At 39.4% G+C, this 142,463-nt stretch overlaps 13 protein-coding genes across 20 annotated transcripts; 8 read left to right on the forward strand and 5 right to left on the reverse strand.

Moving 5' to 3' along the window:
* Positions 1-6,655: 6,655 nt before the first annotated feature.
* Positions 6,656-8,826, reverse strand: LOC111599100 (60 kDa heat shock protein homolog 1, mitochondrial). The gene has a single exon (XM_023314642.2). It carries the CDS (start codon positions 8,696-8,698, stop codon positions 6,788-6,790), a length of 1,911 nt encoding a protein of 636 aa, XP_023170410.1. The 5' UTR covers positions 8,699-8,826; the 3' UTR covers positions 6,656-6,787.
* A 12,320-nt stretch (positions 8,827-21,146) lies between these two features.
* Positions 21,147-23,120, forward strand: LOC111594238. The gene is made up of 4 exons (XM_023307446.2): positions 21,147-21,908; positions 22,025-22,179; positions 22,246-22,655; positions 22,725-23,120. Exons 1-4 carry the CDS (start codon positions 21,241-21,243, stop codon positions 22,782-22,784), a joined length of 1,293 nt encoding a protein of 430 aa, XP_023163214.2. The 5' UTR covers positions 21,147-21,240; the 3' UTR covers positions 22,785-23,120.
* Positions 23,121-23,678: 558 nt separating this feature from the next.
* LOC111594242 (coiled-coil domain-containing protein 170) lies at positions 23,679-28,290 on the forward strand. The gene is made up of 7 exons (XM_023307453.2): positions 23,679-23,828; positions 25,234-25,311; positions 25,739-25,864; positions 25,925-26,734; positions 26,796-27,116; positions 27,159-27,680; positions 27,745-28,290. The coding sequence occupies exons 1-7, from the start codon at positions 23,679-23,681 to the stop codon at positions 28,288-28,290; spliced, it is 2,553 nt and encodes an 850-aa protein (XP_023163221.2).
* Positions 28,291-34,434: 6,144 nt separating this feature from the next.
* LOC111594233 lies at positions 34,435-88,190 on the reverse strand. The gene is made up of 4 exons (XM_030224415.1): positions 87,890-88,190; positions 70,221-70,272; positions 48,499-48,539; positions 34,435-35,368 (listed from the first exon to the last, which is right to left on the reverse strand). The coding sequence occupies exons 3-4, from the start codon at positions 48,499-48,501 to the stop codon at positions 34,520-34,522; spliced, it is 852 nt and encodes a 283-aa protein (XP_030080275.1). The 5' UTR covers positions 48,502-48,539; positions 70,221-70,272; positions 87,890-88,190; the 3' UTR covers positions 34,435-34,519.
* LOC111594232 (probable cytochrome P450 310a1) lies at positions 43,430-46,828 on the forward strand. Its single transcript, XM_023307438.2, has 7 exons — positions 43,430-43,449; positions 44,560-45,204; positions 45,265-45,387; positions 45,446-45,627; positions 45,693-45,923; positions 46,203-46,460; positions 46,529-46,828. Exons 2-7 carry the CDS (start codon positions 44,720-44,722, stop codon positions 46,726-46,728), a joined length of 1,479 nt encoding a protein of 492 aa, XP_023163206.2. The 5' UTR covers positions 43,430-43,449; positions 44,560-44,719; the 3' UTR covers positions 46,729-46,828.
* Positions 88,191-88,864: 674 nt separating the features above from the next.
* LOC111594240 (intraflagellar transport protein 46 homolog) lies at positions 88,865-90,782 on the forward strand. Its single transcript, XM_023307450.2, has 3 exons — positions 88,865-89,231; positions 89,325-89,622; positions 89,690-90,782. Exons 2-3 carry the CDS (start codon positions 89,488-89,490, stop codon positions 90,746-90,748), a joined length of 1,194 nt encoding a protein of 397 aa, XP_023163218.2. The 5' UTR covers positions 88,865-89,231; positions 89,325-89,487; the 3' UTR covers positions 90,749-90,782.
* A 1,611-nt stretch (positions 90,783-92,393) lies between these two features.
* LOC111594235 (endonuclease G, mitochondrial) lies at positions 92,394-93,591 on the forward strand. 2 transcript variants are annotated; one of them, XM_030224441.1, is made up of 3 exons: positions 92,394-92,500; positions 92,567-92,746; positions 92,806-93,591. In XM_030224441.1, the coding sequence occupies exons 2-3, from the start codon at positions 92,576-92,578 to the stop codon at positions 93,589-93,591; spliced, it is 957 nt and encodes a 318-aa protein (XP_030080301.1). In that variant the 5' UTR covers positions 92,394-92,500; positions 92,567-92,575. The 2 variants fall into 2 exon arrangements, with proteins under 2 accessions (XP_030080301.1, XP_023163212.2); XM_023307444.2 differs by having other exon boundaries at positions 92,493-92,508.
* A 257-nt stretch (positions 93,592-93,848) lies between these two features.
* On the forward strand, positions 93,849-95,110 carry LOC111594234 (endonuclease G, mitochondrial). 2 transcript variants are annotated; one of them, XM_023307440.2, is made up of 2 exons: positions 93,849-94,164; positions 94,243-95,110. In XM_023307440.2, the coding sequence occupies exons 1-2, from the start codon at positions 93,991-93,993 to the stop codon at positions 95,086-95,088; spliced, it is 1,020 nt and encodes a 339-aa protein (XP_023163208.2). In that variant the 5' UTR covers positions 93,849-93,990; the 3' UTR covers positions 95,089-95,110. The 2 variants fall into 2 exon arrangements, with proteins under 2 accessions (XP_023163208.2, XP_023163209.2); XM_023307441.2 differs by having other exon boundaries at positions 94,087-94,168.
* A 337-nt stretch (positions 95,111-95,447) lies between these two features.
* LOC111594239 (protein transport protein Sec24C) lies at positions 95,448-100,862 on the forward strand. Of its 2 annotated transcripts, none has more exons than XM_023307449.2 (7): positions 95,448-96,036; positions 96,326-97,354; positions 97,440-97,893; positions 97,954-98,069; positions 98,131-98,998; positions 99,066-99,856; positions 99,923-100,862. In XM_023307449.2, exons 1-7 carry the CDS (start codon positions 95,785-95,787, stop codon positions 100,061-100,063), a joined length of 3,651 nt encoding a protein of 1,216 aa, XP_023163217.2. In that variant the 5' UTR covers positions 95,448-95,784; the 3' UTR covers positions 100,064-100,862. The 2 variants fall into 2 exon arrangements, with proteins under 2 accessions (XP_023163217.2, XP_023163215.2); XM_023307447.2 differs by having other exon boundaries at positions 95,449-96,036; positions 97,437-97,893.
* Positions 100,863-101,910: 1,048 nt separating this feature from the next.
* LOC111594229 (Golgi phosphoprotein 3 homolog sauron) lies at positions 101,911-105,941 on the reverse strand. Of its 2 annotated transcripts, none has more exons than XM_023307433.2 (5): positions 103,489-103,508; positions 102,982-103,109; positions 102,793-102,911; positions 102,551-102,726; positions 101,911-102,489 (listed from the first exon to the last, which is right to left on the reverse strand). In XM_023307433.2, exons 2-5 carry the CDS (start codon positions 103,023-103,025, stop codon positions 102,241-102,243), a joined length of 588 nt encoding a protein of 195 aa, XP_023163201.1. In that variant the 5' UTR covers positions 103,026-103,109; positions 103,489-103,508; the 3' UTR covers positions 101,911-102,240. The 2 variants fall into 2 exon arrangements, with proteins under 2 accessions (XP_023163201.1, XP_023163200.1); XM_023307432.2 differs by lacking the exon at positions 103,489-103,508 and adding an exon at positions 105,077-105,941 and having other exon boundaries at positions 101,912-102,489.
* Positions 105,942-106,001: 60 nt separating this feature from the next.
* On the forward strand, positions 106,002-106,806 carry LOC111594230 (protein C10). The gene has a single exon (XM_023307434.2). It carries the CDS (start codon positions 106,147-106,149, stop codon positions 106,495-106,497), a length of 351 nt encoding a protein of 116 aa, XP_023163202.1. The 5' UTR covers positions 106,002-106,146; the 3' UTR covers positions 106,498-106,806.
* A 111-nt stretch (positions 106,807-106,917) lies between these two features.
* LOC111594228 (tudor and KH domain-containing protein homolog) lies at positions 106,918-111,455 on the reverse strand. 4 transcript variants are annotated; one of them, XM_023307428.2, is made up of 5 exons: positions 111,080-111,455; positions 108,771-109,196; positions 107,768-108,586; positions 107,595-107,701; positions 106,918-107,527 (listed from the first exon to the last, which is right to left on the reverse strand). In XM_023307428.2, the coding sequence occupies exons 2-5, from the start codon at positions 109,067-109,069 to the stop codon at positions 107,031-107,033; spliced, it is 1,722 nt and encodes a 573-aa protein (XP_023163196.2). In that variant the 5' UTR covers positions 109,070-109,196; positions 111,080-111,455; the 3' UTR covers positions 106,918-107,030. The 4 variants fall into 4 exon arrangements, with proteins under 4 accessions (XP_023163196.2, XP_023163198.2, XP_023163197.2 ...); XM_023307430.2 differs by lacking the exon at positions 111,080-111,455 and adding an exon at positions 109,985-110,145; XM_023307429.2 differs by lacking the exon at positions 111,080-111,455 and adding an exon at positions 109,590-109,674.
* A 299-nt stretch (positions 111,456-111,754) lies between these two features.
* Positions 111,755-114,968, reverse strand: LOC111594231 (GATOR complex protein MIOS). The gene is made up of 5 exons (XM_023307437.2): positions 114,587-114,968; positions 114,271-114,522; positions 113,280-114,204; positions 112,194-113,228; positions 111,755-112,122 (listed from the first exon to the last, which is right to left on the reverse strand). Exons 1-5 carry the CDS (start codon positions 114,876-114,878, stop codon positions 112,032-112,034), a joined length of 2,595 nt encoding a protein of 864 aa, XP_023163205.1. The 5' UTR covers positions 114,879-114,968; the 3' UTR covers positions 111,755-112,031.
* Between the last annotated feature and the right edge of the window lie 27,495 nt (positions 114,969-142,463).

The following is a 142,463-nucleotide window of genomic DNA, read 5'->3' on the forward strand; positions in this document are numbered from 1 at the left end:
CTTTCCTGTATGAGCTTGATTCAGAGGTAACAGAAATAAATTATTAAGCGAACGTCTGCTTAATACTCGACCCTAAAGAAATCCCTATTCATCTAAGAGTATTAAAGTAAAACACATTTCATTAACAATTCGGCTGCATTTTTCTTATAACATAGTTCATAGTTCTTCATCTTTTCCCTTATGAAATAGAGTCAAGTGAGCAATTCAAATGCTGATAAAATTGTTTGTTCTACTTGTACTTCAACTACTTAAGTTATCTTAACTTAGGTATGCCTTATCTCTATTGAGTATTAAAAACTTTCTCGCTGGAAATTTCTGCTTTCTTAGGCCCTTTGATTGCCTGAGGGTGGGTTAATTATGCGAGCGAACGAGGCGTTTGGCATAATCTCAGTCTAACCTACATAGGTAACCACCCACTATCGCCCTCGCCTGCCACTCCTGACATCCCTGCTCCAGCTACCGGCTATCATTGCGTTGAGGTTCACAGAGGTAAAAACATGAAACGAAAAGCAACTGTAAACGATACCAAATTATATTTAATTACGTGCGATTAGTTAGGGTTACTGGAGTCGCGCGATCAAATGCCAGCGATAAGGCGACATCGCCTGTCATTTGGACCATAAATAGACTCGGCCAAATACAGCCGAATACCAAAAAGCCAAACCCGCAACCCGAGAAACGCAACGGCTAACATTAATTCAATTACAAATGGCTGCGTTTGCGACAAAATGGGGCAGGCGTGTGACATAATCACCCCGAAAGCTAATGATGACAAGGAGAGGGTAAGCAGTAACTAGTACTCAGTAATTCCGACTAGAGTTGTGCCAGGCCGAGCTCTGCACACTCCCCTGAGTTGCGCGAGTTGTATACGCCCACAATGTTTGGTAATTTGATACGACGATTTGTCTTGCTTTCATTACGACATTCCTTTTTTTTTAGTTTTTCCAAGCGACAACTGCATTTTCACTCAATTTTCGTGGCCACCAAATTTGACTTAAGCGGAAGCGCGTTATTAACTGGTTTATGCAAGCCATAATCGCCCGATTCCCAGCTAACGATAAGCAGCTGAAAAGAGGGTGCGGGTGCGGGTCGATTACCCAAACAATTCCAAATATTCCGACTACCCAGGCTACCCAATAAGCAGCCAACAATTAAAACGAAAGCGCGGTAATTTTATTTGTTCGTAAATCTAATTGTGGAAAACATGGAAACAAACAGCAACAGCAACAGCAACAACTACAACTGCAACTCATAGCTATTCGTAATCGTAATGTAAAAATGAAAAATACTTTTGGTAATTAGTGCGTGTACCGGCTGAAAAAGCCTGGGCTAGCCGTGTAGCCGGGTAGCGGGCCACAGTTTTACTTAATTGCCTCGCCACAGTTTTCGTTTTTGTTTTCCAGTTTTAATTTTTCAGTTTTCAGTTTTAAGTATTCGTTGTTGGCTTTCATTTTTCGCCTTTTTGTTTTTGCAAATTAATGTTTTTTTAGTCAATTTCAGCTTAATGTGCGTCAATTAAAATTATTAAAGTTTATCTTTCTCATATTTTAAAGCGTTTAGTAAATTAAATATAATTTATCCACTGGCCAGTTCAAAACGAATATGATTGGAACATTAGCCCAGCAGCTGGCCTTCAAATTGTAATTGGCATTACCTATAAAACTTTTTCTAAATATTGTTGTTTAAGCTAGATTAGAGTTTCTTTAGTATGACAACTTTGGAATATATTTATTTTGCTTTTAAGGTATTTGAACTGATTTTCTTAGGAGTAGTATAGTTAAGCTCACGAATAGAATCAAGTTCTCAAAAAAAATAATTAGAATAGGCTTACATGTTAGACGTTGTTAGACGTAGCTAATATCATTTTTACTGCATATATCCAAAACTGGTTTATCTGAATATAACTTGGTCATATTTATAATTTTATTGGAACTAGGTACACAAATTTAGCAGGCTTTAAGGCATAAGTCTAATGCTCGAATATCTTTCAGGTATTGTAATTGGTATACGCAGATGCACAGGTTCCACGGATGTGTGGCTGTCCGAAACTAAGCGGACCACTCACAAGCAGCTGTTCAGCTCAACTACCAGGTGTGTGTGTGTGTGTGTGTGTGTGCCATACAATCTTCAGTTATCCCTTTGGCGCATCGCGACCCTCGTTTCTCTCGTTTCTGCTGCTATCAGCGCATCGAATTCGTTTGTTTTATAATTGATTAATTAGAGGTCGGCCTGTACAGGCTCTAGCTGTGAGTGGATGTTAGGGACGCGGGCTATCGTTAGAATTATAATTGACTTGCGGCATGTGTTATCCTAAGTAATATACCAATTTGCTGTCTGTCTGTCGGCAATTTGTTTGTGCTTCAGCGCCCCCCAAATTGATTTTATTGACTTGTAAATGATGTTTGTTTAAGTGCTCCTCACTCGTTCCATCTTATACCCCTTGGTCAGTTGCCAAGTTGCTTCCGTTCATATTCATATCCCTATCGATGACTATGTCCGTGTCCATATCCCTGTTGGCGACTGATGTCACCGCTAGTTAAATTTATGACCGCATCAGCTGCCAATGACCCTTTGCCAGCCGGGCTTCTATGCTCTGATATATGACTTAGCATACCCTTTTGTTTAGGATATTATAATGTTCACATCTTAATGTGACACCGTCTTTACTTTGAGGAGATATGAGTCATCTGCAGTCGATGCCAAAAGTTATTTTGAATTTCAATGTTTTTTTCGTAAAAGCTGATGAAGAGAATTATTTATTCGATCTTAAGCTAGCTGCTCTTTCCAGTCGTATATTAATTTATTGATTTCACGCCGCCATTGCGAAACGCTTGCCAATATTTCGAATGGGCCGAAGACGGCCTCCGGCTTGGACGACCGTTCGACGCCGTGGCAGCATTAAGAGCTGAGCTCACTATTAATTACATTTTGTAATTAGTTGCAAATTTTTATTGCTGGCCGCATGTGGCAAGCCGTCCGAGCTACCACTTGAAAGTCATAAGTACCTAAAGATGACTGCGAACCGCATTAAGATTGATAACGAGCTAATGAATGTAAATTTTATACCCCAACCTGTCTGTCTCTCAGTCAGTCTGTCAGTTGTGCCGTCTCACGAGCCTGGGAGTCCATCATTATAAGTTTGAGTTGTTGCTGGAGTTTTCAAAAGGTTTCCCAGAAGCTCGCAAATTGAATTTCGCACTAAGCTCGGCTTCCGTTTACATTTGCCTGCAATTCGCGCGCGGTAGTCCACGACAACGAGTACAGTGAATATGCCATAAAAACGAACTGTGGCAGGGTGTAAAAAAGCGTGTAATGCAGATGTGAATGAATTAACGAATTGGTATTTTAATAAGTATGCAAACTAGGATAAACGAACGAGTGGCACATAAACAAGAGAGCAATCAAAGGGATGGGTGAATGATCGAAGAGGTCAACTAACGAGTGAATTAACTAACGAGTAAGCAAACGAACGAGCAGAAAAACAAGTAAGTTGAGGAGCGCTAGGAAACCTAGCGAGCAGTAAAGCATATTTCCGAAACAGTGAGATAAGCTATAATTGCTAAAAAAAATATTTTATAGCCTAGAGTATCAGCGAGAGAATAGCTTTATTAGTTGACAGAGTAAAGAGTTACTTGGCGAGTGAGTAAAATTACCAATTTAATATTAAGGAATACAACCAAAATGAAGTCTAATAATATAACTAGAGACAATAACTCAACGAAGCGGGCTTCAGCTCTATAAAGTGATGTCCACTGTGGCTGCAAAACAGAGGCTGCGAGAAGAGACCGAGCTTTGGGGAGGAGCAAGTGCAATGCAATTACGAGTATGTACAAGCTACTTGGTAATAACGTATTGATAATTAAAGAGATGGGTCGAGGGCTCATCAAAGCTCTTCCCGTTGGCGAGGCGACGTTGACAAATGAGTTCATCAGCAGCTCCTTTGGTCGAGCGGCAGCAGATGCTAATTCCGAAAGAAAGACAACGAGAGAGAGGTAGAGTAGGGCTGCATTAATTTTAAAGTGAAAAGCGATTTATTTTCGCCATTTGCGCCGTGTGGTCGTTTAATAAACAATTTAATAGCGCGCATAAATTTCAGACTTCATATAATAAACCCATTTGTCTTGGAAGGGGAAGCAACTCATAAGCCTAAAGACCTTATGCACATGCCAAGACAACGGCTCGAGGTTATTAAATTATGTGGCTCAAGCGTAAAAATAAACCGTAGCAAATTTAGGACGAGACACAGCTAGAGACAATGGAAGAGAGAAACAAAGAGAAAGAGGGAGAGAGAGAGAGTGAGGGCGATCTGCCTGTTTAACGAGCCCTAATGGATCCCCAAGAGCCCAATTCAGCCTCATAGCTAAGCCAACCGCCCCGACTCGCTCTCGTCACTGACTTTCTCCTAAAAAAAATTAGACGCGAGTCGGCTTCAATTAATCAGAGATATTCGAATAAATCAAGTGCCATAAAAGTGACACAGCGTGAGAGCTGGAGATGGCACCACAGCAGGCACTTGGCCAAGCACAAAAGATGAATATTTAATTAGGAACAAATTAAGAATGCAAATAATGTGGAACTACCGTGGAGAGGGCGTTGCTCGATTGAACTACGACTCGGCAACTGAGTCGATTATTAATCGATAGACCTTATAATTAGTGGGCATACAACAAAGCACAGTCCAATCATTTGCTGGCGGGACGTCCCGGCTAATTGAACGGGGGAATCCAAAAACTCTGAAACTCTGAAAATTGTAAGTCTGATCCGCTGAGCGCGTGCTGCCCCCAAAAGCAACTAGTTCCTTATCGGATTTGCCACAGCTACAGCTTGTTGTCTTCGATTCTTATCGGACAACACTTTGTTGACTGGGCATCGCCTTCAAACGTTGCCGCTTTGTTAACGAAATGGAAACACAGAAAATTGGACCCACCAATTGGTATCGATGTCATCGGAACTGATCGTTTATTTATTTAATTCTAGCGTAAAACAAGTAAGCTATAGAATTTAATTGTGCATAATTCATGTGTATTTAGCCAATGAGTTGAAAAGATTTTTCAATGATAAGCCAAACAAAATCCCTAGCTTAACCAGATTTTAGGTATGATTCACGAAGTTGACTTTTTATACACATGGATCTTGGTTTCAACCTTAAATGAATCCTCTTATAGATTGTAAGAACGTTGTTAATTATGATATAGATATATTTAGTTCAGAAATCAGTCTCCATATTTGTGCTTTTAATTGAAATTCACTTAGCCATAATTTCATTAGATCATTAGCTCCTACGACTCTGGCATTCTACAGTTGAGTTTATGGACTTGGCGTTTAGCGGGAACCGAACGCAGGCTATTGGACTTCCTGGGAAGCAAAGCTGAACAACTTAATTAAGGCAGGCCATAGAAAAAAAACCACGCTCAATCGCACACACAGAATCAAACGGTGAGGGGAGAAGACTTTGTGATTGGAATCGCAGGCATCAAGCAATTTGTATTCGGCCATCAGACAGCAACAAGTCATTTCACACTTTGATCACGCTGCACGCTGTACAACTTCAGCTGGAGTAGGCCGCAGGCAGCAGGACCTAAAGCCACATATCCATAAAAGGATGCCAGAAACAACAACTTTGGAATGTGCCTGCCCCATGCCCCATGCTCCATGCATATATTAAACAACCAGCCACATTCGAACGGTCGCCCGCGCAACGTTCGAGTGTGTCGTTCGAGAACTGTAGTCGAGAATCGGAGTCAGGAATTGGAGTCGAAGTAGGCACCTTCACAGTAATTAACTTGTTTCAATAATTACGCATGCGCATTTGCACATGTTCCAATGCCCAGTTCCATGGCCAGTTCCAATGCACCATTCGGTTGCCGGTTGCCTGTTGCCAAAGCTTAACAAGATTTTTGCATTGCGTGCGCATTCGAAAGGTGAACAACAGACTCCGTTTCTCCAAATTCCCTAACAATGGCTACCTTAGCTAACCACAGGCTTTTAACTAAGCAAATAAAAATCATCATAACGAATTTGTTTAGCTGTAAGTTCCGGAGCTAAAGCTTAGAGAGTTATGAGTTTCACAGAATTTTCAGACTCGATACTGACCAAAACCAGAAATTTCATTCATATAAGAATTTTGTCTTTTGACTAACTTACTGATGTCGAGGATCGGCCTAAGATACACTGTTAGATAAGAAATATAGTTGACATTTTTATTTGTCTTAGCTTAATTTATTCTATTCAATAATCTAAAATCGACTACTTCAAATATACGGCCTGTGGGTTAGATATAAAATTATCCGTGCTACATATTACGGTATAGCACCTTAGTCCTTGCTCAAACTATTCTGAGCTTGTTCAAATATTACGAAGAGACTTTCGACTTCGTTGCTATCAATTGTGGATGGATTTCTCTTGCTTTTCGTGGAAATTTATGCAGCAGCCGCCGCTTATTAAGCAGTCCATGTCTCGGCTTCATCAGCTGTCCACATGTCCAGCACAGCCCAGTACCGTCGCGTCCAGTTGGCCCGTTGTCTGTCGTGTCCGTTGAGGTGGCAGCAGCACTTAATTATTGATAGCATTACAAACGCAGGTTCAGCGGGTCACATCTTGTAGACGTCCGCAACTATAGCAATTCTCTTATTCTTATTGAGATCTTTATTTGGTGCACTGTTAACAATTTATCTTTTTATTCGGGCAGCAAGACAAGAATTTGGGGTACTCAACTACAACAATCAAGACACTAACACACAAAACAATATAGGACTAAACAAATATACAGATACAGAGAGATGAACATTTACAACTGAGTGCTATCAATATCATGTACTGTGACGTCTTCCATACCGGGTATACTCTGAACTGCCTCGTTCATCTCTGCGGCCTTACTCGCATTGTTCATTTCGCCCATTTCATCCATACCACCCATTCCACCCATTCCCCCCATTCCACCCATTCCTCCCATGCCGCCCAACGCGGATAGTGCATCCATACCACCCATGCCACCTAGATCTAAACCGCCGAGAGCATCCTCCAATCCACCACCACCACCAAGGGCAGCCAGAGGATCCTTATCGCGCACATCGGTGATGATGACCTCAGTGGTGCTCAGCAGCGATGCAACGCCAGCTGCATCCTGTATAGCAGTCCGCACCACCTTGGTGGGATCAATAATGCCCTTGTCGACGAGATTTCCGTACTCGTCCTTCATTGCATCGTAGCCAAAGTCATCCTCGCCGTTCATCACTTGGGCCACCACCATGGCCGCGTCGACTCCTGCATTTGCTGCAATGGTCAAGCAGGGTATACGCAGAGCATGCGTGACTATGGCAATGCCATGCTTCAAGTCCTCATTGGCCGGATCCAGTTCCAGCAAGCGAGGTATGCAACGCAGCAGGGCAGTGCCACCGCCGGGCACAATGCCCTCCTCGATGGCAGCTCGTGTTGCGTTGAGAGCATCGGTGACACGATCACGCTTCTCACCCACCTCCACCTCACTGGTGCCTCCAATGTGAATGACAGCGACACCATTGGTAAGCGTGGAAATGCGAGCACGTATACGCTGCTTCTGCTCGTCCTTAGTTGTGGGATCATTTAGCTCATCCTGCAGCTCCTGGATTCGTCTCTTTAGCAGCTCTGGCTTGCCCTGGCTCTGTAGTAGCATGGTCGTGTCCTTGGTAACAACAACCTCGCCCACCTGACCGAAGTCTTCAACTTTGGCCTCCTCAATTTTGGCATAGTTAATATCATCCCCAAACACCGTGGCACCCGTGGCGGCGGCAATGTCTCCAAGCAACTGCTTTCGGTACTCGCCATAGGCCGGCGCCTTGACGGCGCACACCTGAAGGCCCATCTTGAGCCGGTTGATCACCAGAGCGTTCAACGCCTCGCCAGAAATGTCATCCGCAATGATGAGCAGTGGACGACGCTGTCGCAGCGACTGCTCCAGCCCTCTCAGAATCTGTCTGAGCGACTTGATCTTCTTGAGGGTGATCAGCACATATGCATTGGTGTACTCCACCTTCGCGCCCTTGGCTGTGTTCACAAAAAAGGGTGAGATGTAGCCCTTGTCGAATTGTAAGCCCTGCAGCACCTCCAGCTCATCCTTGAGCCGCTTGCCCTCCTTGACAGTGATGGTGCCGTTGCGGCCCACGCGGTCCGTTGCATCGGCAATGAGTTTTCCAATCTGTTTATCGCCATTAGCCGAAATTGTGGCTACTTGTTCAATCTCCTCACGTGTCTCGACCGCCCGCGACATTAGCTTCAGTTCCTGTTTGACGTGGTCGACAGCCAGCATAACGCCGCGTCGAATCTCCACTGGATTGGCACCCTTTGTTATGTACTGAAAGCCTTCTTTGGCAATGCAGCGAGCCAGCACCGTTGCTGTCGTGGTGCCGTCGCCGGCCGCCTGATTCGTACTGTCCGCCACGTCCTGAACCAGACGAGCGCCCAGCTGCATATGCTGATCTTTGAGAGAAATTGCGCGTGCCACTGAGACACCATCTTTCGTTATCTTAGGCGATGTCCAGGGCCGCTCCAATATAACACTGCGTCCCTTTGGACCCAGAGTGACGGCCACAGCATCCGTGAGAACATCCACACCGCGCAGCATCCTTGCACGCGCCTCTGCACCAAATGCTACATCTTTAGAGTAAGCACGGACAAAGGCCCGGCTAGAACGAATTGCCTCTTGAACATATGAACGAAACATTTCGAAAGGGCTACGTTTTTTATGTGTTTCCCCTGATTTTGTGAAAATTCTAATAAATTGTACAAGAGCTTTTGTGTAAATATATTTCTCTACGTATGCTAGCACCGACTCTCTCCTTGAACACGATAAACTAGTATGATATTGTGCCTGTCCCGATGTGGAGCACGGGACGTTTGAGGCTTAGCCTGCTTGCAACACAGCTTTGAAAAACTTGTTGAAATACTTGGGAAATTCGTATGTACGCACTTTTCCAATTAATTTCATTTCCGTTTCGTAGCAGGGGCTGCAGAACACATGTTCCAATCTTCAAAAGGTAGCGAAAACATAGAATCAATAATTAAGAAATGTCAAACATAAAACGAGAGGCCCGCACCATACGATAAGAAGGAGTACTGTGGAGAGGCAGGCCCCAAGGTTGTGCGGGTGTTGTGTTCTTTCCTATCGCAAGCATTTTTTTTTTGGTTTTCTTTTTTGTTTTTTTGGAGCTCGCGTGACAAATCATAATTGATTGTTCGCTTAATTGAATTGGAGGCTGATAAGTGCAGCCCCAACTCGCAACCCCAACCCCACTGCGCAGAAAGAGAGAAGGAGAGCGCGACGCATGCTACCCATAGATGAAAATATGACTCACGTGATCGCATAGCTAACGACAAATGGCTGACACAACTTCGAACACGCTAATAAATTGTTAATGGTTTTATCACAGCTTTGCAGTTTACAATATCACCTAATACGTACAGTCAACAACACCAGCGACGATCGTCATAAATCGACTAGAGCCGAAAAGAATCAGAAAAAACCCAAATATACCGTATACCGAAACATATGCTATAGACCCATAGATAAGCGGCGTTTGCCCCCGGGAGTCGCTCGGCGCATTAGTCACACAACAAATGTTGAGCAGAGAATGGGTCAGGAACTGGACTAGTCACTGGATCACTTTGAACAACTGTAAGTGCAGATGAGATCGATTTCGTAATTTTATTTTAATATTCTGAATAATGAAAACTAAAATTATAATAATTTTCTTAACTAGAAAACATGGAGTGTATATAAAAGTCGACTTTTAATAGTAAAGAGAAAAATATGAATATAATATATTTAAATTCATTTATGCATATCTTCCGATTCGCATTCATACATTTGATGAAGATACAGTCAATCGAGTCTGCGTGCGTTTGAACACAGCTAGTGACTTGCTAAGAGGCTAAGTATTTTCGAGGAGTGGAGATATCAAATTAGTCTTTTTAATATCACGAAATATATCTGCCGTATATATAGCAGTTCAATTAATTCCAAAAACTAGAGCTAAGATTCCAGTGTGTTTCTAATTTGTGTGAAGAGCTAACCTTTTGCGAACGATCAGTGTAACAGTTTGGGCTCCTGCATAAGGATCGCCTGTCAGCGACAGAATCAACTCATCAACGTTGACAGCGGCCTTAATGGGGACTTGTGGCTGGCTACCTAAATAGCTGGCAATGGTCAGTGCAATTGACGCGTGATTGGCATGCAGGCCTGTCATCCATCCATCCATCCGTTTCCACATGCAGTAGTAGCAGCAACAGCAGCAACAGCAGTAACATACAGCCCAAAAATAGTCATTTTTGCAGCATGCCCCAACCAGTTGGCAACTGGCGATTCTGTCGAAGAAGAGTGTTCTTCGATTTTATTAAGGTGTCAGCTACTTGGTATGGATCGTATGGCATCGCATGCTACGCCACGCTATGGCATGGTATCATATGGTCTGCCATGCTACGACACTCATTTAGCAATGCATATTTTAAATTAATATTATTAAGAGTTTGACCAAAAGCGAACGTCAAGACTTGGTAAACTGTTATATCTAATTGGCTTCAAACTGTTTGCCCGTTTGCTTGATTGCCCGAGCCGTCGGCTTTGCGAAGTCGCTGTTCCTCATCCCTCTCTCTTCCACACCTTTTGGGAGCTCAGTCGAACATCATTTCAAATCTGCGGCAGTCGAATTTCGATTTTGGTTTGTTTGGCAACGCGTCGAGTTAAGTAGCAAATTGCTGTGGCGACACCTGCCGCGGTCACCTCTCCTCGCCTACCAGCTGACCGAGCAAGTGCACTTACTCGCTTTCTCTCGCTCTCTCGCTCTGAAGCGCCGCCTTTTTGCTCTGCGCTGTCAGCCAATCAGCGCGTCGCAAGCTCAGCGCACGCAAAGAGAGTCTCATGGAGTACGATATGTGTGTGTGTGTGAGTGTGCATGTGATATGGTGTTGGTGTTGCTGTTGGTGTTGTGTCGTCGACAGGCAATTTACATGAAATCAAAATGAAACGTAAGTTTAATAAAGGCAGAAGGCTTCGGGCATATGCGGCGTGCAAATGCGCTGCGCAAATATATTTAGAGAGATATACAGAGAGAAAGTAAAAAAAAGACATATAGATTATACGTATCGCTAATCAGACAGACTTTAATTGAAAGTATTATGTAAATATCAAAGAAATGTAAAAAAGCGAAGAACAATTTGTATTATTCGAATTCCAGTAGGTTAAAAATCTCTTTTATCTATCCGTATATTGGTATACTCTCAACATACACCACATTTTAATACCGATAGAAATTATATATGTCTTTTAACATTAGATTTGTATGACATTTATACATGCATATATTATATAGTTTTACATAAAAGAATATAACATAATTATGTAGACAAATTAAAGATGATTTATTGATGCACTCGATAGAATAATATAATTATATTAATTTTAATTAAAAAATACTATGATAGATACAAAGAGCTCATCATTTAATGAATTGATACATGAATAAATGAATAAATAGAGATATACATGTATATATATATCAAATTTATTATCAACTATCAAAGAAATTTCTTTTAATGATACCAAAGCTCTATACAATCTTGTTTATTTCATTTCCTGTTTATATCTATGCAAATTAGAAGAGCATTTCAATATGCTCATCTGGCGCAGACAGTGTAGGGTAGGAGAAGAGTTCGGCTAGACTATGGTCGGGTAGTGTAGGGCAGTGCTTGGCAGAGCTGGAGGGCTGGCATCGAGCGTTCCACTCAAGTTTTGTTTACTTAAACTTTTACCATTTGGGGCCAGTGTAAAGTGGCCAAATGTCTGTGTATGTATGTGTGTGTGTGGGTGTTGGCCAACCGAAACGTAACTGCAAATTCACAGAAGTGTGGAGCTGTCTCTTAGCTAGAGGTCTCGGTCTATGGTATTTTATGTTGCCATTGATGTTTTTTTCTTTTTGATTGTTTTTTAAATTGTTTTTGCACGCGATTCGTGTTTGGCGGCTTTATAGCTGTAATTGCCATTACCATTTGTTGTTGTTGTTGGAGTTGTTGCAGCTACATAATTTAATTTGAATGCATATGCTATCCAAAATGGGTAATTGAATAAGTTTCGTTTTTCTCCAGTTTGTTAGAGTTTTGTATAAATATCTATATATATATATATATTTATACATATTTATTTATTTTTAGTTTTATTCCTTTTATATTAGTTTTAATACAAATTTGATTAGTGAGCGCGCGAAATATTTTGCCGCGTTGCATGTAGTAGCGTGGGCGTTTAATGGGCGTGCACCAGGCCAACACCTACAACTGGAGTAGCCCACGTGTTAGTAATTTATTTGCCAGCAGCTACTGTTTTTTGTTGTTGGCTGTCTGTTTTTCAATTGATATGCCAATTTTTGTAACCATATTAATATTGGCCAGCTGGGAAAATGTGAGCTCAACTGTTAAGTCTTTTTGTTTAAATAAATACTTTATGACCTGGATTCATAAGCCAAACTGATATAAGAAAGAGGTAGGAAAAGGTGTTTTTATGATGTTTGGCTGATTCGGCTCAAGTCTCGGTACGAGTTTCAGCTCAATGGAAATGAATTCCACATCTTCAATTCCAATTCCAATTCTTCATGTTAAAAAATCTTTTAGCAAAATAAAACGAAACCAAAATCATTTGACATTAAATCAATTACCTCGCTTTTTATAATAGAAATATATGTAGATATCTTCAATCTATCTTCAAATCTTAAAATATTTAATATACATAAACTTACTAAATTTTTCTAACATATTTATTTGTATTTATATTTGATTTTGAAATATTTTTTGGAACGTCTTATAATTAATTTGTTAATATGTTATGTCAAACAAGTATTGAGAGCCTGGACTTAAGCTCTTCTTTCTCTTTCACATACTGTTTATCAAAACTCAGTCAATTTCTGAGTAAAAGAGTTTTACTCTAAACTAAATTATTTGTTGCAGAATTTTTAGATGAAAACTTTAACATAAATACCTATTTGAAGAACTGCGTTTATTTCCATGCGTAATTACTTATGAATTAAATATAGTTTTTATTATACTTTTTAGGCAGCTAATCAAGAGAGATTATAGTACAGTGATAATCCGCAGCTTCTTTTGCGCTTTGCTTCGATAAATTGCTTTGGAGTTTTGCAAATTGATGCTTTCAAACAGCACCAGCCACGCCTGGGACAGCTTCGGTTAAAGATATCTCCAAAATTCTTATTGCAATCGCTGCGCTTGTTGTCGTATCTCTTCCCAAAATAATCGAAAGCAATTTGGCCGGAAATCGGATGCGAACACGTATCCAGTCCAGAAAATTGCGCCTAATGTGATTAAAATCTTTCATTTTGCGCATTAATTCAAAAAGTGATTCGATTTCTGAGGGTCAGACATTTGATTAGAGTGTATTATAGTTGCGATGCTCTGTCATTGAACTTGACGCGGAACGGAAATCAAATTGAATTTGGGCACATACAAAAATAACTTTGTTGTTGCAGTTTTTGCAGACAGCTTCTCGGGGCGTAATTAATACATGGCCTGTCGATTCGTACCAGGTTGAACCTTCACTTGGAGTCTATTAATCATTTGAGATATGCGAGCAGCGACTACTAATTAATTAATTTGATAAGCATTCGTTTATAAGTCTTTGCGAATTATGAGTTAATTTATGGCCAGAAACAGATTTTTGCAAAACAAGTTCGTTGCCTAAGTCTTTCGATTTACTTTGGCTTCAGGCTTGTTCGTCATTATAATCATAAGCTATGCCCATTTTGATGTGTTGCTTTCAATCCATCCCACTCCCCCCTCATTTAGCTAATCAGCATAATTTAAATTCGCGCCACGCCCCTTGAAGCAACTGCCCCTGCTTAGCTCATTATGCTGGCTCGTTCTTTTGATTTCTTGATTCCTTTCGTTCCGCTTAACTTTCATCTGCGTGGGCTGTCAAGCAACAGCAGAAAGAGAAGCAAGAAAACATCATGAATATGCATTTTTGATATATATTAATTGGCTGTTCGGCAGATCGTTAGCTTCTTAAATATGGCATCACATGACGATCGAGATGCGCGTGTCTTCTCGTTGCCATAAAATTTCATTAACATTATAACACTGTGCAACACATTTCAATTACCATTCCGCTAGAGCTCTAAATGGTTGTTCATTAAGAATTTGTATAGCTATTCATTTATGTCAAATATAAAGCTGAGTGTGTGCGAAGAGAAGAAGAGGTCGAATAAAAAAATAGTTTCTTTTTAACAATACAGTTTCACGTAGACGTGTCTAAAATACTCTTAACTTATTGCTGAGTATAAAACTGAATTCTTAATAAATGGGAACTAAACTTTCATATCATATCAAGTTTTCTAACTCTAGATCATGGCTTCTTGTAAATCTCCGAGTCATAAGCTGGTTGATTAGTGTTTCTTTGGGAGGTCCATTGTGAGTGCTGTAAACTTTGTATTAATAACAATCTATGAACATGGAGCACACACGGCCACAATCAACAGCAGTTAACATGTTCAGAGTGCCTGATCAGGGGCTGATTCAGTGCGCCGTCATGCTTGCTCATTTATATGCATGTCCCGCCTCTCTATGCGCCGCTCACAAGCTCATTCGGTCGCGCGGTCGCTCGTTGTCGAGTCAAACAAATGTTTGCACAACACACAATAATGATGACAGCGCAAATTAGCTACTAATTTTCACATAAACTCTAACTCGATGTGGATGAGAATGAGGATGAGGATGAGGGTCAGCTGAGCGCCAGGACCTCACACAGCTGCCGTCGCGCCGGAAGTGATGTGCCACGTCGACTCTGAACTCGACTACAAATTGCCATAAATCAGCATTTGATTATCCTTTCTCTCTCTGTGTGTGTGTGTGTCTGTGTGTGTGGCTAATTTGGCTCTGGGCCAGCCTCGACTGTTGGCTCGTTTCTCTCATGTCATGTGCGTGTTACTTTGTTTTTTAATTTATTAATTATTAGGCGGTGTCCGTTGAGGCACGCCGCCTCGGCCCCGCAACGCTTCCGCTATTAGCAAAAACTGCGATCCATCCATCCATCCATCCAGCTCATCTCGACTTTTTGGTGACTGACTGGCAGTTGGCTACCTCGCAAATGTGCGGCTCCGACTGCTGCAGCATCCGAAGCATTCGGGTGGCCACCGAACGTCACTCAAATTGAAGTCTCGCAAATGAGAATTGCTGAGCAACTGGCCACGGTTCCAGCCACTGCCACTGCCCCTGACCCTACCGGAGCCTCTACCTCAGCATCGGCCTTAGGCGCGCAGTTGTTGGATTTTTAATTAAGCCTGGCCTGAAGTGGAGTTGGAGTTGAGTGGACTGCGAGTTGGTAACTGGTCTTGTTAGTAATTTTTAATTTGAGCTCTTCTGACAGCTTGCTGTCATATAAATTTAATTGAATTTACATTTTTATTAATTGCCAAGCCAAGATAGAGAGAGAGAGAAAGAGATATATTGTGGAGGGCAAGTGCTACCCGTTCGCACGGAGCATGAATGAAGCTGAAGCGAAACTCAAAATTTAAAACTCTAACTCAAGCTGGAGCTGTGAGCTCTTGAATGAATTTAATTTGAGATGATTTGTTGATGGTTTCGTTGCGCTGATTTCTTGCTGACTAATTTAATGTGATTTTTAAATTGCCACAGACGCTGTTTGTGTGGCCAACGGCACAAGTGAGAGAGACTGTAAGAGAGAGTGAGAGGGCGATATGAAACAGGCGCGCTGAGTGGAAGATGCTGGGATTCATCTGCAGATTGATTTGGGGCCGTTGTGCATTAGTCAAGACGAGCAACATGTATACAAGATTTATTCTTTATACCCTGTATGCATTTTAAATAATACTGGGGTATATTTAATTTATGTAATGGTCAGCAGAAGTCTGAACAATAGAAGTCAGTCATCAAGGGGATCAAATTGAAGAGGCATTAAATAGTTGCTAACTTTAATTTAATCTGCATTTTTTAAAAACTTTATTATGTTTTCAAATTTATTTGTTTAATTATATCGGTTATATATCTTTCAGAAATTTAAAGCTAAATTTAAAGCCTAAATATGACTTTTACAGGATATCATTTAGTTGAACACTTTATCATGTCATAGAATACTTAACGACTAAAAGCCCTTTTCAGACTTGTCTTCTCTGTATGTGTTGCCTTTCTAAGTTGTGATCCTTTACAAAATTCAGGTCCTCGTTTTCAACATTCTTATCGTTCATTTGAATTATAACTGTTTACAAACTCTTATTTTGCCATTTGGTTTGTCCTCTAACAATTGAGAACTGGCCAACGTGCCACACACTGCCCCTCCCTCTAACAGCCAGCGCCACTGACATGTTGCAACGGCGCTAACGAGCCGCTGCCTTAATTTTTGTTGTTGTTGTACCCTTTTTTTGTTGCACGCTGTTTAATTCGCAAATCAAACAACCGGAGGGCAGCCTACCAAAGTCGCGCATACATAAGTAAATTAAAAATAAATTTATGTTTCAGACCAGAGGCGTACGACGGCCATGCAGAAGGTCTCAAAGAGGGAGCACAAGAGGAAGCCAAGATGTGTGTGTGTGTGGAAACGGGTATCGAGCAGCGACTGTGAATGCAAATCCAATTAAAATTGCCTAACTCTGCACGGATGCGTTGAAAGAGAGACAGGGTGAGAGACAGAGAGAGAGAGCGAGACAGAAGGAATGCTGCGGATGCTGGCGCTAAGCCGTAAAGCGGCACTGTGCGCTGATTTAAAACACTGCGGGGCGTGCTTATTGATTAAATACAAATTGCATTCATTCATCATTGCGGTAAGATTGTGGCTGTTGTTGCTGTTGCTCTGGCAATTAAATTACACTTTGTTGTTGAGCCTTCGCTCACTTTGTTGTGCTATAAAATGCAATTAAGTGCACAAAGCAATCAGCCTTTATTATTCAAACTGCGCGCTAAACTGTACGCAGGTTGGCAGCCTCGTTCAGCTGCATAATTAATTTCCAACACTGTGGCATCTCTATATATTTTAAATGGGGGCAACGCTGCTGTTTACATTCACAGATCAAAGCGGCCCACGAAATTATTTAACTTAAGAACATTTTAAATTTCTAAATAATTCAACAAAAATATAATGTTTTTGTACTGTCAATAAAGTCAAAATATGTTAATAAATTATTCACGTGTATTTTTCTTGTAAAGGGATAGTATCAAAAATGCCTAAAAAATACCGAAAGCAAAAGAAAATACTGTTCCCAAAATAATATATAATGTAGCGAAAAAAGTAAGGAAAATTATGCCAACAAAGTATAATATTAAATTATAAATATAACTCATGTCGTTTTATTGTTATTTAACTATTTTTGTTTCTTTAATACACAATTTTAAATTACGCGCGCCAATCACCAGCGCAAAAAGCTCACAGCGCAAGTACAATGCGCGCGAATGCAACAACTAGTGTAACTAAGAGCGAGACGTACATATGCTGCACTTCCAACGGCAAAAAAAAATGTACCTACGGGCCACCTACCAAGCTGCGCTGCTCGCCTGTTACTATTCCGGTCTAAATCTAAATGATGCTGCTCATTGCTCTAGTTTATTTTTTTCTTTCTCATTTGGAAGCGCAAGCAAATTGCGCGCAAATTGAATTGACGGAACGTGGAGTCTCGGACGCCAGTCCCAGACCCAGCTCCAGCTCCAGTTCCAGCTGCCCAAGCCCAGGCAGGCATTGCTTCGCACTCAACTCTGAGTCGCTTATGGATTTCAAGCGCCATTAGCTTGCTGATACACACACACAGACGCACACTTGTTCACTCGTAATTGAACACTTGATCCGCCGCACCACACAACAACACACACGTAAAACGCCTCCTCCCATTCCCAAGCCGCTATTTTTTTCTCTTATTGTTTTTTTTTGGCCATGCGGTCGCCGTCATCGTTGCACACAATTTCAATTCATGGACTCTAATGAACAGGCGTTCAGCATTTCGAGCAGGCAGCTTTGAGAGATTTCTCGCCGTGACATTCACTCGACGGCCCATTCGCCGTTTCATTTCGTTGCGTTTAAATGAGTGTGAATTGGCCATGTGTGTGTGCGTGCTTTTGTGTTCGCTCGCGTGCTCATGTGTGTGCGTGTGTGAGAGTGTAGTGGTTCAGCAAAAAGTTTGCTTAGCAAAAGCTTTGTCGCTGGGGAAATGGCGTCAAATGGTGTAGAGTAGCAGACACACGTTTGCATGTCATTTGAGAGGCCGAAGCTACTTAGCTGCACAATGAGCTTTTCTCAATACCCTTGCGTAAGCGGTAGTCTTAATAGGTATACAAATGATAATAGAAATTAAATTTATTAAGATAATATAGCATATTAACATATCTAAATACCTAAAAAAAAATAAATATAAATATAATTAACCTATTAAAATTAAGACTTTTATTTCAAAGTATATCTGTGTTTTCAAGGGTATATGTACATCAAGATATCAAATTTGCATGACTATTCCCTCTTCTAATGCTCTGTTAAAAAAGTAATCAAGAGTATATTTGTTAAGCAGTTAGTAGTTACACAGATGTTGAAACAGCGTTAAAGTCCACCTTTAGGAATTTGACACGACAAAGAAATTATCAAGCAGAATAACATTAGCGAGTATTAAGTAGTCAGTTAGATCTAGGGCGCCTTCTGAGTTGTCTTTTTTATATGTATTTTATCGTGAGCGATATGAAATTTGAGCTTTAGTTTGAGCATGAGTTGACTTTTCAGACATTGAGCTTTGTTTTAGGTATGAGTGTGTGTGTGTATTTTTGAGTATATGTTTGTGAAAGTTGCTCGTTAAGCGCATTTTTTGTTACTCCTGTTGAGTTTGGGCCACAGGATAGCAGCAAATGTAGCGCACATGGCAAGAACTGCCAAAAAAAATGATATTAGCCCCCAATCTCTTTCTCTCTCTCTCTCTCGCTGTCTCTAACACTGCAACATTGGGAGGCACTCAATGGCGTACGCATGTGTTCCGCTCATGAGTTTTCAAGTTAAGCTGCCAAATTGAAGCCATCAACTTGCACACAGACTCGCACACGCTCACATATATGAAGAGTGAGTGGCATGCCTGGAAGCACGAAAAAATCCTTGAACATATTGATAAACCAGGAGTGCAGTAGCCGAAGCTGGCGTTGCAGTCGATGCCTTTAAAAATAACTGGAATGACAGCTATGCTACAAGCAGGGCGACACGAATCGGACTCCGACTCCGACTCAGGCTCTGTGCCCACTTTCCTTTCTATTGAGCTCTTTAGTTTATTTGTGCACTATTCAGCAGAGCACGGTGATGGACCAATAGAAGTGCATCTCAAGGTCAAGTGTTTCGCTTAATAATAATTTTAAAACAGAAGTACATTTTATGGTTAAGTCAACATAACCTTAAACCTTAGTGACATTTTGAAATGTAATAATGTAAACTGACTTTTATTATGATGAAGCTTTGCTAAATTATTTGGAGTATTAATTAAATTTAAATATTATATAAATATAAATTTTGCATTATATAAAGATGAAATGTAAAACATTGCATATCCTTTAATTCGTACTATAAGTATGGAAGCCATATGATATAGTAGCTGAATAGACCTCCACTAATCTAGGATATACATACACACATGCACATATAACTTACATAGTGCAGACTAGATGAAAATATTGTGAAAATGTAGGGAAAGAGTCTGAAAGAGTATTCGGAATAATTTACATAGCCTGTGCGCTTGCATCCCTGTCGAAACAAAAATGTGGCTCAAAGAAAAAATGTCAAAACGAAAAAAAAAAGAAAACGAAACAATATACGCGCGCATGTGTCAGTGTGTGTGTTCGCTTGTGTCTGCGTTTATGTGCTTGTGAAGAAGGAGACGAACCGATTAGCGAGCAGCGACCCTGGGACCACGTTGAATGCAATAAAAAAATGTGTTCTTTATGTGTGTGTGTGTGTGTCTGCCTGCCTGTGTGAGCTGGTGCTGTCGCTGCTGCTGCCGTTGCTGCTGCTGCTGCTCTTGTCTGTCCCAATCGCCCGTATGTCGCTCTGTTGTTGAATTTCGCTTCCTCTTCTTCGCTTTGTGTGGGAAAATTCAGGCCGTGGGAATTACATGTGAAATTTCGATGGTGCGCGCGAACAGGCGAACAGCAGCAGCAGTAGCGGCAGAAGTCGCAAACAGAACCAGCAACAGAAAAGAACAGAACAGCGCACGACATACGAACGTATGTATGTATGTTTGTATGTATGTGAGGGACGGCAGCATAGACGCAGCATATACATAAACATGTAGGTATGCAAGCATGCATACAACTGTGTGTGTGTGTAGTGTGTATCCCTCGCCCTAGCGACGGGCTGGCATCAGCTTGTTTAGCGAATGAGAGTAGTGGAGTGAGGGCCTTCAGCAGACAGACACGCTCTCCCAAAGGGCTACCGTGCGAGCGAGAAAGCTGTACACACACACATGCAGTCGCGCTTGCCCTTATGATGATGCTGCGCAACATTTTGCGGCATTGTCAACGCAGCGCACAGATTTTAACAGAACAATTTCGAACGGGCGAACAGCATTTAGAAGCCGCAACAGTACAACCATGTTGCACGCAGTGTGTTGCATGTGGCACACTCACACACATTGATAACAATTGCGAGCCCTGCTCGCACACAGGGCTCACGATATTTTTTAGCTAACAAAGTCGCCGAGACTAAGCGCCCGTAGGCAACATTTGGGTAAAAGGTTTCGATTCGATTAGAAACTGCAACAGGGGAGCAGCAAGATGCAGCAGGCAACATGTAGCACGCAGAAAGCAGCGGGCAAAAAAGGCAGCCAGGCAGTCAGTCGGTCAGGCTGGCATCCCATGCGAAAACCGGGTCGCCAAGCCCTTTGCTCTGCTGTGCTCTGTGCAGAATGAGCTACTTTTATTTATAGCCCTGCCACTGGCACTGGACCATTGTGCACGGCTGACCGGAAGCGAGCATCAAGTCTGTCTTGTTTGTCGTTGTGTCTGAATTCTGTTCCAGGCAGAAGCGAAACTTCTTTCTATAAATTATACAGAAATTGTGGAAATATTGAAATCTCTTTTGTTATTCGTTCCCTTCAGATTCTATAAAATCTAACATCAAATTCGATGTTATCAGCTCAGAAACTTGTTTTGTACACTTCAAATTAAATCTTTGCACAACACACACAAAGTTAAGGAGTTAAAAACAAATATTTACACAATTAGAAGGCAAAACCAATATACAAAATGTCACAAAATGTACAGTCCATCACTGAGGACGATGGCTTTTGGTCGTATGATTCCATTTTAGAATATGTTGATGCAAGGGTTATAACATTTCCATTGCCGGAGCAAACGGATCCCGCTCAATGTCGCGATGAGTTTCTTAAATCCATTTTTAAGCCAGAGGAGCGCATCATCCCATTAAGGCGTGAGATAAAAAGAAAATCATCGATGAATTTTATACCAACAACTGCTGAGGGTTTGGCGATATTAAATATGATGATAAAATCTGCGGCTTCGTCGAATTTGGGTTCTGTATCGCAATATCGGCCATCGCTAACGTCAGCTCAAATGGAGAAACTTTATACCATTTGCCTCTATCAGTTTCAGAAAGCAGCCATACAATTCCTTTCTGTTAGGCTAAAAAAGCAGCTCATTACGCAGTTACAGATTTTTCCAGATGAGACTGTTGAAACACCGCACAAACTCTTTCATTGGTCGTTGGAATTCTTTCTGCGTCGCCGAAAAGTCAATCAACTCTATTTGGATGTTCTGGTGATGGATAGGTCGAGATCGCAGTTAGATTGTGCTAAGTTTTGCACCGATATCAATGAAATCTTACGACTTCTCGACTTGATCAGTAAGGACTTTTGTCAGGGTCACGACTTATGCACTACTATATCAATAATAAAGTAAGTTTCAGGCTATATGACATCTATGATCCACATATTGGCTCGCTTCAGTTTTATATACGTAATATTTTTTAAATTAATTTTTAAATTAATTAGACATTTATTTTCTTCGGTAGCGATTCGAACTATGAGGTAAACTCAACGTGGGTAAAGGAATTGCATGATCTGCGCGATATTAACCAAGATCTCAATAATGTTATTAATGGGAGTGCATTTCGTATGGAATCAGATTACGAACCTGAATTTGCTGTCGAAAATGATAAATTAGATGGCAAGTTGTGAATTAGTCTAACCACTGTAATTGATAGTTAATGTGATGTCGACTTTTTTTTTGCAGCTTTGTCGCTCATAGAGATGCGTTATCGCAGCAATTGGTTGCGCAGCTGTGCTGATCAGACTCAGATGTGTTTGAACAAGAAGGAGAGTGTGTATGCCGATGAGATAAAGGAGCTGCAACATAAGATGGTACTAGATGTAGCCGCCTTTGGATTTGTTGACTTTGTCTATCAATATGAAATAGACACCTACAGGATGTTAATAGCCGAATGGCAGGATCGTCTCGATGTGGATTTGGAGGCAGCCGAACTGGAGTGTAATATAACTCGCAATCTTTGGGCTAAGACCAAAGAGGATCTCAAATTCCATAAGGAGCAAGTGGATATGTTTAAGCGTCGAGTGAGTGAGGTATTAGCACTTATTGAAGAGGAGGAACAGAAAAATGTACTTCGAATATCGAAAAGATTCTCCGTAAGTTTTTTTTTAACAATTATTAATTTTGTTAAAATTTAATTCGATTTCGAATACTCTTTTACTTAGTCGATGTCCAAAGTCAAACGAAATTCTAATAGCAAGAAGAAGAAGAAGAAGAAGAAGTAATATACATCCAAATTAGAAGTCGCCTAGCTGCGTTAGGGCTACGAATAATCAAACAACAAAGCTGCGTTGGAAACCTAAACAAAGCCATAACAGGCGTAAATTCATAAGCCTCGAAATGGAATAGAATCGAATTCATCACAAATTGCCAAAATTGGAGGGAGTTCTCGTTGACTCCCATATCAAAATCAAAGTCAAGCTAAACAAACTAAGCAACTTTTGCGCAAACATTTGCTGAGCTGCATTTGTGCAAACAGCGAAAATAATGTTCGCTCTTATACCCTGTAAACATAATAACACCTGTACATATTGTATAGATTATAAAATTATCTATGAATCGATAGATGAAGCGTACGTGGTGTATTTACTATTTATGTGACGGAGAAGGCGAACTTAGATTCTGTAAGGCTGTGGATCATCTTAATTGTAGTGAAATCAATAATTATCGAACTACAGTTGTTGAGTTTTCAAATCAGACTCAAATAAAATAGCGAATAGATCGTTATATTTATTTATATAAAATCGATAATTATCGAAATATCTTTTTTGTTTTTGGGCGTTTTATGCATTAAGCCATTTTCTATGCAAGCTCCTTTGCTTGCTATATAAATTCTAGAGTATATGCTAGTCGTATATTTTTTACATTAGTTTTATGCTATTAATTTCCTTAGTAACGCCCACGTTTCGATGCCCGCCCCCCACTCGAGGAGCGTTTTATGTATCGTTATTTATGCGCCTGGCAACTGGTAGTCGCTTAGCCTTTGCAACATGCGACTGTTGCCAGGTTGTTGTTCGTATATTTACAGTTAGAAAATAGATAGAATAGTATAATTTGTACACGGTCCAAACGCAGCTACAAAAAATCAGAGTTATTTATTGAATCATATTTTCGTGGATATGCCAGCGAATCTGCGGGCCGACACAAATGGCAACACGGCCGAGGATTGGCATGTCTTCGAGCTCTTATGCGGAAAGTTGTCGTACTCCTCGTCATTGCCAATGTCACCAGCAGCTCCAATGGCACACGCTGCACGCTCCTTGGAGGCGGTAAGTTCCGGTGATATCTTTGCCTGACTTCATTGGCCCGAAAATCATGTGACAAATTGCCATAATTCGGCAAATTTTATATCCCATAAGAATGTGTATTAAAACCATCTGATTGCTCCAATACATATACAAATATGCATACATATTCGTGTGTATATGCATATCCATATGTGTTTCATATGATTTCCTTTTGGCAAATTGAGCTTTCTATGCCCATAATCGCAGGGCTGCCTTATCAACGAGCAAAACTTTTCCTGTACCTATTTCTATGCTCTGCACACAACGGGAAAAAGGCATATTCGTTATGCTTGTTTGTCGGTTTATTGTTACTGCTAAACTACTGCCACTACAAATGCCTCTCTAGAGTAAGAAATCAAAAAATGGGCCCTTGAGTACAGGGTATTCTGCAGTCAGTTGCATCAATAATTTGGGTTCGTTGGTTTTCTGGTGTGAAATTTATGCGGTTGTTAGGGCTCCAAACTTTTGCCATTGTTGTTTTTTTGTAAGCGAGTAACTATCGATGGCTCAAAGCGATTTGCATTATATTTAACTGCACAGTGGTACAAAATCAACATAATTAAGAACTTATATTGGATTTTGAAGGCAGTCCGGGGCTAATCCTAGCTTAATTGCTAAACATTTTGAGATATTTATGTTGAAAGATAATATATATATATATAGAGTTGGAAGAGTAATAAGGTGGCAGAATCTAAAATAGCCTTTTAAAAGGATATCAAGCTCCTAAGCTTGATAGGATTGACGCTAAGTCTACATATATTTCACGTTTACATATATATTTAATCTCTACAATTATTTATATCCCAGAAAACTTTTACTGATCGCAAGTCGCTCTAAAACTTGCACACCTCAGTTTCCGTTTCCGGTTGGAAAATCAAAAAAAACGGAGCTGAAGCAGTTTAACACTGTGCTCGAGCCGGACTAGAGGACGCCTCTAGGCAATTGCTTTCCATATCTCGCCTTGCGTGCGTACGTTGCTTTGGCTTGAATTGCATTTGCCATGTGAATGACCCAAATAACGGAAAACAAACTGAGAAAAGTTTGGAATGTGCAAACCTCATGCTTGTTGGCCAAGCTCCCTTAAACTCCTTACATATCCCCACACAATGCCATTGAGCTCGTTTTCACTTATGTCGGCACCCTGCCAACCCGTTCGCTCGGCCCCCAAACCTGGCTGGAGCATAAATCACGAGCAGTTTATATTGTTTGTGTGATGTTATGTTGAGGTAAATTCCCAGTTGTTAGGCTGTTGTCAATGCCCCATGGCTTGTAGGAAATACAGGAAGTCTAGCCACAGGGCTTAGTTCGCGTCGAGCGCTTTCATTGAACGGTTCGTTTGGATAACTACAAAGCCTAAAACAATAAGAATTAAGCTTAATTTGTGTAAAATATGCCCAGTGATAATCATCTGCATCACCATCATCTGGGTCTCAGTGGTGGATTATCTCCGCATCATCATCATTTGGTACGATCGAAGATAGTATGGCGAATGACAGACTTGCTTCTGAGTAGTCAGACATCGAAGGGAAACTTATCTTAAGGATTGCTCGATTTTAAGCCACTTTTTCCAATGTTGGAAATAAATGTAATGAGATGCTCTGCTCTTGCCAGGAGCTTAAATCAAATACTGATTTATAGGACTTCTGACTGTTAAAACAGTTTGTTCTTATCTAAGATATAGATTTATATTAAAATCGGAGCAATTCTGAGGCTTCAAAATTGTCTAACTTCAAGCCACAAAATTATATTTGATGAGCTGAACAAAAATTTGTTTAGATTATTAAAGACTCAGCAGGCAAATAATTTCAAGAGCTGTAGCAACATGCGAGTTCTTCTATTATCGAAGGCTGTTAAGCTTTTCACTTATTCGAGTAACGCTATTTGCTTTGCAGCTGAACAACTCATGTGGAACTGCAGGGATAACAGTGACAGAACATCATCATGGCATCGATATGACAACGACGCTGCGCAGTGAGCTGGCTGCCTTGTCGTACAAAAAGGAGCGTCTAACTGGCGAGGTAAGGCTTTTTATTAAGATAGTGAGCTAGAGGTGGCTCTCATATAATCGACTATATTAGCTAGCAGAAGTGCGCAGCGCATTGTGTGGTCGCGAATCGGATGTGGAGAATCTGCGTGCTCAGGCGGCACGGCAGACGGCATTGATAGCATCCTTGCAGAGTCGACTGCAGGCAGCCGAGCAGCGGGAGCAGGAGGTCCAGGCGCGCTGCGATGCCACCATACAGACGGTACAGCGCGAGAAGCGCTGTTCGGACGAACGCAACAAGGAACTGATCTGCAAGCTGCAGCACGTGGAGGCGCATGCCGCTAGTGAGGAGTCACACAAAGAACAAGCCAAGGCGCAGTATCATGAGCTGCTGCGTCGTCTGAGCGTCTGCCTGTCCCTCGATGAAAATGGCCATGCGACGGCCGAGTGCGTTGTGTCCCGTGTGGAGGAATTGGTAATTGAGTTGCAGCGCGCCAAGGCGAAGGTCACTTCCACCTGCGATACGCTCAGCTCTTGCGAGAACGAGCTGCTTAACTTGAAGTCGCTGGCCAACATTGAGAAGCAACGTCTGAGCGCTCAGCTGGACGGCGCTGGCAACCACAACCATGAGCTGGAGGGTCGTTGTCGCCAATACGAGCGGGACTTGCAAATACAACGCGATCGTCTCACAGAATCGGAGATCAATGGCGAGAAACTGAAGGAAGAGCTGCGTGGCTTCGAATCGCGCTGCCATCGACTGCAGAACAACTTGGAACGTATCCAGGGCGATCGACTACAGTTTCTGAGGAATCTGAGTCATCTGGTAAATGTGCCCGAGCCCTGCGAGACCTTGATCAAGGATAAGCTGCGCGAGCTGCTCGGCGAGAATCAGGCTTTGCAGGCGGTAAGTTGAAATCACTTAACATTCCATTCTATGTTGCTTCACCTTGCTCTTTCTTCCATAGCAAATGCACTCGTTGCGAGATCAGCTGAGCAGCGAGCACGAAAAACTGAAGGAGTCGCGCGAGTCTACGGAATGCCGCCTGCGCTCGGGCGAAGCGGAAAAGTGTGAGCTGGCCGAGCGCCTGGATAAATGCCATGCAGAAATACACACGCTCCGCAAGGATCACATGGGTCTATCCGAGTATCTGCAGCGGTTGGCCAATGCACTTAACTGGAGCGAATGTACGGCTCCACCTGCCTTGGGGGCCGACACCAATCTCATGGCTGAGAGTCTGTTGGAGCGTGCCGAGCGTCTGTCTGCGCACTGTGAGCATGAGTTGGCTGTGATTGCGCAGGACAAAAGCTGCTGTGATCATCATCATCAGCATCAGCATCATCATCATCATGCTGGCCAGGGTAAGCTGAGACGCGAGCGATCCTGTCACGACCTCCCTATCAAGGAGAGCAGCAGCGTCTACAATTTGCAACGGCGCGTGCGCGTTTTGAGGGAACAAGTGCAACGCCGAGATCTCCATCTGGAACTGCTTCGTCGCAAGTTAGCCATCATTGAAGACGGGGCACGAGGCAAATGTATGCTGCAAGGCGAACGAGATGACGCCGTTTGCCGTGCCAAAAAGGCAGCCAAGCAGGTGGATAAGCTGAGCGCTCAACTTGCCGATGCACGCACCCAAATCGCTGAGGTCAAAGCACAGTTGGCGGAGGCTGTGGAATACAAGATCACAGCTCTGGAGCGTGCACGTAAAATTGATGAGCTGAGCACACAGATCTGCGATTTGGAGGATGAGAAGACTAGACTGTTCTCGCAGCTGAATGCAATGAAGGAACGCATGAAGTCAGCCTGCGACTCCAATCAAAATCGACGCTGCCGCGACGAGGCGCTCATCAATGTGAGTTGGCTTTAGGATATGCTTATTTATTATTTGTAATTATTTTTTGACTCTGTTCTCTTAGAGTCTACGTGATGACGTCAGCCGACTGAGCGCCCAGTTGTCGGATACGAATCAACGACTTTCGCACTTGCAGTCCTTCCGTACCTCGGTCGCCCGGACATTGCATTTGAGAGATCTGCCCGAGACGGATTTGTTGCATCGCCTGCAGGCGCTGTGTTCCGCCCATCAAGAGTTCACTCTGCTATCTAAGCGCTATGAGACTGCCTCACCCGTTGGCGATCATCCTTGTCCGCGCTTCGATGATCCCGTGCCGCCCTCCAGCCACTGCCGCCCACCGCGTGAACTCAGCCCGGAGAGCATGCATCGCCACACTAACGCGGCCAGTAGCCATCATCTCAGTCACGCTCACTCGCACGGTCACGCGCACTCACACTTGCATGGCCGTCATCAGAGACAGCGCAGCAAGAGTCGCGATAAGCGACTGCACGACGAGTGCTTTGACTCTGATGTGCATCGCTTGCATCACGGCTGCAAGGATCAGCTGTTGGGCAACAATTCAGGAGGCAGTTGCGACGAAGACTTTGACTTTAAGAGTAAATACATTTAGGTCATGTCTAAAATAAATTTATTTTATATAATAATATGTTTCAATAAATGTCACCATTTGTAAAAATATCTTATTTTTGGCTATCAATATCTAAGTCATATTAATTTTTTTTATAAGTATTTAAATTTTCTTAATTCGATCTTATATTCATGAGAGTTTATTTTGCGTTTAAAATTCAGAAAAAAACCTAAATATATAATATATATTTCGGGGTTTCCCCTTTGCAAAGTTCAAGCAGCTAATAGATGGCGCCATCATTGCGGTTTGTGTCTATGCTAAATATGCTGTCAGGCAAGTTATTATATTTCTTATTGAAACAACAGCAGACAGTTATAGCACCTAGTTTGTAGTAGTATCTTATTGATTTTTATCTTTATTATAATACTTAATAGTTTAAGCTGTGCAGACAACAGTTTAACTATTAATAGGTGGCGCCACACGGTCGTGGCTGCACTCAAACAAGAACTGACAGCTCCTACACTCAGCCGTGGCATTTTATCCGAGTTTCGCACCACAGCCTAGGAAACGCATTTTCATTGCCAATTTACGCAGCCGTCAAATGGGAAAATAATTTAAATGCGAAATGCAACCAGTTTCTGGGGTTCATTGCGGTGGCGCTACCAAATTTGCAATTAATCAAAAGTGCAACAAATTTGCATTTTTTTCCTTCAGTTTTGAGCTGCCAATCAAGATGCATAATTTTGCAGAGCGTTTAGCAAATGGGAAATGACGCGACACGTGAACGGAGAGCGGCAGACATTGCCACCAGACGGCGGTGCAATGAACTTGACTCCCTGCCATGCGCTGTGGCATAAGATCCCGACCCGCTTGACTGGCTGCTGGCAGACAGCCAAAGGGCAAGGGGAATGCCAGATTCGATGCACTCGGTCAGAACGCAGTCGCAGTCGCTGTTGAAGAATGCTGGCAAAAAGCATGCTGCTGACTGTAGCTCCGCACTGTGGCAGTCCACATATGCTCGTTTTACTGATCTTGCCACATACACGCGTTGCAAGTCGAGCCACACTTCCCGCAGACACCCCTACATAACAGGTTTGCTCTTTGATCTGCGTCTCCTTTTCCAACAGCCAGTCGCCAAATGCGACTTATGATCTCTCGCACACACGAACACAAATGGTTGTGCGTGTGTGTGAGTGTATGTTTAACATGCGGAGATTCGCCCATTAGAGCTAAAGCCACTCAGGTGCGGCAAAAATTCTTTGGGATAGCAAGCAAACGAGCTCTCGGCTCTTGGCTTTTGCCTGATCTTGTGTGAAATTAGATTTCAGATTTACAACAAACATGCATACACTTAATTTAGCTGCTGCCATATTTTCAAATGTTCTAAATATTGCTTGAAAATATATTTTAAAAATATTATTTATAATTATTGAAATATAAAATATTTTTATTAAGTAAAACTAATACCTATAATTGTGTTTTCGTTGCTTTCTTGAAAACTTTAGAGATCGATATTGTAGTCATATCTTCTATGTATTATTCTGTAAATTTTATATATCTATATACCATGTGATCTAGAATATCTATCATTATTTTTTCCTACTGATTTATTGATAATTAAAATTACAATATTTGTGCACAATCAAGCAAAGTAAATAGATTTTGAATTTAGCAAAACAGTTAATAAAATTGATTGAAAGGCAACTCTCATTAATATGCAGAAGCTGCTGGATTTGCTGTTTGTGCAAATTGATAAACATTCATTTATAATTGGCATTTCATGTACGAATTAAAGTAGTATACTTTGACATATATATAGATTTATAATACTCATATACAAATATGGACACGTTCCATTTCAGTTTGACTAATGCCAATTCAAATGTTGACAGTTCGAATGCTTCAAAATGTGTGTGCTCAGGCTTCAAATGCAATATGTTTTTCCCCCCTTTCGCTCTTACTGTGCACCCGCTGGGTCACCTGTTTGTGAAATGTCCAGGTCGTGGACGCCATTGAATCACTTTCGGACGTGTCAAAACTGTCAGTTGAGTATGGGGCGTGGCAGCGAGGAAGTAGGCCAACCTACGTGGCAAATGGAATTCCCATAGCAATTGAAATGTGCGCTTATATCGTGTGCATGTATGCATGCACTTATATAGACATATCGTATGATATAACTATTGAAAACTCTAACAGCAGTTTCCTTTCGTTGTTATACCCTGTAAATTGCTTCAATTGCATTCGAGTTTGCCATCTAAAAGTTGGGATCGTTCTTTTGACTTTCTACACATTCGCTTGGTTGAAAAAGTTTTTAGCTTTTGCTTTGTGACAAACGAATATATTTTTAAATATTATAACAACAACTAACAACTATTAAAAACTATTTTAAATGCCTTTTAAAGCTATGTCAAAGGTATCTAAATTTAAGTTTGTATTTTGTTGCTTGAGGTTGCTTTTGACTGTGCAAACATAAGGTCGCATGTTTGAGTGCGTGGGTGAGTGTGTGTATGTGTGGTTGTGTGTGTTATTTACTGTACAAAACACGTGTTTGCCTACGATGTCCTGAGAGGAAAAACTAAAGCACACTCGTAGGCGCCTCACCTTGAAAGTGAAATTGTGGATATATTTTTCAGCTTTGCTTTAGCAGATTTAATGGTTTTTCAAAGAGTACAAAGGCAGACCCAAACATTATCATCTGGAATGCGTGTTCGGCGCCTGACTTGCATTTTGATTGCGAAAGATGGTGTTGACGCTGTTGATGAGGCATGTGGCATGTGGCATGCATGGGTGTTTGAACAGCTTTAACATTTTGCTCGCAGATATTCAGTTACACAAAAATGCTCAGATTTACTTACGACATACGATAAAGCACACACAGACATACGGCACTCAGCACATCACAACACACACTCACCACACCAGGCACATTCCGACCACACACACGCCGCAAGCTTCCGCTTATTGTTTGCAGCAACAATTAAGCCGCAGTTTTGCAGCAAGTCAACTAAAATCATCAAAATGTTTGCGGCTTTGCTGGCAGCACACCCACACACCCACTCACAATTGGTAAATGCATGTGCCACATTATGTGGCATCAACTGTAAACCAGACGCCAAACAGAAAGTTGAGTGCTGCAAATGAAAATAAATTTTATGCATTCGCAGATCATCGGCAAATACAAAGCAGAAATTTTAGCTTCTCCACTTTGGGCCCCGCAACATTCTGTGGCATAAACGAATTTCCATGGCTGCAACGACAGTGAGAAATTTATATTTAGCAAATTTTTTTTGTTTAGTCAAATCCGCTTACAAAATCTCGATTAAAAGTTGAAAATCAAATATGGCCACAGTTTTAGAAGCAGGCAAGAAAACGTTGAACATAATTGTAGGAGAAGAGAGCAGAGGAGGGAGAAGGCGAGGTAGAGAGAGGGAGAGAGAGAGAAGGAGAAGGAGAAGGATAGAGCGAGAGGGCCAAAGTGGCAAATATTTCATGAATTTACCAAGTTTTAAGTTTCAGTAGGCATTGATTATAGCTATACAAAGTTAATTGAACAAAAATATAAAATATTGGGAGTATTTTTGGAATATAACGTAACATATCAACAATCATTGAGACTTCATGCCATTTTTATAATTGAAACATTTTCTTTTTTTTTTTTAAGTATTTTTCAAGTGCAAATAATACAGACGTTTTTTTTTAATTTTTATTTATATTTTATGTCATTTTCCAGGCCATAAAAACCAACAGATTTGCAAGTTCGACTATAATTTATAGCAACGCAACAAAATTTCGAAAGGATTCAGTATTTCGTCGTCAGCGATTTTGACGAGTTTTGCTATATCGAGATTTACTTTGAATAAATCAGATTATAACTGCAAATGCTGAAACCTTGAAGAGCTATTGGTATCCATACAACAATTTATTTTGTAAAATTAATAAAATAATAATAATATAGAATGTTTCCAATACACTTATTGTTCATTTTCAATTTATTTCTAAAATTATATTAAATGTTTTTGATTTTTCGCCAATTACAACGCTTTAGCTGGTTGAAAGAGATTTTCAAACGCATTTTTGTTACTTACAGACATTTTTTAATGTCTAGCCACAAGCGCGCTTGTTATTTAACTGCGTTGACATGAAATGTTAAAAATGTTGAAAACATTTAAATTGCTGAAATGGCCGCAACACGAAATATATGCGTAATAAATGTGCAGAATAATGGCATTAATAATGGCAATCTACACGAAGCCAACAACAGCAATAAAACGACCATAAAATGCAAGCACATTCATAATGTTGAATACAGCCGCAGCCACTGGGGCTGACCGCACCTCAGCTCCAGTTTCACCCTCACCTCGCATCTTCTATCCCTGGGGTCGTTCCTGAGTGGCACTCGATGTGTCTTAATTAGCATAAATGCTTATTGCGGCCTGCACTGGTGGCACTTACACAGCGCTCTCCCCCGGACTATTAACCTCTTCCAAATAGCAATTGTGACTGCATTCAACTGCCCAACAACAATGGCAACAGCAACAACATTTGGCTGTGTTGGTGTCACATGATTTAAATACTTTTTTTTTATTGCACTTGCGGCAGTCAATCTGCAGCAGCAGCAGCAGAGACTACAGCAATAACTTCAGTAACAGTAGCAACTCTGATAACAGCTGCAACAACCATAGCAGCAACAGCAACTGCAACAGTGGCTCTAACAACAACAATAGTAGCAACAGTAGCTGCAACAATATTGGGAAATATTTTTGTCATATGATTTAAAGAAGCGACAGCATTAACATCAGCAGCAACTCTGACAACAGCTGCAATCGTATTAACAGCAGCATCAGGATAAGCGTAAGCAATAACATAAGCAGCATAATAACATTGGGATGTCTTTTTGTCTCATGATTTAAATACTTTTATTGCACTTACATCAGTGAATCAACAGAAGCAGCAACAGGAGAAGCAACAACATAGCAATATCCGCAACTTTAATGAGAGCGACAACACCTGCCACAGTCACAATATCTGCAACAACAGTAAAATGAGCAACAGCAACTTAATCAGAAGCAGAAACAGCAGCGCCAATAGCAACAGCATCAGCAGCAGCAACAACTTCATCAGCAGCAGCTCCGGAGTTTTCCATTCCCTTTGATTAATTATGCGGGCTCTCTTTACTTAACTCTCTATCCGTTGCTCTCTCCCCACGTCTCTTTTACTATCAAAATGGTAATTGTAATTGTTATCGTAATTGGTGTTACAATTAAAGGGCAATGATTGGGTATATGGGGGCAACGAATTGGCCACTATATAATTCTTACCTTCACACAAATTTCAGCTCAATTTAATTGAGTGGATAAATTAAAATAAAAAATATACATAAAATACAGCGAGCTTATCAATAAAACAAAGCTAGTTTATTTTTTCAGCTTTATTTCATTTTGACATTTGCGTATGCAGTTTGACGATTAAGAATACATAGGTTCGATTTTTGAATGTGTAATGCTTAGAGCTATGTACATACGATTCGTAATAATCATAGATATATGTATATATGTTATATTTGTTTTATATATATATGTATGTATCTAAAACAGTTAGTAAAAATTTGTTAAGAAAACAAGCTTAGTGACAATATGGACTTATTTGATGAACTACGTATGAATTTCTAAGAATGCAGCAAATGCAAAATACGAACATACACTCGATAGCTATAAACCATATATGGTATATATATATATATATAAATTTGCACATACATTATGTATATAGATAGATGCACGTTGACAATATTAGAAAACGTTATAAAACTCGTTCGAATTATCTTAGGTTTAATGATTTATCTTATTATTTCGTTTTTTATTTTATATATTGAATAATCTTTTGTTTTTTTTTTCATTTTGTTTGATTTTTGCAATATTCCGAATGCTAAGTCTAGGAATATATAGACGCCTAAATGGTATCACAGATAAATGCGCGATCCACACAGCTGTATAGGACGCACATTGGCATAACTTAGGCCTAACTGGCTATAACAAATAATATATATAGATAAATATATGTAGGTCAATTTATATATATGAATATATTAGATACAATTAGATCTAGAAACTATACCAATTTTTATAATATTTTTAATTTTATGCTTTTGTTTTGGGACTGGAATTTTGTTTTGTTTCTTTGTTTTTATTTTTTTTTCGTGTCATTCGTTGGGTGGGGTCTAATTCTGCCACCAGAGGGCGCTCGTGTTCCAGATCCACGCGCCCGACCCTGATCAACGATGCTGCTGCGCATGGAGCGGCCCGAATGCCTGCATGCTGTAGTACCGTTCGCTATCCTCCTTCACCACGCTGGTTACATGATGGAACTGGCATGGATGAGATATCTGTGACTTGGGCGGCAGCGGCGCCGGCTTGACTCGCTTCTGTTTCTTCTGCTTGCGTCCGGGCGCCGAGAGCGCAATGTTCTCGGGATCACTGACCAGACGCTCCACGTGCACCCAGAGTTCACGTGCCGCATCTGTTGAATCGAAGCTGAATCCAATCATCTGCTGATGATTGGTGGACAGGCACATGGTGTGAAACGAGGGCCCCGCAATCCGGTAATTGGACAGATTGTCCACCCGATCCGACCACAAGGCAAAGCACGAGCCGCGCTCAGCCAGAACCAGTGTTAGCCGCGGCATAGACCTTGCCCGTGCGTTGCCCTTATCGTGCAGTATGACGGGTATGCCAGTGAAGACCAAACGCCAGTCGCCATCGTTTCCTGTGCCTTCGTACAGATTGGCCAGAGCACCACTGACAAAGATCTCGGTGCCTAGACCTGCAAAGAAGCTCTCAACCTGACCGCGCTCGTACTCGGATAGATTCGTATTGCTGCTCGTGTCGGTGCTGATGGTGTCCGCATCAATGTCGGATGCATTGTAGAGCGATGTGGTGCCATGGGCGCTGCTGCGCTGTGCCGATGATTGTGAGTGGGCCGACCAATCCGGATGCAGTATCAGCTCATCCCGCTGCTCTGACGAGGCGGTGCCCTCACTGGACTCCGATGGCGGCGCCGAGTCGCTAACGGAGCCCAAGCGACGACGTGTCTGCTGCTGCTGCAACTGCTGCTGATGTGACATCTGAAATGGAACAAAACGAAAACACAAAATCCTTAATTAGATTTGCGGCAAAGTGTAAAAGCTTTTCAATTGTATTTGTGCCGCTTGGCACATTACATGACGCCAAAGCAATGCTTTTTATACCCTCTAAAAGAGAGTTTGATGTTTTCTAATATACGTATGTAACAGGTAGCAGGAATCCCGTCTATGCATCCTAAAATTAAGAGTTTATATTCTTATCATCTACCCATCTACAAGGCAATGATCTATAATTTTGACTCAAATTATCTCCAGTACAGATTGTATATAAAAAGAACAACAGAGACGCAACTTTCTATTGCTTTATCATAAAATACAGGGTATCTCTAGGTCTCATTGTTATTCTTTCACTTGCGACGTGCTTAAAGTTGGCTAAAAACAAATTCCCCAGCACGCGCTTTTGGCATTTTGGCTGCACTTTCTGCACTTTAGTCTCAGCTCATGCTTTTTGTTTACTTTTGTGGCTCTGGTTGTTGTTGTGTTTTGTGGTCGCTCATCTGGTTAGCTCAACTGGAAATTATACACAATCAATTTCCGCACCAAAACCCGTAAACATGGTCTGCAAAATGCGTTCGACAAACAGTTGGTAAAACTATTTAAGCCAATCGAAAATTGATTTATTAATATGTCTATTCAATCAGAGAATTTATCTGTGAGCATAAATCTAATGTCTTTGTGCATGAATGTTACTGTAAATTATTGGAATTTGCTTTATTTATTTTGTCTGCCACGTTGCGTATGCGCAATATTTAATCCCAGCTTGAGGCTTGAGCAAGCAGCTAGAGCATAGGCAAGGAAAACAATTTACAATTATAAAGTGCCTTAAAGATTTAAGAAAGGTTTGTTTTAGCTGCTAACGCACATTTGTTAAGCGCTCCTGTCTACATTATTCATAAATAAATTTATCAATATAAATTTTAATCACCTTACAATTAATTCAATTAATTTAACTTCTCAATTGCTTTAAATGAAATTGGTTTATAAATGTTTTTCTAATACTTCGACTAGACTGCTATAAATATATATATTAATAAATATATATATTATAAATATTATATAATCATATATATAAGTATTTTATTTCAAATTCAGTTTTTTAGCTTTTGCCATTTATCATCTATATTATTAATTATTATTTATAATACTCATTATTTGTCATCAGTTTTCAAGCTTTCCTAGCACAGTCAACAGCATTTGCAATGTAAACGGCACCCATGCTAATTAAAGTTTAATTATTTAGCACACATTGGCAACAAATTGATCAATTTTCAAAAAAAACCAATTCACATTTAATGCAAATAAGATCGATTGAAATTGAATACCTGATGGCTGCATCAAATTACCCAAGCTCAAATGGCAAAGAGCTATTGAATGGAAATGTGAAAATGTTGAAGCGTTGCACATTTGCACAGAACCGCAAAACCCACAAAACTCCAAAGCCGTAAACCCGTGGCGTGTGGACAGGGGCACATTTTAATTAACGCCACAAATTGCTGGTCACGCTGTAATTAAATTATTTAAATTGCTAATTTGCAACAGAAAGTGGCAAAAAAAAATCAAGCGCTAAAAAGGAAAGTGCGAAAGCCGAAGCAAAATTTCAAAACTTAAAGTAAAAAGCATGGTAAAGCCATAAATAATAATGCCACACGCAGAAATAAATACAAACCAAGGAATATAAAATATAAAATGTAAAAAAGTTAACAATATTTCGACACATTTGCGCAGAGAACTGAGAGAGCGAGAGAGAAGGAGAGGCTACGGGGCGGGCAGCAGGACCTGTCGGAAGTTCAGCGATGTTGTGTATCTGTTTTCCGGGTTGGCAGAGCCAAAGAGAGAGAGAGATAGAGGGGGTCATGGAAAAGGGGAGACTGAGGTAGCGGAAGCTGTGGCACACTTTTAGGCCAAGTTTTCGACAAAGTTGGCGTAAAGTTTACTCGAGGAGTTGCAACATTAACGCGGTTATCTATAATTTACACGCACACAGAGCATGTCGAGCATGTCGAGTGGCTTGCCTGATTCTCGGATGCACATTTATTGTTCCGAGTCAAGCGTCTTTAATGTGTGTCCTGTCTTGTGTCCCTTTGCTATGCCTCCATAATAATATTAAAGCAAAAAGAAAAACACAAAAAAATATCTTGCTCTCTAAGATTAATTGCCTTGCTTTGCCGGGGTTCGTTTCAGGCAAATATATTTGGTGCCGAGATTTATGTGGCTTCATTACATGTCTCTTGATCCTACTCTATTCTCCCTAATGCCTGTTCCCTGTGGCTTTGCCCTTGTCTATTGCCAGTTGTACGAACATTTGGTCTAACAATTAAACAAGTTTTGCCCCGCAGGACGAGCCTGACATTTTTATTGTTGTGGCCGCCATCGACCAAATGAATATTTAATGTGCTTGCAGCTGTCTGACTGCCAGCCGAACTCCCACTGGCCTTCGCCGCATCGACATAACAGCAAGTTCAATGTCAAACCCATCTAAGCCACGCGGCGTATGCGCAACATTTTGTTATTATTCTTCTGGGTTTTTGTTTCTGTTTCTGTTTTTGTTTCTGCTGGCGTTGCTTTTATTTATAGAGTAAATAATCGAAACACAACAACGGTTGTTATTTATGCTCATTATAAATGAACCGTTGCGTATATATACTGGCACTATGTATATTTCTTGATTAGCTACCTCTAATAGTTGGCTAATCAGTGCAGAGTATCGTAATTATTAATGAACTCTAATAGGAAAATGTTGTGTGTTTATGGGGGCAAATATTTGAATGGGAATGATAACTTGACTTTAAGTCGATGTAACCGAAACTTCAATCAATTATTTAGTACAAAAGATAAGTAAGGAGCTGAAAATGTTTAGATTTTAAGCCTAATCTATTTGAGCTTTCAGTAAGTATTATCGACTGCAATGTCTTAACCATCATTTAACCAAAAATACTTTTCGATAACAAAGAAAAGCTTTATCAAGAGACTTTTGAAGAGCTGTCAAGATTTCATATTTCATTTGACAAAATGCTTGAAATTGACAGGCCAAGAATCCACAAAAGCAAATCAACAACAATTTGTGCTGGCAAAAGCGAATAAATCGAAAAAGAGAAAACAAATTTTTGTTATTTTTTCTGCCATTGTTGTGGATGGGCTTATGGGGTAGGTCAGTGAAATGTTGGCCATGTCAAGGCCAGAAATACAAACAGAAAACAGAAATCAAGCAATTTGAGTGGGCAGCATACACACACACACACACACACACACACACGCACATAGACTTTCCCAATTAGATACCGTTGCAATGGGCGTGGCATACAAAACGACTTGGAACGGGGGTCAGTTGGACAGTTGGCCTTTATGTTAATTTCTGCCCGCTTTTCATAGCTGAGCATTATGAAAAATTGTTCAAGTGCAACAACAGCAACTCCAATAAAAACAACAGCAAAAAGAATCATGAAACGTGCCGTGATTTAAATTTTCTGTGACGTTGGCCACAGCCAAACTGCCAAAGGGGAAAATTCAATTAAAATGCACAAAGCCAACGTCTCGCCAAGTGCACACGCCTCCTACCCACCGCCCGGCCACGCCTGCCGCTGTCCCCGCCTCTGTAAATGATTGTGTGCTCACGTATGTGTATCAAAAAATGCTTAAACTTAAATTGAATTTGTTATTAAACCAATTTCGTTTGGCCATAAAGCAATTTGCATGCAAAGCTGAAGCCGTTGCTGCAGCTGAATCTGCTGTCATCCCATGACCCCCTTCCTCCTCCTCCCTTGTGCTTTCTTTCCAAAACTGAGTTGACATATCCATAACCACAACATCTGTCTCGCTCTCTTTCTATATCTCTGCTACTTCTCTCTTCAAAATATGCGCTGAGTTGGCACCACAAATCGCGCAAATTCTACTGACGCTCAAGTTGTCAAACTCAAAATTTGCCGCGTTGCTCATACGGCGCGTTGTCCGACCAACCGCAAGCGCGTCGCACCCCAACCCTCCGCTTATCGCCATCCTGTGCAAACCGAAAATTTTTCATAAAAGCCAAACGCAATGCTATTTCGCATAAACATGCAAATTTCGCACCATTGTATTTGCTAGTTGTACTCTACAGCCCCAACCCCTCTAAAGTGGCCGTTTCTCCCCTCCCCTATCGCCCCCACGTACTGAGCTGCACTTTGCCCCAATGAGTAATTTGCATGTAAATATATTTTGCCATTTCTGATACTCTTTGTTTGCGCATTGAGCTGGTGGAGCGGGCTTATCATGAGGATATTCCCTTGAAATTGAAGATTATATTATAAATTTAATTATATTATTATATATTTTTTATTTTATTTTATATATAATTATATTTTTAATTATAGGTTGATTATATTTATTTAATATAAGTTTTTTATTTTTATCATGTGTAAAAAGAAATAAAAACAATTGAAAAAAATTTTAAAATATTTAAAAAAATTTTTATCATTGAATAGATCTCAAAACTAATTTATCTCAATAAAAAAACCTTTCTACTCAAATAAAATTAAAGATATGTTGCAGTACACTAAAATTGAAGTTGGTTTTAATCATAGTTAGATTATTTATTTATAGAGTATATACGCCTTGGCATTCTGATAATTCATATTTCACGATCTTTGTTTTCATTTTCATTTTCTTTTGCTGCTGCTTTTTAGTTTTTTGTTCATGAACTTCAGCAACGTGCTGCTGGTAAACAGAAAATGTTGCTCATAAAGCGGCGGCATTGTTGAAGATGTTGACGCTGATGACGGGGCTGAAAAACGGGAGTGCGGGTGGCTGGGCTGGGTATGGGGGGTTGGGGTGTAGAGAAACGTGGCTGTCAAGTAGCTGACTAATATTTTTGTTAACTTGCAAATTGCTGGCTACATCAGAAAAAGCAATCCGAGTGGAACTCGCGACTTGTTTGAGTGTGGGTGTACGTCTGAATGTGTATGCTTATGTATGTGTGTGTGTGTGTGAGCACCCACATAATAGTCATTCTTTCAGTTTGGTGCTCGAACTGCATTGCGAGCCTGTGCCGCGTTCTGGCTTATGACAACATTTTTTAATAGCGAAATTTTTTACAACGTTTTCAAATATACATAAAGCAATTCTTGAGAAAAAACACAAACAGCCATAAAGCAATAATAAGAACAACAACTGAAAACAAGCACATGTCATCGTCTATGGGAAATTTCTCAGCGCAATTATTCATTTTAAGTATTAAGCATTTGTAGGCAATCGAACGGAACGCGGCAAATGCAATTTCGAATCGAAATATTAAATGACACGTGCCTGGAATATTGAATGCACTCGTGATTGAGTCTTGTGGGTGCTTATGAATCACAGCAAGGGCTTAATTAATTTCGATTTTTATGATATAATCACCAACTGGCTGCTGTTCATATTTGATAGCGTGGTCTTCGCGCCCTATCGACAGTAGTCGATAGAGAACATTTTCTGCCGATTGTGTACTTAATTGGAAAATACTTTAAATTAATGGCGCATAATGCCGCTTAATTGTTGCTAGTTAACAATGTTTAAGTTGTGCCTGCAAACGACGCAACTAACTCAATTATTTTAAGCAATGTTCGCAATGTTTTTTAAACTCTGATAAAGAAATATTTATTTTTAATTATTTTGACTGCGCAGTCGGAAGTCGGAATTTTGCGGCGATAAGACTTGAGGCTCTACTCTATAAAGATCGACTCATAAAGTAACCAAACTATATATTCTGAAGTTTAAAGTAGCAAATCATATAAAAACATTAAAAATATATTTTAATATTTGATTTGATTTAATAATTATGATTTGTATTTCTTTTCGAAATCACAAAATAATCTAATAATATTCTTAACTTCCACTTCCACATACCCAAAATAGTTAAAGTCTAATATACCCATCGCAAAATATTCAGAGTCTCAGTATTTAATCAACATTTGAAAAAACGAAATGCGACAAAAAGCGCCGAAAATAAAATCTTTATAATATGTAAACGGAAAAGTTGCATAAAGAAGTAAGCGAAGAATCCCAAAGTATTTTTAAGTTTTTTAAGGGCTTCGCCATTTTGAGTAATTGTTTGCGCAAACTGCTAACTCATGGCGATTACATGAGTGAATGGATAATGGTATGAGACGAGAGAGAGGAAGAGAACTGGCAAGGACTCAATAGAGGCGATGAGTGAGCCAAATGCTGAAGTGGATGAGCCGCAAGCTGTGGCAGCTGCAGTTAGCCATGGCAGCGACACATTGAGACACAAGCCAAAAAGCTGCAAAGTCTTGGAAATGGTCAACTAAATTCAATTGCTGAGGGGCTGAGCCAAATCGATTTGGCAGGCAAAAGGCGTCTAGAGTGAGCTTAACTTAATGGCACCTTGCAACCGATTGCTGCAACTGTTGCAGCTCGGCTTTATTTTTTTCTTATTGTGGGAAATTTTAGTGGCACATAACTCTTGATATTGGCCATGTAACCTGCTCTACTTAACTATGCATTTAAATCAAATTCCCACTCTCCGCAGCAGCGCAACAAGTGGCACTCAAAGGGTGCCCCGCCCCGTTGCCTGCGCCCGCCTGAACTAAATAATTGTGTATGCTGTGGAAAATTGCCTCCGGTTGACTGCTAGCGTGCTTCAGTGCATTTTTACCATACTTTTTCTTGTTTAGCCTTTTTTCTCTATTTTTTAGCTTGTTTTCACACACACAATTTGCATTTTTGTTGCTGCACATGCAATGGGTGTGATTAACTACTTCCCTTTGGGGAACAGGAATTGGCTTATGCCACACTTGGTTAGCTTCAGCTCCCAATTGCCGTTGACACTTGAGCTGATTGTCGTTGCCGATGTTGTTTTTGTTATTGTTGTTGCTTAACTGTTGTGTAATATAACAGTCGGCTAAGTCAGCTTGTGACAGCATAATAAGTAAGTGGATAAGCTGGTAGTTGACAGAGAAGACAGAAGAAGTCGATTTTGAGCAACAGAGAATTGTTTTATCGATCAAGTATAAATCTAAAAAAGCTTTTTTATCAATATATATAATTATATAAATATGCAACACAGTGAAAGTTTTTTTTAAAGATGATCTAATGAAGAGGCAATGGAACAATGAAAGTCATAGTTCATAAAAGTGGCTTAATAATATTTTTAAGCAAAGCCTGATCAAAATATATTATGAGAAGCTTGAATAGGATTACAATTGCAATTCATTTGCTTTAAGATTTTCAATTCTTTCCGTTAATAATCTAAAAGATATTTCCTATTTTTTTTAAGCCTCTCAAATCGTGCTGCGAAGCTGAATGAATGCCTCAACTCAAGAAATTCGTGATGAATAAATACGTTAATTGTTTTTCTTTTTGATTTGTTTACACTCACGAATCGAATGAATAAATATTGAGTAACTCATTTTGATTGACACTCAATGCTCTCAACTAAATATCAAAGGCTATAATAAACACATTACTTGATATCCATAGCTCAGCTGCTCTTCTGTGCTTCACTTAAGGCCCATCAACAATTAATTAACGCTCTAAAAGCAACGATTTAGGATTCAATTTAAGTGCATTACCAATTTGAAGTGGACGTAATTGCTAACTGAAATGTTATTAAATGCCAGACACAGACGGAGGCAACACACGGCTTGGAGTGCACTTAAAAGTGCTCAAATTTAGTCAACACTTTAGCAGCGAGCCTAAAAAGACAGTTTGACTTGCAACTTTGCAATTTTTTCTCTTTGATGAATCGAAACATAAAGCAAGACTTGCCAACTGAAATAGTAAAACTTATTTCTTGGTTTTTTCTCAGGTTAATCTTAGCTTATAGATGTCAATATTATTGCAAGTGGCATGCAAATATATGCCACAAATAAGGTTAATTACAACAGAACTTTAGGTTAATAGCTCTTACACCCTGTAAATTAGAAATGAGGAAAATGGTTCGTAGTATTTTATACCACTTACAAATCGCTTAACTCAGCGCTTACTACAGGGTATTTGCTAGTCTGAAATATGGTATTAAAAACTTCTTGCCTATTTATTTACGCAAACACAATAATATGAATTTAGTTATCAACCAAACAGTCTAGCAGCTGGTGAGCTTAACTTCCTATAAGTTTAGATCTAGATATGTATTTACTGCTTCCTAGATGAGCAACGAAATACCCAAAGGGAAGTATACCCAAGACAGGCAGTTTAGCCGTACCTAGGTTAAAAATAAGTAGATATTTATCTGGGCATTTATGGGAAATTTTGTTGACAGACACAACAGACAACGGGCATTGATTTGGATTGGCAGAAAAGTAGGGGAATTTCGTTGAAAGATACACACGAAGAGTAGGTAGAATAGAAGTTTCTATATATATATATATATATCAGTGTGATATTTTTATGGGATTCAAAAACAGTTCTTGAGTCTTTAGTAACATTTCTTTTAGGAAAAAACTTGAAACAGTTCAACTTATATAAGAGTATCTAGTATAAAATGGAATATCAGATCTTGCTCATCATCAGCAGCGTTATTATATATATAAATATAAATATATATATATACTTATTGCCTGACTTATACTGTGCTCGCTGCCTATCCAGACAATGTCCAGACAGTGGTTATTAAGTGCTGCTCCTGACAATTTGCTCCACAGACAATTTTCGCTGCAAGGTCAGCTTCAAGTTGGCCCTGGCCAGAAAGGTGAACAAAAACCTGCCAACTTTGGCATAGCTCGCAAGAAAGAGAACAATAAAAACTCGTCAGGTCCAGTTTGCGTTTCTTCAGTTATGCACAACTAATACACAAGTTTTTGGTCGCTATATACCAAGATATAGTATATAAAATTATATTAGTATATTTCTCTTATCACCACGACAGATGCTGTGCAGTGTCAGAGCGAGAGAGAGATATGTAAACAAAAATTGTCCAAAATATTGAGCAGAGCCATGCGGATACTGATACTGAGGCGTCTGGTACAGCTACTGCTGCATAAATTACTATCAGGAGGCAGAGACAGTGGTCATTATCAGCCAGACATAGAAAGAGAGAGAGCGAGAAGAGAGGTAGAGATACAAGAAAACAGGGAGGGAAAGATGCAGAGGTAAAGAGAGAGAGAGAGAGAGAACGAGATAACTGGAAGGGCGATAGCGTCTCAGTTGCCGGGTTTGGTTTTCTTTCCTTCTGTTTCTCACATGTTTTGTATGTTTTTGGTCAGACCGCATTCACTTGTTGCCCGGAGGAACAGAGCGGAGCAGCGGCTGAGACGTGACTTTCGATTTTCATTGGATGAGAGTGTGTGCCACAGGCGCAACCTGTCATAATTATCGCCGGGCTACGCAGTCAGTCAGTCCATCAACGTCTGCGCGCGCCTCAACATGTGGCTGCTGCTGCCGATAATCGTCTACTCGGCGATCTTTCTGTATGTGAGACACATCTACAGCTATTGGCGACGTAAGCGCTTCCCGAGCGAGCATACCTCGTTGTCCTGGCAGTTTCTCACGCTGGCCTACCAACGAGAGTTCAGGCACGTGGAGGCCATATGTGAGGCATATCAGAAAGGGAGCGACCGTTTGCTTGGCATTTACTGCTTCTTTCGACCCGTATTGCTGGTGCGGCATCCGCAGCTGGCCTTTAGCATTCTGCAACAGTCGAATGGACACTTTAACGAATCCAAATGGGATTATGTCAAGGGCTTTAGACGTATCAACTTGTTGGAGAAACTGTCGCCCATGTTCAGCACAGAGCGTTTATGCTCCATGTTCAACATTGCTCAACATGTAACCGACTATATGATGCAGTACTTGGCAAGCCGGGAGCAGCAGGGCCAGCTGGAGTTGGATCTGCAGCACCTGATGAGAATGTAAGCAGAAGGCTGCACCTAGCCAAAACTTAAACTAATGCCTAGTGTTTACTCTATCAGCTATGCTGTGAATATCATGGGGAATCTGGTCTACGGCTTGGACGTGAATAACTTTGTGCAAAGGGATCATATACTCAACAGCTATGTGCAGCATCCTTCGCAATATGGTGGACTACAATCATTGTGAGTATCAAATTGCTAGCAACTCAAAGTGCAACTAATGTTTTTCTTTTGTACTCAGCACACTGAGAGGCATGCCACAAAAATCCTCGCTCAGTTATCGCCTCTTGGACATTATTAAACACAATGTTGAGCTGCGCGAGGAGAGCGGCATCATACGCAAGGATATGCTTCAACTGTTGGTCAAGTTTCGCAATGGCAACGATCTCAGCAGCGACAAGTGGCAAGTCGAACATGCCATCGGTTAGTTAAACGACACATTCTGGACCATCCATATTATAGCTGAACTTTGTTCTTGCCACTTGCAGAAGAGGACAAGCTGATGTGCATCAAGAGACTGTCTAAGGTGGCTGAGGATTTAATGCACTCAGCTTTGGACAGCATTGCTTCTACTATAACTCTGACACTCTATGAGATTGCACAACAGCCACTGATTGTAGAGAAGCTACAGACAGAGATCAAGGAACTTAACTTTAAGGGTGGCCAACTGGCCTTTGATCAATTGGTGGGACTCAAATACATGGACATGTGTGTGAAAGGTAAGTATCATACGATTTACGTAGGTACGAGGTACGAATTTCATCTAAGAGAGAGTACTTTAGAAACAAAAATAGATACGCTAAGAAGTTTATGCTTTTAGCGAGCAATGAGTACAACAACCTTAAAAGATCGAGCTACATCTTGGAGAGAAGACCAAGTGTTTGCTTGTTCTTCGCTTACCAAGCTCTGTCGCTTTTTGTTACTATGGTTTCAGTGTGACTCAATTTCAATAAGCTACATCAATCCCAACTTAATGTCCCAACTATTCTACTACACAGAAACTCTGCGCAAGTATCCACCAGTGCCCATAATAGAGCGCGTTTGCCGCAAGAGCTACACAGTGCCTGGCAGCAAGCTGAGCATTGGCGAGGGCAAGACGTTGATGGTGCCGCTGCTGGCCATACAACGCGATGGCCGATACTTTGGAGAGCCACTGAAATATAAACCGCTTCGTTTTCTACATGACAAACCCAATGAAACCCAGCTATGTCCTTCAGCCTTTGCAAGCTTTGGCATAGGCGGTGCTCAGTGCGTGGGTAAGTACCATGAAGAAAGAACACATCTTTAGAGGTGAGCATGAACTAACGGAATTTTCCACTCGCAGCACAAAACTTTGCCAAAATGGTCATTAAGCTGGCGCTAGTTAGGCTGCTGCACAACTATGATCTTGAATTGGATGAGAGTGCTGTGGTCGAGGTCTCGCATCTGCCGGCGCCTTTTATTAGCTCCCCGGATGGACTTAAACTTCAGCTGAAAGCGCGTGAAATTCTAAAGCCAAGCAATCCTCGCAAAAGTTCAATTTAGAAACGAATTTAATTTATGCAGCACTTGACGTATTTTCCCTTATTTTGTTCTCTTTTATAATTTTTCAACACTTCATTTAAGCACTGTGCTGCTAGCTGTGAGCACCTAAAAATATGCCATAAATAAAAGCAGTAAATTATGGCTTGATATTGGGTTGTTCTTGTTTTTGTTGTTGTTGCTGTCTGTTCATTTCGCTTCGTTAGCTGTAGCATGTAGAATGCCAAAGGTCCTTGGTCCTTGTGTGCGAAGCGAACACACGCGGCGTATACGCAACGCCGTTAAATTAGACATTCTATGTGTTTGTTGTTCGCATTGTTGCTGCTGTGGAAAACTCATCAAGCGTAAAAGACATGTTCAAGCACATGAGCTTATCATTAAATTTGATTTGCTTTATCGCCAATACACATGACATACGGCATTGTCTGATTGGAACCGAAATGGAAATCTGCAAAGGACACATGAAGACAGCCAGCTCCCATACTCTCTCAGCTGGCCCAAGTGTTGCCTTGTTGTTGGCCTTCCCACTTAGCTAGCCACTAACGAGGCCACAATTAGGCCGCATTATGAACTCATTTATCAATCTGGTAGAGGATGGATACTATGCGTGCGATAAAAGCTAATACAGATAGCAATTGCAATCAGTGCAAAGCATTTTGCAAACTGTACAACTACGTCTTAACAATCTCTTCTCCTGCTCAATCTGATGGCATGGCATTAAATTAATTGTGCTCTGTGGGTGACCAGCAGCCAGAGTCTAGACTTTGAACTTGAGCGGAGACACAGCGGGCCATGGGCTGCTTGTAATGAGCCGGAAATTGTATTTCTGGCTTCTAATGGTAAACGAATTATTAATTGCGTATACGCCTGTGTGGATTTGAGTTCGTTGAAAGTAGCCTGCTCCATTAAAGTCTGGCTATTCTGTATGCAATAAAAGGCGCAATAGAGGCTTTAATTAAAGGAATATATGGTTTTCATATATAGATATATCTCTATTAGCCTTATTTATATAATCTTCTGTAACAAGAACATACTTTTTTCATTAGGTGATCAACTATTTAAGCTTTCACAGCATTTTAACTATTGAAATCTCTCAGGAAGATATCTCAGTTTTTGCTGTCTTAAGCTAAAACAATTGACTTTAGCTTACTTCGTCAACAGAGTATACAAAATTAAAGAGCTCACAGAATACGTGAGTTTTGACTTGACAACAACAAGCGGATGAAGCCAGCTCTTCACATGCACTGACCCAGTTGCTACATGTCGAGGCACCGAATATAAATTGCTTGGCAGATTCGTAACAAGATTTCCTCGTAGATTTGCCCGGGCCTCTAGGGACAAGGGTGTCAAAAAAAGAAAAGAAAATAGAGAGCTCCATGCAGGCAGCCTGCTGCTCGCTGGCATTGTCCTGGTTACATTTAAATATTACACATTGCATATTAAGTGGTCAAAAAGGGCATCCCGCCCTCCCTCCACATCCCTTGTTAAGCTTTAGGAGCGCGATACAAAGCAGCCGACGCGGCGTGAAATATGCGAGCGCATAAAAATTTCATTTACATACTAGAGCAAAGGGAGAGCGAGAGCGAGAGTTCGAGTCAACCCAGTGGCATAAATTAAGAAATATTTCTCTCTTGGCGACATTTGACATGGAGAAATTACTTAAGTGTTTGCTAATTTTTTATGTAAATTGCATATTTTTTGCTTTTTAGCGTGTAATTGGCAAGAAAAATATGCGAAAATATGAGAACCCTAATTAGCAGCATATTTACTTACCATAATTCAAGATTTAAGCCTGGCTCTGCAACAAATTTGAACTGAAATGGAAAAAGAGAAACGTAAAATATTAAAAAATTTTACAATTTGCATTTCTAACGCATTTTCTTAATTAATTCTTAAGTGTTTGCTTTTCTCAATATATTTATTTGTTTTCTTATGTTGTCAAGCTCATTTGTTATTGAATTCATTTGGAAAAGTTCATTACTGCAGTTTGTTATTGAACTTTAGGCATAGCTTAAAAAACGTTCGTAATGAACGCTTCAATGAAAACTTGAACTGCTTTTTGGAGACATAACAAGCGCTAAAAGAGAAAGATATAATAAATAAACAAGTTGCAGAGCAGGTAGAGCGAGGTATACTAAAAAATACCCTGTAACAAATTTAAGTTTATGCATAGAGAAGGTAGGCGCGAAGACTAATCGATAATCTGAAACTATATTTCAGCTGTTAAAGGTTCAGAGCTTCTCAAAAAAAGAGAACAAATAATATCCCCCAATTTTCACCTTTTAAAGGGTATACGATATAAAAAATGTGACGACAAAAAAATACACGAAACTGACATAAAAGGTTATCAGCAACGTCTCTTTTAATTAACCAATTGACATATGACTTTTGTCGGTAGTTTGTTGTTCAACTGCCTTTTGTTGTTGTTGCTGTTATTGTTGTGAATTGTTAGACAAAAGTTGTGCAAACTTTGGGAACAGTTTGAAAAATTGTTAACAATATGTAGGCAAAGCAAATTGAATATTATATAAGAAGAGAGATTAATAATGCGCAGTTTTTTATTAGAAATCTTAAGAGTTTTAAGCAGTTGCCCAACTTGAGAAAGAAATCTTCAGATATATTATGTCATTATACAAAGGCTTAAATACATACTTAAGCTTTATAAATTAATTTTATGAACTTCTCCAAGTATTTTATTTGACTTCTAATGAGGCAACTGAGCAACTGTTGAGGTCTAACTGAATATGAATGGAATAACTACTCAACACACTTACTTCCCTTTTTGGGTTCCCACTGAACTCACTTAGCTCATCTTAACTCTGAACTTTGAACATATTCTGTGCATATTCACTTAACCACTTCTGTTAATTCGACACTTCACTGTGCCCGTACTTCAAAAGGCACCCAAGCAACGACCCACGCGGCCTCAGGGCTACACAGTAATAAAAATAAATAAGCGTCAGACATTCTTTACTTATATATAATATATACAGATATATATGTATGAGTATATATTTTATTTGTACAACAATTAAATATTTTAAGCGTATGCGTGTGTGAAACATTGTTATCATGCTGATCTTGGCGAGTAACTGCTAAGCAGACAAACAGAATGACAAATTGTGAGGGACAATTATTGCTGTAGTGCTCATGCTTAAAGAGTATATATACATAGCATTAAGTCCACTGGAAAAAATGAAACATTGTGTGCTAAGCCCAAAAAAAGGTTGAGCTGCGGTTGTAGCTGTTGTGTGAAAAGTGCAAAATCGAAAAATCTCAAATTCTTCGTTTTTTTTATGTTTTAAATTAAATTAAAATTTTGTTCAAATTTTTTGATATTTGATACACATAAAAGTAGCATGCTACCTTTTCTTCGCTAAGTGTATTTATATCATGCATTAAGTCTGTTGCTGCTTTGGATTCATGATTCTCTGTTAACTTCTCTGGTTAGCTGAATGAGTTTGTGGAGTTCAGGGTTGACTTTTTCAATTTGTGCTCGGCGTTGCATACACATATGTATAATTGCCACAGCAACGTACAACGTGCAACGTGCAACATGCAGTCAAAGATGACGCGGCTGCTTCTTTTGATGCTGCTGCCGCTGCTGCTGCGTGCAGCTGTTTTGCTGTTTGTTTTATTTATGTTGTTGCCTTGTTTGTTGGCCTGATTATTGTTGTTGTTGTCACAATTGTTGCTGCTGCCGGAGCTGTTGTTCCCATTGTTGTTGCTTCTTTAATAATTGTCGCAACGGTCGCCTGCATTTGTTGCTTCTGTGTATTTACTTATTTATATTTATGTATATTTTTATCTGTTTCCGACTTTTAATTAATTTATGTCTGCGTGTGTGTGTGTGCATTTGTGACTTGCATTCCTCTAGGCGCTTAAACAGTGCGTTAAATTCAGCCAGCAGACTATATATGTATATATGATATAGCTATATACATGTATGTATATAGTTATAACTGAGTACAACATGTAATGACTTTACAAAAGTAATTAGTTCTGCATTTACATTGGCTTTTGTCATATATTAAGTTTTAAGAAAATGCAGATATAATTTAAAAATCATTTTTGGTAAATATCTATAAATAAAAAAAAAAATAATAATAAAATGTTTTTTATTGTATTTATTAAATATAGATTGTTTGATTTTATGTAATTTTTATGGCAAGTCGAAATATTATAAAATGTTAACATCTCAAATATATTTATTAAAGTTGTATTTATATATATTTTTATATGTGTATATATATAAGATATTTGTAATATATACTCATATCTATCATTATCATTTATGTTATATTATTTATATATATTTATATTTAAGTAAATATATTTTTAAATTTCAAAAAGTATCTATCAACTGAAACATTTTCTTATCAGCTGCGTTTAAAACTTTTCGCACCTGAGTTGGCAGCTTTACCTTGCCATTGTTCCTTCAGTCTTTGCTGAGCGCAACTGTACTTTTTATACTTTTTTAATATATGCCAAATTAGCACACAATTAGCACAAATTGTGATTTATTCGCGTCGTAAATACAGTGGAAACTGTTGCCAAATGTGCAAAACTTTCATTTGAATTATGGCAAAAGGGGGCGTGGTTCGGGCAGAGTGAGCTTTCAATGCGATTATAATGATAATTAATTATGCATTTAAATTTATTAAATTAGCACGCACGCACAAATTACAGCGAATTGTGGACTTTGCATAATCCAGAGCTAATGCTGTGCAAATTCAATTGTATTTCCAGATGGCCAATAATGTTGTTAGTTGTTTGTTGTTGTTGTTGCGCATAAATTAATGTACACATCATTTACACCTGTGTGTGTGTGAGTGTGCGTGTCTTTGCCCAAATTATGAATTTCAATTTTAAACAGATTTACAGAATCCCGGATAAACTGTGGCCGCTTAGCTGATGAAAATTCATGGATTCTTTTTATATTCGCGCGTTGCCAAAAATATTAACAAATTCCAAAAATGGCCAAGCCACACAATGCTCTGCTTGTTGTTGCTGTGCTTATGGTTTTTATTCTTATATTGCCTTTCATGTGACAACCTTGGGCAATTTCCGTTGCACGGAAATGTGCACAATTTAATTCCTTACTTCCATCTATTTTTGTACACGCTAACAGTGGGTATTCATAGTCGTTTAATATGGAACACTCTATCGAAGACCATTTTGAACTAACAGCTGAGTCATGTTTTAGGCTATGCTCTTGAAAAATGTTATATGTTTTCATATTGTAATATTTTTCTATTTCAATTAATTTATTAATTATAAACCTAGTTTCAGGCTTCGGAGATCGATTGAAGTCCCTAAAAATTGTATATACTCCGCATTAAGATTTCTGAAGTTTGTTATATAAGAGTATTTAATTTTCGTTGAACATATTTTTTCACCGCCTTACGATGAATCCTGCTCAAATTAAGGCATTTGGAGCGACATCTTTTTGGTGGCGTCCAAGCAGAAGCTCTTCTGTTATGTTGGTTGTATGTGACGACCTAACGATACACACTGCTGACTGCTTACGATGCGTCTGCGGTAATGCAAGTAATCTCCGAGCCAAGTTAACTTCAATTTCTAATTGCCAATGCTCGCCCCACATTGTGAACCCTACCCGACACAGCTGCACCACCCGCCGATGCACCATCAACATTTCCCTCTATTGTAGTTACGTTTAACCAAACCAAAAGGTAGTTGGCAAGAAGCGTTCAAATTCAATTGTATTTCCAGATGGCCAATAATGTTGTTAGTTGTTTGTTGTTGTTGTTGCGCATAAATTAATGTACACATCATTTACACCTGTGTGTGTGTGAGTGTGCGTGTCTTTGCCCAAATTATGAATTTCAATTTTAAACAGATTTACAGAATCCCGGATAAACTGTGGCCGCTTAGCTGATGAAAATTCATGGATTCTTTTTATATTCGCGCGTTGCCAAAAATATTAACAAATTCCAAAAATGGCCAAGCCACACAATGCTCTGCTTGTTGTTGCTGTGCTTATGGTTTTTATTCTTATATTGCCTTTCATGTGACAACCTTGGGCAATTTCCGTTGCACGGAAATGTGCACAATTTAATTCCTTACTTCCATCTATTTTTGTACACGCTAACAGTGGGTATTCATAGGAAGTCGTTTAATATGGAACACTCTATCGAAGACCATTTTGAACTAACAGCTGAGTCATGTTTTAGGCTATGCTCTTGAAAAATGTTATATGTTTTCATATTGTAATATTTTTCTATTTCAATTAATTTATTAATTATAAACCTAGTTTCAGGCTTCGGAGATCGATTGAAGTCCCTAAAAATTGTATATACTCCGCATTAAGATTTCTGAAGTTTGTTATATAAGAGTATTTAATTTTCGTTGAACATATTTTTTCACCGCCTTACGATGAATCCTGCTCAAATTAAGGCATTTGGAGCGACATCTTTTTGGTGGCGTCCAAGCAGAAGCTCTTCTGTTATGTTGGTTGTATGTGATGGTTGTACTTGAGGGCTCAGATCTCCCCACAGAGTTGATAATTTTCTGGTTGAGTTGGCTCTCTGGCGCATTTGCGGTGCTAACAACTTCACTTGCTGTTGCTTTTAATTAGAATCAGACAAACTTGCCACAACATGCGAGACCTCGCGCCAAGACTTCCCAGAGACTTGGCGAATGCCTCGCTTCGCACTCGCCTTAAGATAATTTTTGCCGTGAAAACATAAATTCAACTTGTTTTTATGCACGCACACACACACTGGCACACGCACAGACCATTACACACGCACACACATTTTTGGGCAAAGCTTCCATTTTGGGTGCCACCTCACTCCAGACTTCAATGTACATTGAGATTTTCTTGGAAAATTAACAGCACTCGTGGCTTTGATTTATCGCGATAAGCGGATGTGTGTGCATGTTCTACATTGTTGTTGTCTATGTTGTTGTTTTTGCTGTTGCTTCAGTGGCGCACAATGTGTGTTTTGGATAGGGGGAAAAACAGTGAGCCATGGGGCATACAGATTTTGGCAGCACGTTGTCTGCCTCTCATAAACATATGTATGCAGATTGACTTTGACTTGGATTAGATTAACGCAGCTTTCATCATAGAGAGCGGACATAAAACGGAAATCCTATGCCTAACCTTTCTGTTATAGCTCTGAAAATATATCAAATTTTATTTAAATCGATTTCGGGTATTAGGAAAAGTCGATTCGAAACTTAAGCTCTACCGAAGTCTTGGTGGCGTACCTTACTTCTTTAGCTTAAGTAGACTGTCAAGTACTCAGATAACTACAAAACTTTAAGGACAGCTTGTTTTCCAGTTTAGAGCCAAGTCCACCAATTCTCAACTTTAGTTTGCTTAGTTTTCAGGTAACTCTGCAAAATTCTTAACTACGATATTTTGAGCTCGTATAACTTTTCAGCAGCTAAATATATATATATATATATATATATATATATATATATATATATATATATATTTATGTGTAGAAGTTCCGAAATAAAGTCAAGTTTTCAACAACAATTGGAAGATTGTCTTGGCTACGCTCCGCTCACACACATCGCTGCACTTGAGATGCAGTCAAACTTATCAGTAGTTGAACATTGTAAGTTAGTGCTGCCGTTGTTGCTGCTGCTGCTGAAAGTACAGTAAATATTGTCGTATATTCAACGACCTAACGATACACACTGCTGACTGCTTACGATGCGTCTGCGGTAATGCAAGTAATCTCCGAGCCAAGTTAACTTCAATTTCTAATTGCCAATGCTCGCCCCACATTGTGAACCCTACCCGACACAGCTGCACCACCCGCCGATGCACCATCAACATTTCCCTCTATTGTAGTTACGTTTAACCAAACCAAAAGGTAGTTGGCAAGAAGCGTTCACCTACCAACCCCCTTTCACAACCTAATCAAATGTTACATAGAGCTAGCAATTTTTATTGTTGTTGCCGCTGGGCAAAAGCTGCGACTACACATATATTTATACTCTGGATGCTACATAGAAAATAGAGGGAGCTGACTGCATATGCTAAGCAATACACTCGAAAAAACTAGGATTACAAAGTAAGAATTGTGCTCAGTTTAAGAATTTGCCTTAATAAAAGATGCTTTCTAGGGTTGAGTTAGTAAAGCTACTAGGAGTCTATGATTATGCACTAGGCATACACTTGAAGAGTCATTAACTGCTTCACTTAGTTTTCAATGATCAGTTGTGTTTGATCCCTTAGTTGGTTGCGTCCTCCAGGGCCACATTGCAACTGTTTGCTTCAGCTACAAAGAGCTTTAGTTAGGATTTAAAAACGCTTCTCGCTGTGTATATAGCGGGCACATATGCTGTCGCCGTTGATGTTGTCATTTGGTCGCTTTTGTTGGGGGCCCGCCAGTGTATGGGCCTGTAGGTGAGTTGGCCCCATTGATTTGATGTGAGAGCCAAAGGCAATGTTGTCGGGTGGAGGGGCTTTTGGCGCTGTTTGTGCATGGCTCCATGTATCAACTTTAACTTTATTTACGTGCTTGATTAGAAGCCGGCGGCAGAGGTTCATATAGCTGTGTGTATGTGTGTGTGCATGTGTTTGTGTGAGTTGTCTATGGCGCTATCAATCCAACCGGCGAGCCGCCCCCCATTTAACACCTCTAGCCTAAGGGGGAGCAGGGCTTTGGGTCTGTCTATTGTTATGAGGTATCCCAGGCGCTTATCATTGTGCAAGCGCAACTTAATTGAACGACATTTGACACAATTTAAGAGTCGAGTTTGTCGCCAGTTTTTGTCTCTCCATTTCACCGCCGCGCCCCAAATTAGTTTCACTTGCCTCCACATCGCAAATCCCACGCGAAATTGCGCATCATCAGGCGGCAGAAATGTGAAATGTGAAATGTGAGAAAGGGGAAATTGAGTTAGACTGTTACGGGATTTTTAGGTCGTCTGACATGGAAACCCCAAAAAACTAAAATAAAAAAAGCAGAGGCCCTACTCGGGCCTAGATAAGTTGCATGTGCTGAAGAAGGCAAATGTCATGCCACAAGCCCAGCGATTGCAATAGCTGTCGCTGGCTGCTTTCCACTGATTGCAAAACCCCATGCCGACAGTTGCAAGTAGAGCTTTTCGGTTGGCACTCGAGCAGCAGCTGCTGTTGCAGCTGCAACTCCAATTCAACAGCTCTTAAGCTTGCCATTTGCAACATGCAGCAGGCAATCTGAAATGTTGTCAATGCAACTTCACCAGAAGGTTCACAGCCGAAAAGGGTTGAGCATGGCTCTTCCTGCACCTAGTTGGCGCTGAGTTATGAGCGAGGGTGCCGGGTAAGCAACGTCAGATAAATGAGATGAAACTCTGCCAGCAGCTGAGCCACAGCAGCAGGCAAAAGGGCAGGAGTTGCAAACGAAATGCATCAAATGAGTTACTATATTATTATTTTGGGCCACAAGCTGAGCTGCTCTCGTTCAAACTAGGAGAAAATTGGCAAATATTCTGTGCTATATGGTAAAGCCAATGGAAAATGCTGTTGTACCCACATATATATACAGATACTTGCTTTGTTCTTAAATAAATGATAAGGCATGTAAAGGTAAATTACTATATAAATTGAATTTCATTATAGAAAGCACTTAAAAAATCTAAAAAATATGATTTAATATAACTCATATATAATCAATCTAGAAGTAAAGTAAAGAGCAAATTTTCTCTTGAATGAATAGTTCATATTTTCGACAAATATCTCTGAGTAGAGTGTTCACTGTATTCTTCTTCAATTCCCAATAAGGTAGCAACAATGTATATTAGCAAACTTATTTCCTTTGCCAACTAACAAACTGTGCTTTTTATAACTTATTGCTAAAATCGATTCCTCATTTGAACGCTAGCATAACTTTCATCTATCTCACTTCCCTTAACGGTTTTTCTCTCTTTCTGTAATTTAGCATCGCAGGCGGCTTAACTTTTCACGTGAATAATGTCATCAGAGGAAAAAGTTATTGTCTTACTCGCTGAACTCAGCTTCAGCTGTGCCCTGCTCCCGCCCCAAGCTCATGCCTCTGCCTCCAGTCGCGTGGACTCCACCCCGCAGCCCTTCGTGCAACACAGTCTGGTGCAGCTATTTTTGAGCGCATCATCAGCGACAACGTCGTCGAGTTTATTATGCAACGCCAAAAATTTAGTGCCATTTGTTGTCAACACGATGAATGCAGCAACTACAGCAACGACAGTAACAACAGCAACAATATAAGCAGCAAAGTTTTACGACAACAATGGATGAGCTAGCCATGGAACTGGTGGGGCTGTTGGGGCTGGCGTAGATAGTCAAGCATTGCGCTGCATTTGCGCAGTCATTGTAATGAGTTTCAAAGCAACAACAGCAACAGCAGCAGCAAGAGGCAAGTCGAATGTTGCAATATGTAAAATTAACAACACAGCTGCCACTGAAGAAGCTGTAGAATTTTCATAGTATCCCCTCAAGTTTCTTTTGTTAGGAAGTTGTAGAAAATTTGCTAGCAGATAAAAAGCTTGATTTCTTTGATGCTCTGCAATCTATAATAAATGAAGGATAACTGATAGACAAACGCACCTTAGCTGTTGAGCTGAAGTGGTCTTAGGACTGACTGTCTATCAATTTGAAGATGTCAATTAATAAATTCCAAATGTGAAGACCTATTTCTGAAACAAGTTTGTCAAAACTTTTCTCTTTACCACGAAATCAATTTATATCAATTCTTGACCTAAGGCATTAACTTAATGGGATTTGATTATCATATGAGTCAGGCACGGCAAAGATAGTATATAAGGTTTGCCATAATATTGTCAGTAAAAAAAATAATAGACATGCCACTCTCTCCAAAATTAAATTATAAGAGCAAAATAAAGTGATTACTCACTATTTAACCTCTTCTTCTTTTGCAAGTTTCCATGAAATATGCAGCTAAGTAAAGGGTATCTGCTAGTCATGGCATACCAATTCTCTTAGTTGATATCAATTTGTGTTTGTTGTAGCTGAAGTGTGGCAATTCATGGCCTCTGTGCATGTTGCATGCCACTGCCAACAATCATCCTGACTTCCTCTCTACAACCGCCCCTCCTCCACACGTTCAACTCCTTTCCATATATCGTACCGGTTGCAAATTTGTTTGCTATTTGCAGTTCGCATGAGTGTCAAAAAACTCATAAAAATAAAAAATAAAACTGGCGTGCAACGCATGTGAATTGGTATGACAATGGCAGTCGAACGGATGATTGATTGATCGCCTGATTGACGAACTGTTCATATGGCTGTAGAGACACTTATTTCGTCCAATTAATGCCATAATAACAATCAAATTTATGCTAATCAAAGCCAACAGCTGGCATTCAACATTTTTATAGTAACTCGAATCAAGCCGAAAATTCAAAATAAGCCAGAGAAAATCAAATTTGAAATAAAAAGTGAAATTCCGTAAACTCTGGGCGCATGTTGCGGTTTTTGGATTTTTTGGCTTCTGAGCGCCACCACAGCATCCACATCCAACATTCATCAAGCGCTGGACACGCCAAATGCTCTATGAGATCAATGCTCGAGAAAATACAAAACAAAAAAAAATAAATAAAAAAAAGAGTGAAAGTCCATTATGTGTGTTTATGGTCAGGCGAGAGCCATAAAAATACCAGCGACATGTGCAACAGATCGCAAAACTTTGGACACTATCCCCAAGACCACCAAGTCGCATTTTTTCACCATGCATGTCAAATTACTTACAAGATTCGTTGTGTGGCAGCGGACAATCAATTGACCACGCCCCCTATCAATAAACTGAGTCACATTCGTGTCTATTTTTAGTGCACATAGACATGTGATTGATTGATTGACTGATGAGACGCCCAGTAAGCTCACAAAAACCTGTATCTAACGCTTACCGGGTACTCGTAAAGGTCTTATGAGAGGCGGCAACTGTCATATATTTTTTTCGACATCTATATATATAAATAATATATATTTTTTAAATTTCTATTAATTTTATTTAAATATTTGTGTTTACATCCAAATGCAATGCTTTCAATAAAACTTCTTTGACTACTGTTTACAGGGTATTTTTTATACATATTTAAGTGCATCTATATATATTTTGTACTCCATAGATAATTCGTTTCGGCTTCTTCGAGTTTCAATAGCTATATATACCCTGTAAATCGTTGATAAATACTGGGTATATTAACTTTCAATAGAAGTTTTCAAGTCTATAAAGTGCACTCGTCAGCTTCAATTTTATATAGTTACATCTTTGGGCTGCTAATGTGTCTACCGCACACATTTGCTGCATATAGGGTATTATTGAACTTTCTTTTGACGCCCCTACCTTAACAAGCGCCCATTGTGTGGCCTTTTCTGTGACAGTAAAGGCCAGCAAAAGAGAAAAAATATTAAAAATACAATACGAATACCAAAAGAAGTCTTTTATTCATAACTATATATGTATAAATATGCTTTTTTGAGAAGACCTTCAAAACTTTGCAATTGCTGAAGATTTGAACCATTTTTTGTTCGTGTTGTTGGTGGGTGAAGACAATGAACACAACCACCGACAGTTGTGGGTGCGCATTATAAATGTAACGGCAACAATTGTAAGCCTTTTGAGCTGCCCATCAATCCAAGCATAAATCAATCAATCAATCAATTGACCAAACGCTAATTAGCATGCAATTCACAAAACAATTGAAAAGTGCGACTTTGATGTCGAGTACTGTTTTTGGTGTATATATATATATATATATATATATATATATGTAGGCATAGTCTGTCAAGGGCTTTGTAAACGTGACGCGGCTCACAAATTGCAATATCCAATATCTTGATGACTTGCAAAGGTCGCACATGCACGTTGGCGGAATTAACGCGCTTTTGTTATAAATAAATAAACAAATAAATATACTTATATATATATATATATATACACTTCATATATACAGCAGGCACATAGACTTTGATGTTTTTGCACTTTACTTTTCAGTTAGCGAATCTGCGTTAATTTTCACACACAACAAATCTGTAAAAACGGGCGCAGGTGCAGCGGCTTGGTAAGGAGAGCAGGAACGAGTTCTGATATCCAAAAAAGAAAAGAAAAATAATAATAACTGCCAGTAAAAGTCTCCCAAAATCAAAACCGGCTTCAAATACGCATGTTTCCTGTTCATATGCAACCCGTTTTGGTTATACATATTAACACACGCTCATTAAGTGAAAAGGGTGTATTGGCTTGTTATTTCAGTTATATGCATAAAGTCAATCCGATCATTCACAATTTGGAAACTTCAGTTAGTCAGAGACTTATTATAAAAAGATTTTTTTAGCTGGCAATCAGTTATTGAACTGTGAACGAGTATGGCACGGTCGCTATCGCAGGGCTATCACATAACTCAAAAGCCATTTTACAGCGCCCAATTTACAGGCACAAAAAAAAAGAGAAAAAAACTAATTAAAAATTCTTGTTTCAATACACTATCGGGTGAAAAACCAAACCAACTACATTCCAATTTGATGCGTGCTTCGTGATAAGCAACATTCTTCTTTTTTCGCTTTTATTGATGTGCTGCACAGATATGGATGACAAAAATACAGAACACGCAAAACGAATATATAGAAGAGCCAACATGTTACACATACAAACACATTCAAACATATATATAAATATATATATATATTATATGTTGGCCCGAAATGGGAAAAAAAAAGTTGAGTCGACTTTAAGCGTCACGTGACATATTGAATGGGAAATGCGAAAAACAAAAACAAATTTATTTTGGCACATAAAAAATGCCAATCTATGCAAATAAGTGGCACACATCCATATTCCGTTTGGGCCGCGCTGGAGTTAACCAGACCTCGACTCAGCGCCTAGCCTAATATACTTCTTCAATATTATATGCGCTACGCACACTCAACAGACCCATCACGATTTATGTGCCTTTCATATTGACAGCATTTAAACAATGAACTGCCATCAGCTTTTCTATACATATCTATCAGGAAATACACACACACACATATATATATATATATATATTTATACACTTATATATATACTTATTTTTTACCATGACTACTGCTGTTTATTAAATGTATAATAAATCTGATCAAATTGTCCATAGTGTGTATTTGATTTGCTGGAAGCGAAAAATCCATTTTCAATGTAAATGACTTTTTTAAATATTTGATAACTTTATTATACACTTCTTATCTATATTCAAAAAAATTATAAAATGTAAGTTCAATTGAAATATTTTTAATTTATGGGAATTTAGCTGAGATGCCTTTTTTTAAAATTAAAACAAGTTTAATTAAGCGTTATTTTATTAAATTTACTGATTAATCAATGTTTTTCTTTTGATTTATGTATATTTAATTAATTCTGTTCAATTCTGTTCTGCTCAAAATAAAAAAAAATTATTTTTAAAAATAATTTTAATTTTAATTTATACTAAAAAAATTTGCAGGCTTGACGTCGTTAAAAAATTTAAAAGAATATTTTATTAAGTTATATGACAGCTTTTAAATATGAAAGAATTGAAATATATTTCAAAAGCCATTTCTTTCATTTTAATTAAATTAATTAACTAATTTAATATAAATTAACTGTCAAAACACGTTTTACCTATATATTTTTTCCACAAAGGTTCGTGCCCCCAGTAGGACGCATTTTAATCATGATCAAAATCTGTGCAATATGATTAGTACAACGAAACCCTGGCCTAATGATAGACACGTTCAGCAATGTGGCTCGAACTCGCCTTTTTAGCTGGAAATCGAAATCGTGCCAACGGGCAATCACTTTAATTAAAGTTGCTCTTAAAGTTACATAGCTAGCATTAGATCGCTGTGAGTGGGACAACGCCTAAGCTCAGCAGCAGCAGCAACAACAACCGTAATAAACAGCAGAGAAAAAATCACCCAAATTAAGCCAACGGCTTTCGCCTGGGCAACCACAAAAACTGTTCAAGCAATTTGTATAAACTAAAATAAAAAATTGTACAAAAATCATAAAAAAATAAAAAATTAAAGAAAAAAGTGAATATTGGCAATAAATCTGTAAAGAAATGAAAACTGGTTGGGGTAGAAAGCACGCGCAGACTCGACTCGGAAGCCAAGCAGAAGCAAAATTTGTTTGACCAGAAGATACAACAGATATATAAAAAAAAGTAGAAGAAGAAGAAAAACAACTCCCAAACAGGTTAATCTTAATGTGTTGTAAAGCCCATAAACAAACATAGATCTGGTTGGAATGTGCGTCTCTTGCACATCGTATCATGTATTCGTGGCGGTTGCTGGATGCCCGATCGACTATTGCGTGAATGGAGACAACTTCCGACATGGCTTGACATGCAAATCAGTTAACTATGTAATCCTTTAAGTAAAAAGTTGTAGGTAACATGTTAAATTTTTATCAAACAAAAAGACGAAAGACAAACAGATCTTGTTAATCGTTTTAAATGAGCCACAAAATAAATAAGTCCAAACTTTCACACCAGACAAATTTTAAAGTCTAGACAAATTGAACTCTCACTAACTCCCACGGCAACAGCGAAGCAACAAAGCTGTCCACTGAGAATCCAAGCCCATGACATGACCACAGCATATACATATATTTGTCTATCTATGTGTAAGTTAATGAAGGCGTAAAGAAAAATAAACAAATTTGATATAATGAGCGTCGGGCAGTTTGTTTATGTCTAACAATTGTAGCTAGACTCAAATTCAGTCTGCATACTCTGTGACCGTTGAGACCGAGCAAAAGGTAGTTATTTCGTAGGTGTGCAGAGGGAAAAGGTTACAGGTCATGATCAAAACTACAAAAAACTACAAAACTACTGCGCTGTATTTTAAGTTCATATGAAATATTTCTTATAAATGCCAACTCTTTATATCCAAATGTTCTCGAAAAATACCACAAAAATCGAAATGTGGAAGTCAAGTCTGGTATATAAATATTGACAATATTTTGACTCAAAGTTGGCTATAGGGTATTTGTGCGTCGTGCACTCTCATTGCGCGCTCATTTACTGTTTATCATTTGTTCAGTTTTCACTTTCACAAGCAGACAGGCGAAAATCTGTGGCCCACTTGGCAAGTGCATTAGACGAGTATTCTGATTGCTGAGGCCTGCTTTCATTTTCATTGGACAAAACAAAAACGGAGATACCAAATGTGGCAACTGCAATTGCGACTGCAACAGACGCGTGGCCTGGCCAGTTGCTTAACCCAATTTTGATATCATTTGCGGCTCGTGGGCTACGCAACTGTGTGGCAAATAGTTGCTGCCAATACAACGCAGTTTTTTCTACTCACAACTTATGAATCGCACCTGTCCGTGGGCAGCGGCAACGCCACAATTATGAAAGCAGTGCATAGTTACCCAAGATACAGCTGCACTGGTTCAGTATCTGCCACACAATCAAAGCGACTGACTTATTTACATAGTCAAGAATGCATTTTCAAATTCGAATTTACTTTTTGCTTAAAGCTTTGTGTGTATAAGAATTCGCGGTTTTCCACTAATACTGGCTTTCAAATATTTTAAGTTGGTTGCTTAAGGCCCAATTTTATGCGAGATTTAAATGCTTTAAATAGTTCAGGCGCAGTTAAAACCATTTAAAATAGTTGTGGCTCAGAACAGATGGCACTTAATATAATTTAGCTAAGCCACAGAAAAGCAAATACAAATAAATTGCAAATATTTTAGAGGCTCTAACAACTAGATGCAAACAAAGTTATTTATTTTTATTTGCTTTTTAATTAATTGGCATTCATTTTAAATATGCATATTGAGCAAATAAAACAAATTTTGTGTAACCATCTGCCTATACTCAATATAATTAATCTGCGCCATTTTCAAAATGCCAAAGAACTCAAAACACAAAAGCTATCCATTCATTGCCCCAAGCGCCGAGCGGTCGCTTGGGACCACCCAAAATTGTAGCTTAATAAATCAAAAATGAAATCTTTAATTAATCTTGCAATAAACACACAAATAAAAAGTGGAACTGGAACAAAAAAAATTTAATAAATTACATAAAGCTTAAATTAAACGCTCAAAGCAGCGAGCTGAAATGATTTTTGACGAGCCAAACGAATAAAAAGTGCATTGCGTTTTGTTTGATGATATTAGTGAAAAGTGTTTTTCTCTCTTTATTTTGGTTGCGAACATAGTTAAAAGCATATCAGTTAAAAGAAGAGAAACAAAAACAGCAACAAAGCAGAAACATTAAACCATTTAGTTATAAATGATTTCAGACACAGCACGATGCATTACGCATACTTATTTTTAGTACTTTTTTTTATCAATATGGATTTAATATACACTACTAGAGATTATGGTGAATTGTCTGGAAACATTAACATATATACTATATATACATAGCTATATTGATTAATACAAAAGGTCAATATACTAAAGTTTTAGTTCATCTGCGCTTTTTGTTAAGGCTGAGCGAACTACTATATAATATAGTGGACTTAACATGTATTGATTTGAATCTAAAATCTTATGTGAAAAAGTTGGTATTACATAATTTTCTCTACAATCGCGATCAGTCGTTCGACCTGTAAAGACGTGAATTCGAACAGCCTTCGCTTAAGCTCTACTGCTGCAGAGTTCTAAAAATAGAACTTTGCGGTGCATTCTTCAACGCAACAGCAACAAAAACCGCACACGCAGCGTTTTCTTATCGCTTGCTTCCGCGTAACTCAATTGCTTTAATTGCAATTTACGAAATTTCGTCGCTTGGCGCGAGTGCGCCTGCACTCAAAAGCACAATCCGCGATGACATCTAATGTCAATGACCGCGCTACAGCTGTAAAGGTAAATGCAGAAATGCAAGCCCAGCTTAACGTTGTGATGGCAAATAGGCAAGCCTCCATCATGCCAATAAACTCAAAAATAGATATCGCCTCCGTGCAAGGCATCACTAACAACAAAAACACGAAACGTAAACAGCCAAATTCACCAAAAACCATCAAGAAAAGGCTCATCTTCGACGAACCAAGCACCAGCAATGCAGCATTAATATCAGAAAATCGATTTTCACTGCTCGTAGAAGAAGATGAAGACTACAGCGAATCACCTGTAGCTCCAGAAGCCCCAGTATTGACCGACCAGCAAACTACACCGAAACCTCGTCCGCCCCCCATATGGTGTCCAAACATCAAGTCTGTGGCCCTACTTCAACAGATAATAGATAAAGTAATTGATGCTAAATCATACGTAATTAAGCCAAAGAAGAATAACATAGGTGTATTAACCCAATGCAGTGAGGACTATCGCAGAGTTATAGACCACTTTACTAAGCTGGAATTGGAGTTCCACTGCTACCAGCTTAAGGAGGACAAACCATATAGAGTCGTGTTCAAAGGGCTTCACTCCAGCACTGATACAACACTAATTAAAAAGGAATTGGAAACCAAAGGCCACACAATTACAAATGTGCACAACCCACTGAGCCGTATGGACAAAACACCGCTAAATATATTTTTTGTTGACGTGGCTCAGGCCCCCAACAACAAAGAAATTTTGGACATTCGAGTTGTCTGCAGGCAACGCTGCACAGTGGAACTGCCAAGAAGATACAACGACCTGACACAATGCCATCGCTGTCAAGAATTTGGACACACACAACGCTACTGCCACAAAGCTCCCAGGTGTGTGCGTTGCGCCGGGAAACACGCATCCAAAGACTGCACCCGCGAAAAGGACCAGGCACCAACTTGTGTGCACTGTGAGTTACAGCACCCAGCCAACTATAAGGGCTGCCAAGTATACAAGCGGTTGCGCAAATTGCAATCCCCAGCACAAAAAAGGAGTCCCACACAAACACCGTCTACGGGTCCGAGTACTGCTTCCGAAATTACAAGGCCCCGGAGCATTACCCAAGCCACGAGCTTTGCAACGCCTATTAGTGGTGTTTCTTACGCACAGGCCGCTAGAGGTGGACCGTCAAATAAGAATACCACAAGTGACACTTTGTTCACTGAAATGCTTCAGCAACAACAACGTCAGTTTGACGCAATTAATGCCGAGCTCAAAGCGATGCGAGAAGTACAATCCCAACAAGCAACCATGCTAAACAGTTTAATGGCCATCATAACCAAGCTTGCCTACAAATAATGGCTTTACGTGTGGGTATCTGGAACGCCAATGGCCTGAGAAACAAGACTCAGGAACTGGCTGCGTTTCTCTCACAAGAAAACATAGATATAATGTTAATAACAGAAACTCATGAGTGCCCCACTACACAAATTTTCGGATACGAACACTATCAGGCTCATGGTGAAGGAGCAAACTGCTTTGGTGGATCCTCAATCCTCATACGAGCAACAATACCGCATACACCTTTACTGTCAATTTGCAACGCAACAATGCAGGTCTCAGCCATCACCCTGCCTACGTCTATTGGAGCGATCGAAGTTGCGTCAATTTATCTTCCGCCAAACACTGGTCTGTGTGATCATCACATGGAACAGGTTCTAGGCCAAAGGTTGAATAAGACCCTCATCGGCGGCGACTGGAATGGATGGCACCCATTTTGGGGAAGCAATAGTGCGAATCGTCGCGGAGAAGTCATATTTGAGGCGATTCAAAACTTACAATTCAGCATATTGGCGACTGGAGCCCCCACCCGTTACCCAATTAATGGACACAGGCCCTCGGCAATCGACTTCGCTGTCTACAAAGGCATCTGTGACCGGCAATTGACCATTGAAGAATCCTTGGACCTATCCTCTGACCACCTGCCACTAATAGTCACAATCCACGCGCAGCCACAGCCCTTGCCCATTAGGAAACAACTACTGCCAGCAGGATCAGATTTAGGAGTCTTTAGGCGCGAGCTCCATTACTCTTTGCACATAGAAATGGAACTTAACACTCCTGAAGACGTGGACTACGCAGCAAACAAACTGCAGGAAGAAATAGTCAAAGCTGCGCACCAAGCCGCCCCACCATCTTGCCAAACAAGACAACAGTCTCCGTACAACATCCCCCTCACCTTGGAGGCCCAACACCTACTAATACACAAAAGATGGGCCAGGAGACGCTGGTTAAGATTACGCACGCCTGATGCCAAATCCACGTACAACGAAGCCACGAGGCATCTTAAAGCTGCTCTCGCCCTGCTTCAAAAGAGGTGTATCAGCGATGCGCTGGTACGAGCTGAATCGCCCACTGACGCAGAGTTTCAATTATGGAAATTTACAAGAAAGCTCAAACGGCAGCCAATACGTCGACATCCCATTCGGAGCATTTCTGGTTCCTGGCACATTGGTGACGAAGCTCAAGCTGAGGCTTTTGCAAACCACCTTCAAGACCAATTCACGCCGGTGATTACCGCAGAGGCCTCAGAAATCGAAGCAACAGAAGACATCGTTCTCTCGCCCCTCCCAGCTGAAGACCAGATAACTGGATGTACAAAAGAAGAGGTTCTTGAACACATCAGAAGAGTGAAGGCAAAAAAATCCCCTGGATATGATCTAATAAACGGCAGAGTCCTTAGAGCACTGCCTGACTCCACCATAGACTACATAACTATGGTGTACAACGCCATGCTCCGCATCCGGCACTTTCCAGCCTGCTGGAAGCGCGCCGTGATTGTGATGATTCCTAAGCCTGGCAAACCCGTGGGAGAAATTGAGTCGTACAGACCAATTAGCCTGTTGCCAGTACTCTCCAAAATATTCGAAAGAATATTTCTGGAACGAGTACTGACACATCTGGGACGCCAGGAGGCCATTCCAAACCATCAGTTTGGCTTCAGGAGACAGCATGGAACACCGGAACAGGTTCACAGAGTTGTGCACCATATCCTTGGAGCCTTTGAAGAAAAGATGTACTGCTCTGCCGTCTTTTTAGACATCAAACAGGCGTTTGATCGAGTTTGGCACCTGGGACTGCTGCAGAAAGTGAGGACCACCCTTCCAGCCCCATTTTTCGCGTTGCTATCCTCATACCTTATTGGAAGAACCTTCCAAGTGTCAAGGGGGCAAGCAGTATCCTTGACTAGACCAATTATGGCTGGAGTACCACAGGGTAGTGTTCTAGGCCCAACACTTTATACTTTATTCACAGGAGATATGCCAACTCCCGAGCCAAATATAGGAAGTACAGATGCAGTACTCATAGCGACCTATGCAGATGACACCGCCATCTTATCACGTCACGTATCTGCGCAAGAAGCTTCAGACTCACTACAAAAATATCTGGACTCTTTCGGACGCTGGGCAAAACGGTGGTGTATCACCATTAATGCACAAAAGTCTGTACATACTACCTTCGCCACTAGAAGAGGAGATTGCCCAAGCGTTGCATTGGGGCCCACTATTCCCAAAGCCTCAAAAGTAAAGTACCTTGGTATCACTCTTGACAGAAGGCTGACTTTTAAAGCGCACATAAGTCAAGTAACCTCAAAATGCAAAAGCAAGCTAAAAACCCTCGACTGGATGCTGAGAGCTTCAAGCAAGTTGTCTTACAGCAGCAAGGCCGCCATCTACAAGGCAATAGTTGTCCCAACCTTCGTATATGGTATCTCTCTATGGGGCTCCTCGGCGAAGACTACAAGGAACAAAATTCAGACCCTGCAGAATAAAGCACTACGCAGATGGACTGGAGCCAGCTGGTTTGTAAGAAACTCAGTCTTACATAGGGATTTAGCAATTCCCACAGTTGCTGAACTCATTGGGCGACACAGTTCAAGATACGCGGACAGACTTGCAGCGCATCCTAACCATCTCACAAGCAACCTGGCTATAAACAACAATAGGCGAAGACTGAAGAGATTGCATCCTCTAGACAATATTAGAACTAATTAAGATAGTAGCTACAAGTGCAGAATAATTGGCATATCTGCCCTCCCATTAGTTAAGGTTTAGAGCTAAATGCGCTATAGAGTCTAAGACAATAAGCTGCAACAAAATAAAGAAATAAAAAAAAAAAAAAAAAAAAAAAAAAAAAAAAAAAAAAAAAAAAAATTTTCTCTACATATATTCTTATATTGCAATTACTTATCTATATTATGTTAAGATCTTTTAGAAACAATAGATTCAAGATAAGCCTTTAGCTGCAAGAGCACCTAATATTTGGCATGCCTCATTATTATTATTTAAAACATCTTTGTTTTGGTTCCCACCAACTGCCCAGGGTCACATGTGCGATTCAGAGTCGAGTTAGCACAGTTTCTTTCGAATCTCACAGACCCGGTCGCATTCGCAGCCGCAGTCTCAGACTCTGCCCTTGCCACCGCTCACGCTCTGTCTCAGTCCTCATCGTTCAATTTCAATTCAATGTGACGTTAAAAGCTTCATTTACAGTTATTCGCAAATGATTATAGTCTGTCTACATACAAATGTATTCATGTTATGCATGCATTCATATGCATGCACTCGCGAATACTCATTTAGTATTTTTTTATTTTTATAGAGATGTTCTCGCTCGTTGTGCAATGGAGGTAGTCAACAGTACTTATCTTTAATCTCTTACGTCAGGCTGGCATAACCCTTAGGATGACACGTCAATATGATTGTAAATGATTTTTTTATACACACGTTTATTCGTAATGGGTATTGCGAGAACTGCATGTGCAATGGGCTGGTTGGCAGGCAAAAATTTCATATTTACTTTGTGGCGAAGGCATGTCATAGAACTGTGAAATCTTTATTATAAGCTGACTTAAATGTTGATGAACTGTAAATTGTATAATCACACTTTTAGAGAATTTTGACAGCCCCTTTTAATCTTAGGACAGCTAAAACAGGTATTTGTAAAATCGGAAGATATTTCAAGTTAAATTTAAATGAGAATTTAGTAATCGAATTTTTATATAAGCGACTTCACTTCAAGAGCAGAAAGTTCTTCCAGTAAAATTCTTATCAATTTCGACAAGATCTTAAGGTATGCATTCATATATTTCTATCGAGCTAGCTTCAAAATAATTTCATTATTCCAACAAACCTTTAAGCTATTCAAATAATAAATCAAGAGTTGTTGCTGCTGCTGCTCTTTACTTTTGCTTCTTTTTTTCGCATTCAGAATGCAATTTAAAGATTCTCAGAATTTTAAGAAAGCGAGAAGGCAAACCGGCAGGTAGAATAAAAAACTTCAAACAAAACCAGACCAACAACAGCAACAATAAGAAAGTTAAGAGCACGAAAATCATAAATTATGTCAGAAAGTTTAACTACAATTAGAAGCCACACAAGCTGAGGAGCTATTGGGGCAGGTGGGGCAGAGGAGCAGAGAGCCAACAAGTGCACACAAGTCATGATTTTAACGAGAGTTTCAACGTCGTCAAGACTAATTATTATTAGAGCCCGTGAAATGGAAGTTCACAAACTGGCTGATCACATGATACGTGAATAATTTAATGGATAAGTCAGGCGGGAATCACATAAAATGACGACATTTACTGCGTCACGTAAAGTGCACACAACTTAATTAAATAGCCAGAAATGGATTTGGGTTAAATGAGAACGGTTAAATTAAGATTTGTGTTGAACTTACATTTCCGCAAGCGCACAAAGTTAGCCGAAAAAGTTCAGCAGTTCAGCAAAATCTGAAAGACGAGAGGGAAAAAATCATATTTTAGCATAAATTTAATGCATATTATAATCCAAATCACTTTACTAAAAATAAGTTAAATTGAAGCGACATTTGCCGGAGACTTATCTAAGAAAAAATTGCGCATTGTGCAAACAAACGGAAGCGACTGCACAGCTCGAGAGAACCACACAAAGTAGATGTACTATATACAAAATTTATAATGTTCATATGTACATACAAATTAGTCGCGGCTTTTGTTATCTTTTTTTTTAGTATGAAGCCGCCAATTGAGACGGAACTCAAGTTCAAGGTGAGTTGCTGGAAAAACGTAGAATCCATTAAAATTGATTTAAGACAACGCTGAGAGCTACGTAATCAACTGTTAGTTAGTTCAGTCATTTAGACTTTTGGTATATCAATTGGTCAGTCTGACTATCAGTCAAGCAGGCAGCCAGTCCGTCAGTTATATAGTCAGTTAGTCAGTCAGTCAAACAGACTGTCAGTCAGCCACTTAGATAATCAGAGAGTCAGTCAGTCTGTCAATAGTCTGTTCGCAAGCTGGAGATTCTATCAGCCATTCAGTTATTTAATGTAAGTTTCTTTTCCCGTCCTCCACTCATTCAATCACTCTGTCAGTCAGTTATGTAATGTTAGTTCCTCCTTCCCTCCGTCAGTCATTCAATCAGTCATTCATTCTGTCAGTCAGCTAACAGTCAAGCACGCAATCGCTCAATCACTAAATCAGTTATTCCATGCACCAGAAAATCAATTCAACCAGCCAGTTACTTCGTCAATCAATTGCTCAGTTAGCCTCTTGGCCCTTCATTAATCTTTCAATTAAATGCAAATTTTAAATTATTTAAGAACACACTGCAAATTTAATCGTGTGCGCCTTGGAGCGAGACCTACCGCAGTTGTAGCTGAGATTCGAGTGAACTTTCTTTACACTCCCCTTCAGGCCCAGGGCTCAGTTGTCCCGTTGCCCCTGCGCAATCTGTCGGCTGGTATTAAATTTCCAACTCATTAAAATTTTGCGCACTGTGTGCGAAAAACTGGCGGTTCAAGCCAGGCAGCGACAAAAGTAACTGTAGAATGAGAAATAATTGTTTGAGTGGAGTACCCTATGGGAGCGTTGTCGCTCAGTTGAGCGTCTACACAGAGTGTTTGCATTTGCGCTTTTTGCCCGGCAAGTGATGATGCCACCAGCTTGTCATTCATAAATGAAGTGCATACAAAAAAGATACTGAAAAAACTATAGACGAAGCATGAATACCCTATGCTCATGTTTTTTGAAATACTGAATGTTTCTTTGTATTACTTTGACTTAAGTACAAGTTTATAGTATGTCTATTTGATATGGTTTCAATTCATTATCCAGTTAAAGAAGTCTTGCTACTTATTCAATAACAGAATCAGTCTACCTCATATAGCCTTATAGCTTAGAGTAATCTTCGTTCAATTATTCAGAAAGTTCAATAAAACCTTTGACTTAATTTCGTAAATGAATCACATGAAATTGTGACCTTTCGATAACAATTCTTAACGACCGGAAGTGCCAAGCAGCCGGAAGATAAAAATATGTACAGCTGATAATACATATTTAGGTATATAAATGTTGAAAAGTCGTCTATCAATCTAATCGTTGCACAAGCTGACGTCAGTTGACCATATCATATAGGCACTACAATATATACTATACTATGAATATAATGTCCGCAATCAAATTGGAAAGTAATACACAAAATTGGAAGATTGCGTCAGTCAATCGACAACCCACACAAAGTCAGCCAAATGAAAAGAAATAACAAAAAAAAAAACAGAAAAATAAAAAAACCGCGCAAAAAAAAAAAAGAAAAAAAAACAAAACAAATAAAAAATGTTGCTAAATTAAGCGTCGAGTTTCTTGCTTTGTCTGGCTCTTTCCTGTTGCATATATCTCGCTCTCGCCCTCGCTCTCAGCTTGTTGCTTGTCAAAGCCACAATTAGAGAAGTGCTTACAAAAGGTCAGCTGAAAAGCACTCGAGACAAAGGCTCGAAAGCAAAAACCTAAAATAAAATAAAATACAACTAATAACAAAACGAAGCAATAATACGAACTTAGAAGCTCGTGGCAAAGTAAAACGTTTCAAATACCCTACATTACATGTTGTGTAAATAGGGTATGCTAGATGCCGACATTATTCTTACAAACATCTTATAAAACATTTCAATATAGAATATTCTTATAATTTTATTCCGTATAAAATAAAAAGGTTTCCTACATGCCTGCGTGGACCCTGCTATACTTACTTAAATTATTGTTGTTTACAGGGCATCATTGAGTAGATCAGGTGTAAACACAACTTCGCTGTCTTAGCTGTTTTCTTGTTATGCTTTTGGCAACTTGGACAACAGACAAGCCCTTATTTGATGGGAAATAAATGCTGGCAACAGAGTCGAGCCCGATGACGACAAGGCGTTTAGCAGCGCTCTAAATGCTGGATTAGCGCGATGTTTGGGGCGTGGCCAGACGAAGCCGACGACGATGAGTTAGTCGTCCTGGGGGAAGCGGGCAATTAATTTTTTAATGGCTTAGACGAAATGACTGACTTTGGGGTTATTAGAAAAGTTCGTTTTTATGGCGCAAAAAAACTGCTTGAAAATTGTCAATTAGCAAAGTGCTGAGACAGGGCGCAGCGTGCAAAGGAAAGAAGCAGTAAAACGGGAGTAAGCGACTGCCACATACTCTCCATATCCAGAGTATAGAAACCAATTAAGAGCAGTTTAATTTTTCCTAGAGCTGTTGGCCCTGAAAGTTCCTGCTCTACGTATCATTAATTTTAGATAAGCTTCCATAGCTGTGACATGCATGCCCATATACTCTTGATCACTTCGCAAACAGAGTATTAGAACAGCTTTAGATAAAGGAAAATCCTGCTAAGAATAGTCAATTGGAGAGTTTGGAACACTCTTGACATGGGCCAATGGCAACAGTTGCTTGCTTGACCATCTAATTGAGTACAACTTACATTTTTATGAGGTTTAATCTAATTTTTTACGAGCTGGATACATTTTATGGCGGGTGCGGTGCGGTGTGGTGCGGTTGCTGCCATTTGCCTAACGAGCGGACAGCTCGAAGCTCGTTACAACATATTTTGTGCCCGGCGGTTGAACATTTATTTATTTATTTAAAGCCTGGTCCCTCGTCCGGGCACCAGCAATTTGTTTTGATTCAATGAAATATCAAAAACGTGACCCAAGTGCATTTCCCTGAAAAAAGCCCCAAAAATACAAATGAAGCCGGGCAATCTTTTAGCGAGCTCCTGTTCGGTGTGGTGGCCGGGGGTCGGACAACTTAGGTATGGTAAGATTTTGGAGTCTCTGGGCAATTGCTACTTAAATGTATGCAAATTGCATTTAGCCAAATTGAGCGTTATCGTTAACTCAAGCACGTGCGAATGATTGACTCAAGGCTGAGCTGCCAGCGCATCTGATAGACAGATACAACGCATCTGATAGATACATAGATAGCGAGTTATCTCTAAAGCGCAACTGATTGATGGCCATTCATTGATAACAAATCATGATTAGAAGCAGCTGCTGCTGCCACTGACTCAACTGATTACCGCGCATATGCGGAAGAGCTACCAGATGTATTCAATTCCATTCACCACGCGAGCCTCCATAAGGAGAGGGAGAGGACGAGCGGAGGTTGAAGTGGAAGCCAGCTACTTTACTTCCATCTTAATCGTGTTCAAGTGCCCAGTTAATCCTGGCACTTCCGTTGGGAAGGACAAATGCTAGCATTAGGCCGAGCGCCTGAATACTTTATCGTATGCATTGCACTTCCGTGTGAATATCCTACAAGTGTGGCCTCAAACGAGGGCTACTCAAAGAGTTACAATGAGTTGTGTATATTAGCTGCAGTTAACATCTATTGAAATGCTGTCTCGTATAATTTGCTTTCTTTCTCGTAGATTTTTCCGTCTTCAAATCAAAAAGTAAAATACAAATAAAACCTAATCAAAATTTCTTAACTTTCCTTAATTTCTTCATTCTTACATTCGATTTAACTAGTTAATGTGGCTAATTAAGTTTTTCTATTGGCATTATCTAACTGCCTACGGATCTGAGTTAGAATTTTTGAACGACCTCTCATCTGCAATCAACTGTTATACACAATTATATGGAAGATGATGGCATATCAGTGGTTTGCAATTCTTCATAACTTCAACAGCCTCCCACATGGCAGTTAACATGCTCGTTCGACTCGGCCCATTACATGCACTTCGGAATGGCTTTGCCAACGCCATATATACTCCATAGACTACCCAAACTGTCTCCATTTTTATGCGCTAGCCATAAAACACAGTCTCGACTCTTTTTTACACGCAATGTTAAAAGAGAAAAAAATTATCTTCACCGCAATTGGCAGATGCTAGGCGGTTGGGGTTTTTAGGTTTTTGGCTTTGAAGTCTGGGTCTGGGTCCGGGCCACTTGGTCGCGTCCACAGAAGTGACTTAACTGGCTGTAAGCCGGCTCATATGCGCGACTTGGATGTATCACAGTCGCTGCTTCCGCCAACGCCACCGCTTCCCCCTTCGCCACGACTGCAACTCTATTTCATTTCAAACTCCACTACACATGCCATGTCTGGATGACACTTGACTGAATATTTATGGCCACAAATGGAGCGAAAATAAAATCGCCAAGTCACGGGCGGACGCGTATGCGAATGCGACCAGCAACAACAACAACAACAGCAGCAGCAGCAGCAGCAACTGCGAGCGGATACACATGGCGATGGCCATGTCGATGGATGCCTTAGTCTGGACTTGCGGCCTCATGGAAGACATGCCCTTTTTTGGGCGTGCTGTAACTGTGCCCCAGCTGCGGCTCGCCAACCGCTTTTGTGGCACACAAAGACCAAAGAACCTCACACAATACCGTTAGCCTGACCGTGCCCAAAAAAAAAGAAGAGAATCGAGAAGAAAAAAACCTGATGACTGCCTCATTGGTTTGAGCTTTGGGCTTTGGTTTTAGTTTGTGGTTTGATACCCTGTACACTGTGAAAAATGGTATATTGGGTGGTTACTCTTATGATCTTGCCTAAGATGCACAGTATCGATAAATATCGATTTAGCATTAACAAAGTCTTATTAAATTAAGCAATTAAAGTTATTCAAGTTATTAAGAACAAAAGCCTTGCACTGCTTACAGAGTATCTCACTAGTCAACCACAATCTCGACTTGTCTCTGACTCTGTCTTGATCTTTATCCATATCTGTGCACTTGGCTCTATGTGGGCACATGGAAATATTAACAAATATTTGCGCTTATTTATGTGGCTTTTGTTTTATCAGTTTGTTTATTCAATGATTATGCTGAGAGTCGGCCAAAACAGACCTCGGATTGCCCTCCAGCTTTAAGTCTGGCTAGTCGGAGCTTGGTACGCTACTCTGCCAGCAGTCGGGTACCAGCCGGGCAAATATGTAATGAAGCATAAGCAATTATGATAATGTCGTTTGTGTTTACGTTCCGTTCCGAATTTTTTTTGTTTCCTATGTGTGTTGTTGTTAAAGCTTATCAGCGACAACAGAGTCGAGTGAACAGAGCAGCCTCCAAGTTGTTGACTAAAGTGAAAAGTCTGTATGCCGTTTGTCGACTTATATCGGGTCGAAGTTATTATGCTCTAGGTTATGTTTGGCACAAAAAAGGATAAAAGAAACTATAAATACTTATACTATCAATGCCCATATAAATTAAAGATAAATAATTTATATATAATATTATTCGTAAGCATTCCCTAATTGAAGAACTTGAATAATTGGTAATTATTATGATTAATAAAGAAATATATAGTATCGACTAAAGATAGAATTAATTATTTGCGTAGCAGAAGTTTTATACAAAAATATTGGCTGAATTAAACATAGTATATATTGAATTGATTGTATAACCTAAGCCAAATAATATAAGATTTGTATAACAGATAATCAAATTAAACCCTTCACCAGAGCCTTACATCATCAATTTAGCTCGATCTTGTAGTTGCTTTGAGCTAGCTAAGCTTAATCAGCCAACTGACTGAAAAGCAATTCAACGACAAATACTACTCTTTTGATTATAATAACCTTTTGAACTGCAGCTCAATCAGTTCGATTGCAAAGCCCGTTCCACAGTTCGTATTCAGTAAGACAGAAATTGCAAATTTTTCAATTTGTTTCATTTTTGGGCTCAACTTTAGCCGAATGTCACGTAAAACACGCGCCGCTCAGCAAAGAACTGTAACAAAAATATATTTCTCCTTTTTTGTATACTCTGTTCGATCGGGTACTATAGTTTTTTGTATACAATTTGTATGCAAAAGCCGAACTGTTGTATACTGTTTCAGATAGTTCAGAGTTTTTAGAAATACCTATATATATTTCTATGAGTTCGAAAATAAACCTAAAAATGAAACAGAGTGTCACAACTTCTGCATGTAGAAGCTATCCGTTACTCCGTTTTTATTCTGGTTTATTTTTAGCTTTGGCAAAATCGTATCAGGCCACGCCTCCAACAGGTAGCTGCAATTTGCAATTTGGAGTTTTTCCAACAAGTTCTGTGGCTTTTCGGTCGGGCAAGCAGCCCAAATATTGACGCCCATTGGCAATTTATGCAAATCAACACTGAAAAACTCAACCTCCAGCAAGCTCCACTTGGCATTTGGCTTTAGCTTTAACTTTGGCTTTGGCTTTGGCTGCGGTATTGGCCTGGCACCCAATGGCACACAATTTGGGCACCACTTGGCACCACTTGAATTAAGCCATCGGCCTCGGGCCTCGAAGTAAATTAAAATTGACAAAAAGTAACGCAGTGAAATGCGTAGCAGCTCTTTCTCCAAGCTGCTCAAGCATAATTTTGCCTAGAGCTTCTGTCACTCTCTTTCAACTATCGCTGGCAGTGGACCCCATAGATGATACTTGAAAACTCGTTGAGTCAAGCGTTTATCTAAAGTTCAACAACTTATGCAAATCTGTGCGTGTGTGTGTGAATGAGTGTGCTTCAATCAATGCTGTGCTTACAAACCACACTCACACACACACACACACATACACACTTGCATATCAACATTCAGATGTGCAGGAATGTGTTGTTGGGTTCATAAACTATGCATATCTTTCATATTTCTATACCCTTACTGATGGGGCATTCCAGTTTTTTCACGTATCTATGCATTTGAAGGTTAATTTTAATTCTTTTAGTTTTACGTTTTATTCTTACTATGAATATCACACTGAATAAATCAAATTAGTTTCATTTCGTTGTGGCTTTTTGGCATTTTAAACTAAGAACTTTTTGCCTTCGTATATAATAAAAAAGGGTATTTAATATTTGAAAGCTCTCAGCGGTACTTTTCTTAGTATAAACCGCAATTGTATTTCATTATTTTCTTCTTTTTTTGTCAAAAGCTATCTCGGATCTGGGCATGAGTACACATACTTAATCTTTATGCTGCGCTTGTTGTTCTGTTGATGATTAATGTATATGTGTGTGCGTGTGTGTTTGTGTGTCCAGTGCATTTTGAAGCGATTAGTCATGAGTTGTTGTTGTTGCTGTTGTCGCTGGCGACGCTCTTGAAATTGTCGGACAATGTTGACTGCCCGAATAAGCGGCTTAGGCACTGGCAAAAGCGCAAAGGTTAAGTCAATTGAAGTGGAAAAGCCAACAGTAGGATCACAAACAAATAAAAAAGAGCGAAAGAAAAATAAAAATGTCCACATGGAAAACACAGAGAATGGTTATCAATTGTCACATGGAAATAGATTGATTGAGTGTGAATAGAAAAGTTGACACAATGCAGTTGCTGTTGCAGTTGAAGGATTGAAACAGTTGATGTGTGTTTTTTACAATGACGGATAGATTATCTGAAGAGAACTCAACAGTTTTTATTGACTCGACCAGGTAAACACCTGATGGACTCTTTTTTAGAAGTCTCACTCTATCAACATGAAATTCAGTTGTGGTTGTTGAAAAACGATTAGAATTTTCCTGAAATATTTTAAGCTTGGTTTTAAAACATTCTCTATTATTAAACTTTAAAATGTTCCCTATTAAAGTTATTTATCTCTTTAAACCAAGTTGAACGTTTTTGTATTTTATTTACTTCTAAACATTATTTATTCATTATCGGAGCTCTTCACGCTAATCCACTAGGGCTGCACGTACCCTAGCACGGGAAGTGCTTAACTTTGGATTATAAAACAATGCCAATATCAGGTACCAATTGATAAAGTCTACTTGAATAACGAATGGCGCATTAAACTATTAAAGTGGATCACAATTGCCACTTGTTCAAATAAGATAAATACATAAGAAAAATATCTATGCATGAATAACAGAAATAAATAAATATTTAAGAACTCAACGAGTTGTATAGCTACAGCTAGATATTAAAGCATTCAGATACATAAGTACACAGAACTTAATTAGAATTAAATCCAAAAAATGTATGGAAAAGAGTACATTTTCCATATTTCTATGTGAAAAGTATAAATTACATAAAATAAAAAAAATAACTTTATATAAAAAAAAAATAATAAAATATTATAAAAACTAAAGTTTTCTGAAAGAAGCGTAATTAATATAGGGTAACTATTAATCAGTGCCAATATATATTTAATTAATAAAAATCATATTTGTCAATTCTCATACATAGAGTATCTTTGTAGTCGAGCACTCTCTCTCGACACATACCCTGCTCATTTGAATGCTCGCTTAATTCGAAACTTTATGCAAGTGTTTCCAGTGCTGCTTATAAACAATTATAAAGCGCTTAACTCGACTCGACACCACCAGCACCAGCTCGAAGAAGTGCTGATCCGAGCTATTTACGCTTGAACTTGACCTTTTTATGGGCATGGTCGGAATGCACTTAACCGCAGCACAGTGGTTCGCAGTGGCTTTGCAGTAGCTGCTTATAGCAACAGCGTCGTGGTCGTAATTCATCATTATGTTCATTGGCATGGCACCGCCCCAATGTTTGACGTTAAGTAGCTGCGTCTAAGCCGCTTAAAATGGCGAGAGAGAAAGAGAGAGAGGGGGAGAGAACGGACAGTAGAGAAGCATTAGCAGTGACCGAAGAATCAACTGATTCGCGTTGGCAATACGGTCTCGTGCATTGTTTGACCCAATTTGCTAGCTGCACGTTTTGCCACACACACACACACGAGTGTACATATGAGTGTGTACGTGTGTGTGAATGTTGTGCAATGCACAAGTGAGTGAGTGCCTTGGCCTGCTGTGCCTGGCCTGGAGTGTGCCATGTTCTTTGTTGCTAATTGGATTAATAATGACAGAAACAATGGAGCAGCAGCAAAACTGCATGAGAAATATCGTAGGATTATGTAAGTCAATCGGCAGACAACAAAAATATGTCGGCTGCCATATGGAGCACATACAGAGCTGTCAAAATATAAGTCGCTAAAGAAAAGTTAAGTCCATGAGTTGGGCAATGATTTTCCTTAAATGTAAATTGGAGCGTTTACGAATAACTAGTCTAGCGCAAATATTTTTTTGTTATGGTTATCAGAAATGATTTCGTAATAAGCCATGAAGGAACTAGTTCATTTAGTGACGTGGAATTGGATTAAATATTTTGTTACGATTTGTGAATGGATTTTATTTTTGATAAAAAAGCATATACGGTTATGCGATGATGTCATAAATACAGAAAAGAACTAGTTCATTAGACTAATTCATATAATTATTAAATTATTCAAGTATAGTTCTCATATAGTAAAAAGTTTCAAAAACATTGAATTTTACAGTCAAAGATGAACTTGTTTCAATGAACTAGTTCAGTTATTAAACAAAGGTTTGACTATATATTGTATTAAAGAAATATTTATAAGTGAAGTATTATATTGAACTAGAGATTAACTGAATATTGCATAAAACAAATATTAGCACTTTGTTGAAGTAAATTTTTAAAGAACCAGTTCACCTAGTTTCATAGCTAACTGCAGACATCTTCAAATTTGATCATGATTCGTTCTAAACAATCTTCATGATAGCGACATATTTGCTGAAAGGCCTAAACCAATCGACTCGAAGTGCCGTTTAATCGGAGCGCTTAGCTGTTGGCACTTAATACGACCCATTTTCAGCACAGTTTTTCAATTACCAAATAACTGACCTCATAAATTATTACACTGCTTATATCATTCTACAATAGGTGGAAAGGCAGAGCCGGTAAATTGCTTTATCAGCAATGGAACAGTTAAAGAGTCAACAAAGAAATACTCTATACCAATGAATGGAACGGAACGGCGTATCTGTGTGTGTGAGTGTGCTTGTCTTAGATACGCTATCTAAACACTGTCCCCAATATTGTTATGAGCAATAGCAGTTCTCAAAAACCAATCGCCGTGAGATAAGCAAAACAAAATAGAATTTTGTTAATGATATTTCCGACTTCGGGCTTTGATTAATTCTGGACAATAGATGAGCTCATACAATCGTATAGAGATGTAGATGTATATTTAAATATATACTTCGATAGTGCTCGTTCTATTTTTAACGTATGCATAAGATATATATATTTATTATTATTATTATAAACCTTGGCAATTTGTTGCGGCAGGTGAGAGCGGGGCTACGGCTGAGGGAACGGTTCGGTTACGGGTTCGAGTTCGAGTTCGAGTTCGGGCTCGGGTTCAGGCTTTTCGCTTTTATTTATGTCTGTTCTACATGAGTCAGTTGTTTTTGTTCTTTTTCTTTTGTAGATTTTGACACTTTGTCTTTTGCTTTAATGTTTGGAACTCTGTCCGAGTTTTATCATCGAGCGGTAAAAAGCTTACGGTTCTTATTTTAGTTGTTGTTGCTGTTGATATTGTTGCTTTGATTTTTTGTTGTGAGTTAAAAGTTCTTAATGGCAGCTGTCCTCATAAATTTAATTAAAAATCGTTTAAAATCCTTTTTCTCCAAAAATTGCTTGAGCGAAACTTTTACTGCTCAGAGGTGACTTAGTGTCAACACGTGCCCAATTGTTCTTGTTGCTGCTTGCCTGTGTATTAGTGTGTGCGCGTGAGTAAAAGTTTTGGGGCAACAACAATAAAAAGTTTTGCTGCAAAGCAACGGCAAGTGCAAGCCAAGTATCCGCAAGATAAAAACTTCTGTAGATAGAAAAATACAAGTGGAACTTTTATGCAGATGTTTTTTATCATGTTTCGCTGGTCTTGTTATTTTCATTATTGTTGTTGTCACTGTTCGCGTGACAAACAAATAGAGACAAATTCATAATTGGCCACGAAGCAACCCCCAAGAGCTAGACGCGGGTTGTTTGCTTCCAGGTTGCGTCGCCATGGCGTATGATGAATATAACGCACGTGCCTGTCACACGTTTGCCAGTGCGCCTGTTATTCCTATTGTCATTGTTGTTGACATGTTGCTGCTGTTATTGAGCTTCTGGCATGGCCTTACCCTTCGGATTTCTGACTTAGTCTTCGTCTTATTGCCTATTTTGCTCGCTTAAAAAAAGGAAACAAGTATCGTAATATTATCTATAATTTCAAATTTTTAAATTTAAATAAAATAATTATTTTAATATAATCATATAATGACACTATATTATTATTATTACCTATTTTTTTGTTACAATAATTTCTCTTCTTTAAGTATTCCTTAAGATAATTTCAACTTGTTGACATTCTCTTTGCCCTATTTGAATCAATTTTATAAGCCCTGTTTTGTCAGCATTGTCAAGGCACACAAATGCCAAAAATGCTCATACGCAATGTTGACCCAAATTTTTGTGTTCCTTTTTTTCAGCTAAGCCAAAAACACCCTTGAAACAGACAATCCCATGCAGTCCAAATACTGTCAGTAGAAGACAGAAGTGGCAAATGATAGAAGAGAGAGGGAGAGAGAGAGAGAGAGAAAGAGGTACAGTAGGGTGTTTGGGCTGCGAAGGCAGTTACAAGGAGGGTTGCAATTGCTATATTTTGGGCGCGGTTTTCGTCGTTCAGGCCATTGTTATAGCGCTGCATCATGTTGAATTGGGTCAGGCCGGCACGTGCCTAACGCTACATGAACTGCATCAGTATGCAGTTTCTATATTTAAATCATATTATGCAAGGCCATATGCTAGCAGTTAGTTTCATATTTTCATTTAAGCTACGCCTCCGGGCCATGCTAAGGCTCATTAAGAGATAAAATGCGCCATATCCTGCGGCCCACTTCAGCTAATTATGCAGCTGCAGTGCCTTCAACTCACAACTGATGCGGCTCCAGGCTACACTCAGACTTTTCATTTGAATCCAAAAGGAGCAGAAAGTGGACTTAAAGAGGGCGAATTGTCCGCGATTCCAGCCATTGTCCAAGTGACGCAGTCGGCTCTGTTGACCAAAGTGACTAAGTGATTTGTGTTGTTTTTGGCTTAGAATTAAAAGAGGATTTTGTGCCGCTCGGTAGAGACAGAAAACTTTACCAGCAACTTATATAAAATTCTAAAAAATAAAATTCCACTTTCATAATTGATAAAGTTTTATAGTGTTGCTAATCAGAAACTGCTTTGTGTTGTGCGACATTATTCGATGCAAGCTAGACCTTATAAAGTGTAGTTTCGGTTCGTTATGACGGAAAACAACTTTTCCAAAATATAACTTTGTTAACAGCAACAAAAGAGCAGTCATAAGTAGATGAGCCACAGCGAAGCGGAAAATGTAAGTTGTATCATTTATCAACATTAACATTGGGTAGAGGCAGTGAAAAAGAAACCCAAATGAAATGTTATGCATATGACAAGAGCTGCCAATGAAGCTATCAAGGCACAGACGAAGACTCAACAACAACAATGCAAATATTTTGGTTGGGGCCGCGTTGTCAATGAGATTGATTGTTCCGCCAGCTCAAGTTAAAGGAAATAAATAACTACTTTATCGACCAAGTGGCGCCCCAGTCTCAGGTGTTGGCCAAACAAATGTCCACTAATGATGTGGCGCACTCAAAACATTTGCCAAGCCAGAGCGACAGCTGAGTTGATGTTGGAGATGACGGGCTGTTTATATAGAGATGTTAATCTCGGAAGCTCCAAAGCTCGTGCGGCATTTAAAATGCTTAAAATGTCCACACTAAACGGAATGTAATTTACAGACTTATCTTAAGAAAGATTTATATTTTAGAAATGTTATACTCTGTTCATATAGTGCAATGGGTCTTATAGGTTTTGTGCAGCTTTCAGCTTGTAGTATAGTCTCTGGTTGGTGTTCTCAGCAAGGTTATTTAATTTAGCCCATTTTGTTCTCCTGTTGTTTCCTCACCTCTGATCACAAGCTGTCAACAAAGGCGACACTTGAGCAAATACGAAATTTATTTTTAACATATTTATACAATGTGAGCTTTAGGCGCAACAGTTGCTTACCAATTATTTGCATTTCATTTACTGACAACTCGGCAGTAAATAACAAAAATAAAAAGTTAATAAATACTAGAGCTAGGCTAACTGCTAGCTCGTTTCGCTTGCAAATATATATAACAAGAAAACTCTAGTCGCAGGTGCCCGACTACGAGATACACTCCATAGCTTGTGTCTATAACACGTTTGTAAAATAACTTAAAAAAGAAAGATAAAAACCGTCGGGGCCAAGGCTTGAACTCACCGCCTCTAACACCGCCACTTCACTGCTCGATCGATTAGTATCAAATGCAAAGTAAAGTAACAGCTAACAATTCAAACACAATTCAATCGCAACTGCAATTCTTCGAATAGAAAGAAATGCACATTTATTGGAAAAATGCGTGCGGTTGGCGCTGCTTGCCACGTGCTTTTCCTAATTGGCCAAAGCCTGTTGCTTAACAACAACGGATTTCAGTGAAATCTTCAGCATTTGAGCTACATATTTTATTGAAATATTTTACAGCTTAGTAAAAAAGGAAAAAATTATACTCTTTTACATATTGGCTATATTTGCAATTGGGAAAGTTTTGGAGTTGGTATCTAAACTAAAAAAAATTATAATTATATATACTTAATGACCTCATTTTAACAAAACTATTATAACCTGATTTGCGATTTTGAATCGGTTCAGAGTATACAAAAAATATATAAATATATAAAAAATAAAAAAAATAAATAAAAACGAAGTGTTGTATAGCCTTCAGTATTGATATTTGCAATTGCGAACAAGCGATTATTTGCAATTTGTCATCGTGGGGCAGCGCTGAAATCCGAGTCTCAAAGTCGGCAACTGAAACTGATTTTGCTTATTATTTTTATGGGATATCATATAGCTGGCAAGCTTTCAAGGAACTCAATCGAAGCTCACGAACAACAGCTGAGGCAGCAGTTGAACATGAAAATGAAAAATAAATAAAAACAGGAAAAAACAAAACTAATTTCAAAGATAATACCCTCTCTTTGGATACCCTTATACAAATAAATAATACATACTTTATACTCAACACAAAAATAGAGCTTAAGTTTGCTGAAAATGTCATTGAAAGCGGAAAACCTTCTGCAAAATTACATTTTTCAATTGATAATTTGTATATGTATATATATTTATCTTTATATATTTATATTTATTTATTTATATATTTAATATATACGTATAAATTTCCCATATTTTATTTAAATGTATTCATATTCTATACAAGTTTTGCTTCGTGTCTAACTCATTCTGTCTTATTGTATATAGCGATTTATAAATATAATTTAATACTCCAAAATGAAGTTCCACTTCATTATAATACAGTTTATTCATACTCTATTTCTAAACTTTTTCGCAAATCTCAGCAGAAAGCGAAAAAAAATGCACAAATCAATTTGTTTTGCTTATTTTCCGTTCTTTTTTTTTAACTTATTTTTACACTTCAGCGAGCATGTCGGGAGTATGAGCCGGGGTTGGGGGCTGGTTGGCTGGTATTCTGGGCCTACAACATGTATTCGAAACTAATTTAAATAAAAACCAATCTGGCTGAAAATGTCAAACATAATTTGAGCCTACTGCGTGGCATCTTATCGCTTTATGTGTTGTGACGGGTCTTGAAAACTTTGCCGTTTGCCTTGGTTATGTGTGTGTGTGCGTGTGTGTGTCGTAGCGTAACTATGACTGTGACTGTGACTGCAACTCAATTCAAATTGCCAAACGAACTTTCCACTCGGCACAAACAATTTTTATTTTTATAGCTCCCCTTTGCGTTCGCCCCTCCCTACCTTTAAGCCTATTCAGCTAAAACCTATCCCCAGCACTAAACCAAAACCAAATACCCGACACGTTTCACTTTCGCTGAACTTGAAACGACGACGAACTTGAGAACATGGCCGCGCATGCTGATGATTATCCCAGACCCCAAGCAAAGCAGCAGCCAACGCGAGCATCCTTAAGCCTATTCACACAGACTCAGCCAGCTTCAAGTAGGAGTATCTTTAACTCGAATGCTCGCTTAGCACATACCCTGTAATTGGTAGAGCTTTATCTCTTACTGTTTCTTATTTTAAATTTTAGTGTAATTGTGATTTATATAATAAAACAAATGGAATCGATTAATGTAAAATAATTAAAAATAAAAAAAAATTTACAATTATTATTGAATTATTGGGAAATTTTCAAAAATCAATATGGAAAATGTTTTTAAAAACAAATCGTAACGAATACCAATTACCAACTTTATAAGCTCAATTATAAATATTCTGCGCTGCAGCACACATTGGACACATAAAACCATTTTCCCCATTGACACTGAGTACAGGGTATTCAAAAAAGTAAAAGAAAGAGACAAAGCAAAACAGACATAAAAATGCTTGGACCAAAAGCAACGACTGCGATAAGCGCACGAGACAATGAAAAGGAAAGTGGACAGCAAGTGCTGTTCACTTTTAGGCGCTATAAAGCCTGCTCCTCCCACAATTATATATAGGTCGGCAAAGTTATGAGAATTGAGGCAAAACATTGGACTGCACCATAAAAGATTACAATAAAACAGACCGCAAATACAAATAAAAACGTCCACAAGCAATGGCATTTATATTGGCCAGTTTGAAGGAAGCTTCCACGTCTTCCTCTATATGTAGACTTAGATATATTTATATACTTGAATAGAAATTAATTAGCCGCTCATCAATGAGCAAGGAATGCCAAATGTAAGTGGAGTATTGAGGATTGACGGCGGGTGTAAGGTCAGTAAATTCAATTCAATTCAATTCAATTCGATTCGATTCGATTCGAGTCTGTAATGAAACGCAGCTATCAATAACGCAGGTATATAGATTGCTCAATCTGTGCGCTATTGATTGTGTTCAGGGTTGCATGAAAATGGCTAACATTGAAGTAAAGATTGGCCATAGGAAATATATAGTAAAGATACTTCAATCATAAAATTTAACATATTGTCTTTTATATATTTTCACATATTTCTTTTAATATATATGTCAATGAAAAAAAAAAATTAAATGAACTATATATACATAAAACATGGCTGTATAAATAAAAATACAAATCAATAATTAGAAGCGTGAAGATAACAGAACATATTGTTTGTTATCTTCACTATTGGCAAATTCCTAACAGAGCTTAAAACTAGCTGGTTAAAGAATATATTAACCTAGTTCTGACATATTAGCATAAATGCATATATTTTTCATAAAGATCTAACAAAATTTGTTTTAAATGAAGTTGAAATATATATTTTTTCCTAATAGAATGCTAAACTTGTTTTATTGTCATATAAGATCAAAGAAATTGTTTCGAGTCTTTGAAAAAAGCAATTCGAGTTTGATAACAAGTTTTATGGTCTGCAGTTAACTGTATATATATAAACATATTGATAAGCTCAGCTCCAGACAGTAAACTTTCTGCACAAAATCCAATTTTCGCCCTACTGATTCGCAGTGCATAAAAAGGGCCAACCTTTTGGACCTTTTTTTGTGCGAATACCACAAAAAAAAAATATTACAAAAAAAGAGAAGAAGCAGCATTTTGCAGCAATCAAAAACCGCAACATGTTAACTGTTAATGCCCCAGACACCTATTCGAGTCCTGAAACTCTCCATATGTGTGGCGGAACCCAAGCCGAAACCCAACAATGAAAACTGTTCGCTGACCGTAAAGGCACCAAATATAAATTATATTACCAAAGTGCGTGATCGACTTGAAGACACTCTGTAAAGCACAACACATTGTCCCAATAAATTATTAAGCTGAATCAAATGAGTTACATTTCTCTTCTATCTTCAAATTATGTCTCATTGAATCGATTCAGTTGACGAATACCCTATGTAATCACAGTTGCACTTCTCTAGCTATAACACTTACAATTACAGGATATTACAACAAGATGGGGCTGCCAAGTCTCGGCTCTCAATTATTCAAAACAATTTCATTTTATTGCGCAAGTTTTGGGAGCATGCAACGGGTAACGGCACAAAGCACAGTTTAAGCTAACAATGCGGCCAACACTTGGTTGACCCGGCCTCCGGAGGGGCTTCGGATGGTGCTGAGGGCAGGGGCAGACATAACCCTTTTTAACTGTGCGCGAATATAAAACATTTTGCTGTGGAGAGGGCAGGAATGTTGGACCTATGAGGTAGGCGTGAAAGCTAACACATAAAGCAGCAGGCTGATGGATGGTGGGTGGTGAGGGGTGTTGGTCAAGGGGCATCAACTTACCGTTTGTGGATGGTTGCAAATATTTGGCTAAGCTCAAAGCGAAGGCTGCTGCTGAAGATGAAGATGAACGGGTTCGTAATCCTTTTAGCGTCTGATAATGAAAATTGTGCCAGTCGCACGGCGCAGCAAACACCTATACGGGCGCACACACACACACACACACTGATTTCCACACACAGAGGAAGAGAGAGAGAGAGAGAACAGCAGCTATTAATGAAGTCTAGCCACACCGAGGGGATAAAGGCGCTATTAATTAACTTCGTATTATAAAAAATATCTTTAAAGTTGCGTAAGATTAAATGTAAAATTTACCGCGTAATTTAAGCAATCGAGCGGCTTAATCAGCGTTAATTATGTGAGCGAATTGTTGTTTAATGATTTTTTTCAATAATTCACACTTCTTTTACTTTCAAAGCTTTTTTTGATTATAAATATAAATAACTGTTGTTTTTGTTGTTGTGGTTCTTTTAGCACATTTTAAAAACAGCGTAAAATTGAAACGTATTTTTTCGTTATTTTTTTGGTATTTCTGTTAAAACACGCAGCAGCCGCAACGAAACGCACAGCGCGAACATCCAAAACCTAATGAAAGCAGAAAATTGTTGTGTTGTGTTTTCATCTTCGTTGCGGTTGCGCGGTTGCACATCAAACCGAACCGCATCGAGCCGCAACATGTTCGAGCGGTCGTTGCGCCCATGGACGGCGCTGTTGTGTTCGCTGGCGGGGTTCGAGCAGATTCAATTAGTCAAGTACAGAATTTTTGTGTATCTGACGAGATTTCACAAATAATTAATAAAATATTTTTCTGTCAATAAAAAAAAAATAATTTAATAAAATGATAAGTGGAGCTATGCCTCTATGCCGAAGATCAAGTTCTTAAAGGATATCGAATCAAATAATTTTATTTTCAATATTTTTATTTCGTTCTAATTTGTCCTTTTTTAATCTTTCAAGGAAAATGATCTATATGCATAATTAGAAAAAGGTTTTAGTGCAGACATTAGAACCATCAGAACAGCCGCCAGTTACACTTAGCCCTTGGTTTGAGCGTATGCAAATCTGTGCTTGTTCATAAAACCATTTTGAAGACAACCGAAAAAGGGTTCATAAATAAACAGTCGTCATAAAGGGTCAGATCCGGCCAACGTAAGCCTGAAAATTCATTTGTTCAAGTAGTCACAATATTGACAGCAGTCGCAGACCATCGACGAGGTGCTTGAAGGGTATTACAAAATCAGATTCCCATTTCATGTAATTAAATCCAAGCAGCGCCTACGCCGAGCCAGCGCTAGCCGGATAGTCGCACGGATAGCAGGAGAGTTTCGCCAGAAAACATATAGAAGTAAGCCGGGCCAACAGACAACCACAACAACGTGCTGGTTGTCAAGGCAACTGATGGGCCCAAAACAATTGACAATTGTTTTTCTTTTCGCAGGTAAAGCAGCGCGAAAGGACAAGCCTAGCACCTGCAAAAGGTAGCAAAAATTCTACAGCAAGTGAATCTGCGATTCGGCGGAAGTGCGTAAAATTGCAATTTGCTGCAAGGTAAATGCTACAGGATCTAAAATCAAATCAACAATCAGCCAAGGAATTAGAAAATGAATTACTACGACGAAGAGATCACAATCAGCGGCTCAGCGGATGGCAAACATCTGAGTAGTGTGCCAATGGAGCGACAGTTGAGCCGGACGAGCGGAGCCGCCAGTCGCGCTGCGGGCAGACAGCGGAATATGGTAAGCGGTTAACTATAAGGAAGTATATACTATAAGGAACTATATATATCCCATATACTACATACAGAAAATGCAGGGCAGCTCCGCGGACGACGATGGCCTGTTGCAAGATATCATAGATCACGATGATGAGGCCGATGACAGCGATAATGACGACGACGACGACGATGATAGCGAACTGCAGCTGGGCGGCATGGCGGCGTCCGCATCACGGCCACAAACACGACCGGGCAGCACACGGAATGGGAAACAAGTGCAGCCAATGCCAATAGGTGATGACCAGCTAAGCTTTGGCAGCTCGGATGAGGCGGCCGGAGAGCTGCCAGCAGGCGTCAAGATGTTGCAGCAACAAAAGAAGCTGCCACAGCCGACGCAGCAGCGGCACAGTGCTGGGCCGGCACAGGAGCAGGCGAATACGTTTGAGCTAACGCCGGATAAATGGGAACAGCTCCCATTGCAGCCGGAACTGAAGGAGCTATTTCCCTACATACTCAAGTATACGCCGCAAACGATCGAGACGCCTTACCATCTGCAGCCCTTTGTGCCGGAATTTGTGCCCGCCGTGGGTGACGTGGATGCCATACTGAAGGTGCAGGCGCCAGCACTGCTGCAGCCACAGGCACAGCGGCAACGCGAATTGGATGAGCAGCTGCAGCGCTTGGGCCTTATACTACTGGACGAACCATCCGGTGCACAGAGTGAACCCAGCTTGCTGAACATGAAGCTGCGCTCGGTGCTGAGCGGCGGTCGAGCCGGCAATTCGCGCCATGCCGCTCGCTCAGCGACGCTGGTGCCCACCGCGAAGACTGCCAAGGATATTGAGAAATGGATAGCCGAGGTGGAGCAAGTGCATATGACGCAATCGATGTACGATGCACAGCCCCGTAAGGACATCGATGCCCTGCTGGAGAATTGGCCGCGCTCCTTCGGCACAGCTGCCAACAAGGAGGCTGTCGACGAGGCCTACCGCGCTTGTCTGCAACAACAAATATCGCTGGTTGATTATGTGCGTTCGCTTTGCGAATGCTTCGGTGTGGAGGGGCCGCTCGAAACCCAATCGGATTACATACACAATATACAGACGCTGTTTGCCCTCTACCTGGCCGCCAGTCAGGCCTGGGAGTAGAAGCAGGAGTTTGTGGAGTTCTTGCACTAATAACGCTAATGGCTTCGATTAAGTGACAGCCAGACGCCGTTTGTTTGCCTTTGTGCGGGATGCGCCCGCTGTTTGGCTATTAAATCGACTGGAAAGCACGTTACTCTTTCGCTTGTCTCTCTCTCTCTCTCTCTGTCTCTCTTGTTTCAGTTGGGTGGGGAATGACCTAATAGCGGAGTGGAAGCTTTACGTCTGCTGCACTTTGTAGTGCGAATTACTTTTTATCTGCAGCTGCAAGTGACAAAAATGAAATTTGGCTTGCAATTTTTTCATTCGCTCCGTGAGTGGATTAGCTAGCTTCATGTCTTTTGAACGAGGCACAACAAGTTACACTGAACTGCCAAAATATTGAATTGGCTCAAGCAAAGGAGCTGAAATAAATAGTGAAGCTAAAATCTTACATAATGCTTATTGGGGCAGCAAAGCCAACCTGTTGTAGTCAGGAGGAACGAGCAGTTAACCCAATCGTCCAGTTGTCCAAATCGCCAACAACAACAAATGGCTAATTAGAGCCGATTAAGACAACATTGACAGCAACGTCCAAAGGCAGCGATGATGTCGCTGCCACCATTTGACAAGCTTAATTATGCGTGCACCCGCAAAGCGCCATTAATGGCATTTTCGATGCGTAAGCACCTGCTGTGGACACACCTGTTCGTGATGTACATTGTGTACTCGCATTATGCACCCACTCCATGTCCTTGTGGGCCGGCTGGCTGTCAATCAAAGCAGTCAGCACATGCAAAATGCATTACATTGCAGTTCATTTTCGCCATCAGCTGTGTCGCCTGCAATGGGCAATGTCTTCATTACCCACAACTCGATCACTTGCGAAGCCGACTTATAGTTCAGTTAAATTAAAAACTAAATCGAAACTTAAAATCTGCTATATTACGGTCACAATATTGAAAGTACTAAATTTATTTCAATTTCAAATCACTTAAATAAATACATTCAAAATACAATTTTTATTTTTAATTTTACTGGTTCAGCTATAGACGTATATTAACTTTTCGAGCCCAATTATTACTATAAAATATCATGGAATAATCTTTAAATAAATGATAATAGCGCGTTTCATAAGTGATAATCTGAATAATGCATTTCTTCTTATCACTTTTGCAACAAAGACAACTCTAAGTGTTCCCCGAACATATTATATAGAAAAGTATATAGTATATAGTATAGTAGTAGTAGTATTTTCAAAAGTAGTCAAATGTAATCTGTTGACTGTTACAAATTAAAATAAAAATGTTATGTTTTTATTTGCTGTGGTATATGACTTGGTTGCGAACATGCCATTGTGTTCTGTATAATGTGTTTTATAGCCAGGTTAATGTTGATTTAGGTGTTTTAATTTTATTTGATATGTAAGTTCCATATTAACCTTCTGTGTAGCCCAGACATTTGTCTGGTGTTTTAGTTGAGATGAACCTGTGGGCAGTAGTCGTCTGTGGATGAAAATAAATATACTGATATTAATATATAAAATATAGCAAGGTTTCTTTTAAAATAATTACAGATATTACTCAACATGGGGAAATGAAATTCCTATAGCAGATCAAGGATCTCCTCAGTCCCACCACAACTTATGTATTTTGTATAAAGACAAATTGTGTGCGCTAAGCACTGGATGAGGCTCTTAAGGCGTAAAGCTATCTCGCTGAGAAGTACATTGATTCTAATCTGAAGCTTGAATAGTTGTTCAAAACCAAAACGCAGGTAACACTGTAATAATATTCCATATATATACTCTAAGCATAAATTTACAGTCAGCTCTATTTTTAGTTTTTATTCATGCGCCGCCCTTGGCACTTGTTGCTGGGCGTGGCATTTGGATTGGCCTCTGCATTTAGTTGTTTTTTGGCTGGAATTTATTTTCAACACAGCCATGCAACACGGCAGTTGCAACAGCTCATACAACAGGATGTCTACGCCTACTACATCAGTCCGAAGATCTTCGCTGTGGTATGCCAGTCAAATTAAATGATCAAAGTTAATCAAAGTTTCCAAGACCTGATCCACAGTTCAGTTTCTTTAGCGTCGCAAATGAAACATCGAATAATATGCAGCGAATTATGAAGTATGGATTTCCGGGACTGGATGATGTGAGGCTCTACAGCGACTTTGTTCTGTCCTACGATCGGCGCAATCGCGTGGCGCATTGGGTCTGCGAGCACTTGCAATTGGCCAATTTGCAGGGTGCGCGGGGCGTTGGCCGCGCTGGCGCCACCTATCGTCCAGATTTGAGTGTTCCTTCGAATTTTCGTTCCACGCTCGCCGACTATAAACACTCGGGCTTTGATCGTGGTCATCTGGCGGCCGCTGGTAATCATCGTGAGCAACAAGTACACTGCAATGAAACCTTCTTGCTGACCAACATTGCGCCACAAGTAGGCCAGGGCTTCAATAGCGGCGCCTGGAACAAACTGGAGATCTATGTCAGGGAGCTAACACAGAATTTCGGTTCGGTCTATGTGTGCACTGGTCCGTTGTTTAAGCCCCGAGCACAGGGCAATCGTAAATGGAGCGTGGAATACCAAATGATTGGCTCAAGTATGGTGGCAGTGCCCACGCACTTCTTCAAAGTGATCATGGTGGAGTCGAGGCTGCCTTTGGGCAAGCCCTATATGGAGGCGTATGTGCTACCCAATGCGCCCATACCGGATCAATCAACCCTACGCGACTTCCTTTGCGATATACGAGAGATTGAACACTTCGCAGGTCTTCATTTCTTCCAGGGCATACGCCGAAGTGCAATTTTCGGCAGCAACTATCCAAGTGAATCGCAAGTTTTTCGAGATTTTGCATGAATTCTAAAAATAATAATATATATATTAAAAATAAAGTTCAATATATCATGTGATAAGGTTTCAATTATTATATAAACATGAAGGCTAAATTAATGAAAAGCAAAAAAATAGGAAGACGTTTTACGTTTATAAGTTCGAAATCAGAATCAAAATCAATTTCATCGAGGCTAATATCCTAGTTGTTACGTTAAAACGCTACATGAGAGCTGTGGCAATACTACATCTGAATACTGATTAAAATACAAAAATACTTTTCATACATAATCAATATTAGGAGGCTATGACTTTGTAAGCGTTTGTCACTTGTATATTGAGATCTGTAAGAATCAACACAAAATTAAAAGTAAATCGGTGCCACTAAAAAGCATAGTTACCTAAATATAGTTGCAACACATAATAATGTCATACATTGTAGACCCTGGAGCCCAAAGCTGTGCGTTCTATGCGCTGGCGGGCTTAACGGGATTCGTATTCGGCGCCTACTTCCAGCAGGAAATTGCGATTCGTCAATTGTTCTGGATGATAAAAACGGACCCATATGTGTTTCATCATCGACGAAAACTGTATCCACTCGTAGGTATATATTTTATATGTTTCGATAGCGGAATATTGATAATCAATGGTCAATATCAATGACCTTTCCCTGTTCAGCTGTCCACATTTCGAACAGATCATGAAGCGAGATTGTGGAATCGTTCCAATTGTCTTTCAAGCAAAATACGCGATCATCTGGTCGTTCCGCTATTTGATATGGTTACCAATATATTTTTTACTAAGAGACCAGAGTCGCTATCGCCCGATTTGCTTGATCTGATGAAATATGGCCTGCCCAGCATGGAGAATTTATATGTGCACAAAGACTATGTGGTCTCGCAGGACCTAAGTACCAATGCTCCCAAGTGGATGTGCGAACATCTGCAGGGCAACTATAAGAAGCTAACGACCGAGGCAGACGGCGATGCACTGCACCTCCGCTACAATGATGCCTATGTGCTAAGCTGCGGGGCCACGCGTGTTTGCAAGGCCTTTAAGCTCGAAATTTGGCGTAAACTGGAAAAACATGTTTCCCAAATGACTGAGAAATTCGGTTCGGTGTACGTTTATACGGGCCCCATGTACTTGCCATCTTGTCGGCCCGACGAGGATTGGACTTTGGAATATCAAATTGTTGATTGGATTCCGTTGCCAACGCCATCACATTATTTTAAGGTGCTCATTATTGATCCACAGCTGCCGGAGTGTGTTCCCTATATGGAGGGCTACATAATAGATAATAAGCTGAATTCAACATGCAGCAGTACCGAATTGACCGATTATCTGTGTGATATAGCCGAGATTGAGCGGCATACTGGCCTTCGCTTTTTCGAGGGTGTTCAATCAACTGTGCGTTTCGAGAAAAAACAATATAAGACTGAAAATCAACCATCCAATCTACAATATCTTAGTGAGTCTATTCACTCAATGCATGCAAATCGTCTCCGAAATCATCAGTTATAAATAAAATTCATTTTTAAATTTCCGCTGACATTTTAAAATGTAACTGTAAACTTGAAAAACAGAGTTGGTGTGATTATTTGTGTTGCAGTATTTTTAGTGGTTCGGTATCGATATATCGATACAAAGATTTTTTTTATTTTGCTAATATTACTGAGCCCTGCGTCACAATTCTTAAAAGATAATAGTTTAATTAATTTGATTAAGAACTGGTAAAAAAATGTTAACAGATGGGGAGATACTTCTACCACATTTACGAAACGTATTTTAAAAATATCGCGCAACATATATCGAAATCAATGTCACTGAGCAGTGCACATCTGTGAAATAATATCGATATATGTCGCACAGGCGACAACTTTACGTGGCAAACTGTCAAATGCAACCAATAAGCAGCAGAAAAAAAAATCGAATTTGCGAACTGACGTGGAAGTTCGGTTTTGCTTGGAATTTTTGTTAAAAACTGCTTTACCTGTGCGCTCATTCCCAGCGAAAGCTGCAAATAATTGCACAACAATCGCAAGACAACGCATCTAAGCACAAATTTCGGCGAAACAACGTTTGAAATCGTTCAAATTCGTGAAAACGAGAACGCGAACTTTGAGCTGCAATTTGAGTGTGTTGTGTCTGTGTGAAAGTTGTTGCTACGGTTTTATGTGCTCATATTGAGTTGCTGCTGGCATACCAATATTTAAAGATATGAATCCGAACATGTATGGTCCACCTCCGACACAATTTCAACCACAATACCCAGCGGGGCCGCCACAGGGCCCGACGGGTTGGCTACCACAACAACAACAGCAGCAGCAACCGCTGCAGTCGCAGGCAGCCCCGCAACAACAGCAGCCACATCAACAGCCACAACAGCAGCCACCAACACAACAACAACAACAATATGGCGCTCCAGTGACATCTGCTCAACAGCCATATGTAAATGGCAATTATCAGCAGGTGAGCTTAAGCTCTTAAAACCAAGTGTTCCACATCCAGGCTCCAAATGAATGTCTACCAATTAGGTGACTGCAGCAAGTAATAAGTTCAAGTTGTATGCCCTGACGATAGCGTTTCTTTTATTTACTCATGTAGCAGTCACTCTAAAGAGGTCAACTAGGCTTTCATAATGGAAGCTGTCTGATAAGAGCGTACACATAATTGAATTGCTTTAGCATGTCGTTAATTTTGTTCTCTATCTATATCTCCCTGTCTCTCTCGTTCTTCGTCTTTGGCTGCCTTTTCAAAGTTGACCACGTCGATGTCTGGCCTGAGTGTGAGTGCTAATCCCTTGAAGCCCTCACAACCACCCATTCCCATGCCCACAGCTGGAGTTGGACCTGCTGTTGGTGCGCCATCGGCCCCGTTTAATCAGTTCAACTCGAATGCTACGCCAACGTCGCAGCCAATGCCTCTTGTTGGTTCAGGCATGAATTTTAATAACAATAACAATGCGTACGCTGCAGCCTATGCAAATGGCTCGACAGCTCCGTCTCCGGCTCCGCCAGTATCTTCAGCTGGACCAGCAGCAGCGGTTGGGCCATCGCCATCGCCTTCGATGTATCCGCCCACATCAGCGGCGCCCCCCTTGGCTCAGTCGGCATCAGTAACTCCATCAATGCCACAGAGCGTGCCCAGCGGCATTAATCAGATGACACTCAATAGCGCCAGCTTGGCTGGTTTGCCGCACATGCCACCAAAACCATCTGTACAACAGTTGCCACCAACATCCACAACTACTATGCAGCCACTACCGCCAGTAGCGCAGACAGGCGCATATGGACGACCTAATCAACCGCTGTTGCCGCCTGGTGCCGCTGCACCAACCGCATTGGCGCAGCCTGGCATGCCACCTCAGCGTCCAGCAGCAAGCAGTGCTTCTGCAGCTGCATTCGCGCAGCCTGGCATGGTGACTCAGCCACCTGTTAGTGGTTCAAGTTCTATACCGTATGGAGTGCCACCACCTGTCAATTTTCAAGGCTCATATGCTGGTCAACCAGCTCCGGCTCCGGCTTCAACTGCATTTCCAGGTGCACCTCCGTTAGCAGGACAGCAGACAGCGTCACAACAGTTTGGCGCAGCTCCACCGCCAGCACTCGGCTTTCCGCCGCAGCCCGGGCAACAGTTGCAGCAGCCATCCATGTCTGGTTATCCACCTCAGCCAATGCCCGGCTATCCGCCACAGCCCGGACAGCAAATGCAGCAGCCTGTGCCCGGCTATCCTCCTCAGCCTGGCAGCTATCCTGGACAACCAGGACCCGGCCGCCCTGGCTATAATGTAAGTATCTATGGTCAACGCTAAAGAAGGACAATTCATCTGGTTGTTACTTTATTAATATAACATGAACTTATTGTTATAGCAGCCGCCCATGCCGGGAGCTGGTAGTATGTATCAACAGGCACCGCCGCGCCGCCTGGATCCCGATCAAATGCCAAATCCTATACAGGTGATGATTGAAAATCAGCAAGCAGCTGGTGGAGTCTTTGTAACAAACCAGCCAGGTTTATTGCCGCCGCTGGTGACCACAAAGTTTGTGGTGCATGATCAGGGCAACTCGTCCCCGCGCTTTATGCGCTCCTCTCTCTACTGCATACCCAATACAGGTGACTTGTTGAAGACGACGGCACTGCCCCTAACCCTCAATATTTCACCGCTGGCTCGCATTGGCAAAGGCGAAATGGAACCGCCAATTGTAAACTTTGGTGACATGGGCCCAATACGTTGCAATCGCTGCAAGGCCTACATGTCGCCCAACATGCAGTTCGTGGATGCTGGTCGTCGTTTCCAGTGCCTTATGTGCAAGGTTACAACGGAAGGTGAACACTATATACATTGAACTCATAAGATTGAATAAAATGTAAAATTGTTATTTATAGTGCATCCTGATTACTATCAGCACTTGGATCATACCGGACAGCGCGTGGACAAGCATGAGCGACCGGAACTGCTTTTGGGTACATACGAATTTCTCGCCACAAAGGATTACTGTCGAGTAGGTTTCACTATTTTATTGGCTGTTAATTTTTTCTAAATTTCCTTTTTTTTTTTATTAGAACAATACAGCGCCAGAGGTGCCCGCGTTTATATTCATCATAGATGTATCGTACAATACGGTCAAATCCGGATTGGTGCATCTGCTTTGCTCGCAGATTAAGAACATACTCAAGCATTTGCCAGTGGACCAGGGTCAGGATAAGTCAAAGGTGCGCGTCGGCTTCATAACTTATAACAGCACTGTTCACTTCTACAACATCAAAAGCAACTTAGCCCAGCCCCAGATGATGGTTGTGGGCGATGTACAGGAGATGTTTATGCCACTGCTTGATGGTTTCCTCTGTCATCCAGAGGAGTCGGCGGCGGTGATCGATGCTCTAATGGAGGAAATACCGCGCATGTTCGTTGACACCAAGGAAACAGAAACTATACTCTATCCAGCTATACAGGCTGGTCTGGAAGCGCTTAAGGCATCGAATGCCTCTGGTAAGCTATTGGTGTTCAACTCAACGCTGCCTATCGCTGACGCACCAGGCAAGCTCAAGAATCGCGATGATCGCAAGCTGCTTGGCACAGACAAGGAGAAGACGGTTTTGACACCACAAACGACAGTGTACAATCAGCTTGGACAGGAATGCGTACAGCAGGGCTGTTCCGTTGATCTGTTTGTGTTCAACAATGCCTACATTGACATTGCTACCATCGGTCAAGTGTCGCGTCTGACTGGTGGCGAGGTCTACAAGTATACATACTTCCAAGCAGAGCTCGATGGCAAGCGTCTTATTGAGGATATCATTAAGAATGTATCACGTCCGATTGCGTTTGATGCAGTGATGCGCGTCCGCACCTCGGCAGGCATTCGGCCCACCGAATTCTTCGGACACTTCTACATGTCTAATACCACTGACGTGGAGCTTGCGAGCATTGGTAAGTTGCAGGCGAGCAAATCTCTCTGACATGCTTAACTAACAGCAATTATTTTTTCTTTTTACAGATGCGTCCAAGTCGGTGAGCATAGAAATCAAGCATGATGATAAGTTGCCGCCGGAGGAAAATGTCTACTTACAGGTGGCCTTACTGTATACATCATGCAGTGGCCAGCGTCGTCTGCGCATATTGAATTTAGCTTTGCGCGTAACTGTTACTATAGCGGATGTATTCAAGAGCTGTGACTTAGACGCCATGATGCTTTTCTTTGCGAAGCAGGCGTGTTTCAAGCTGATGGAGCACTCGCCCAAACAGGTCAAGGACAATCTCATTCAGCGATCCGCACAGATTTTGGCCTGCTATCGCAAGCACTGCACATCGCCGACATCCGCTGGACAATTGATACTACCCGAGTGCCTGAAGCTATTGCCACTGTACGCGTCTTGTTTGCTGAAGAACGATGCCGTCTCTGGAGGCTCCGATATGACTCTCGATGATCGCTCCTATGTTATACAATTTGTGTTAGCCATGGATCTGAATATGTCGGTCAACTATTTGTATCCACGTTTCATTCCCATACACACCGTGGAGATCGATGAGTCGTCGCTGCCAACACCTGTGCGCTGCACACATGAAAAGATCACCGAGGATGGTGCATATATACTGGAGAACGGTGTGCATCTGTTTATTTGGCTGGGCCAGTCTTTGTCGCCCACATTTGTACAATCCATATTTGGTGTCCAATGCACGCAGCAAGTGAATGCCGAACGTTTCGCAATCACCGCCGATACGCCGCTAGCACGTCGCATTACGAACATCATTGATCAGATTATGGAAGAACGTACGCGTTACATGCGGGTAAGTTGTGCAGATTAAACAAGCGAGCTAATATTCAATTTACTAACCTCATTTTGATCCTTGCAGGTCACCTGTGTACGGCAGAACGATAAGCTTGAAAGTGTATTTCGGCATTTTCTTATCGAGGATCGGGGCACTGATGGCTCGGCTAGTTATGTAGATTTCCTGTGCCACATGCACAAGGAGATCAAGGACCTGTTAAGTTAGCACGTAGGCAATTCACATAAATCGTCGACTGCCAGCAGCTACGGAACTGAGGAGCGGTGGTCCAGAAGCTACTCACAGAATCGGGCTCGCATGCGCCGTCTCTCGTTTAGCAGTCGTCGGTTTAAATGAGCACGTTGGCATATTTATAGCATATAGAGCAGACATAAATTCAATTATACATACATATTCATATATATATACATATAAACATTTAGCCGCGAAATCATTTCGAGCGTTACAAATCTTCCATTAACTTTTATTAAACTTTCCACATTTTGCATGTTCTCTATATTGTTTGTCAATCTTAAGTATTCCATATGCTTGTGTATGTGTGCATGTGTGTTTGTGTGTGTATTTCTGCGCTATAAACATTTGTTAAACGAGCAACTGCAATTAGACAAATTATTTTCGAGTTTATTTGTTCTTTCTTCAAATTTTCCGTTCAATTAACTTGGATATTTTTAATAAAATTGAAAATGTCAGCACCACAGTTACACGAGAAATTTTCGTAGTTCAACACGAAACAGTGAATAAGGCCTGATGCAATAAATATTGTATACACATCGATTAACGATATAGAAATTAAAGAGTTTCTAAACAACAAGGAAATTGGAAGAGAAAAAACAATTTCATACTTTTGCTACTATGCAATATTTGGTTATCCGCGCGTAATGTACTTTTTGTATCGTAATTCAAATGATTATTAATATCTATAAATAACCATAAATTTCTTGTGAGAATTATTTTAATATTTAATCGGTATATGCGACCCCTCTACTTTACAACCCAAAAATCTTTGTGCAAAAAGAACTATTGAAAAAGAAATAAAAAACTTTATTTTAAAAAGCTAAAAATGTCGTTTCCATTTGACTGGTTGTTTTTAATAAACAAACAAATATTTATTAACAGATTTTTTTAAGAATTTACCAAGGAATTTACTTGTAGAACTGGCAGAGGTGTTATACCTCATGAATCGGGAAAAAACCCTATGATATTTATCCTGAGTAACTACTATGCGTTTTTAATCAATGTTCCTTTCGTATTCGTTGTTGTTGTTTTCTACCCCTTGCTGAAATTGATAGCTCTTCCTAAACTGAAAGCCTGTACCATATAGTTTAAAAAAGAGGTAGTTAAAAGATATTTATATATATATATATATATAATTTAAAATTATATATATTTTTATATATTTATATTTATATTGTATTGTATTTATTAGGCCTTTAAATATCTAGATTTATTATTATTTGACGTGCACATTTTACATTTACATAAATTTTATAGTTTTCCTTCTTTCGTTTGGTATGTTTAGAAAAGTTTTCGATTTCAATGTTCCCGAAATTTATAACAATTAAATAAATGTTGCCTAAGATGCAGCTCCTCTCACAATCTGTCGCCCTGTGTATTAGTTCTAAAATTGTTGTCCAAATTACAAAAAAAATCTATTTAATTTAAATTGAATCGTAACATCGTTGGCAAACAGACAGTGCACACAGACGACAGATTTTTTTCTAAACATTTTCATATGGTTGCATCAGAATTAGCTCTTACAATTAATGTTAAGTTTATATAATTACATAAAAAACCGATCGCAGCTCAAAATATTGAATATATCATTTATCCTTGCTGTATACAACTTAATTATTTGTATTATGTTTAAGCGACGACGACTCTTCTGATGCAATTTTGATATATTGTTTATTCGCATGCCGAAATTGTTGCAAATTACATAGAACACAATTTATGGAATAATACGGCATATAATTGTTAGTAAAAGTCAACTAATAGCTAGCATTTCGTTTATATAAATTAAATTGCGAAATGTAATAATAATAAAAAATAAACGAAATAAAACGAAAAATTTTTCATCGGATATTAGGGCGGAATATAGAAAATAATATATATACATATCTGTTTCTATAACCAGCGCCTCTCTCACACTATCATTTTTAAATTAACTGAAATAAATCCGAATCTTGGGCGCATTTAAATCACCCATTTCGGTGTGAAAACAAGCAGCCAAAGATGAAAATCTTGGAGTGTAGGTGTAAGTGTAAGTGTAAGTGTGCGTGTTGATTGTGTGTGTGGCTGTATTGGGTGTGTGTATGTGTGTGTGTGCCGCTGGTGACTGCTGTGGTGCCAGATTTAGGGAGGGGTTGTAGAATTAGACATTCGCCCTATTTCGTAAACGCCATAAACACAGCCCAAAGTATTTCATTCGCATTCGGCTTGGCCGCCTCTGTTTCAAAGTCGAGGTCGAGCAGTTCGCGCACTCGTTTCATGGCCACCTCGTAATCATCGTCGTTGAGCGGCGCAAACGCATTCTCAATGACGTCACTGGCGTGCGCCAAAAAGATAAGTGCCAGCATTCGCTTATCCATGCGCTGCGGATCGTTCACCCATTTGGAAAGTACCGAATCTTGTATCTGTAATAAATATTGTCCGATTACTTTAAGCACTGATACGCTCTAATGTATCTTAACTTACCTTCTTGACCAGACGGCACTTAACCACATTATCACTGAGCGGATGAGTCGTCATGTCGAAGAGCAGAAAGTTTTGCTTTTCCGTTGTGAGAACACCCTTTTCGACGAGGTTCTTGGCTAGACGCTCGCGAACATTTTTTAGCTGGTAGCGTAACTTCAACGGATTCCAAGTTTCACCTGCAACAATAGAAAGTTTACAATCAATTGGGTGTTTTTCTTTTCCTTTCCAATTTAAGCACTTACCGCTCAGATATTCGATCCAACTTTGCACAGTCTCTGGTGGATCTGTTTCCTTAATGTGTTTCAGTGCCTCATCCAACAAAACATCGCCAGTTTGCTGATCCGATTTCAGTATTAACTTTCTGTAATCACAATTCACATATTATGTTTCGATTATGATGTATCATTTTTTAATAAGATTCATGTTGATACCTTGTACACAAGCCACGACGTCGCATGCCCGATTTCTCGATCATAACACGCCCACGCAGGCCCAGCTCAATGAGAATGCATCCACGCAAGCCGCTTGATATGCAATCATTCCAGAAAGATGTGTAACCCTGTTATATACGCATACAATTGTAGGGTTATAAGTGAAACTTGAGTATTGTTTAACCATCATTAATCGATCTTTGATGTTTAAAATTAAACGTATTCTTCTTAGCTTCGATATAGTTTTCACAGCTTTCCCATTTCCATATTATTTACCTACAGTACACTACATAAACTTATAAAAATCTACGCTTTTAGATTTAGGATAAAGCACTCTAATGCATCAGCGTTGTGAACAATAAAGCATGAATAAAGTTCAATAGTAGAGATTAATTTACTACCAGTTACAGTCATAAGATGATAACTGTTAATAGGATTATATTCTTAAATGCCAGTTTAATATATGAATAGAATTTGGGCTATGCTGCCACGAGCGTGAATTATTACCGACTTTTTACAGCTGTCGTTAGCAACTGTTCAAAGTTTAAACAGTTGAATTTGTTTAAGCTAAAATTAAATGCAGTACGCGGCTAACGAGCCATAAAATTGTATAATGTAACATTTGATATATATGTGTACATATATATATATATATATAAAATATATATATATATTGATATAATTATATAAATACATATGTTTTAACTAATAACCATTGCGCAAATTAGTGAGTCACAGTGCGTTATTGCGAGGGCTGCAACAACGACTTTCCATTATCATTCTCATTCAAATGGTGGACATGTTTGCTCGCTTTTAGCGGTATATAAAAACAATTTCGGTAATGACGTTATTTGCGATAAGTGGGTACATAAATAAGAATAGGGACGGACTACAGCAACTTCCTCAAATAATTAACTAAATGAAAGGGAAAAAAAAGAAAAACAAAAAAATACTAGCTGATAAGAAAAGTTGTGGAAACAACAGATGAAAGAAGAAACCAATTCAGTGCGAGACAAAACGATCAAAGCGAACAAGTGGAAAACGACACGTCGAAATTCCATGACTTGTTGGGGGTGGTGGGTGAGTTTGGAAGCAAGCTCTGTACACACACACAACACACACATAGAATGAGATGATAAAACAGGGAGGCAAATAAAGCATGCGATTGCATGGGGTAAAGGCAGAATGAGAATTATTTGCATGCCCTATACGGGCACGTATGGTATATTGTGGCACACATTGAGCCTCTGGAATCGGCAGCTGTTGCCAAACATGTGCGAGATTAATGAGTATTTCGCAATTATGCAAATGAAGCAAACACCTTACGAGGTGAATATGAGTGAAAGACTTGTCAAAACTTGTTTGAGCAAGCGTAAGCTCAGTCTAATGGAATTTTGACTATAGGCTCAGAAGTCAAAGGTTTCGAAGATCTTTAAGAGTCAGAGCTTTTACTGCGTTAAGTCGAAAAGCTCAAGTGATCGTATTTAGCATAAAGCTTTCAGGCAATTGAATAGATAATCCAGAGTTAGGCGTTTGATGTATGGGCTTATTTTCAATTATGCCAATTGATAAATCACAATTTTCACACAATTGCGTTTTGTCACACTGTGTGGTTAAATAGCGATAAACTGTGCAACGAAGAAGGCCAAAGCATATCTCTGATAGCCTTGCTGCTAAAACTCGTTCGTTGTTTTTGTCTCTATACATATACAGTTAACAGAATTGCGGAGTTTGAGCTTTAAAGCTTATTGCACACAACTTCAACAAAACTAATGCATCTTCAATTAAGCCTACAACAGCAACAGGCAGCACGCTTGAAGCTTTACTGATGATGAGCTACTCGATGGTCTGCCTACTGCGAATAAGTGAAAGAAGAGCGAGAAATAGCCAAAACAGAATACAATAACGGAAGCTGCTTATTAAATTGTTGGAAACTCGGTTTACGTTAGTGTTGAAGGAAGATAAAACTGAGAGCGCGGTTACATAGAAATATACATAAGATAAACTAAAGATAAACATTTGTTAAAATTTCTAACATGTTTTATATGCAGGCAGCTGATAAGGCGTTTTATCAGACAGCAGGCAAGCAACGTACCTCTTTATCCTTAAGGCCAAGCAGTAGCACCTCCTCCATAAGCGTAAGTCGTGTCTCCTTTGAGTCACCATCATCAATGTTATCCTCCTGATCCTTGTTGCTGTCATGCGTGTCCTGATTGTCATCCGGTGTGTTTGCATTCAAGCCACTAGCGCCTCCGCCCTCGGCTCCATTCTCGCGTGGCTTGACAGCGCGCCTAACCAAGCCGTCGCTGCGATTCATTATGTTTATAATTCTTTGTGGTTTTTTATTTTTTGTATGTGTGGCACAATTGTTGACTGAGCTGCCACCTGCCTCCTATTTGCTGCCTGTTGTGTACTGGTGTCTAAGTGTTGGTGTGGGTGTTTGTATGTGTATGTGGTTCGGTGTTATTACTTTGTGTGTTATTATTATACTGCAAGTTCTGCTGACTTTTTTTTTTTTTGGTTTTGTCACACTTTTTCCGCTTCTTGTTTTTTCGCACTAAAGAGATGCACCCACAAACTACGTCGTCTTCGTTGTTTATATATTTTATTAAAAACTTTACAATTTACGTTCACAATTTTATCGAATTAATTAAAGCACATACTAAATATACAATTGCATATTTTTATATTATTTTGTATCTATTTAAATACTTGCGCATAATGAGCTTTATAATATATTTTTTGTGTCTTTTCTGTTTCTCCGACGTGACATTTTTCGTCTAGTGTTGAGCAATGCCGCGCACGATGAACTGAATCATAAGCCACGGTTATAGTACATCTTACACCACAATTGATGCTGCACTTCTTAACCAAGAAACAAAATTATATTTATGTATAATAAAATGTTTTTAGGTCAGCGTATACAGTTTTGCTGTTTTAAATGTAATTAACTCGAAGTGTGCACCAAAGAACAGCTGTTTAGATTTAGGCATTTAACAGCACTACTAACGCGCCTCATTGTGAATGACCAGTTTTATGTGAGTGGCAAAGAGCAAGGTGGGCTTGTATGTGTATATGCGTGAAATATAGGAGAATTTTATTTGTGGTGTTCGCTTAAACATAATACAAAAATAAAATTAAAAATATAATTATAATTAGTTAGATATGTCTTACCTTGCCAGTTTTAATAATGACAGCGCAAAACAAATACTTATGGACATAATACGCACAGTAAATCAGCCGGAGAATTCTAAAAAACTTTCTGAAGCAAAAGCGTCAGCAGGCAAAGAAATGATTCTTATGATGCAGCACGTTTTCCCATTGGTAATGCAGCTGCAGTTAGAGGTAATCAAGGTGCACGGCTTTCCCGGAAATCGAGAGGGTCTCGTCCAATTCTCGCAGCTCATACGCGAAATGGAGCGCGACGACATGGAAATAGCACGCCTGCGCAGCCAGATACGAGCAATTTACTTGCCACCTATAGCTATTAACACTACCAACGATATACTCATCTGAATGGTCTATTCTAAGCACATTAAAGACTGCAATAGTATTAAGTATAACAATGTTTTGTAAATTGTATTTCGGGCTGATGTACACACTTTTTATTTTTACATCGGTGAACTAACGCTAAAGCTGGGCTCTGACGTGCCACGGATATCTGGCATAATGCAATAATCCAGTACAATTTATATTAAATACAAATTATTTAGTCAGTTATCTGGTACATCTGATGTCAGCCTAAGTAACATGGCATATCTTTTAAATAAACAAGAAATAAAGATTTATGCTGTTGCAATAACTTAGAAAATGTTTTTTGTTCATATGCACGGAAACAGTCAAATTTCGTATGATAAATTAAAGAAATTTTTTCAATACCTTAATTACTTATAGTCTATACAGTTGTTTTTTGTTTTACCTTTTAACTTTTTTTAATAGTATATACATATCAAATAGTGAGCTGCCTTTTTACAATGACTACACACAATTATCATAAGGCGAGAACTTAGCTTAGACTAACTTTGAGAATTAAAAGGCGCCAATCTGCATTAGCGGGTCACATCACTATGTGAGCTATTGATGGCTTGTCCATTACTATTTTGTATGTCGTCTGTGGTTAGTTGAATTGGATTGATATGGGTTAAGTCATTGCCGTTAAGTTTGTGCCCCAAGTGGTGCAACTGATTGGTAAAGTGTGCATCCTCCACACTTTCCGCATCATTTGAAATTGATAGTGACATAGGCGATAGTGGTGTAAGCGGCGTACGGGGCGTATTAGTGGCACACAGCTCCTCAATTGTGGAATCACTTTGTGTCGATGGCGAGGTGGAACGCGATCTCACCGGATACGCATCATCCAGTGGCAGAGCAAAGCCCTGCGTTATTAACATATCGCCAATGTTCACCTCGGCGCCCTCGGTGGGATCAAACAGCTCCACGCCGGGCAGAGGAGTGCCATCGCGTGTGGCCGCATTGACTGCGCTCGTCACTTTTGGACGGTCCTTGTAAGTAACAACACGTGCGATCAGCTTTCGCCAATGTGCAACTGTTTGTTCAAGACATAGTAGTTATAAAAATTTGCGATTCGAAAAGAAATGGAGAAGAATATTTACCCTCTGTGAATTCCTCGAATTTGGATATAGAGGCCTTTTGCCACGTGTTCGGTTCATCAGTTATAGTTGATTTGACGTTTGCCAAGAAGCATTCAACAGCTTGAAATCTGAAAACAGTTGAGGAGCAATTAATATGGGATTCGTATATGACACATGATATTTTATATACTAACCTTAGTGTTAGGAAATCGGTGCGTAGTTCACAAATGTCTGCTGGCGAAATATATTCACTGTCGCCATAGTCCACAAAGTACAAATCGATAACCTGTTCATTTGGATTGTACTGGTTGGGCATAATGTCAACAATCTCGGCGCGATACCATTTCTCATCGAACTTGAAGACGGCGGCCACGATCTGACCAATATATGGTGTCGTTAGTTGGTGATTTGCTCGGTTCTCAGCAATGCTGTAGTAGGAGGTCATTTCCTTGACCATGTCATCCAGTTTCTTGGACTGCGGTCCCACTAGCTGCACCCAGAACTTTGTAGGCGATGCAACTGCTGAGACGTAGACTTCCATCGGCTTGTCATCTCCACGAGCGGCCATTAGCTTGTCTCTAGGCGGCTGTGAGCTGAGCGATGTCTGCGATGAGTACATACTGGAGGCAAGACTGTAACTGGGCGAACGTCGGGGTTCGCGATGCTGTTCCACCTCGTCGACAGCCAGCCGTAGCTGCTCGTCCTCTTCAATCTGATCGTCTAGCAGCTTGCGAGCAACGTTCACCTGCTTCTGGTTGCCCACAATGCTGATTTTTGCCTTGCCATTGCGACCATTTGGATCGATGCTGAGCTTGGCCAATGATGCTCGACTAATATCCTGTATTATCTCGCCACCGCGTCCATTGATCTTATTAGCCAAGCGCTGTGGTACCTGCAGCTCCATCTTGACAATAGGCGCACGTTCAATCTCCTTGATGAGCAGAACGCGGGCGGCCTTAACTGCATCGGGCAAGCCGCTAATGTCGCAGAATTTGTGGGAATTATCCTTATCGCTGGGAATAGTAATGAGAGGTGGTATACGACGATTAAGAAATAAATTCATTATTAACTAAGAATCTTTATTTATTTTTTGTTTGATATCTATAACTCAGAGAGAGGGAGAGGGTATTAAACCGTCGACTCACACTAAATGTATTTACTTTTTAATTTTTCTTAAGACTAGTGTTAAATATTTACCGTAATCTTATCTTTGCCCCGGTCTTCTCTTCAATTAGTTTAATGTTGGCACCGCCGCGTCCAATTATCAAAGGTACATGGTCATTGTCCACAACGATTTTGAGGCAGATTTCCTTTTGCTGTTGTTTCGGTTGCTGCATTGATTTCTGGTCATTTGTCCTCTTATTATTCGTTTCATCCTTGTCGTCATTGCGGGACTTAAAGTAAGCATAGAGCATGGCGCTGCCCAGCGAACATAGACCAAAGCCTAATAGTAATTTGTATGTGGGCGTGCCGGAGAAAGCCGTATTGCGTAACATTCTGTCTTGTTGAATATATTCACTGGATGGATAATGGTAGGTCGTCTGTGTGGATCTTTCAGTGTCTTTCTTTTCGGATTGCGTTTTACGTTAGGCGTTGCACCATGGATGACTGCTTAACATCAAACTGTAAGAAGAGATCAAATGCAAAGCCCATTTTAAGGTCCAGGTTAACTACTAACATTACGTTGTGTGCACTTTCCGTAATTTACTGGGCACTATTTACGACTGAGCGAATCAATAAAAAATAAAAAACTGCGAGTCCCTCCCCGCCGTCCAGACGTAAGCATGGTTTTGCTTAATGAAGCGCGACATCTTCGACCCTCTAATGATTGTTATATAATATTCTTATCACTAGCAATTCAATAAGACGTTAATGAAAAAGTGCAAAAACAATATGAATTTTCATAAATTTTTCTTTTTTTTTTTGGCAGGTAGATACACAAATGACAGCACCAAAACAAATAGACATGTGACGTTTACGATTACACTACACTACAAAATTGCAATACATACTCACAGAACTAACTCATTGCATTCACAATTACAATAATTCCCAATATTTTCACAGCATCTATGACAAGCATACAAAAGATTTTGATTATTATATTCTATAGGACAACGTTGGGGAAATACTACTCATAAAATTCCATAAGAACTCTCAATGGATCACGTAACGCACGCGGAACAGCGCCTTGGAACTTAAATCTTTTGTATCAAAGTTCGCTTGGAGCTATTTGCACTTGTCCTTCGGCAAACAAGTTCATGCGCTTTATCAAATACTGGTTAAACAGCTTAAGCTGAGAACTATGCTGATAAGTTTAACGACAAATGCAAGGAAAAGAAATATAAATATGTATGTTGATATAGACACCAGTAAAAAGTGCCGTGTCGATTTGTCTTCAAGCTGCTGACCTTGATATTGAGTTTTAGGTATTGATTTAAGTTTTGTGGCTTATTATCTTTAAGCATTACTACGATATTTAATTTGCAAACAAACGCTTCTGTTTAATCAAGCGTTGAATTAGACAGCTTCAGTATCGTTCGGAATCGTTTCGTTTATTTTAAATAATGAGGCAAACAACAATAAAAATCGGCAGAGCACAGAGCGCTCGCTCGTCCGGCTCGCGTCGTTCAATATAAATAACTGTTGCAATAATTTGAATTTGCCCTCAACGGACGCCGTTTTGCTCAATGGCGTCAGCTGTTTGGCCACTCTCTGTCTAGCTCTCTCCCTCTCTTGCTCTTCCTCTTTCAATAATGCTCGGTGTTTCCTACGCGCACACAAATACAAGCTGTCTGCTGTTGTTTTCATTGTGCATTTTGCCGGCTCACTTTCTGAGCAACAACTGGGACAACATAAATATAAATTGGCATAGGGAAGTAATGATTGGGGTATAAACAGTTATGACATGCATGACAAGACAGAAGCAATTGAAAGCATGGGAAAACAAATATTGAGAACGAGAGAGCGCATTAAGCCAGAGAGCTTCAAATGCAAAGTATTTTAGCGTCGTGCGTTAAAATCTAAATTTAGTTAAATGACATAATAAGCCGTTCGTTGAGTGTTTGTATTTCAAGTTGGGTTTGGTGTTCAATAAAAGGATGGCTGTCAAATATATAAGTTCTTGTTGTTAGGAAAGATAGAATAGTGCAAACGCGTAATTCCTAAATGTTCAAGATAATCCCTACTTCTCTAGCATTAACCGAACAATAACTGAAAATCTTTGAGGGTCACGCGCTGATAGCAGGTTGATATTATTGGCAATGTTTCAACTTTCGCAGTTCACATTGTTGGGGCTGAAAAAAAAATTATATTAGCAACAACCAAAATATCGACGTCATATTCAGACATTTCTGTTTGCAAGGTATTTTGTATTTGAAGAACATCAAATGGCTTTTCTGGTCTATTATTAATATTCGTATACGTTTATAAGTATTTTTGGCACGGTCCATCCACGAGCTGTATTCAGCGTTTATTAGCATTTTTAATTAAGAAGCTGCACTCACGATTTTAAACTCCAAATGAAACCAGCAAAACGTGAACTTGCTTATCTCCCGGCCCACAAACACATAAACACACACCACAACCGAAAGTCAATAATAAAAGCAGTGCAAAGGAATGCGTAACAAAGCGTGCCTTGATTGTAATCTGTCTGCCTGTCTCCGAATTCATACGTCTGCACACACACTTGCGACTTCTTTCGCCACTTTGGTGAACGAGAACTGGCGAACAATTAATTTGGTGAAATTGATAGATATGTGTGCAAAAGTATTTAATTGAAACGACAACGTCTAGAGTTAAGTGAATACAAAAAATATATAAATTTATGCGAAGTGTGATCCGCGTACAAAAACGTGTAGAATAGAATTGTATCAAATTTTAACATTGGTTCAAATGAATAAACTATTGAACCGAAGGAACCGAGCGATTATCGTTCATAGACTTAGTTCATTTATCACGCAAACAAAAATCATATGTTTTTAAAAACCAAAAGCAGCGAATCTCTCTATTTAAACAGCAGGTGCCAATATCCAGAATAAGGTTTTTAAAGAATCGGTAGATATACCTTAATAAGACTACAATCATTAATTATGAATATTGTTTGAAAGTTAGATACAAAATAAAGCAAACATTTAATACAACAAAGTATTGCTATCGATAATCGATAAAATAATTTGTGCCAGTGTTGTAAGTATATAAAATATTTTGAATTTGAATTGATTGAACTGCTTTGGCGGATTCCATTCGTCATGTACATGTGTGCTTCTATTTTGATCTATGTAGGTATAAAATGCAATTGAGCAGCTAAAAGCTGTAGGTCATAATAAACTTAAGCTACGGGCAGATTTGCCGTTGTCTAAGTACAATGAACACTTGTCAGTTTAAGGCGAACCATATGGCGTGGGCGTTTTGTATATGTTGTATAAATGTAATTGTAGTTGAAAGTCTGTAGAGCGATTAGGAAATATCACGCAAAGCGTTTGGTTTGGTGCCGTCCAAGTCAAAGCAGCGACAGTTGCAAGACGACACTGGACACTCCGAATTCTGCCTGCAAACAAATGCAAAAAGGGTTACTAAACTGATTGGGTAATACATCTACAATATTAATAATAAGCTTACTTAAACCATTGAACAATGTGCTCGGTGTGGCCACCGTGGCGACACGTTTGACACCAGGAGAACCACTTGGAAAACGGCTTCATTTGCCAGCTGCCCTGTAGCTCTGTTGATGTCTTTTCGCTAGCGGTCGTGTTTATCATGGTGCCCATATGCATCAGGCAGAGTGAGCAACGTGGCAGCGGCTTGCGACAACTGGGACATGAAGATAAGCGATTTGTGCTGGTGCTTGTGCTTCGTGGTCGCGGCTCATCCAGCAGCGCATTCGACACAGATTTACCACAGAAGTTGCACGATAGGTAGACGGTGCGTGCGCTTCTCGTCGAAGCGCGTATATTCTCTATTTTAATATCCAACTCCGCTCGCTTTTCCCACAGGCCCCAGCTGTTGAGATAGTCTAAGTAGCTGGATATCCAGTACTGGATGCGATTATCTGCAAAATGCTCGTTGCGGAAGTAATTGATGGCCACCAGCGCGACCGTTTGTACGTCAAAGCTGGCATCCATGTAAGCCTGGAGTATATTAACGCCATCCAAGGATTCGCCGGTAAGCAGCAGTCCATTTAGATCTCCACATTCGATGGCACGCTGAATGCGCTGCTTGACGTACTCGGTTAGCTTCGTTTCCGACAGATATTTGCAGGCAAAGGCCACGCGATCTGCCAAGGAGACGCCCTCTTCCCTGAGCACCGCATCGAAATTGTCCGCTTCCATGGTAAGGAATGAGAAGATGGCCCGCAAGTGCGGATCCTGAATTTGCATGTTCGCACTAGAGCGCTGGTTGCGCCACGTGGAGCTGCAGCGATCTGCATTGAAGCTGGACAACGCAATCGCTGTGATCCGATACATGCTGGGATCGCGCATCTTGTCCGCTGCCCGGGATAAGATATTGCAAGCGGCCAGCACCTTCAAATGGAATACACAGATCATTGCCGCCCGACTGAACTCTTTGTTCGCGTACAGCTCATCAATGAAGCGGTCCAGCTCGTGCTCAAAGGACCAACCGCATAACTGTAAAGCCAGATCCCGCTGTTCGCTCCTGAAAGCCAAATGATTAGTCAAAGATAAGCTGCAGCTCTCTTGCGCTCACCGATAGGAAATAAGTTTGTTGGAGTTATTGATGCCATCGGGCCACTGCAGCAGCTGTGATTCAATGCGTGAGCTAGCCATCAGCGCCTCCGAAGTATGGCCCAGATTGATGCCGAGCGTGGCCTTCAAGCCGGTTAAGCGATCCTCGCTGTGCACATTGTTAAGGGTGGCCCAAACATTGCGCAGATACGGACTCAGATGCTGTTCAGCAAAGCGCTTGTTATCCGGCTTAATGCCGTAGTCCTGCAGTGCACGCTGTCGCGTCTCCTCCAACAGATCCTCTTCGAAGAGCTCGCGCTCCAGAAAATCAAAGCTCAAAGAGGAACCAACGTTGTACTCGTTGAGAGAGCTGCTGGCACTGTTCGTGCTACAGCTGCTCGTAGTTGGCTGCTGGCTGATTGTGGAGGAGGCAACTGCAGCTGGCGCATAAAGAGGGCGCTGCATGAGCAGAGGCAGCTTGCTGCGATTGCTATATGCCGTATGCAAGCTGGCGGGCAGCCGGAAATCTAATATATTGAGGGCATCCGCCAGCAGCAAGGCTCGTTCAAAATCGCGCGGATGCCAGGAAAGCCAATTGACTGCAGCAAACTTGCCGCTGTGCTGATATTTGGCTGGAAAGGGACTTATCTGTCGCTTCACATGATATACCTCCCGGCAGGACTCGTTGTCCACGCTGCGAATATCGTAGAGCGTGATGTACGGCGAGTCGCGCTGCAGCGACGAAAGCAGCGACGTGCGGGTGGGGCACCAGCTAATCTGCATGTGATTCCTTGACGATTGAATCTGTCGCAATGGTCGCTCAATGGCGCGCAGATCCCATAGCATGATAAGCGAGTCCACATAGCTGCACAGGTAGTTCCCATTGGGCGCCACGGATAAGCCCTGCACTGTCTTCGTTTGAATGGACTGGCAGGTGGTGTTGCTCTCTACACAAACAAGAAGAAGAAGAGTAAGAGATAATGGCATCAGCTTAACATATTCGTTTCAATTACGCCGCAGATCGAAGAGCTTGATCAGTTTCTGGCTCATGCCAGCTATGAGCATGCGGTGATTGTGATCCCAGCACAGAGAGTTTGCCGCCTCGGCCAGGCCAAAGAAATTAGATGTTTCCTTGGGAACGCCGTGTTCAATGTCCCAAATCGTGATGCAGGAATCGGAACGATGTCGATCGTGGCCAATGGCCAGTATATTTGCATCCAGCTCATTCCACGCAAGGCAAGTGCACATGCGCTGTTGTCGGGGCGCTGCAAAGGATGATAAGGAAGTCAATCGATAAATGCATAAAGCGCTCCGTAATCGGTTCCGTACTGTACTCCCAGCTACTGTCGTAGGTGTCTCGAAAGTTACAGATGCCGATTTTGCCATCGGCTAGGCCGACGGCAATAATCGGCTGGTCACTGTGGTAGGAGGTGGCCACGCAGCGGGCGTACTGATAGCGTGTCTCGTTGGACAAATAGTTGCCCGGAATGTTGGTCAGGCGACTTTTCTGTGTTAAGTCCTCCTTGCTGCGCACTTCATATAAATTGATTTCCTGGCCCCATGAGACAAACTTGTCGGGGAAGTTGGGAAACCAACTGATGCCGTGTATGTTGCCGCTCATTTTGAGCGAAGTTTTGCATTTATTGGTACAATCTAATTGCGTCGCTTCTTATCAGTAAAGGACAAAAAAAAAAAAAAATAACCAAACAACAAAACAGCTGATAGTGCAGTTAGGGATGGGCGATATTCGTAACAGCGTCGGCTAAGCTCAGTTGTTAACATGTGGAGCAAATCTGTTTATTATGTGTGCTGCAAATTTGAAAATTCAAAGTACCTGAAATGTCTAATAAGAGACTTTATGCCTCTATTATATCTATGTTTCCCGTTGTATATTTTTTATAATTAAAATCTAACATGTATCCGTAACAGTTTGTAGTTGGCACTGCAGATGGCGCTCGCGTACCACTTGATATTAGAGCCTTTTAAATAAGTCAGAATTTTAACATGTGTTAATCACACAACAGCTAGCTTTGTTAGCCGCTATCGCTGACTGTAGATGGCGCTAGGGTGGAAATTTAAATTAATGCCCGCGCAAAAGGAAAAGAATTCGTAATTGTTGAATTATTTTTTAATTTTGCCATCTGGCCATTCATCTACCCATTGTGTAATATGTTATTCATCTAGTGTTCCACTCGAATGCTTACATATGTAACAGATAGGCGCAAGCATAAGAGCTATAAAGGTGCGACCGGGTAACTACTCAAGTGAATCAACATAATTGTCTTTAATTTCTGTAGATGCAAGTAAATATGTTGCTGGGCGACTGGGCTGCTCCAGAGCAAGCATTGCTAGTTTCAATCTTTGTTCTTTGCGGTGTTCCGGCATAATTCGCGTATTTCATATGGAAATTGTCATATTTGTTGTGGGATTAACGAGTGCTGTCATAAATAAATAACTCTGTGCAATTTCGTGCTGTGTATTGATTGAAATTGTCATGTCAATTCAATTGAGATATTATAAAAACAGCAAGAACAACAACAACAACAAAAGCGGATCGCTTTGTCCACGCATATTGCGTCATGCGGTGCACAGCGGAAGCGGAAACAAAGCAGCATCAAAAATGGCATCCAATAATGGCGGAGCCGTGAACTCCCCCTCCACCCAACAGCCACCAGCCTACAGTCTACTCGGCAGGCATTGGGGTCAGATGCGGCTGGTCAGTAATGCCATATGTATCCATAAAATATCCATCAACGAGCTGAGCTCCATGTGCTCATACGCTTAATTGATTTCGTTTGGGATGTCCTCAGTAGGTATCTATAATCAGGGTCCCTCCGGGTCCCGCAACTAATTAACATACGAATATTTTCAACTAATCTCAATTGTTCAAGCAAAAACTTAATGGCTCAAATGGCAAAGCACCCTCAATCTCCTCTTCATAGATTCAGGCTTTGGTTTTTCCATGATTTATATTACTTTTTCCACTATAAAAGTCCATATATATATATATATATATATATATATATATATATATATATATATATATATATATATATATATATATATATATATATTCATCAATTTTTGTGGACGGATGCTGGCTACAAATCAGTGTAAATCATATTTGACTAATTTATTTGTGCATGCAAAATGTGAATCGAGGCTTAATAATGCAAACAAAACATTGATTCACATTTATTCCGGGGCTCCGTAATTTAAATTGTGAGCGTTACTTTGCTATAGATTACTGAAAGTTTTGTTCTGCTATAGATATATATATATAGATATAGATATAGATATAGATATAGATATAGATATAGATATAGATATAGATATAGATATAGATATAGATATAGATATAGATATAGATATAGGAATGGATTCTGATGCATATATAGAAAAAGATATAGATATATTTATTTATGTCATTCGTCAAACGTTAACGAATCATATTCAAAAATGTTTCTCAGCTGCCACATGAAATTCCATGTCGTTTGTTGCATATTTATGGGCTTCGGGCAAAGGAGTGTCATATATCAATTTTGCGCCGTTTAGCGCTATGCGATGCTTATGAAAAAAAAAACAGTAGAAGAAGAAGACGAAGTGTGCATAAAAAATGATAATAATAATAACAAGCGCCAATGAAATTGCAAAATTAATGCCTCTCATGTAAATATCTGGCATGAATATTTCATGACAACGCGCCACAGCTTAAAAACAACAGCAAACGAATAAGTGTGACTCGACTGGCAGTTACCCTGCAAATAAAAACCCGCACTTCAAGTTCCGTACACTTTAAAAACTCTTTATTTATGCTCCAATATTAATTGAAAACTAAAAGCAAAACGAAAATAAGACATGAAATCAATAGCAAATCGAGAAAACAGCTATAAAGAGATATATAGAATATATACATAAAAAGATATATACATATCTGTATTATCTATATAAATATAAGCGAGATAACAAATTGATTTGTCACTAAATCTGAATCTGAAAATCTCAATTATTTATATAATCTGAAACGGTTTGTAAGCGAGCATTGGGCAGTAGATAATATATTTTATTAAGTAAATAATATATATAATTTTATTATTTATATGTGCATATATTTTTTAAATTAAACTCAATTTATTTTTCCACATTTAGCACTTTGTGTAGTGCCAGGTCTAGGCTCAGTTTCTGTTCGCATACCTGGAGTACAGGGTATATCAGCAGCAGCAACAACCACTGGTCCCGTGTGAGCATTTAACTTAAATGGGTCGTGTCTTATGACTCGGCTCGCTGTTCGTCATCGTATTTATGCATTATTTATATTTGTTTTTAAAATGCGCATTGTTGCTCTTGCTGTTGTTGTTCTTGATGTTTTTTCTCAGTGTATGCGTGTGTATTTTGTGTGTGATTTTTGTGCTCGTATCGAGTATTTATCTTTTATTTCATTTTGTCATTTGCGAGCATATTAAAAAAAATATATATTCATATTTATGAAGCACAAACGAAGAGAAATTGCACTCAAATGGAGGCAAAAAAAACTCATTTTTTCACAGCGCCCGTGCATATGCAACGCTTTTTTATATTATTATTTTCTGCTGAGATATTTGCGTGGGCAAGGGTGTATCTGAGAGAGAGAGAGCGTGATATATTAATAGAGAGAAGGGATGGACTTGATTTAATCTTAATTGTTACTTTTTTGATAGGAATTTAGTTAAGTCAACAAATGCATAGTCCATGCATACTAAATAATAAAAACATTGAAGAAATGCAGTTAAGAGATTCAGATAATTTTGATCTATAATATTTTTTTTATAATTTTTGTAGCAAAACCTATTCGGATGTTGTTGTAAAAATGAATAAAAATAATATAAAATTGAATTTAGAGACCAGAAACCTTTCATCATAACTGACAAATTTCATCATAAAGTAAATTTATTTAAGTCCCCTCAAATATATAAACATTTTTCTTATTTTAATTTAATTTTATTTTATTAAATTTAATCAGATTTTATTTTCTATGTATCTCGTGCAGCTTTTACAATTTGCCATTTTTTTCCTCATTTTTATTTTTTAATTTAAAAATAAAGTTTGCACTGCTCTTAGTTTCAGCGCCAATTTTAAAATTTATATGCCCATGTTGCAGACACAAATGCAATGACAATGCGATTCGTTTGCTCTTGGTTGTTATATGCGAGTGCGAGGGCGGCTCCATAAGTTTCATTATATATATATTCAAGCTTCAGCTTATGATTCGCTTATTCTCTCGTTCACAATGTGAAAGCTGTTTGACCGCTGAGACTATCGACTAGTTCGTAGCCTTGTCTTAGAAAGTGTTAAGATAATTAACTTCAACCAATTTCTAACTTGCTTTGATATTTTTAAAAGACTTGAATATTTATGTATTTCAATTCCAATTGTCACAACCGTCGGAATTTACAAAAGTTTTCTTAGATATTGTTTTTCTCTTCATTATGTTTACTCTTCGTCTCAAGTGGTTCTGTTCCGTTCTAATTGATTGTGTTTCAATTCCACTGTTCCATTTGATGATATATTTTTAGAATACATCAATCATGAGTTAGCTTATATGATAAAGATTTTTACATACTACTTATAAGATTTTGTGTTTTTACAACTGCTTGAGCTAGCCATGCCAAATTGTTGTGTTGCTGTTCTTGCTCAGTTGTTGATTTGTTGTTGTTGTTGTTGCCATTTCTAGCCAACGTTGTCGTCGACACTTCCTGTTTTTGTTTTGTCCTTTGCTGCGCTCGACTCGCGACTGCGAATCGCGTTTTAAAGTGCAATTTTATGAGCCGTTAACAGCACATTATGTATACGTATTGCATGCAGTCGGGTTGTGTACACACACACACACGCACACTAGTCACACGCACACCTACACCTACAGCGATGCTGTGCTGTGGAGGTCCCATAGATTAAGTTATTGTTGATTTGCAGATTTGACAATTTATTGAAGCAGAAAATTCGCAATTTTACAAATTTATTGCATAGAACGGATAAATTGAGCGTATGGGAAATAATGTTTATTTAATTTTGTAAATACTTTTGTTTCTGTAATAGTTCCCGTTGTTGCTGTTGTTATTTAAGACACTCGACAGCTGAACATAAGCACGTTATTCAACACTGCAACGACAGCCCAATTAATTGGAAAACATATCGACATACATATATAGAACTGACCACGCCCAAGAGACAGAGGGGCGAGCAGAGAGAACGAGCGGCAAATCTGATAATTTGTGAATTTGACAATAAACAAAAATATTCGCTTTAATTGCTTTTTTCTTGCAACATACAAATGTGTGAATGTGTGTGATAAAACATGTTGCAAGTAAACAAGACAGCACCAGTGTTGCACAGTTGCTCTGTGAATTAGTGTTGCAAGTTGCATTGATTTATAGTCTGCTTCATACTTTAAATTGTTCTACATTATAAATTTATTCTCATTCATCTGAAACTGTGAACTGTGTACAATTTGAGAAATTTTAATTCTTAGAAATGCTAAATAGACCGTTTTTAGACAGATTTAAGTTGCTGCAATATCTAAATTCTTTTGAGATCGTGTCTATTGAATTTACTTTGTCGCTGCCCCACGTTTCCGTTTCCTCTCTCTCTCCCTCTCATAACTGTCTGAAACTTATAAGGACTCTACTTTTATAGTTTGGATATTGCTAAACCAAATTTCACCAACATTTTTTTACTTTTGCTAATGAATAAATAAAGCTATATATTTTTATAAACCGTTATTCTCTGAGAAGCGTGTGATTCAATGACTATCTCAAAGGTTTCAAGTCTATAGCTCTCCCTTAGGTTATAATCCGACATTAAGTGTAAGGTGCACTGAGCCATGGAGCTGAAGCTGTCTGAAATGAAATGATAAAGAAATATAAAAAGTAACTTCATAAAAATATGAAATTTCTTTCTTTCCATATCTTTAATTATTAACATAATTTTCTATCCAATTCTATTTTAAATCTCTGCTTAACTTTGAGCCAAATGCTGAGTGCTAACGATACGTGTGCGTGTCCCCACACGACACGACACGACATCAGCTCTAGCATGTCCACTGTTGCCACGCCCCAGTCATTATTGCCGCCCACAGCGTGCTGTGCAAATTCGATTTTAATAATTGAAATTTATCTAGCTGCAAAAATGTTGCCTTGCGAGCTGCTCGCAAAATGTGTGTAGCATACTTTATAGCTACAGTTATACACATATATATATACTTTATATATATATATATAACTGTGTGTGTGTATTTGAGTAAATTAAATTGCTTTTTAATGGCCGATGAACATTGCATTTTAGCTGCATTCGTTTTTCGGCACGATTGATTTGGCAGTTAACACGCATCAAAAGTGGGCGACAAATAATCTGAAGAGGAATTATTTCAACAATTGCAAATTGCTGTCTGTCAACGCCTTCAAAGTTCACAGTGGTGCTGTGGTGCAGGCTGCCGGCTTGGTGGCTTGCTAGTCTATTCCAAAGGCATGCCACTTCAGCATGCCGTTGGCGCCTGTCGTTCACTGTCGCTGATCGCATGTTAAGCTGACGCTCGACATGACAAGCACAGCACAGTGTGCGGGCGGGCAAGCGGGCAGAACACAGCAGCAAGGACATGCAACACATCCTTGCTTAACTTGTGCCATCTGTATCTGTGGTGCGTGTTTGCCAATTTCTATTTGCAACGCATTGACATGGCCATTGCCATTGGGATTGCAACTTGTGGCATTGTCTGGTGTCGTCTCTTTTGCTGATGCGACAAATTCACAAACGCTTCGCAATCGATCTGACAAACTTATTAATAATTCGAATTTATGAACTACATTCAAATGTCAAGTGTCAGCCTATCAAACGTACTCAATTCAATTGCATTTCTTTCGCCCTTATATAGGCTTCATGCTGCTATATTTGGCCACATCAGCTTCGCTGGCAGTGCTCGTCTGGAGTGAATTTACTATTTATTCTAGATCTGGCTGTATTTACTTTACTTTGTATAAATAATTCCATTTCAAAGGCTTCAGCTTCACTGAAGGACGCAATTCCCAATACGAATTACAAATTGAGACAAGCATGATTCGAAATCTTATTGAATGCTTTAATAGCTGCATATTTTTGATAGTAAAACTATTGCTTGGTCGCCATAAACATATTGGAAATCTTATTTTATGCAAATTAAATATTCAGAGAGTGCTCTAGGCGGGGTTGTCTGACTAGGAGATACCCTCACTCATTGCTAGAGCAAAAGTTTTTTGGTACTAACAAAGCTACTTAAACTAAGGATGTTTATTCATAGTAAGTAAATGAACTGGGTTATTGAAAAAAAATCAAGATCGTACTGTATTCGGTACACAGTTATATAAATTGAAAATGTTAGGTTCTATAAAGTTTTGTGGCTTATGAGATGAATGATGGGTGCACACGGCTCGATCGTCGTGCTCTCACCATATATATACTTTATAGAGCCTGTCATTACTTCTCCTGCCTGTAAGACACCAGGTTGTCTCTAAGCTATCTGCAAGTCAGGCAGACTCGAGTTTCTTAATTACTTTATGCTTGTCTTAATAAAATGTGTACGAAAATTAATTGAAATTTTCTTTAATAATTTGCACTCATAATTCATATTGCTTTCAAGCTGCTTCTACAAAATATTTCGTTAATATAATTTTAATTAAATGCAAATAAAAGAAAATCAATTTTTTCGTGTTGTATCATTTACTTCTGGTTTTTCGTTAAATATTTGTGTACATCTCTCATATGCTTAATTAAATCAAACTCTTTTACAATATGCTCGTTAAAAGCGCAATCAATTGAATTTAAAAAATATTTTCTCTTCCAAATATGCAGCTAACAATTTTTCATATTTTTAATGAAATGCAACGCGAAAAACAATACATAAAAAAACACAAAAAAAAAATCCAAAAAAAAAAAAGAATTGAAATTCAATTTTTACTGCGTCCATTTTATAATAATACAAAATATTTGTGATGCTTGGTAAACAAGGCAAAATGCTCCGTACAATTGTGTATGTGACTCACTGCAAATACCCTGTATTATTCTTGTGAATATACTAAGGCATATTGCACTCTTAATTATAATTATATTAATAATATTAATGTATATAACTTAGGCTCTATTAACTTGCAGTAAATCGGTATGAGATACCCTACTTCGCTGCATAAATGTACACAGGGCATAGTAAAATGTCGGGCTGCGAGCACACAGAAATGAAAAAGGAAAAATCAAGGGTATGCCAATATGTAAAAGACTTTTTTGTTTCGAATACAACGTTTGCATAACAAGGCCGCTGCGGGTGTATACGAGCGATACGCTGCGCCCCTCCTGCCCTCACTCTCCTCGCCAACCCATCGCCAACCGCGCCCATCGGGAGGCTGGTGTATATGACATCTTTATTGTTTACTTGCTCCACATTTGCGCCACGAGAGCGCGCCGCAACGGCGGAATTGCGCTTGTAAATTATAATTCAATTAATGGATTTGCGCTGCGAACTAATTTGCGCACCCCAAGGAGCGGAGCGGACCAGCTCCGATCGCATCTGTGAGTCGTGTTTGACTATATGAGCGTGAAAAGAAAAACAACAAAAATTGGACAATTTGATGCGTTGAAAATCCCCCAAAAATCCACGAGAGCCGTAAAAAAGCTCGACAAAAATCTCGTGTGGTTGTTAAAATTTTCGCCCTGCAAGCAGGCAGTTGGGTTGGGGCGGTGTTAGCTGGCTTGACTTTTATTTTTTATGTTTATTGTCGCTTATCGCCGCCTGCCTACCTACCTGCCGACCTACCTGTCTGCCTGCAACAGGGGTCCTGTCATTAGAGTCATGGCGCCAAGATGAAAAAGAGTAAACACAGCGATGAAAAAACGTTAACAACTCTCTTGGGCAAGCATAGGAGTGTGGGTGTGTGCATGACTGTAGATATGCGTATGTGTGGGTGTGTGCGAGAGCGTGTGTATATATTTGTGTGAAGTTGAAGCGTGCTTTGCTGGTTCATAACAAAACGCGAGTTACACACAATTTAAGTGCCGCGTTCTCTCTCTCTCTCTCTTACTCTCGCTCTCCCTAACCACTCTTCTTCTGTGAGTGTGTGTATGTGTGTGTAACTTTATTAGCAGTCTGTATGTTACCTTGTCAAAGTTATGAAAATGGCTGGGGAATACCTCTTGTCTCGCCCTGCTCTGTTTTCCTTCGCTCGTTTTCTGAAAATTAGTTTTCGAGAGCTGGTCCAAAAACTTTACTTACTTTAACTCTTTAGCAAAATGTTTCTATAATGCAATGTTAAGCCCAAATGTGTATAAAATAAGCCGAATAATCTGATAGACTGAACAAAGAATATATGCAGTTCGGTTTGTGTTAATGTAAGATGAGATAAATTGCAGATTCTGTGACTTTCCACTGTAAGTCTTAATAGATTTCTAGATTTATATTTGGCCTAATTTGCGAAATCTTTCGGCTCAGTCAGTGAAGTCTTTCCCTACGCTACTGAAATATATTCCACACTTTGACAGGTAGTCAGTCAGCGTGCAACTCACATAGATATTATTTTCTTTTACATATTTCATACTTCAGTGAATCGTCATTGAAATTCCTTGCTATTAATAGTAAGCAGTATCGATTAGCTTTAAATTTCTGCCAGCTGCGATCTATAAGGAATGCCTATTGCTAGCTTCTTATGTTAACTATGACAGTCATTTGCATTTCCTTGGAAATATCGAAAAGGCAATCAATCAAAGCGGCTAAGAATCATTAGTTGACTGGTTCTGGCTGGCTGGTCAAAGCTCGCAGGAATCACAGCATTAAAAGGAATTTCAATTACGAGACCAAAAAATCTCATTTCAAGACACCAGGCACGCAGCTAGCCGTGTCGCCTCCTTGGGGGTGCTTTATGCTTTATGCATTATTCCAGGTGCTTGCTATATATTTGCTTTAATATTTTTGCAAATGATGCGACAAGACGATGCTCGATAAAATCTCAGTGAACGCGCGCGCGTTCCACAATGCTTGTGGGTCATTTAAATGCAGATTGCAATGAGCTGCGGAGTGTGCTGGCTGGGCTGGCTGGGCTGGCTGTACACAAGGCACTGGGCACAAGGATCTTGGGGGGCTGCTGCCGGCATTTGCATAATGGCGGCGACACATTGCAGCGGAAACGGAAACCCAAAGTCAGCTCACTTGCAGCTGTCCATGAGTCGTGCTTATGAGTACTTGAGCAGCCTGTGCGTCCAGCCGTGGTCACCGACCGTGCTCCGCTTCCATTTCATTCCACCTGCTCAGTGTCGTTAGTAAACGGAAGCGCCTTGCTTTGCTCTCCATTGGGTTATGTCATCATGTGGCCCCTTTTGAAATGAACATGAACTGAGCCCGGCCTCGACCAGCACAAAACGTTTTTCATTTTAATTCAACAGCAATAAATAAGCTGGCTACTGAGCAAATGCAGCGCCAGGTGATAGTGCTGCATTACAATGCTGCCCACACACACGCACACCACACTACAAATGGTATAACAAAAGGAATCCCGGCCAATACTTGAAACTATAGCCGCGTATAGCCAATAGCCAATTTGCCATCTGCGTCTTGCTGTGACACGGCATAAAATGTTTTACATTCACTGCTTTTATCAGCTTAAAAGCTTTTGCAAAAGCTTCTTCTTCTCTTATTTGTGGGCCCTTGCTCATAGATATTTGTCTTAAATTGAAAAAAGAACTTTATTTAAAAGTTACTTAAAGCCAAAATCTTGTTCAACTTAAGACTAAAAGCTTTTTAAGCTCATTCTATTGGGATCTTTATACTTAAGTATCACACCCAATACCCTTAAAGTTGCTGAAAGATTCAATCCATTTATTTTTGTTTACCTTTATTAACTCTTCTACACTCAAAAGAATGTCCTTAGCTGTCATTAAGTTAATTACTATAATTTAATAAAAGTTATATTGTAAAATGTAAAGTAGTATGAAGGAGCTTTCTCTTGATAAGCAGCTTACTTTAAGTTGAAAGCTTTTTATACTTCTTCTAGATATTTTTATTTAACTCAAAGCACAACATCCTAAGAGATTCTGAAAGCTTCAATCAATTTACTAAAAAGAAAGCTTAATTCTTAATTTTTTTAATTTATTCTCAAAAGATATATTTGTAATATTTGCTTAAGCTGACCTCATATCAATACCATGAATTTATTAACTGTAATATGGTAAAAATCCAAGCTTACCGTTAGAATTGTGAAGGAGTTACCATTGCTCGTAGTGCAGCTCAAAGAAGCTTTCAGTTTGGGAAAACTTGAACGCATATCGCTGCAGCTGGCTGCAGATTGTCTATGGGGCATGCATTTAAGGCGGTTGTCATGCTGCTTGTTGCCGTTGTTATTTCAGTTGTTGCTGTTGTTGGTTTTATGTTTATGTTGCCACAACGTAGCCGGGCACGCATGAAGCCGCGATGTCGAGAACGACGACGACGGCGACTCTTCGACTTCGGCTCATATGCGTTGGTGGCGAAAGGTGCAGCAGCTGCGGCTGCGGGCGAACGGTGTCAACCATTGTCAGTGGCATGTGACTGCAGTAGTGGGCGAGGAGGTAGGAACAGCAGCAGCATCGGCAGCACCAGTAGCAGTAGCAGCAGCTGCTGTTGCTGTAGCTTTAGCTGTAGCTGTAGCTGTAGTTACTGGTGTGGCATAAATTTCGTTGTGGTTGCACGTGAAAATTGCATTTGGCTAGCATTCGGTTGGGTGTGTGGTGTGTGTGTGTGTGTGTGTGTGTGTGTTCTGCCTCTTTACGTGCTGTGCAAATTGTGGACTTAAATGTTTATGCGCTGGTTTGGGCCCAGAGTCACCGCCAATTGCCAACCCGAGTAGCATTCGGATTCGGATTCGCATCCGCATCCGCACCCCATTTGGCCGTTTGTTTATTAAGCTTTTTGGCCAAAATAGAAAAAGGTGTTGAATGCCACTCGCTGGCTGCTTTTTATTGCCCGCAACACTCTCCCACATACGCACACACACACATATCTCTAAGTGCTGAAGCAGCTGTAAAATAAATATATATTTTTATTTCTGCTCTTTTTGCCATTCTTTATTTTGTTGTGGTGCCAGGGCGAGCGTATAAATTAAACGCGTTACAGCTGGCAACCGCAACGATTTCCTCTTTTTTTTTCTTCCAATTTTTGTTTCTTTTTTGGCTCGCATTAATTCGCGTTTGCACCCGCAAAAGCACTTAATGCAGCCCTGCCCAGCAGCCGCACGCCCTGGTACTGGTACTACTATGTCGCTCGAAGCGTATACAAAATTTAAATAAGAAACAAATCGAAGTAAGGGCAAGCTCACTCCACTCCTCCACGCCTCACCCCTCCCCATGCGCTCCACGAAGCATGCAGATAGCAAATACCAAATGTTCAATGTACTAAAAGGCAATCAAAAAGAAGCGATGGCAACAGAGAACGAAAACAGAAGCAAAATTAAAAAAAAAAATTGAAGGTTGCAGAAGCCGGAAGCTATCGGCATAATGAAAAAATAAAAGTGGCCGAGAATCCAACGAAATGTAATTCATTGATGCGTTACGCACACCATATTAAAGGGCATTAATGAAATTACATGACTGCGACTACGGCAATGACTTCGACTAGATTCGCCTTCCAAAACACGCGCTCAGATCTCACCTAAAAGCTTCAAGAGAGAGACAAATTTTAATCATAAAAAACTTTTTGATTTCAACTAATTTGAAAATAAATCTAATATATATATTAAAAAAAAATTTATAAAAAAAATTTATATATTTGTACCTATCTTGCTGAAAACTTAATAAAAATAGTAAAGTATATGTCTTTATATGTATATATTTCTTATATACAAAATTAAACAAATTTTTCAAAGTGTAAAACAATATTTTTGAAATTTTCTTTCAAAATATCTGTGATGAAAATTAAAGAGAAATTCATTACTTAGTTGAAAACTAATGTTTTTTTAATATAATATTTATATTATAATCAAATATTCCGATTGAAATTTTTTATATTTTTATCAATTTTATTGAATATAAAAAATATAAAGAATTTTTTGAATTATTTCAAAGTAAATTGTTCAGAAACGTTTCAATATTTTGGGATTTGCATAAATTACAGCCAGTTGTATGCGAAGACTAAGTGCTTATCGATAAATTGTATCTAAAGCCGTGCACAAAGCTGCCGCATCTGTGGTAATGGTATGCTCAAGTATCCAATCCATACCAGCTGGCCGCTGGCACCCGCACCACTCCAATGTAGCCATCGGCCCTAGCACCGAGCCACTGCGACACCAGCCAATCGCCGTTCAATGGAGCATAAAGAGTAACAAAGAGCTTAGGGCCAACACTTAAATACAAGGCAGCGTTCTTAATCACACGATAGATACGTAGATACGTAGATACATAGACACGTCGAGCACTTCCAAACGGATGGAGCCTGAACCCAAGCGATTTGAACTTACTTTCGACATTTCAGTCAGCTGTCAGCGTGGCTGATGCTCCTTTTCTGCTTTGGATATAAACGCTAACAATCTGCAAAATAAAGTGCACCCGAAAGTAGCTGGGAGCAGCCGCTCCGGCGTAAAAAAATAATCAAACACAAGCTGCTGAGCGCTTTGCGGCCGGCACTCATCTGCTTGCTCCCTCGCCACCTCCGTTTGCCCCCCTCATTCACTATCATCGTCTCATCCTTCGACACGTCGGGCTTGGGCTTGGGCTTGGGCTTGAGCTTGGGCTTGGGTTTGGGCTTGGGCTAGTTGCTTCGACTATTCGGCGCTTTACTTCCGTTTTTTGCACTTTGCATACAAAGTACCGTTAACTACTAGCATCAGTTTTGCCTCGCACAACAATTGAGAGTAGGCGGGGCAGGCTTGTGGATGTAGGCGAAGGGAGGTCGGGGCAATTTCACTGGCATTGCGGTTTTTCACAGATTTCCTTCGTTCCGCAGTTCGGCAGCTCTTAAATGGTTTCCTTATGGAAATTTCATTGAAATGTAACGCCACGAAAGTAGTTGAAACGGTGAGGGCTTATGGGGCATGTGGATGTGGCGGATGGATGCTTGCCACAAGAAATTCATCGGGCCTTGAAAGCTATCAGGCACAGATTTCAGCTCAACAGTTCCCTCAATTGGAACACTTGCACCCCGCCATTAGTTTGGCGCATCGTTAACATTAAGGTGCCGTAAAGGTTGCCAGCCTTTAGTTCAAGCGAAGGCCATTGAAGCCGATGCACCCCAATCTGAACAATGGGCTTCTATAAAAATGACCATAGATGGCAAATCGATTACGAATTTAAGTGATAATCTTAATTTAGCTGAGTCAATATTCTATATTTCAATCTATGATGAATCTTGGCTATCAATTATTCAAGTGTATATAAGGCTTTTTTCTGATATTTTGCTAAGTTTAGACTAAGAAATCATTCCTTACCTCTTTTTCAATTTAAATAATTTTCAAATAATCCGCTTATGCTTCCTGCTTGCAGTACCAAATCTCTTACTTCGCCTGTACTGTCTTTAACTTATCAATTTAAAGCATAAATAGCTTGAAGAAATAAATAGTCCAAAATCATAAAAGATTTGGGTTCTAGAAGACTTCTCTTTTACTATCTGCAACACAGGCTAATAATACTGTTATTATAAGTTTCGATTCAATTTTTAAATTATTGAAACACATGCGGCAGTTGTCAGATGATTCATAGTCAAATGGCAAATCCGTGTTATATGTATGTATGTATAGCTGTTAAAATGTAGTTATCGTAAATAGTATCACACTCTCACTATGTGCTGCTTATGAGGCATTACGCAAGCTATAGAGTATATCTGTAAAGTGATTGGTATTGATATTGATATTGATATCTGTTGGCATTTCAGTTCAGGCTTCGCTCACTTTCACTCATATCTTTAATCCTAAATGTTTTCTTTTCTTATATCCTTTTTTTTTTGGCTTTAATCTTGTGGCTGGGCCGCCCAGAGGTCATAATTTCTTGTTAAGCCCACAACGCAAATGGCACTTCTACCTAAATGGACCATAAGGCGTTAAAATGTTGTTATTGCCACCCCCGTCCACTGCCAAACGCTACACACAACTCCCTCGAAGCTCGCACACCCTCGGCTATTCAAGTCCTACCTTGACTTGGCTCGCAGTCGCAATAAAAGCCCAAAATACATTTCGATTATGCGGCATGTACATATATTTTTGTTCTCTTCTTTTTTATTTTTTATTTATTTTTAAATTTCATTTTTACAGTTGGCTTTGCAGGCCCTTAACAACAATTGAATGCGCTGCTGCTGGCTTAAGTTAATCGAATTTATGAATTTACCATCGCATTGCTATAAAAGTTGCTCACAAATAAAAATATATATAATTTGCCTGAAAGCTAAAATATGCTGCTGGGGCATCATTTGAATACCCTGTACACAATGGGGGGAAAAGCCACTGAACTTGAAATGTTTTAGGCCACGTTTACTAGATGTATAATACAGACTTGGCGATAGGCGTAGATATTCAGTAAATTTATGCAGCTGTAGAAGATTATTTAGCAGCCGTCTACTTGTTTTAGTTGATGTTTTGACAAATATTTCAATTGCTCTTTATTGCTATTCCCACACAGACTATACATCAACTTCAGTTTAGCCTTGTATTACTAAACAACAGCCTATAGGAAACTTGTCAAAAAAAAAAAAAGAAAAAATTAAATTATTCAGTATGTGTAAGTCTAAAGAGTGCTCTCACCTACGCAGGTAAGCATGAGGCGCCGCTCTAAAGCTGATAACACTGAATATATGTTTATATGTTTGGGTATATATAAAGATATATTTGTAATTTTCAGATTAAAAAAAAAATGCGGCGTCAAGCCTATCGCCTGTTTAATAATTACCTTAATTGGCATAAGCTTTGCTGTATCCTTGATTGTGTATACTTTGTACAACCCCAAACCCCAGGGCAAACAGGAGGATACTGCATCTCGCATAGATATCGACAGTAAGGAAGTTGATAAGTTTTTATTCTACGCCAGACACAAGTCGCACCAACCTTAACAGTTTAAATATTTTAAATTTTAACTAATGCAAATTTTATATATTTTGAGAAACAGAAGGAAAATTTTTTCGAATAAGTCTATAACTTGGATATATTTTACGTATCAATTTTCTGGCACTTTAATATGTTATGTATCGGATACTCTTTTAGAGTTACACAAATTGAAATAATAATAAAATACATAAAATACATCTATTAAATGGGCTTTATCGAATAGAAAAGGCTATGACATTAATGTTATATGATTTTGGCTATGGCTGCTACATGGATTAATACCTGTTGCAGCCCATAAAGGGAACCAAGCCGAATATTTTTGGGGATGTAAGATTCTGCTTATTTACGTAGCTGTACCAAACATTATGTGCGCCATAAAAAAAGTGAACGATAAGTTCGACAAGCGGAACTATTATTTTGTAAAAAAAAATGTAACAATCTGCAAGTATTGCTCGGCTGTAAGTCTAATCATAATAAAATGTCCATCTAAATTAAATGAATATCAACAACAGTTGTTAAATTTAACAGTGTTGCCAACTCAAAGCTGCAAGCCTTTAGTTATGTACCTCTTGATGGCGTTACTGCAATTAAAGCTTTGAGAAGTCTATATGATCATAATGTGGTCAACTTCAATTATTTTCTATGTGAAGACCAACTGAAGCGATTTAAAAACTTAGAATTCCAAAGACTCACTACAAGCTGCAACTCGTTAATCACAATTTACCTGATTTATTTCAGTTTTAAAAAATATATATAAATATACACATATACATATATATAATTCACATATATAATTTATAGCAATCATAGCATTCATAGCTATATAGTGTAAGTTGCGTCATGATTATCAAAAAACAGTTCAACTAATAACAAATTGTCGAGTTTTAGTTGAGGCTTCTGGACGCGGCTGTGCTTTATTGTTTATGTGTGCGTGAGAGATGGCTGCTGTGCCTGCTGATGTTGCTGCAGCTGGCGACTAGGCGTATGCGCAATTTATTTGCATACAATGACCGGCACTGCGTAAAAATTAATGAAAGGCAATTAAAAGCATTCGGAAATGTAATAAAATGCGTAATGCGCACAGCAAAAGCCAACAACAATTAAATGTGGGAGTTGCTGTTTGCTTAATGCAAATATAATATTATACGCAGCAAAACTGTCAACTATAAATAAACAATTTTAAATTGCTTTGGCAAATAAGTATGCTTTAATATGCATTTCAACAATGGCCCCTCGATGCAATCTATGCAATTTGTTATAAATGTTTGGCAACATGTTTATGCCTATGGAAATTGAATTCAATTGTTCGTCTTGTTTTCGAGTGTATGTTCAGAGATAAATTGAATTTGTTATTTCGGTTCCCTTTTCAGTTGCTGGTTGTTAGTTGAATGTTATTCTGCTTGTTGTGGACAATCAATTGGCATGACAAATGCTGTTTGTCCTTTGCAAAAATTCTCTTGCTTATACCCTGTAACCAAAAGTCGGGCACGTGGTATATGCATATATAAGCATTAGTAAATTTTTTCTTTTTCATATAAAATAATTTTTCTGTAAGGCAAAGACGGAAGCGAAGGTTTTTTTTTATTTTGTTCTAAATTATGTCTTACAACTTGAGCTAAGATCAGTTGGCAGATTCAATGGTTCCATTTTTCCTGCATTCTTTGAATCAAACTATAGATCATTGGTATATACACTTTATATTTATGTTATATCCTGGCAAGTCTTTACAAATCAGTTACAATCAATATGTTCCTTTCAGAGCATTTACGAGTTTAGCTTTACTCACACTCGCTGCTGTTGCTGTTGGCTCGGCAGCTGTTTGTCAAGTTGTTTTTTCTTTTTTTGGTTATGCCACAAATCGGTAGCAAACACTGCGCAATGCTGTTGAGTGAGCACTGTGCAGCGTTTGGAAAGTGGTGCATTATTGCGATTTTACACGCTGCTGCACTTGAAAATGAAACGGACAATAAGCTCCACTTGGCTGCAATAAGTTAGTCAGTTTTGCAGCTTTTTAGTGCTGCGACAGGGGCAGCACGGAGGGCGTGGCAGGGGGGCGTGCAGCAGCCGCATCGTTGTCGTGGCCATCATTGCCACTGTCCGCCGCTAAAAGCTTTTTGATTATGAAAAATGTTCGAAACATATGCTCCAAATGACTATGGAGCGTGCAAAGAACAAGAAGCAGCACAACGTAGAACAGCTGAAGAAGAAGAAGAAGCAACAGCAGCATCAGCAGCAATAGCTGTAGTTGTAACAGAAGCTTGTGCTGTGCTTTTTACACTGCCCTACAAAAGTGTGCGTATACGATCCCATTCTAAGTACTTAAATCTGTAATATGAAGAACACGTTTGCAACCATTGTGCAGGCGAACATAGTTTTTCTTTCCAGCTGCAGTTAGTTGCATTTCGCAATTTGTTGTTGCCGCTGTTGCTTGTTTATTGTGGCTTTCCACATACCCTGTGGCTGCCCTTAAGTAGGGTATACCAGCTGTTTGATGGCTTATGTATATGTAAAGAATTTCAAAGTTTCTTCAGTTTAAGTCGAAAGGATCTGATGATCTGCTAATTATATATAAAATATATAAATCATGGAGAGCTTACGATTTATTATATATATCATATTTTAAATAATTTTTGTTATATCTGCTCAGTTCTTGTATATTAACTTGGAATATCTCAGAGTTGGGCACGCCCAAGTACAGCACTTACATGTCTCGTATTGAGGGTGTGTCTGTGTGTGTGTATTTGTTTTTGTTGCTGGCGCATTGTTAATGGTTGCGCTATTTTATTTTGAAATTAATAAAGTGGCAAAAAGCGAACTACTTCAAGAGTTTGCAGCGTCCGAGTTGCGGTTCGCAAAAGTTTACATTTGTTTTTGTGTTTTATTTTTTTGTTGTTGCTATTTTTTTCTGCAAACACAAATTGCAAACAAATTGTGAATAAGGTTAGCGCAGATCTTAGTTTAATGAAGCAACCGTTGAAAAAGTGAATAATAATATAATTTAACTTTAAGTAATCCAAATAAAATTTATATTTAAAGCAAAGTTTCAAGTAGGAAAATGTGCCCAAAATGTAAACTGCTTGATTATGTTACAATATAATTTTTTATAGCAAATAGATTGAAGTCTTTTAATTGTTATAATATGAATATGGATATTTACAGCTATAATAAGCATCTCTTTAATATATATTTGGCATACGGAGTGCCTTTAAGTACTCCCAATTTAGCAATTTTTTAGTTATACCAACAGCCGGCGGGCCTCTGATAACTTTGGAACAACTTCAAAATGAGATCAGACGTACTTAAAATGCTTCACAAGAGACACACAAAATAACAATTAAACGTCAGGGAAACTGCCAAAGTTTGTTGCCGAGCAAACAAGCCCAAAATACATAACAACTGCCAGCCGAAGGCAAGCGCATGGAGTTCTGGATGTCCTATACGGCTGCTAGTATAAGTGTATGTGTATGTGTATGTGTATGTGTGCTGGTGCCATACATGAAGTTCGGTATATACTTGACTATATGGCCGCAAAAGACGCGATGCTTGAAAAGTTCGCGCCTTGGCACGGGTAAAGGTTACGGGATAGAAAACTTTGTCAGCGAACGTGACATGAAAATCGCAGCGCTGATGAAAAATGCTAAATCGTGACTTGAATATGCTGTGTTATAAGGCCACCCAGCCACACCTCTCTCACTCACACACACACACAGATACATAGACTCAGCCCCCTTGGCAAAGTTGGCGACACATGGCTCGAGCCTATGGTTCGCCAATTGAATTTACCCAAAAATATTAAACATTAGAATCCTCCTCAAAAGTCACAACCAGCCGCGTCTATGTAACTCGAGAGCGCCATGTGCGCGGCCGCTGTTGGCCAGGTCCAAATATAGCAACTCCATTTCGAGTGTTAGACAAATTGTACTATATTTAGGCCACAATTCGGGTATATGGCAGGCTGGCTGGCTAATGGCTCCATTTGCTCCGCTTGCTCAGCCCAATCCCAGAACACGTTCCCGGGTTACTTGATGCCAATGCAATGTGCTCGGGAGTGTGTGCACTTGACTTCGCCTGCTGTGATTTTATCGTTTAAAAATATCATCAAAATTGTATCTGCCCGTTTTTGTGTGCGCTCTCTCTCTCTCTCTCGCTCGCTCATTCTCTTGCGATCTGTTGTGTCTATCTCTGTCTCGTTGTATTTGCATCTCGTTTGCAACGCGTTGGTTTCTATAAATAATGAGACGCTCGCTCGTTCGCTGCATTTTCCGGCATAGATTGTGTGTGCGTGTGTGCCTGCTTTCATACAGCTACAGTTACGTGTTGATCTCTTCTACCACGTTCCCCCTCCCTGACCAAACAACTTTCTTGCTAGCTGTAATTAGATGTCGCCTTGGGGTTGGTCTTTCTTCTACTTTAACAAAGGCTATTGCACTCGGCCTGCCTGGGGCATTCAATTACCAACGCGTTGACAAATATTTTCTATTTTCTATTCTCTAGTTGCTAGGTGGAGAGCTATTTATTTATTTTTTTGTCATTTATAATTGTTGAGTTCAAAGGCCCTACATGTTGCACGTGCATTTAGATTATTTAATTGCTCAATAAGTGCCAACTGTAGTACAAAGTGATGAAACTGTCACTGGGCCTGTCAAGTGCCTCAAGTACATTGACGCTGGACCACGGCTCTCAACGTGGGAGGTTATCCCGAAATTAGTTCCAATATCGTTTGTCACTTGCTGGCTGTTAGATAACAAGCGTCATAACTTTTGCCAGAAATGATGAGCGAGCTTTGTAAAACGAGTAAGAGCGTTGCAGTGGGCAGTACTCGATTAGCAAATACCCTGAACATTGAAATGAATATTTGATTAAATTTTGTTCCACTTTGATAGCGACATTACATGTGCCTATTCGGTATGATGTCTAAAATCTGTGTATTTATCACAGTAAACAGAGTATGTTTGAAATCTCTTTGAAATAAAAAATTTAATAAGATCTAATTAATTTTAAAAAATTTAAAGACTTTCAAACATCAAGAATAAATATATTCTATAATAATTTTATGAGTATATAAATTCTATAATAAGGTGATTGGAATGTGTATTCTATATGAATGCATATGTATATATATGTGTATGATATAATAATGTTAAAGGTTTTCTCATTTCTTCGTTTGCCGCAACAAATTTGAATCCAAAAATCTTTTTTCATAAGCTATTTTATAAAGATAAATGTTAAATGTTACACTTATGTTGTATAAATATTGTGATGAAATTTATAAAATTAATATTTTGATCTTTCTTCAGCTTGTTTCTATATTTAAGTAAGATACTTCTACTGCTTGGTTACATAAATGTTTTAATGTGATTTTTTCATTTTAAATTTCGTCTGGTATATGTCATATATATATGTTCACATATTTTAACAATAATTTGTGGGCACTGATATATATATTTAAAAAAAGCCTCGTAGATAATACAATTCTTTAGCTTTGGGCGAAAATAAATGTTGTCTCATTTTTCTGCAACTTTTTAACCTTCGAAGATTCGTCGAGTATAGAAAAATAATAAAATAAAATAAAGCGTCCCCTCGGAGCCCCAACACCATTGCCCCCTCCCGTGGTTAGTGTGTGGAATAAAAATAAATATTAGTTGCCAACGCAGACGCACACAATGGACAATCTATGAGTATGTGGGAGAGCATTTCTAAGCAATTGTATCTCTCTATCTGCATCTGTATCTGTGTATCTGTATCTGTGTTAGCTGCCCACGTTGCTGACGCTGTTTGTTGCCGTCGAGAGCATTTTATATTTTAATTCCTATTTATGTAGGTGTGTGTATATATGTGCGTGCGCATGTAAGTGCTTAACTAGCAGAGCAGAGCCCTAGCCAGAAACTAAACCTAAAGCAGCAGCAGCTGAAACAGCTGCATCTGCCCGCAACCCACCCACACACACTCAAAATGTTGCCTGTATCCACTTGCGTGCGATTTGAAAGCGTTATTTATTTGTGGCACAAGCGACCATATTTCAAATGCACACCGCCGACCTCCTCTAACCGCCGCCAAGCTCCCTATAACCGCCACCCGCCCCCTCCTCTCTGGCCCGCTGATGCGTCACAGTCGCGTCCAAGTTGAAAAGTCGACAAAAATACATGCAGTCAGAAAGAGAGAGAGAAAGCAAGCGAAAGCAAGATAGAAAGAGTTCAACAAAAACTATTCTAAATGGGAAATACATCCCAAGTGCGACTCTCAACAAACCGAATATTGTATACTCTATATATGAATTATTTGTGGTTGAATGGAACTTGACCTGCGCGAACTCTGGCTATCGTGGGCATGACTGCAAATTAAAGTATATACAATACAATATAAGCTACCTTTTTAATCCGAAAATATTTCTAAAAATATTAACCAGAAAGTAGTTTATTTTAAGATTTCCTGCTTTCAATTTTTATATTAAAGTAAATTTTAAATTGACTAAAGGCTTTTGGCTTGATATTTCAAATATTCATTATGGCTAGAAATATTAAAATTCTTATAAAAAAACATACAGCACATACGAAAACTAATATACCCTAACTATATGACTTACCAAGACCTAAAATATAAAAAAGATATATATTTTCAAACTAATTTTTGAATATTGCTAAAAAATGATATTGGCTTAAAATTTATGTAAAAGACCATTTTTATTTGTTATATACATAACTTTAAATTGACTTTAAACTTAGTTTTTAGTTATATTAGAGCTTACAATTTCATGCAAAATATATTAGTTTGTTTATCGATTGTAAAAAGAGACAGATAACACATATGTCTTAGGCTAGTTATATATATATTCCGCATTTTCTATAAGTGAAAATAAATGTTAAATATTAATATTTTAGTACCATTTACAATGGGGCAAATGGAATTAAAAATTAATTTTATATAATTTAACAAAGTATATATTTTTGTTATTATTTCAATGTTTCGTCGTTAGTATAGTTAGAGCTGCATGTTGTTCTACTTCATGTGGGACTTAAGCGTTGCCGTTATACCTCGGGATTACAGCTCATATTGTTCTTATTTTGGCTGCTGTCTAAAACGTTTGCTGTCTTTTTTATATGCATTTTTCTTTTTGGCTATACGTAAAGTTTCTTGCACTCGTTCGGCTTTTGTTGCAGCGACTGCTGTTTCATTTTTTCGACTTTACTTTTTTGTTTTTACAACTTAACGTGTCGCACAAAGGTGCACATGAAGTTGGGTTTTGCGCTCATATCAGACGCATGCAATGCAGCCGCTTGGTATTTGACTCTAACCAGCTCTATAACTATCTAACCCCACCAGATGCCCTCCATTCACTCTACCACACTTTTTTGTACTAAATTTATGCGCTTTCATTTTATGAAAAACTTTTGCAATAATTTCTCAAAACGTTTTTGTGGTGAATTGAAATGCGAGAAAAACATTTTGCGGATGGCGACTAAAAACTTGAGAAAAACCTTAGCACACAGACACGCCCACGCACGCATACCCACACACACTCTGAGGCAAAACAAATACTTGTGCGGGGCAGGCTGCCATATTTTTTTGTTTTTGTTGCATTCGACCATGCCCACAAATGACGTTTAGCAGCGCCTGCCAGCGGCAAAGTTATTCGCGCTTTTCCCAGCTCCTTCACGTCTTTTGACTTCGTCTTCTCTTCTCTTGGCCAAACTTTAATGAAAAGTTTTGTTAAGAACTTTTGCGCTGGAAATTTCAACGCTTGAATGAAGGCGCCGCCAGCGTTACGTGGAGCGATCCGGGACGGGGCAGCGCATGAGAGAGAAAGAGATAGGGAAACTTGGTGTGTGGCATCGTGCCTGACATCAGATTGTTTTTGCACCGGCGTTTGCCAAAAGTCAGTGAGACTTACTAACCTGCCCATAAACAACAAGAGCAACAGCAACAACAGTGGACAGCGCGCGTTGGTAAATGGTATCAATTTTGTTATTGCAGTTGCCGGCGCTGTTTCACCTGCACTTTGAAATTATTTACCTGAATAAACATTTGGTATTTTAATTACACAGCTGTCAGTGTGTGTGTGAGAGAGACTGGGCCACTGCTGTAGGGGAGGCGATAACTTGGCCATAATTGAATTAACACACAATTTACATTGCGTAAACTTTTTGCTCTGCTGCCATGTTTGCGCGTGGGGCACGGAAGCTGTTTTGATAGCTAACAAAGGAGTCGGGGGCACGGAGCTAATGCTGCAATCGTTGGCGGCTTGCCTGCTATAACTCTGTCATATATATTTAGGCAAACACTTCACACACAGCTTGTGCCAAACTCAAAAATCTGACACGAATATGCCCCAAAGTCTTATGCGATTTGCGCTATTTTTACCCCTCAGAGCTTGTTCCGAGCTATTTTTACCTACTTATCAAACGGCAATCTAGAGTTTGTGCACTCTAGCTTTTGAAGAAGCTTATAATTAAATATATATCAAATCTATTTTGAACTTATCTTAACTAGTCATACATAATCTCATCTAATCTTTATTTATTTATTTTGCTCCAAGCATTTAAGCTGAATCAAACATTGAATACCCTTACATTTAAAAGTTTTATTTCTGACAGATTTTTTCTAATAGAGCATTGGAGCTTTCATACAAACTTATACAAATAAGTATTACATCTGCTCTTTACATTTGTTCAGCTTGCAATTGTTTTCATTTTTGTTAAAAGAAATATTATTTTTCTAGTCAAAAATGGATTACAGAAAAATATTATTTAGAGAAATGACTTAATAATACAATTTCTTTAGACGTATTTTATTTTATTAATATATATGCATGTAAAGAGAGGGAGAAATATTCAGAATATAGCTGTATTATATATTAATAAAATAAAAATAAATTGCAGCAACACAACAATTGTTGAAATTAATTTTTTATTTTATTTATTTTTTGATTTTATTTTTGTTTGTTTCATTTTATATGCATTATTTAATACTTCTTACAATTTTTGAGTTCAGGCTATATTATCAGTTCAGTAAGGATAAATTAATGTTTATGACATGGGCTGGAGTTTCTAAGAAAGTAAATAATAGGGAAATATTTGATTGGAATATTTATAGCATTGCTTTAATGTTTTATACCTAAAAGTTTAAATTGTTTTGAATTATTTTGTTGTTTTTTATGAAATACATTGAAAATGCCGCCACTTGAGTTCATTCATAGCCAGAGCCATGTGCAATAATACAATACACGTACGAATGCGAGTACGAATACGAGTATTCGTATGAGTGTTTGCCAGTATGGGTATGTGAGTCGATGCGAGTATGTTGTCTGGCATACGGATTGGACCGGCTATCGGTACATGTGTAGGCATGTGGCATGTTCTACATGTGTCCGCTTGCCGCTTGCCGGGCTTGACTTCCACGTAATTACGAAACAGCCAGCAGACAATCGTTGCAAGGGGCCAGTGGCTGTAGCTGTGACTGTGGCAGCGGCAGCGGCTGAGGCCTGAGACAGCGACAGCAACGTCACATGTGGCACTGGATAAGCGTTGTAGGTAGCCCAATAAGGGCTTTGTTCATGTCCAGATCCGAGCGACGAGTGCGTTACACATGTAAACCGTTACATACAATGCCAAAAAGAGGGCGCATTTTCATGAAATGGGCGTGGCAACATAGTGGCAGCGATTGTGTGGAGGTAAGAGATGAGGGATTCTAAAGCATAAGTTAAGTAAACTATTTATTTAATTCAAATAGAAACTTAAACAAAGTTGCCGTCACTCAAATAATAACTTGAATGCATTTCTATATGAAATGCTCTTAAAGGCTCGCATCAAGTTTCCATATATATATTTATGCGTTCTCAAGGAGCATAAAATCTAAAATCGTTTGTCACGTTTTGCACATAAAAGGATTTTCAATTTTCCAATGTGACAAGCGCGCATTTGCATACTGAAGTTGAAATGTGTTGAATCGAAGCACCGCGGCGGGGACATTCGATGGTCGTTGGAGGGGCGCAGCCAAATGCGAAGCAAATCAAATCAAATTTTATGTAATGCCATGACCAAAAAAAAGGAGCCTTTTGAGGCGGCATTTTGAGATTTTTCGCTTTTTATTATCAATAAAATAAATTAAATCAAATTCTGCAATTTAATTGCCGTCGTAAAAACAAAGCAAAGTCTGAAGAAGTGATAGGAGATAGGGATAAAGAGAGAGAGAGAGAGAGATAAAAAGTGCTGAGAATTTGAATTTGTCTTGTGGCTGTGCGGACATATTATGAGAATGTGCCACAAAATGTAGCAAGCAAAATGCGGATGACACACAAATGGAGAAACGTGTAAAGATTCGATATTGCACCAATAGCTGTATTTTTTTTTATAATTTTTTATTATTTTTTTTGTTACATTAGCCAAGTGCAGTGTGTGCATAAAATCGTATTCAAGGCTTTGCGACTTACTGAAGCTCGCTTTCGTATGCCCTTACTATGAGACTCTTCTGAATGTGCCAGGCTGTAAGGCATAGACCCTGAATGAGAGGGAAATTATAATTAAACATTTAGCTATATTCATTTTAATTTTATATAATATTATTACTATTTTTAGTAGATATCTATACATACATATATATACATATATTTATATATGTATATATATATATTTATATATGTATATATTTATATCTTTATCTTAGAGTATTTATAATTCGCCTGAAGATCTTAGTTTGTTGCCTCAACAGTTGAAGCATGCGTTTTTATGGTCATGTTGTTCTCCCTGATTTTTGGGAGTAAAGTATCTGCATCTGCATAAGTGGTCTAACGAGCAAATAGGTTTTATGTGTGTGTGTGTGCGTGTGTGTTTGTTGTGTTCTCCTTAACGAGATTTATTTGTAGACAGCAGTTGGTGCCTATGTTTTTATGGCACAACAGCCACAGACAAATTCATCAACCTAACGACAAGGACGACCGTCTCTGGGAGCTATTATTGCCACCCAAAAATACATTTCATACGCGCCAAAGATGAGAAAAAATAAAAAACCAAAAAAAAAAAAAAAGTAGAAATCGTTGAAAACCTAGCAAAAAAATTAAATTGCATTTGTATGTTTCGCTCGCATGTAAGCAGAGACATCTTCTGCTCCTGCCTTTTTCTTGCTGGCTGTATCTATCGGATGCATCTATTATGTGTGTGCATCTGCAAGTTTTGCGACTCTCTCTCTCTCACTCTGTGTGTGTGTGTGTGCATGCATTAGTTAAGCTTTACATTTGCACATTAAAAGGCGAATTGTGTTTGAGCGTTTTGTGCATTTCTTGCCGCACACAACTGCAAATTTTGCTAAGCCCTTAATAGGGATTCAAGTCGAAATATTCTTGAAGCATTAAATACAAAATAAAATAAAGTGTATTAGTTTAATGAGCTTTCACTTCAAAGTGCTATGAAGCTGATGCCAGCAACGTGGAATTTCAGAAATTTATTTGGTTCTTAAGTTTTACATGTAATTTTGATTTATTTTTAAGACACATGCTCAACAATTTTGCCTTTCAGTAATATTATAAATAAAATATGAAATGTTGTATTTATGTTTTATCAAAATATTTTCCAAGCAATATTCAAATAAATATTTTGAAAAATACTATTATAAAATTCTATTCTAAGAGCTGCAGATAGAGTGTGTAAAATGTGTAAGACCAGAAATATTCAAGCTGATCGAATGTCGCTGCTAAAGAAGACAAGAGCCATCTTCAGCTCCTTGAAAACATGTTTAAATGACGAAAAAGAAAATGTTACCAACAAATTTTACACTAATTATGTATTTGTAGAAAGCTTAACGAGGAGCTGTACCAATAATAGAGCTAAACCGATCAACAATTGGATTCTGGCCAAATTTGTGTATATTCTACGGCGTTCTGTCTGCGTGTGTGTGCGTGTATGTAGGTGTGTACAAAAAAAGTAATTAAGCAATTCGAACGCTTTTTGACATTTCCAAAAATATGTCAACGCGAAAGGCGAGTGACTAGAGAGTGTGCAAAAAAGAGAAATAAAAATCGAAAGGCAAAGAAATGGCAAACTGATGCCTAAGGCCCAGTTGAGCTATGGCAATTGCTGTTGCTATATATTGCCAAAAAGCCGAAACACAATCGGAACGTAATGCTAGATCGGGCGGCTAGACATACTCATATGTGTGTATATATATACTAA

The sequence above is a fragment of the Drosophila hydei genome, unplaced genomic scaffold (assembly GCF_003285905.1).
Source record: "Drosophila hydei strain 15085-1641.00,03,60 unplaced genomic scaffold, DhydRS2 tig00008114-arrow-pilon, whole genome shotgun sequence".
Classification (NCBI taxonomy): Eukaryota; Metazoa; Arthropoda; class Insecta; order Diptera; family Drosophilidae; genus Drosophila; species Drosophila hydei.

Bases quoted from the DNA above. Each gene is read 5' to 3' on its own strand.
- LOC111599100 (XM_023314642.2), bottom strand. From the start codon at position 8,698: ATGTTTCGTTCATATGTTCAAGAGGCAATTCGTTCTAGCCGGGCCTTT.
- LOC111594239 (XM_023307447.2), top strand. From the start codon at position 95,785: ATGAATCCGAACATGTATGGTCCACCTCCGACACAATTTCAACCACAA. The intron at 96,037-96,325 runs GTGAGCTTAAGC...GCCTTTTCAAAG, and splicing joins TAAATGGCAATTATCAGCAG to TTGACCACGTCGATGTCTGG. The intron at 98,999-99,065 runs GTAAGTTGCAGG...TTCTTTTTACAG, and splicing joins CGTGGAGCTTGCGAGCATTG to ATGCGTCCAAGTCGGTGAGC.
- LOC111594238 (XM_023307446.2), top strand. From the start codon at position 21,241: ATGTCACAAAATGTACAGTCCATCACTGAGGACGATGGCTTTTGGTCG. The intron at 22,180-22,245 runs GCAAGTTGTGAA...TTTTTTTTGCAG, and splicing joins CGAAAATGATAAATTAGATG to CTTTGTCGCTCATAGAGATG. The intron at 22,656-22,724 runs GTAAGTTTTTTT...TCTTTTACTTAG, and splicing joins GAATATCGAAAAGATTCTCC to TCGATGTCCAAAGTCAAACG.
- LOC111594230 (XM_023307434.2), top strand. From the start codon at position 106,147: ATGTCTTACCTTGCCAGTTTTAATAATGACAGCGCAAAACAAATACTT.
- LOC111594242 (XM_023307453.2), top strand. From the start codon at position 23,679: ATGCCAGCGAATCTGCGGGCCGACACAAATGGCAACACGGCCGAGGAT. The intron at 23,829-25,233 runs GTAAGTTCCGGT...TAATTTGTGTAA, and splicing joins CTGCACGCTCCTTGGAGGCG to AATATGCCCAGTGATAATCA. The intron at 25,865-25,924 runs GTAAGGCTTTTT...CGACTATATTAG, and splicing joins AGGAGCGTCTAACTGGCGAG to CTAGCAGAAGTGCGCAGCGC.
- LOC111594228 (XM_023307428.2), bottom strand. From the start codon at position 109,069: ATGTTACGCAATACGGCTTTCTCCGGCACGCCCACATACAAATTACTA. The intron at 108,587-108,770 runs GTAAATATTTAA...TACTATTCCCAG, and splicing joins GGGGCAAAGATAAGATTACG to CGATAAGGATAATTCCCACA. The intron at 107,702-107,767 runs GTTAGTATATAA...AACTGTTTTCAG, and splicing joins ACCGATTTCCTAACACTAAG to ATTTCAAGCTGTTGAATGCT.
- LOC111594234 (XM_023307440.2), top strand. From the start codon at position 93,991: ATGTCATACATTGTAGACCCTGGAGCCCAAAGCTGTGCGTTCTATGCG. The intron at 94,165-94,242 runs GTAGGTATATAT...TTCCCTGTTCAG, and splicing joins GACGAAAACTGTATCCACTC to CTGTCCACATTTCGAACAGA.
- LOC111594235 (XM_030224441.1), top strand. From the start codon at position 92,576: ATGCGCCGCCCTTGGCACTTGTTGCTGGGCGTGGCATTTGGATTGGCC. The intron at 92,747-92,805 runs GTATGCCAGTCA...CCTGATCCACAG, and splicing joins GTCCGAAGATCTTCGCTGTG to TTCAGTTTCTTTAGCGTCGC.
- LOC111594231 (XM_023307437.2), bottom strand. From the start codon at position 114,878: ATGAGCGGCAACATACACGGCATCAGTTGGTTTCCCAACTTCCCCGAC. The intron at 114,205-114,270 runs GTAATTGAAACG...TTGTTTGTGTAG, and splicing joins CAAGCTCTTCGATCTGCGGC to AGAGCAACACCACCTGCCAG. The intron at 113,229-113,279 runs GTGAGCGCAAGA...TTTGGCTTTCAG, and splicing joins AACAAACTTATTTCCTATCG to GAGCGAACAGCGGGATCTGG.
- LOC111594240 (XM_023307450.2), top strand. From the start codon at position 89,488: ATGAATTACTACGACGAAGAGATCACAATCAGCGGCTCAGCGGATGGC. The intron at 89,623-89,689 runs GTAAGCGGTTAA...TACTACATACAG, and splicing joins CGGGCAGACAGCGGAATATG to AAAATGCAGGGCAGCTCCGC.
- LOC111594229 (XM_023307432.2), bottom strand. From the start codon at position 105,298: ATGAATCGCAGCGACGGCTTGGTTAGGCGCGCTGTCAAGCCACGCGAG. The intron at 103,110-105,076 runs GTACGTTGCTTG...CGTATATAACAG, and splicing joins TTGGCCTTAAGGATAAAGAG to GGTTACACATCTTTCTGGAA. The intron at 102,490-102,550 runs GTAAGTTAAGAT...TATTTATTACAG, and splicing joins AGTGCCGTCTGGTCAAGAAG to ATACAAGATTCGGTACTTTC.
- LOC111594232 (XM_023307438.2), top strand. From the start codon at position 44,720: ATGTGGCTGCTGCTGCCGATAATCGTCTACTCGGCGATCTTTCTGTAT. The intron at 45,628-45,692 runs GTTAGTTAAACG...TGCCACTTGCAG, and splicing joins GCAAGTCGAACATGCCATCG to AAGAGGACAAGCTGATGTGC. The intron at 45,924-46,202 runs GTAAGTATCATA...TCTACTACACAG, and splicing joins CATGGACATGTGTGTGAAAG to AAACTCTGCGCAAGTATCCA.